General features: G+C 44.7%; 1 protein-coding gene and 5 pseudogenes across 10 annotated transcripts, besides 2 other annotated features; 5 read left to right on the top strand and 1 right to left on the bottom strand.

Annotated features, from left to right (window-relative positions):
* On the bottom strand, positions 3,185-3,713 carry IL9RP6 (IL9R pseudogene 6; annotated as a pseudogene).
* On the top strand, positions 7,895-54,181 carry GAB4 (GRB2 associated binding protein family member 4). 10 transcript variants are annotated; one of them, NM_001037814.1, is made up of 10 exons: positions 7,895-8,176; positions 23,941-24,244; positions 27,950-28,157; positions 45,924-46,174; positions 47,734-47,819; positions 49,753-50,017; positions 50,849-50,939; positions 51,255-51,351; positions 52,288-52,392; positions 53,241-54,181. In NM_001037814.1, exons 1-10 carry the CDS (start codon positions 8,003-8,005, stop codon positions 53,382-53,384), a joined length of 1,725 nt encoding a protein of 574 aa, NP_001032903.1. In that variant the 5' UTR covers positions 7,895-8,002; the 3' UTR covers positions 53,385-54,181. The 10 variants fall into 10 exon arrangements, 7 of the variants coding, with proteins under 7 accessions (NP_001032903.1, XP_016884064.1, NP_001353786.1 ...); XM_017028575.2 differs by having other exon boundaries at positions 52,285-52,392; NR_159481.1 differs by lacking the exon at positions 45,924-46,174 and having other exon boundaries at positions 28,001-28,157; positions 48,636-50,017.
* On the top strand, positions 81,464-83,390 carry IGKV1OR22-1 (immunoglobulin kappa variable 1/OR22-1 (pseudogene); annotated as a pseudogene).
* Positions 81,966-83,165: an enhancer, noted in NCBI's record as "P300/CBP strongly-dependent group 1 enhancer chr22:17413842-17415041 (GRCh37/hg19 assembly coordinates)". NCBI's record gives its function as "activates an origin of replication core promoter dependent on BRD2, BRD4, P300/CBP, MED14 and CDK7 cofactors, with strong dependence on P300/CBP, by STARR-seq in HCT116 cells {active_cell/tissue: HCT116}" and the evidence as "EXISTENCE:reporter gene assay evidence [ECO:0000049][PMID:35650434]".
* Positions 89,673-90,067, top strand: IGKV3OR22-2 (immunoglobulin kappa variable 3/OR22-2 (pseudogene); annotated as a pseudogene).
* On the top strand, positions 94,180-94,793 carry IGKV2OR22-3 (immunoglobulin kappa variable 2/OR22-3 (pseudogene); annotated as a pseudogene).
* Positions 98,410-98,459: a silencer, noted in NCBI's record as "silent region_13426". NCBI's record gives its function as "represses an Ori minimal core promoter by ATAC-STARR-seq in GM12878 lymphoblastoid cells {active_cell/tissue: GM12878}" and the evidence as "EXISTENCE:reporter gene assay evidence [ECO:0000049][PMID:35858748]".
* On the top strand, positions 100,940-102,053 carry IGKV2OR22-4 (immunoglobulin kappa variable 2/OR22-4 (pseudogene); annotated as a pseudogene).

The following is a 120,941-nucleotide window of genomic DNA, read 5'->3' as shown; positions in this document are numbered from 1 at the left end:
TTTTCTTTTTTTAAAGTGTCTTTGATTTTGGTATAAAGGTAATTCTGGTGTTATAGAATGAGTTTGGAAGTATTCCCCATCTCTATTTTGTGGAATAGTTTCAGTAGGATTGGTGTTAGTTCTTTAAATGCTTGTTAGAATTCAGTAGTGAAGCCATAGAATATTGGGGCTTTTCTTTACTGGGAGACTTTTTATTACAGCTTTGATCTCATTATTTGTTATTGGTCTGTTCATGTTTTGTATTTCTTTGTGTTTCAATTTTGGTGTGTTTCTTGGCCCTAGTCTGGTCCACTCAGACCTGCTCCATGCTCACCATCAGGCAGCTGGTGGTCCTTCTTGAAGAGTGAGTGCAGCAGGGACCAGCGGTTGGGCTGAAGCCCCTTCGCCTCATGCGGACTCTCCAATACTCATTGAACTTCATGGTGAGGGACAGAGGACCCACCCTGGCTCTCAGCGGGAGAGCAGGGAGTTCTTGTTCAAGGAAGCCCCTGGGGCTGCCACAGGAGGCAGCCCTTGGGAAAAAGCGCCCAAGGCCCCCCTCAACCGGCCATCCTGCCTCCTCTGCAGGACCTTCTCTTCCCCTCTTTCCCTCCCTCCTGAGGTGAAAAGGAGGGGAGGAGACCACGGAGCCCACTGTGTCAGGGAAACCTGGCCCTTCCTTTTGAGCATCCAGGGGACTCGCATGGGTCTCACCCCTTCTCCAGGACCTGAAAGCTTCTCTCTCTGAAGAGCCCTGAGTTCCAGTCTCAAGTGTCTCGTTCCCCATTGCCTCCTGCTTCTCCTTTCATCCCCGCCACCACCACCTGGGGCTCACACTCCCTGCCTTTGGGCTTCAAATGTTGTACTACGTGCTTGACCCACTAGCCTGCTTAATCTTCAAAATCACTCTATCAAAAAGACATTTTAGGCTGGGCCTGTAATCCCAGCACATTGGGAGACCCAGATGGGCTGATTACTTGAGTGTATGAGTTACAGACCAGTCTGGGAAACATAACAAGATCCTGTCTCTACAAAAATAGAAAAAAATAGAAAAAAATTAGTGGAGTGCTGTGGCACATGTCTGTAATCCCAACTACTTGGGAGGCTGAGGTGGGAAGATTGCTTGAGCCTGGGATGTCGAGGCTGCAGTGAGCTGAGATCATGTCACTGCACTCCAGCCTGGGCAACAGACTGAGACCCTGTCTCAAAATAAAAATAAAAATAATTAAAAAGGGAAATTGCCGAAATCATTTAACCAATAAGATGAGCACCTACCTATCAGGGACAATAAAAGTTTAAAGGGGCCAACAATTATGAAGGCAGTATTGAATTCACTTGAAATATGAAGAACACCACATTGGGTGAATTTAGATAGGAAGGCCAAGGAGATATTCCTAGGAATATCATTATATATGGAAAACACTGAAAAAAGACACTGCAGTGTTTGAGAAAATAATGGCCATAGAAACAGATTTCATGGACCTTCCAGCTTATGAAAAAATCAACTGAAATTGCTCAACATTAGGTTAGAACATTAAAAAGGAAAAATAAGCCATTATAGAAGGAGAGAATTGGAATAGGGGACAGGAATGACCCATTTCCCAGTCTCTGCCTAGAACAGGGCTGGGGAAAAATCTGTGGTCATCATATTCACCATTGCATAAACACATATTTTTTCTATATGTCAGCAAGGAGCAAGTGCTACCAAGACAAGGCAAGGAAAAGGAATAGAGAATATTGCTGGGTGCTTTTCTGTAGGGTGATCAGGAAAGGCCTCACTGAAAAAGAGACATTAGAGCAGAGCAAGTGAGAGAGAGAGAGTCATAGAGAGATCTGTGGGAAGAGCATTCCACGTGAGGGCAACAGACACTGCAAAGGCCCCGAGGCAGGGAGTGCTTGGCATGTCTGAGGAGCCAGAAAAAGGCCAGTGGAGCTGGAATGGAGTGAGTGAGGAGTAATAGGGGCAGAACACATACGGCCTTAGAGATCATGGCTCTAGGTGTTTTATTTTCCAATTTTTAAAATTGTGTTAAAATACACATAACATAAACTATAGTAGTTTAACCTTGCTTAAGTGAACAGTTCAGTAATATTAACATTCATATGGTTGTGCAACCATTACCACCATCCATCTCCAGAATTCTTTTCAACTTGTAAAACTGAAACCCTCTGTCATTAAACAATAGCTCTCTGTTCTCCCTTCCACCCAGCCCCAGGCAAGCACCATTCTACTTTCTGTCTGTATGCATTTGACTATTCTTGGGACCTTATAACAGCAGAATCTATGGTATTTGTCTTTTCTGACTTATTTCACTTACTCTAATATCTTCAGGGTTATTTTAATATTATTTGTCAGAATTACCTTCCTTTTGAGAAATGAAGAATATTCCATTATGTGTATAGACCACATATCCATTCATCTGTCATGGACATTAGAGTTGTCTCCACATTTAAGCTATTAGTGAATAATTCTGCTATGACCATAGATGTACAAATACTTCTTTGACTCTGCTTTGAATTTCTTTGTGTAGACACCCAGAAGGGAAGTGCTGGATCATGTGAGCCTCCAACCCACTGTCTGCAGTTGTCCTTGCGCCTCCACTCCGCTGTCCCCAGAGCTGTCATTGATGTTCCACCCTACTATCTTGGAGCTGGTTTGAGTCTGCACCCTGCTGTTCTTGGAGCCTAGAAAGCCCACCAGGCCTGGCCAAACTCCACCCCTCCCTTGGTCTCTCCTCCCAGGCATCAGCACTTTGGAAAAGCCATTATGCACCTTTTAATATCTACGAAAGGTGCCTCAGGAAGGCATGGAGAGGTCACCACTTCCAGGTTATGGTGTCTCACCTGTGTCCACTGGCCCCATGCTGGCCCTTTAAGGGGTAAGAGCAGAACAGGCTGGGAGACTACACCTCTTTTCTCAGAGTGGCTATAGATAAAGCCAGAAAGGGGACAGGAGAATGTGGTGCTGTGGGCAGGATGCTGAGGGCAGAGGCCCCTCCCCACAGGTGCTGAGCAGGTCGGGCAAGGAGGAGCTTCCAGCCTCCATCCAGGCAGGACTTCTGACCACTGCTAGAGGCCCCTTCTCAGGAGGTCCTGTCCCAGCCAAGGGCCAGCTCCAGAGACTTTTGTCCATCTTCCCTAAGATGGACACGATGCAGGTGGCTGTGTCTGGGCCCTAGAAATTTCAGGACTGAGCCATGGTGAAGACAGGAGGGGATTGTGGGCCCTGGATGTCCCTGTGCAGCCCATGCCTCTAGCTTGGACCATTCACCGCCCAGGTACCTCCTCGCTAGGTCTCCAAGCCCCAGTGGTCATGTGACAGGCCATGGGGCAGGGCTGGGATGGGTTCAGGGCTCCATGTGCTTCCTGAGAGGGCTGAAGGGTTGCATCCCTCCAGAGCAGCCCAAGGCATAGTAGCCACTGCTACCCCACTCAGTCTCGGTGAGCAGGCTTGTCGGGGATGTAGGGGCCTGGTCCTCCAGTGGCAGGTAGGCAGGCAGCGGTGCCTCTCACTCCTCACACTCTGCTGGCAGCATATCCTCCAAACTTGGGGCCCCTAGGAGGTGTCCCCATGCCCTCCTGCTCTCCTCCAGGCTGACAGATTTCCAGGGACATGCTGAGTCACAGGTGAGTACTGCAGTGGCCTCTCGCACACTGAATTCCAAGGCTCCTTGCGAGGTGCTGGCACAGTCCTGGCTCAGCTGCACGCTGGCCCTGTGGGCCCCCATCCAGGTTAGAAGCAGAGTATGGGATGAGGAAAGGGATCAGGCAGCATGATCAGAACTCACCCTGGGAGTGGCAGCCTCCTCCTCAGCAAGCCCTCCCTCCTCCTCCAAGAAGCCCTCCTGATGTCCACACCCAGAGGCCAAGCAGCACCTGTGCCAGGAGCATTCTGTCTTCCTTACTATGTGCCAGCTCAGCCTCAACATGGGACCCTGAGTCTCTTCAAGTCCCCTCACTGCTCCCCTAGCACAGAGCCTGGTGCTCACAGCAGCCTGCACCAGGGTACAGATGGTGACATGTGCTGAGGAAAAAACAAACACTTGGCAGCATGCAGCATGTGTCCCAGGGCCTTTCAGCAGCTACAGAGACTGGGTACCCCCACCTGAACAATTTTCTCTGTCTCTCTCTCTCACACACACATAGCATGACGGACAGGTGACACGAAGACTGGTGACTTTCAAGGTGCTTGGGAAAGGCCAGCAGACCTGAATCCTTCTGTGGGGACACAGGAGACCTCTGCTTCCAAAAGGAAGCTCTTCCCTAGGTGGGACCAGAAGTATCCATCCAACACGCCACACACACACCACACCCTCCATCACTGCACTGCTCCCTGCCAGACCCTCACCCAAGGCCTAAATAATCCCTGGCAGATGCCCTGGTTCTATAGAGAAGGGCTGGTGTCTGCAAGGGGATGACACAGGCCAGGGTACGATCACAACCTCTGCCCCGCTCAGACTTGTCCTCAGCTGCCCAGGCTCTTGACAGTCACATTTGCCACTGTGAGGAAAGATGGGAAATCTGCCAAGACCCAAGTGCTCAGTTTTAAGCTTTAAATTATATTTTTGAACAACAATCCTAAGAACTGGGCTTCCTGTTGAAAGGGAAAATGATTTTTCTACATAATATGCTGGCAATACTGTGTGGAGGGGATATCTCTGCTGCACAGGGTCCAGGGAAGCCCTGCAGCACCAGGAAAGGAGATCCTGGTGTCACCCTACAAGGAAGAAGCTGAGACAAAGTTAATCTTAGTAGAGAGTTTATTTGAGACAAACTTCAGGATTGCAACTCTGGAGCATAGATTCAAGTTATCCTGAATATACACTGCAATTAGCAGCAGTTATGAGCTGATTTTTAAAGGCAAAACAAGGTGGGCAGGGAAGGGGCAGATACAATTCCTCAGGAATTTTAGTTGGTTCATAGCAATAACACTGCTTAGTGATGGGCCGTACACTGTTAAGCTATAGGGTGTGGGGTATGGCGTCTGGTGTGGCATTATGAGGTAAATTCATAGCTACTTCTGGCAACAGCAGTATCAAGAAATGAATACACAGCTCAATGTGAGGGAGTAGGACATGACTGTGGTCTCATTTTAATGCCTCTTTCTGGGCCTGATAATTAAAGCACTTGCATTTCTCAGATAAAAGTTATTTTATTTTCCTGACTGGTAAAGACCCAGGTCAGCTTGGTCCAGACCGCAGGGAGAGGCCCTCATGCCCTGTGTCCTTTGCCCAAAGTGAGAAGCCTGAGGGAGCACACTGGAGCCCACCCCTGGAGCTCTCCCTCTGCCCTTCCTCCTACCCACGGGGCATGAACTGCCAGCTCAGCAGGGAGGGGAGGGTCCTATGTGACCCCCAAGTAGTTCGCTGATACATGGGCTGTGGGAGCCAGACGAGGCCCACAGAGGGGGAAATGCAGAGCCCATTCCTGACTCTGGTGCCAATGTGTGACTCCAGGGGAATCGAAGGGGTGGGCAGACCAGGAGCCCAGGGTCAGTGAGGGTCCCAGGGGCAGCACAAGTGCTGGAGACCCTCCCCGACAGCCACCGGACAGACACTCACAGAAGGAGGAGGTGAGACCCATGGTGGGCACGGATAGCTGCAAAGCAGAGGAAACAGAGATAAGTTATGAGAAACTTATATATATTTTCCATCAACCATGGAATGGAAGACACAAGAAAAATAAATCATCAATGGAAAATAAAGTGGTTTTTTTTTGTCCACTTGAGACACAGAGGATAAATTTAAATTCACTGTATACACACACAAAAAGGCTCAGAACACTCATAAGTCGCCCACAGTGGCCCCCAACCGTCATCAAAGCCAACATCCTGGGCAGGCTAGACCTTGGGGCAACACCTGCCTTCCATGCCCTGTGGCAGTCTCTGCACTCTCCTGAAGTTCCCATTGTGCGCACTGTAGGGGGCTGGAAGAATGTTGCTGGAGAGGACATATTCTGGAAGAGGGTTCTTTCCACCCTGAGGCCAGGAGAAGACAGTCAGAGGCCCACGGGGACCCAGGTCGGGGCTCCTGCTGAGGCCCCAGTCGGTACGAGGTCACTGCAGGGGCTGAGCTCCCTTCCATCCAGGAAGACCTTATCTGCCTCATTCCTGCCACTGCCTCTCTCCCGTCTCACCCCATCCAAACCTACTCTCATCTCAGGGCAGGATCCAACTGGGTACCCTGTGGCCTCGTTGGCTAACTGATTTATACTAAGGTATGTGTCCTTTACAGTGTGAGCTGTGATGGTGAGTTTAGAATTGACTCGCCATGACTGCAGCCTGCAGAGGGAGCCAGCACCTCCAGGAACCCCATTCTTGCCATCAGCAGAGGGTCTATGGCTCCCACCTCATCCAGTGTCTCCCTGAGCACCATGTCTGCCTGACCAGGACCCAGTGGTCCTCCCATGAGGATGCTGCCTAGGGCTCCAACCCAATAGGTCCAAATACACCTCACCAACCTCCCCTCGGGGCTGTCCCCCCATTCCCCACCTCAGGGTCGGGTCACTACTCATATCTCATCCACCCACATGTCTCCTCAGTCTCAAGACTCTGCAATTTCCTCCATGTGGCTCCATCTCCACTTTTCCCACCAGCTCAAGCCAAATCTTATCTCTATGGACATCCCATTGGCCCTCATCAGGTCCCCCATGTCTGCTTGTTCCTGCAATCCATTCTCAAAACATAAAGCATAACATGTCACACAGTTTCACACTCTTCAGCACTTTCCTTTGCTCTGAGGAGAAGCCAGGCACCCACTCACCTGGCCCCACCCAGCACCCCCATCCCCACACACTCTTCCTTGCATCCTCCCTGCTACCTGATGGGGCCCCTGTGCCCCTCTTGTAAGCTGACATGCAGTGCACATTGGGGATGGCTTACTGAAGAGGCCCCTTGTCTGTCCTGTTCTCTAAGACATCTGCAGAGGCAAGAACAGATCCTGTGCATATCAGATGCCCCCAACTGTGCTTTCACACAATGTGTGAACAAAGAAGCAAACCAAGCTCCTCCAGAGGCAGGAGACAAGGACCTCCGGCTTCTTGGTCCCCGTGACACCGGGTCTGGTTGAGGCCAAGCTGCCCTCATCTTTGACCTGTTCTCTCCTTCCCTTCTCTCCCCAGGCAACATGAGAACCTCCAACTGGCCCAGGGAAGGAACTTGTAAAGCCCACCCCAACCAGGATAAGACAGTGGGGCATAAATGGGAGGAGAGGGGTTGGCTGTCAGTGCCACACTCAATGAACACTCACACATGCACACACTGATGCGTGCACACACGTGACATAAGTACACACGGTGACATCCCAATACATTCACAAACATACACAACACAAACAGGCCCAAACCCTCACTCTGAAACCTAACCCCACCCCCAAACTGCAACCCGGAACTCAAGTCCTAGCCTGAACCTTGACCCCAAACCCCAACTCAAGTCAGAAGGTAAACCATGGGCCGAATCCCGAACTGGAACTCAAACCCCAGCAGGAACCTGAACTCTTCCATTGTCTTTCCTCATCTGGCGCATGGGACTCAGCACCTGAGACTCTGTTGTGGCCCTCTGAATGAGCTGCGCCCCTCGTTCTTGTCCTCTCCACCAGCTGCGCTCCCTGTCCCTCTTCTCCCAAGGAGCCACCCGGCCCATGTCCCCCGCCCCGGTGGTCCCGATGAGATGCACCCAGGCTGACCCAGGGTGCAAATCCCCACCCCAATCCCCAACGCAAACCCTGAACGAGAGGCCTCGTCTAAACTTTAATCCCAAACTCCACCTCAAATTGGAACCGGAACCACAGATGGAAGCCTGAACCGGAACTCAAAGCCCAGCTGGAACCTGAACCCCGCCCTCGCCTGTGAGCACCTGCGCCCGGGTCTCGCCCTCCCCACGAGCTTCACCTCTGACCCCGACCTCCCCTAGAACTGCGCTTTCTACCCCGCAGTCCCAGGGTATCGCAAGCCGTCCCTCACACCCCACCTCCAGCAACGCCCTCTCGCCCTGTCTCCCCCACCTTCACTGTGAGCTGCAGCCCCCATGTCCCTGCCGTCCCCCTCACCCTCCCGGGAGCTGTGCCCACCTGACCCGGCATTTGCGCCTTTGTCTTCGTGGCCCGGAAGTGGCCCCGCCGGCGGAAGCACGAGAAGTGGCCACGTGCTGTACAGCGGCTGGCTGAGGAAGTCGCCCCCCGAGAAGAAGCTGAGGCTCTTTGTGAGTGGGGCAGTGGGGGCGGTACCAGGAGCGCCACGGAGGGTCTGGGGACTCCGGGAGGGGCGTGGGGGAGGCGGCCTGGGTCCACGGGAGGAGCTGCGGGTGGAGGCGACTTCTCCACGTCTGCATGCGAAGGCGACTCCCCGCCAGTGAGAGACAGGGTCCAGGTTTGTGTGGGTTGCGTTCCGAGACCCAGGGAGTTGATTCCAGGGCTGGGGACCCTATTACCTTGAGCGCCGTGGGCCTGCAGGTCGGAGAGTGGGCGGGAAAGGGGACACAGCAGGCTCCGCAGCCTCGCAAAACGGCAGGAACCTCGCACCCGCTCCCCTTCCCTCCCAGGCCCTGAGAATGGCGGGCACCTCGCACCCTCTCTCCTTCCCTCCCAGGCCCCAAGGAAGGCAGGCGCCTTAAACCTGCTCACCTTCCCTCCCAAGCCCCGAGAAGGCAGGCACCTCACACCCTCTCCCTTTCCCTCCCGGGCCCCAGGAAAACGCGGGCACCTCGCACCCGCTCGCTCCCCTTCCCTCCTCACCCGCCACTCCCGGGGTCGTTCGCGTCCTTCCATGCCACCACGCCTGCTGAGGGACAGTGTGCACTGCAGTGTAGTTTTCTATATATTAATTCATGTGGTTAAACGATTTAGAAAAAAAGAAGATTGGTTGCCCTTTCCCCTAGTGGCTAATTTGAAGAGTGTTGTTCTAAATTTCAACAATTTTACTGAGGAAGCGGTAATTGTTAGGAGTCACTATGATTATACCAAGGTACATAGAAGAGGCTTTTCTCTCCTGTTCCTTAGCCCCAGGTCCAGCCCTTCAAGAATCTATTCCAGAATAAGCTGATCCTATAGTCATCTTCCCTTTCCTCTGCTTCCCTGAGGTATGGGGTATGATCAATTCTGCGTTCTTGTCTTTCTCCATTTCTTTTTTCAATTTTTTATTATACTTTAAGTTCTGGGATACATGTGCAGAACGTGGAGGTTTGTTACATACATATACACGTGTCATGGTGGTTTGCTGCACCCATCAACCCATCATCTACATTAGGTATTTCTCGTAATGCTATCCCTTCCCTTGCCCCCCAACCCCAATAGGCCACATTGTGTAATGCTCCCGTCCCTGTGCCCATATGTTCTCATTGTTCAGCTGCCACTTATGAGTGAGAACATGGCGGTGTTTGGTTTTCTGTTCCAGTGTAAGTTTGCTGAGAATGATGATTTCCAGCTTCATCCATGTCCCTGTAAAGAACATGAACTCATTCTTTTTTATGGCTGCATAATATTCCATAGTGTATATGTGCCATATTTTCTTTATCCAGTCTATTATTGATGGGCATTTGGGTTGGTTCCAAGTCTTTGCTGTCGTGAATAGTGCTGCAATAAACATACGGGTGCACTTGTCTTTATAGTAGAATGATTTGTAATCCTTTGGGTATATACCCAGTAATGGGATGGCTGGGTCAAATGGTATTTCTAGTTCTTGATCCTTGAGGAGTCGCCACACTGTCTTTGACAATAGTTGAACTAATTTACACTCCAACCAACAGTGTAAAAACATTCCTATTTCTCCACATCTTCTCCAGCATCTGTTGTTTCCTGACTTTTTAATGATGGCCATTCTAACTGGCGTGAGATGGTATCTCGTTGCATTTCTCTAATGACCAGTGATGATGAGCATTTTTTCATGTTTGTTGGCCACATAAATATCTTCTTCTGTTAAGTGTCTGTTCATATCCTTTGCCCACTTCTTGATAGTGTTGTTGTTTTTTTCTTGTAAATTTGTTTAAATTCCTTATACATTCTGGATATTAGCCCTTTGTCAGATGGATAGATTGGAAAAAATTTCTGCCATTCGGTAGGTTGCCTGTTCACGCTGATGATAGTTTCTTTTGCTATGCAGAAGCTCTTTAGTTTAAATAGATCCCATTTGTCAATTTTGGCTTTTGTTACCATTGCTTTTCATGTTTTAGTTATGAAGTCTTTGCCCATGCCTATGTCCTGGATGATATTGCCTAGGTTTTCTTCTAAGGTTTCTATGGTTTTAGGTCTTACGTTTAAGTCTTTAATCCATCTTGACCCCGACCTCCTTCAGAACTGAGTTAATTTTTGTATAAGATATAAGGAAGGGGTCCACTTTCAGTTTTCTGCCCATGGCTAGCCAGTTTTCCCAACACCATTTATTAAATAGGGAATCCTTTCCCCATTGCTAGTTTTTGTCAGGTTTGTCAAAGATCAGATGGTTGTAGATGTGTGGTGTTATTTCTGAGGCCTCTGTTCTGCTCCATTGGTCTATATATCTGTCTTGGTACCAGTAACATGTTTTGGTTACTGTAACCTTGTAGTACAGTTTGAAGTCAGGTAGTGTGATGCTTCCAGCTTTGTTATTTTTGCTTAGGATTGTCTTGGCTATACGGGCTCTTTTTTGGTTACATGTGAAATTTAAAGTGGATTTTTCTAATTCTGTGAAGAAAGTCAATGGTAGCTTGATTGGAATAGCAATGAATCTGTAAATTACTTTGGGCAGTATGGCCGTTTTCACAATATTGATTCTTCCTATCCATGAGCATGGAATGTTCTTCCATTTGTTTGTGTCCTCTCTTATTTCCTTGAGCAGTGGTTTGTAGTTCTTCTTGAAGAAGTCCTTCACATCTCTTGTAGGTTGTATTCCTAGGTATTTTATTCTTTTGGTAGCAATTGTGAATGGGAGTTCACTCATGATTTGGCTCTCTATTTGTCTATTATTGGTGTATAGGAATGCTTGTGATTTTTGCACATGGATTTTGTATCCTGAGACTTTACTGAAGTTGCTTACCAGCTTCAGGAGTTTTTGGGCTGAGATGATGGGGTTTTCTAAATATACAATCATGTCATCTGCAAACAGAGACAATTTAACTTCCTCTCTTCCTGTTTGAATACCGTTTATTTCTTTCTCTTGCCTGATTGTCCTGGCCAGAACTTCCAATACTATGTTGAATAGGAGTGGTGAGAGAGGGCATCCTTGTCTTGTGCCGGTTTTCAAAGGGAATCCTTCTAGCTTTTGCCCATTCAGTATGATATTAGCTGTGGGTTTGTCATAAATAACGTATTATTTTGAGATATGTTCCATCAATACTTAGTTAATTGAGAGTTTTTAGCACGAAGGGGTGTTGAATTTTATCGAAGGCCTGTTCTGCATCTATTGAGATAATCATGTGGTTTTTGTCATTGGTTCTTTTTATGTGACGGATTACGTTTATTGATTGTTTGTCATAAATAACTTATTATTTTGAGATACGTTCCATCAATACTTAGTTTATTGAGAGTTTTTAGCACGAACGGGGTGTTGAATTTTATGGAAGGCCTTTTCTGCATCTATTGAGATAATCATGTGGTTTTTGTCATTGGTTCTTTTTGTGTGATGGATTACGTTTATTGATTTGCATATGTTGAACCAGCCTTGCATCCCAGGAATGAAGTCGACTTGATCGTGATTGATAAGCTTTTTGATGTGCCTGGGTTCGGTTTGCCAGTATTTTATTGAGGGTTTTTGCATTGATGTTCATTAGGGATATTGGCCTGAAATTTTATTTTTTTGTTGTGTCTCTGCTAGGGTTTTGTATCAGGATGATGCTGGCCTCATAAAATGAGTTAGGGAGGAGTCCCTCTTTTTGCATTGTTTGGAATAGTTTCAGAAGGAATGGTACCAGCTCGTTTTTGTACCTCTGGTAGAAATCGGCTGTGAATCGGTCTGGTCCTGGGCTTTTCTTGTTGTTGTTGATAGGCTATTAATTATTGCTTCAATTTCAGAATTTATTATTGGTTTATTCAGAGATTTGACTTCTTCCTGGTTTAGTCTTGGGAGGGTGTATGTGTCCAGGAATTTATCCATTTCTTATGAATTTCCTAGTTTATTTGCATAGAGGTGTTTATAGTATTCTCTGATGGTAGTTTGTATTTCTGTGGGATCAGCGGTGATACCCCTCTATCATTTTTTGTTGTGTCTATTTGATTCTTCTTTGTTGTGTCTATTTGATTCTTTATTAGTCTGGCTAGCGGTCTATCTAATTTTTTAAAAAACAGCTCCTAAACTTACTGATTTTTTGAAGGGTTTTTTTGTGTCTCTATCTCCTTTAGCTCTGCTCTGATCTTAGTTTGTGTTCTGCTAGCTTTTGAATTTGTTTGCTCTTGCTTCTCTAGTTCTTTTAATTTTGATGTTAGGGTGTCAATTTTAGATCTTTCCTGCTTTCTCTTGTGGGCATTTAGTGCTATACATTTCCCTCTAAACACTGCTTTAGCTGTGTCCCAGAGATTGTGGTACATTGTGTCTTTGTTTTCATTGGTTTAAAAAAAATCTTTATTTCTTCCTTGATTTTGTTATTTACCCAGTAATCATTCAGGAGCAGGTTTTTCAGTTTCCATGTAGTTGTGCATTTTTGAGTGAGTTTCTTAATCCTGAGTTCTAATTTGATTGTACTGGGGTCTAAGAAACTGTTAAGATTTCCATTCATTTACATTTGCTGAGGAGTGTTTTACTTCCAATTTTGTAGTCAATTTTAGAATAAGTGAGTGCTATGTGGTGCTCAGAAGAATGTATATTCTGTTGATTTGGGGTGGGGAGCTCTGTAGATGTCTATTAGGTCCACTTGGTCCAGAGCTGAGTTCAGGTTCTGAATATCCTTGTTTCATTTCTGTCTTGTTAATCTGCCTAATATTGACAGTGGGGTGTTAAAGTCTCCCACTATTACTGTGTGGGAGTCTAAGTCTCTTTCTAGGTCACTAAGAACTTGCTTATGAATCTGGGTGCCCCTGTCTTGGGTGCATATATATTTAGGGTAGTTAGCTCTTCTTGTTGCATTGATCCCTTTACCATTATTTAATGCCCTTCTTTTCGTTTTTGATGTTTGTTGGTTTAAAGTGTGTTTTATCAGAGACTAGGAGTGCAAACCCTGCTTTCTTTTGGTTTCCATTTGCTTGGTAAATATTCTTCCATCCCTTTATTTTGAGCCTATGTGTGTCTTTGCACATCAGATGGGTCTCCTGAATACAGCATACTGATGCATCTTGACTCTATCCAATTTGCCAGTCTGTGTCTTTTAATTGGGGCATTTAGCCCATTTACATTTAAGGTTAATTTTTTTAAATTATACTTTAAGTTTTTGGGTACGTGTGCACAATGTACAGGTCTGTTACATATGTATACGTGTGCCATGTTGGTGTGCTGCACCCATTAACTCGTCATTTAACATTAGGTATATCTCCTAATGCTATCCCTCCCCCCTCGCCCCCAACAACAGGCCCCAGTGTGTGATGTTCCCCTTCCTGTGACCATGTGTTCTCATTGTTCAATTCCCACCTATGAGTGAGAACATAAGGTTAATATTGTTATGTGTGAATTTGATCCTGTCATTATGATGCTAGCTGGTTATTTTGCCTGTTGGTGCAGTATCTTCATCCTGTCGGTGGTCTTTACATTTTGGTATGTTTTTGCAGTTGCTGGTACCAGTTTTTCCTTTGCATATTTAGTGCTTCCTCAGGAGCTCTTGTAAGGCAGGCCTGGTGGTGACAGAATCCCTTAGCATTTGCTGGTCTGTAAAGGATTTTATTTCTCCTTCGCTTATGAACCTTTGTTTGGCTGGATATGAAATTATGGGTTGAAAATTCTTTTCTTTAAGAATGTTGAAAACGGAGGTTCCAAGATGGCCAAATAGGAACAGCTCCAGTCTACAGCTCCCAGCATGAGCAATGCAGAAGATGGGTTATTTCTGCATTTCCAACTGAGGCACTGGGTTCATCTCACAGGGGCTTGTCAGACAGTGGGTGCAGCCCACGGAGCAGGGTGGGGCATTGCCTCACCCGGGAAGCACAAGGGGTCAGGGAATTCCCTTTCCTGGCAAAGGGAAGCCATAACAGATGGTACCTGGAAAATCGGGACACTCCCACCCTAATACTGCACTTTTCCAATGGCCCTAACAAACAGCACACCAGGAGAATATATCCCACACCTGGCTCGGGGGGTCCCATGCCCATGGAGTCTCGCTCACTGCTAGCACAGCAGTCTGAGATCAAACTGCGAGGCTGCAGCCAGGCTGAGGGAGGGGCACCCACCATTGCTGAGGCTTGAGTAGGTAAACAAAGTGGCCTGGAAGCTCGAACTGGGTAGAATCCACCTCAGTTCAAGGAGGCCTACCTGCCTCTGTAGACTCCACCTCTAGGGGCAGGGAAAAGCTGAAAATTCTGAAAATCAGAGCGCCTCTTCTCCTCCGAAGGAAAGCAGCTCATCTACAGCAACGGAGCAAAGCTGGACAGAGAATGACTTTGACGAGTTGACAGAAGAAGGCTTCAGACGATCAGTAATAATGAACTTCTCCGAGCTAAAGGAGGATATTTGAACCCATCGCAAAGAAGCTAAAAATCTTGAAAAAAGATTATGCAAATAGCTAACTAGAATAAACAGTATAGAGAAGTCCTTAAATGACCTGATGGAGCTGAAAATCATGGCACGAGAACTACATGACACATGCACAAGCTTCAGTAGCCAATTTGATCAAGAGGAAGAAGGCATCAGTGATTGAAGATCAAATGAATGAAATGAAGCGAGAAGAGAAGTTTAGAGAAAAAAGAGTAAAAAGAAACAAACAAAGCATCCAAGAAACATGGGACTATGTGAAAAGACCAAATCTACGTCTGATTGGTGTACCTGAAAGTGACGGGCAGAATGGAACCAAGTTGGAAAACACTCTGCAGGATATTATCCAGGAGAATTTCCCCAACCTAGCAAGGCAGGCCAAAATTCAAATTCAGGAAATACAGAGAATGCTGCAAAGATAATCTTCGAGAAGAGCAACTCCAAGACACATAATTGTCAGATTCACCAAAGTTGAAATGAAAGAAAAAATGTTGAAGTCAGCCAGAGAGAAAGGTCAGATTACCCACAAAGGGAAGCCCATCAGACTAACAGCTGATCTCTCGGCTGAAACTCTACAAGCCAGAAGAGAGTGGAGGCCAATATTCAACATTCTTAAAGAAAAGAATTTTCAACCCAGAATTTCATATCCAGCCAAACTAAGCTTCATAAGTGAAGGAGAAATAAAATCCTTTACAGACAAAAAAATGCTGAGTGATTTTGTCACCACCAGGCCTTCCTTACAAGAGCTCCTGAAGGAAGCACTAAACATGGAAAGGACAACCTTTGCACAGCCACTGCAAAAACATCCCAAATTGTAAAGACCCTTGATGCTAGGAAGAAACTGCATCAACTAACGAGCAAAATAACCAGCTAACATCATAATGACAGGATCAAATTCACACATAACAATATTAACCTTAAACGTAAATGGGCTAAATGCTCCAATTAAAAGACACAGACTGGCAAATTGGATAAAGAGTCAAGACCCATCAGTGTGCTGTTTTCAGGAGACCCATCTCACGTGCAGAGACACACATAGGCTCAAAATAAAGGGATGGAGGAAGATCTACGAAGCAAATAGAAAACAAAAAAAAAGCAGGGGTTGCAATCCTAGTCTCTGATAAAACAGACTTTAAACCAACAAAGATCAAAAGAGACAAGGCCATTACATAATGGTAAAGGGATCAATTCAACAAGAAGAGCTAACTATCCTAAATATACATGCACCCAATACAGGAGCACCCAGATTCATAAAGCCTATACTTAGAGACCTAGAAAGAGACTTAGACTCCCACACAATAATAATTGGAGACTTTAACACCCCACTGTCAACATTAGACAGATCAACAAGACAGAAAATTAACAAAGGTATCCAGGAATTGAACTCAGCTCTACGCCAAGCAGACCTAATAGACATCTACAGAACTCTCCACCCCAAATCAACAGAATATACACTCTTCTAAGCACCACATCACACTTATTCCAAAATTGACCACATCGTTGGAAGTAAAGCACTCCTCAGCCAATGTAGAAAAACAGAAATGATAACAAACCATGTCTCAGACCACAGTGCAATCAAACTAGTACTCAGGATTAAGAAACTCACTCAAACCCGCTCAACTATATGGAAACTGAACAACCTGCTCCTGAGTGACTACTGGGTACATAACAAAAAGAAGGCAGAAATAAAGATGTTCTTTGAAACCAATGAGAACAAAGGCACAACATACCAGAAGCTCTGGGACACATTCAAAGCAGTGTGTAGAGGGAAATTTATAGCACTAAATGCCCACAAGAGAAAGCAGGAAAGATCTAAAATCAACACCCTAATATCACAATTAAAAGAACTAGACAAGCAAGAGCAAACACATTCCAAAGCTAGCAGAAGGCAAGAAATGACTAAGATCAGAGCAGAACTGAAGGAGATAGAGACACCAAAAACCCTTCAAAAAATCAATTAATCCAGGAGCTGGTTTTTTGAAAAGATCAACAGAATTGAAAGACCTCTAGCAAGACTAATAAAGAAGAAAAGAGAGAAGAATCAAATAGATGCAATAAAAAGTGATAAAGGGGATATCACCACCAATCCCACAGAAATACAAACTACCACCAGAGAATACTATAAACACCTTTATGCAAATAAACTAGAAAATCTAGAAGAAATGGATAAATTCCTGGACACATGCACCCTCCCAAGACTAAACCAGGAAGAAGTTGAATCCCTGAATAGACCAATAACAGGTTCTGAAATTGAGGCTATAGTTAATAGCCTACCAACCAAAGAAAGTCCAGGACCAGATGGATTCACAGCCGAATTCTATCAGAGGTACCAAGAGGAGCTGGTACCATTCCTTCTGAAACTATTCCAATCAATAGAAAAAGAGGGAATCCTCCCTAATTCGTTTTATGAAGCCAACATCATCCTGTTACCAAAGCCTGGCAGAGACACAACAAAAAAAGAGAATTTTAGACCAATATCCCTGATGAACATCAATGCAAAAATGCTCAATAAAATAGTGGCAAACCGAACCCAGCAGCAGATCAAAACGCTTATTCACCACGATCAAGTTGGCTTCATCCCTGGGATGCAAGGCTGGTTCAACATACACACATCAATAAATGTAATCCATCATGTAAAGAGAACCAGAGACAAAAACCACGTGATTATCTCAATAGATGCAGAAAAGGCCTTCGACAAAATTCAACAGCCCTTCATGCTAAAAACTCTCAATGAACTAGATGGGATGTATCTCAAATTAATAAGAGCTATTTATGACAAACCGACAGCCAATATCATACTGAATGGGCAAAAACTGGAAGCATTCCCTTTGAAAACTGGCACAAGACAGGGATGCCCTCTCTCACCACTCCTATTCAACATAGCATTGGAAGTTCTGGCCAGCACAGTCAGGCAAGAGAAAGAAATAAAGGGTATTCAATTAGAAAAAGAGGAAATCAAATTGTCCCTGTTTGCAGATGACATAACTGTATATTTAGAAAACCCCATCGTCTCAGCCCAAAATCTCCTTAAGCTGATAAGCAACTTCAGCCAAGTCTTAGGATACAAAATCAATGTGCAAAAATCACAAGCATTCCTCTACACCAATAACAGACAAACAGAGAGCCAAATCAAGAGTGAACTCCCATTCACAATTGCTTCAAAGAGAATAAAATACCTAGGAATCCAACTTACAAGGGATAGGAAGGACCTCTTCCAGGAGAACTACAGAACACTGCTCAGCAAAATAAAAGAGGACACAAACAAATGGAAGAACATTCCATGCTCATGGGTAGGAAGAATCAATATTGTGAAAATGGCCACACTGCCCAAGGTAATTTATAGATTCAGTGCCATCCCCATCAAGCTACCAATGACTTTCTTCACAGAATTGGAAAAAACTACTTTAAAGTTCATATGGAACCAAAAAAGAGCTGCATTGCTAAGACAATCCTAAGCCAAAAGAACAAAGCTGGAGGCATCACGCTACCTGACTTCAAACTATACTACAAGGCTACAGTAAACAAAACAGCATGGTACTGGTACCAAAACAGAGATATAGACCAATGGAACAGAACAGAGCCCTCAGAAATAATACCACACATTTACAACCATCTGATCTTTGACAAACCTGAGAAAAACAAGAAATGGGGAAAGGATTCCCTATTTAATAAATGGTGCTGGGAAAACTGGCTAGCCATATGTAGAAAGCTGAAACTGGATCCCTTCCTTGTACCTTATACAAAAATTAATTCAAGATGGATTAAAAACTTAAATGTTAGACCTAAAACCATAAAAACCCTAGAAGAAAACCTAGGCAATCCCATTCAGGACATAGGCATGGGCAAGGGCAAGGACTTCATAATTAAAACACCAAAGTAATGACAACAAAAGCCAAAATAGCCAAATGGGATCTAATTAAACTAAAGAACTTCTGCACAGCAAGAGAAACTACCATCAGAGTGAACAGGCAACCTACAGAATGGGAGAAAATTTTTACAATCTACCCATCTGACAAAGGGCTAATATCCAGAATCTACAAAGAACTTAAACAAATTTACAAGAAAAAATCAACACCATCAAAAAGTGGGCAAAGGATATGAACAGACACTTATCAGAAGAAGACATTTATGCAGCCAACAGACACATGAAAAAATGCTCATCATCACTGGCCATCAGAGAAATGCAAATCAAAACCACAAGGAGATACCATCTCATACCAGTTAGAATGGCAGTCATTAAAAAGTCAGGAAACAACAGGTGCTGGAGAGGATGTGGAGAAATAGGAAGGCTTTTACACTGTTGGTGGGAGTGTAAACTATTTCAACCATTGTGGAAGACAGTGTGGCGACTCCTCAAGGATCTAGAACTAGAAATACCATTTGACCCAGCAATCCCATTACTGGGTATATACCCAAAGGATTATAAATCATTGTACTATAAAGACACATGCACACGTATGTTTATTGCGGCACTATTCACAATAGCAAAGACTTGGAACCAACCAGACTGGATGAAGAAAATGTGGCACATATACACCATGGAATACTATGCAGCCATAAAAAATGATGAGTTCATGTCCTTTGTAGGGCCATGGATGAAGCTGGAATCCATCATTCTCAGCAAACTATTGCAAGGACAGAAAACCAAACACCGCATGTTCTCACTCATAGGTGGGAATTGAACAATGAGAACACTTGGACACAGGTTGGGGAACATCACACACCAGGGCCTGTTGTGGGGTGGAGGGAGGGGGGAGGGATATCATTAGGAGATACACATAATGTAAATGGTGAGTTAACGGATGCAGCACACCAACATGGCACATGTTTACATATGTAACAAACCTGCACGTTTTGCGCATGTACCATAGAACTTAAAGTATAATAATAATAAAAAAGAATGTTGAATATTGGCCCTCACTCTCTTTTGGCTTGTAAGGTTTCTGCAGAGAGATCTGCTCTTAGTCTGATGGGCTTCTCTTTGTGGGTAGCCCGACCTTTCTCTCTGGCTGCCCTTACCATTTTTTCCCTTCATTTCAACCTTTGTCAATCTGACAATTACGTGTCTTGGGGTTGCTTTTCTCGAGGAGTATCATGGTGGTGGTCTTTGTATTTCTTGAATTTGAATGTTGGCTTGTCTTGCTTGGTTGGGGAAGTTCTCCTGGATAATATCCTTAAGAATGTTTTCCAATTTGGTTCCATTCTCCCTGTCATTTTCACATATACCAATCAAACATAGATTTGACCTTTTCACATAGTCCCATATTTCTTTGAGGCTTTGTTCATTCCTTAAGTTTTTTTTTCTCTAATCTTGTCTTCATGCTTTATTTCATTAAGTTAATCTTCAATCTCTGATATCCTGTCTTCTGCTTGATCAATTCGGCTATTGATACTTGTTTATTTTTCACAAGGTTCTCGTACTGTCTCTTTCGGCTTCATGAAGTCATTTATGTTCTTCTCTAAACTGGTTATCCTAGTTAGCAGTTCCTGTAACCATTTATCAAGGTTCTTAGCTTCCTTGCATTGGGTTAGACCATGCTCCTTTAGCTCAGAGGAGTTTGTTTTTACCCATCTTCTGAAGCCTACTTCTGTCAGTTTGTCAAACTCATTCTCCATCCAATTTTGTTCTCTTGCTGGCAAGGAGTTGTGATCTTTTGGAGAAGAGGCATTCTGGATTTTGGAATTTTCAGCCTTTTTGCCCTGGTTTTTCCTCATCTTTGTGAATTTGTCTGTTTTTGGTCTTTGATGTTGGTGATCTTTGGATGGGGTTTTTGCGTGGGTGTCCTTTTTGTTGATGTTGGTGCTATTGCTTTCTGTTTGTTAGTTTTCCTTCTGACAGGCTCCTCTTCTGCAGGTCTGCTGGAGTTTGCTGGAAGTCCACTCCAGACACTGTTTGCCTGTGTATCACCAGTGGAGGCTGCAGAACAGCAAAGATTGCTGCCTGCTCCTTCCTCTGGAAGCGTCATCCCAGAGGGGCACCTGCCAGATGCCAGCTGGAGCTCTCCTGTATGAGTTGTCTGTCAACCCCTGCTGGGAGATGTCTCCTAGTCAGGAGGGACAGGGGTCAGGGACCCACTTGAGGAGGCAGTCTGTCCCTTAGCAGAGCTCAGGTGCTGTGCTGGGAGATACGCTGTGCTCTTCAAAGCCACAGGCAGAACGTTTAAGTGTAATGATATTGATACACAACATGGATGCAGAAGGATTTCCAGTAAATTACAGGCACTGGAAGAAAGTGTTGGGAGGATGAAGACTGGAGCCGAGCAATCCACAGCTTTCAAGGATCTGCTTACAGATTTGGGAAACCGTATTCCATTATCCGCCCAACTATCTTTGCAGAGTCATCCTCATCACTGTTCCCTCTCCTCTACCCTCAGCCCAAATTCTACACGTAAAGCAATATTGGTGAGAGAACAAGCAGAGCCCGTGAAACCAGGCTGCTGGGCTTGAAGTCTTGCTCTGCCACTTTATGACCAAGGCGTTTATAGGATGAATGCAAAGTTGGCTTAACGTTTAAAAACAGGCCAGTGCAATTCATCACATTAAGAGAATAAAGAAGAAAAATCACCTGCTCATCTGAATAGATGCAAAAAAGTATTTGACCAAATTTCAACAAACCATAGAAAATTAGTCGTATCTGTGAAAAACCTACAGCTAACAACATTCTTAATCATAAAATACTGAACGTTTTACCCTAAGATCATGAACAAAGCAAGGATGTCTGTGCGTATGACTTTTATGCAGTGTTGTACCAAAGGGTCTAGTCAGTGTAACAAGCATTAAAAAGAAATGGAAGTCATACAGATTGTAAAAGATGAAGTAAAGTTGTCTTTATTCTCAAAAGACATGATTGGATATACAGGAACTTCTAAGAAATCTACTTCAAAAAACCCTCCCAGAGCTAGGTGAATATAGCAAGATCACAGAATTTAGGGTGAACATATAAACTTAATATATGGAAATACGGCTGCATAATTTACACAAAATTGAAATAATGCAGTAGCATAAAAACCCTTACAATATATGAGAGTAAACACCAGCTAGAGTAGTAACAGTACACCTGCTATGCTCACACTACATGTATATACATAACACCTGCACCATGTACACACAGAATCGTGAAGGCAGCAGCCTCGGCAATACTTCAGGTGACTGTAAATAAGTAGCACTTATTTTTATGTTCCTCAGCTCTATCCTGTCTGGCTATGCCTCAGTCTTCAATCTTTTTCAATCCAAGGCTTATTGGGTACGGTTTATGCTGGGAGATTAAGTGAGGCCCAGGAGTTGATATAGCAGCAATGAAGTCTTTGGGACCTTCCATGAGTCATTTTAGTGGTGCAGAAGGGGAACAGCCTGATTAGAGTGATTTCACAAAACAGGAGAGGAGGAAATGAAGATTAGCAATGAGGAAACTCTTCAGAGTTTTAAGGTAAAGAGGGTAGAAAAACTGGGCCATAGTTGGAAGAGAATGCAGGCTGAAACCAAATTTCTAATTTTTTTTTTCTAAGATGGGAGAAATTTGTGTCTTGATGGGAATGATCCTAGTAGAGGTGGAGAACTGTTGAAGTGATGTCCGTTTGTGAGCGAGAGGGTGTTCACAAATGCAAGAAGGTTGGCCTTAGAATGGATGAACTCTCTGTGTTCCCCAGTGACAAGGTCCAGGGCTATAGGCACAGGCAGGCTGGTGGGTGTGGAGGCGGATCAGGTGCAGATTCTCTTTTCATTGCTTATATTTTCTCATGGAATAAGAAACAAAGAAATAAGGGTGTTGGAGGTTTAAAGGGAGAGAAGTTGAGAAATTGTTGCAAAACACTAGGAGAAAACCATGAACTAGGTAAATATGGTAGGACATTGGGCCACATGAGGGCCCCTTGAAGTTACAGTGAGACCAGGCAGCATGGTTGTGTATTTCTCTCCAGCTGTTCACAGCTGAATGGGAACAGGTGGAGTAGGCAAAGCATTAGGCTTAGCCAGGGGCTGTGGTTTTGCCAGATAAATAAGAGGAATGGAGAAAGAAGCAAAGGTATGATTATAATAGAGCCATGGAAAGGAAGTTTGATAAGGGGGAAAATAACAGGGGTAAAAGGTGAGTGGGAAAAGGTGGTAGGAGTCCTAGAGTGTAGGACTCTCTTGGGTTCTAAAGAGTTGTGATAATAACCCAATGCTTGGCATCTGTAGTCCTTCAGGGTTGTATAGCAAGTGGTTCGAGTTTGTTTGCATAATAAAACTATGAGGTACTTAGGGCAGGTGGTGGTGGTGGTGATTCCAATAGCCGAGACAAGCTCCAAAGAGGTAAATGGCTTACTGGAAAGTCACACCTGGAGTCAGTGGAGAAGCATAGACTCATCCACAGTTCTCTACCATGGGTAGTCTTTTATCCCTGTGTGTGGTGTCTGCTCATGGATCACTCAGTCTTGTTGAAGAGGTGGAAGGTAGAAGACAGCCTAAGACAAAATGTAATAATGCATTCAATTCTATGGGATGGAGCAGTATAAGGAGTTTATCTGATCAGTAATACTATTATAAGTACTAGGGATATAGCAGTGAACAAGATAGAAAAAAGGTCTCTCAGTGCTTTGGGAGGCGGAAGCAGGAGGATCATATGAGGCCAGGAGTTGAAGATGAGCCTAGGCAACATAGTGAGACCCCATCTCTGCAAAAAAATATATTAAAGAATTAGCTAGGTATGGTGGTGTATGCTCTAGTCCCAGCTACTTAGGAGGCTGAAGTGGGATGATTACCTAAGCTCAGGAATTAGAGGCTGCAGTGAGCTGTGACTGTGCCACCATTGCACTCCAGCCTGAGTGACAGAGTAAGACTGTGTCCCTTAAAAAAGAAGCATCCTGAAGTCCTGTGCTTCAGAGAAGTTTTAGAAGGGTTTCTCTGTGACTCTTCTAAAGCATCATGATATGGTAAAAAGCACATTTTACTAAAAGTTGGGAAACATGTTTTTCTGCTACTTGTTTACTGCTACTGCTTCTGCTTCTGACATTGTTGCTTCAACTCACCATGCTTAGTGGAGGTCCCCATCTATAAACTAAGGTGTTGTGGCTTTGAGAGTTCTACTCTGTCTAAAAGTGCTATGCATTGAGGTCAGTGTTCTAGGCTAATGAAATTGTTGCTATAAAGTGTCCTCACCCAACCTCCTGCTCTAAAGTGTGGAAATGCACATCTTATTTTGTAGTGATGAGACTCTGTTGACATAGTGAGATGCTGCAGTAAAATGCATTCAAAGTCACTCTCCACCTTTGAAACTGGGGAAATCCGAAAGGGAGACATAGGCTGAGTGCAGGTCCGAGTCCCATCCTTAACTTAGTGATGTCTCAGACCTGTTAAAAGCTTTGTAATAACAAATGCATGCTTCCCCTCTTCTTACTCCTTCCTTAGGCCTGGAGGAAACGCTGGTTTATCCTGCGGAGGGGCCAGACTAGCAGTGACCCAGATGTTCTGGAATACTACAAGAATGATGGCTCCAAGAAGCCCCTGCGCACCATCAACCTGAACCTCTGTGAGCAGCTGGATGTTGATGTGACTCTGAACTTCAACAAGAAGGAGATTCAGAAGGGCTATATGTTTGACATCAAGACCAGTGAGCGTACCTTTTACCTGGTGGCTGAGACCAGGGAGGACATGAATGAGTGGGTCCAGAGCATCTGTCAGATCTGTGGCTTCAGGCAGGAGGAAAGCACAGGTATGGGAGCACACACAGCCCTGTCTCAGGAGGGGCTGAGATGAGGCCCTCCAATCTCCAGCAAGGAGGGCAGCTCTAGCTGCCAACACTGCCAAGAAGTGTTGGGCTCGTGATGAAGCTAAAGGCATTTTTGGTGTTTCTTCAGACACCTCGATACCACTACCATCCTCAGTCCTCCACCTCTCCCCCTTCCCTGAGCTCTCTGCACTTTGCCCTGTCACCTCTCAGCCACCTGTAGGGAAGACCTCTCCTTCGCCTTCTACTGATCCATCTCTGGCTGTTCTGGCCCTACTTCAGACCACCTGGCACAGTTGCACTTGACCCTTGGTGGGTTTGTTTGGGGTTGCTTTTTGATTCTTACTGATTTATAATCACTTAGGAGGGGACAGGTGAGAGGAGCAAATACAGACTTATGCTTGGGTTTTAATAACCTTCACAAAAGAGTAGTTCAGCTTTTTAAAATGAGTTGTAAGTTGCAGAAATGCTCCTTCACATTTGTTCAGGCTCATCCTCTACTCACCAGTAAGGTTGAGGAGCAGCAGGCTTTTTTTTTTTTTTTCCTGAGGCAGATATATGGTCTAAATTGGCCATTCTTGAACCTGGTTGCACATCAGAATTAAGGAGGGACATTTGTAAAATGTTGATGCCAAGGACCTGTGCCAAGTGAGTTACCCAGGAATCTCTTGGGTGGTGGACCCAGGCATTAGTGTCTTTTGGAAGCTCCACTCTTTCCCACTTTTTTTGGGAGGATAAAATTGAAAAAGTAAAGCTTCATTTTGAGTAGCAAGGGTCCAGGGCTCAGCAGATACTTCCTGTAAATATTTTAGATTTTGAAGGCCACAGATAGTCTCTATTTTATATTCCTATTTTTTTTAATGTTACAATCCTTTGAAAATGTAAAAACCATTCTCAGCTCATCAGCATCAGCATCACCTGGGAACTTGTTAGACCTGCACATTCTCGTGAGAATGTCAGTAAGTAATTCATTCTTGTAAGTCAGTCTGCACCCCACTCCAGACTTACTGAATCAGAAACTCTGGGACAAAACACAGCAGTCTGGTTTTAAGAACTCTCCAGGCAATGTTTATTGCCAGAACTGCTTTGAAAGGATGTTTCTGGAGCTATAGCCCATTGGAGAGAGCTGACCAGTTTTATAGCCATGGCTTGGTGCTGATAGACCCCCAGGTCTGCATATAAATGGACTCTGGGTCATGGATAGGACTCTACTGCCCGAGTGCTAGACAGGGGCTGTGGAGGTGAGGGTGAGTCACTCTTTCATCCTCACAGCCCACACATACAACTGGGGGCATGAAGGATGCATGGGGTGACAGGACAGGGTTAGTGGGTTGTGGAAAAGTGGCCTTTCCTACCAGACTGAGGAGCCTGGACTTTATTGGGAGGGCAATGAGGAGCAGTGACTGTCACCAGGGGAGTAGTTCCTTACTATACTACATCCTTTGTTTGATCAACACATACTTACTGTGTTACACACTGGGCTTGATTCTGAGAACAAAACCATTTCAAAAAGAGATGAAATCTCTGCCCTCACTGAGTTTTGAGCTGAATGTATGGGGTGATGAGAAAGAGGTTGGTATTTTACTAGAATTCCATTTGAAACACGAGGAATTACTGGCAAGAAACTGGTTGAAGAAATAAACAGAAATATGGTTTTAGAAAGAGAGAGAGTGCTTTGTGAGTCATCTTAAGGATGCAGCGCACTGTGGAAGAGCTTTCTGTGAGCAATGCCATAAGGACAGGACATGGTTGGTGAGAAAGAGTGAAGAGTCACAGTGATGCCTGGGCTCTGGCTTAGAGAGTGCAGTGGACAGTCATGCTGATGTGCCTCACCGAGAGGGAACACAGGCATACGAGGGGCTCACTTGGAGCATCGGGGACACCTGCTTGTGGGGTGTCTGCCTTGCGGCAGGGAGCCCCAGAAAGGCCTGAGCTGCAGGTTCAGATTTTAGAGTTGCCATCACTTAGGTGGTCCTGGGGGCTGTGGGAGGACAGGATCACCCTGCGGTATCCGGAGTCAGGGTGAGGCTGAGGAGGGTCTAGAGCAGAACCCTGAAGAATAGCTCCATTGAAGGCAGAGGAAACAGATCCAACAAGATGGCAGGAGCAGAGGCTCAGCAGAGCTTCCCAGGCTGCACCCTCCCTGGGCAGCAGCTGTGTTCATCCTTGGTGCCGTGGCTGCTTGGCCCCCTAGCATAGACCCTTGCTCCTCCACTGGTAGAGCATTCATCTTGCAGGTCTTTTGGAGCTACAAGGCCATTGATTCTGTTAGCAGACATCCCACTCACCAGGAGACCTGCATGGGAGCTCATCTTGGAGTGCACATAGCTGTAAGTGGAGCCATCTTTCCCAGAGCCCTGCCATATGTTTCTGTTGCTCACTGGCAGAACGTGTCTTGCCTAGCATCAGAAACAGCTGGAGAGGAGCAGACACTCAGGGGCATTAGCCAGCTGGGGTTCCTGCCTCAGGCCATGAGGTGGCACAGCCAGAAATAGGCCAGATATCAGGGGGCAGAAAGAGAACTCTGCCCCCTCTGATATGACTTGAAGAACCCTTAGAAAGCCACCATCAACACCACCCAAACATAACCCCACTTAGCGATCACATCATTTGAAATTACACCTGTAGACCTTCATTTCTTTTGAACAAGAAGTTTTGCTGTTGGGGTTTTTGATTGCTGAAAGTATGTTTTTATTTATTCTGCAAACACAAACTAAAAACTATCTATGTACCTGGCTTCTGTTGGGTAAATGCTTGGGCTGTGGAGGTAACAACATCAGTAGCGGTTCTCAAAAACCCGTGGACTGGGCAAGGAAGTGCCTATGATGGGATCACGCATGTAACGGGAACATGGGCCAAGTGCTGTGACACCCAGAAGAAAGTCGGTCCCTGAAGTTTCAGAGAGAATATGATATTTGAGCAGGTCTTAAAGTCTGCATGTGAATTTGAGTAGAAGTGAAATCCAGGCAGAAGGAACAGCATAAGCCAAAGCAAAGAAGCCTGAAAGAGGCCGGTGTGTGCAGGATGGCTGATGCTGCCATATACCTTGGTCGTGGGTATAGGAAAGCAGGAAACAGGTCAGACTGTGAAAGGCCTCGTAGGTTCTGCTGAGTAGTGTGGACAGGTCCTGGAGAGCAAGCCAGATGAACAGTGTGCTGGGCTTGGGGTGCAGCAAAGTACTACCTGTCCATGATACCTCTCTTCCTTGCCAACACCACAGGAGAGTCTGAGATGCCATGGAAGGACAGGCAGGAAAGCTGGGTTTCCAAGAATGCGGCTTCAGTTGGCAAGCCTCGCTTCACCCAGACAGCCTTAGCTTTGAGGGAGGCCATGACAGAGGAGCCACCATGGAGGAGGGAGGTGGCAGCACTCACCACTGCAGAGGCTGTCTTGCCTGGGGGCCCGGACCACACTCCTGGACTGTGGGGAACCACGCCGTCTGGGAGTGGAGCAGTCAGGGCCCAGGGCACTATGAGGCCTCCAGGCTGCTCCAGGGTAGGAAAGAGGCAGAGCGTCTGCTCCTCAGCCAGGATAGCCAGGAGGCCCCAGCCCTCCTCTGGGAGGACAGAGGAGGCAGGCATGTGAGAGGAAGAGTGCTGGTGCTGGATTACCGCCACTGTCTTCATGTGTTTCTGCCTCTAGCAGCCCACTTTAGGACAAGGATGCCCTTCCTTCCTGTTTCATTCACAGGCTTCCTGGGAAACATTTCCTCAGCCAGTCACGGCCTCTGCTCTTCTCCAGCTGAGCCCAGCTGCTCCCATCAGCACCTCCCCCAAGAACAAGAACCCACATCTGAGCCCCCGGTGTCTCACTGTGTGCCGCCCACCTGGCCCATCCCTGCACCTCCGGGGTGTCTCCGCTCGCACCAGCACGCCAGCCAGAGAGCAGAACATGCAAGGTAGGGGGCTACTATGGCCAGTGGGGGCAGTGACCCCCACAAGGTCTTGTTCTATTCAGTCCCTGATTTTTTTAAATTTCAAAGAGAAAGACATAAAATATTATATCTTTCCAGGTAAGCAAACATATATAACAACATTTAATTTTTTGTTTATGTAGCCTTCACATTTTATTTGTTTTATTTGTGTTGCTACAAAGTGATAATTGGATTCCTAAGAAACCTACCATTATAAAAAAACCATGCCATGAAAATTTTGTTTGATTGTGGGGAAAAAAGCATTAGAGGCTAGAGTTTCAGAACTGCAAATAACAAAGTCGGTTTATGTGTTGGCCTTAAGAGGACAGCTATGAAACCTTAAGATTGATGACCAGATCCATAGCTCAGTTGAATTCTAAGCTGTGCTGCTCCACAGTAGCTGCAGTCATGGCTATTTAAATTTAAGCTAATTAAAATTAAATTAAATTTCGAGTTCAGTTTCTCAGTTATAGTAGCCACAAGTCAAATGCTCAGTAGCCACCAAAGTGACTAGCAAAGATAGGTAGCATGTCCATCACCACAGATGGTTTCACAAGGGACTTCTTGCTCTGGAACCATGACCTCTGCTTCTCTGACACCACTGGCTCTCACACAGGGGCAGGGCCTGCACCAGTTTTATCACCTGTTATTCCCAGTGTAAGGTCACGCAAATGTGCAGAGGGGATGGGCTTGGCCAGAGCTGGTGCTCAGTTGCTACTGTGGCACACAGATCACAGTCACATTCCTTGGTTTGTTAGTTTAGAAATACCTAAATCATGCTGTGAAAATGAAGGCAGACAGATAAATGGCTGTGTTAATAGATGACTTCATGACATCTGTGAGAATATTTTCATACATAATCTCACTTGAACCAGTCAAACATATGAGAGATAGCTAGGAAGATCATTTATCTCCATTTTATAGGTGAAGCACCTGAGGCTCACAGCTATCAAATGGTAGAGGCGGGACTAGAACCCAGGTGTCCTCACATCTGTCCTGAACTCTTTGCCCCACACTTTGCTGCACCCCTGGTTTACTAATCCTTTTTCTGTAACATGGCAGGGGCTCCAGCACTCAATCTGAAGGCTAGTTCCATCACCCATTTTCCTGAAGCAATGCGATTCCTTCGTTTGTGAACTTTCAGCAGTTCCGCCTTCATCAACTGATACATGAAGATCTGTGTTCTAGAAAGACAGAACAAATTAACCAAGATCACTAAACTAGTTAGTGGCAGAACCACACCAGTACCTGCCTCTCCTGAGTCCCAGACCAGGGATAGGCAGTACAGTGCAATGGAAAGCATGGCACAGGCTTGGCATCGGCCAGATATGGTTTCAAATTGAGGTTCTGCCACTTTTCTGGGAATCTTAGGCCACTTATTTAACCTCTTTGACCTTCAACTTCCTTATCTTCAGAATGGAAACGACTAACTCAAAGGCTGATGGGTGTAAGGTGGCAGAACACACATGAAGTGCACAGTGGCAGATGCTCAGTCCCTGTTACCTGTGGTTCTCCCTGTGCCCCTTTCCCTCTATTGCATGTATGAATGCCTGGACAGAGAGAACTGAGGTCTTCCAGTCGTTGTTCTTGTAAAAGACACAGTGCTTCGTGTTGGTGCCCTTCATACTTTCACATGCACGTGGAACACCTGGGGAGCTTGCTGAGATGCTTGTTTTCATCAGCGAACCTAGGGTGGGTCCTACAGTCCTGCCTTGCTGACACAGACTGAGGATACCAGTGCAGCTCATCTGCAGGACACACTTTATGTAGAAGGCTTGGTATACTAACAGCCACCACCACCTGTACTCCCATGACACAGCTGAAGCAAAAGGAGACAGACAGGTAAATGTCTGCCTGCATGAGCAGTGAGGGTCCACTTTCTGTATTCCTTCCTCCTCTGTGAAATTCCTGTTAGTCTTACCAGCAGGAGTTGGTTTCTTTGAATCACCACAGCAGTTTTTTATGTTCTCTCTCCCAGCATTTGGGGCTGTCTGCCTCATGTTAATGGATTTCTGTGTTAAGATGTTCTGGATGTTATGGAGGTCGTGTTATGGATTTCTGTGTTAAGATGCTCTGAGGACACAAGGCAGGGCATATAGTATGTCTTTATCAGTACATGATCAGCGTTTGATGGTCGTGTGCTGTAGTGAGATGGCACATTTGAGGAGAAAGAACTGTCTAAAGCTTAGGAACAGCACTGCCATGGGCCCTTGGCCAAGCTGTGCTGTCCTCTTTGTTTTCGCTTGTGTGGATGAGGGAGTGAGAGGACAATTAGCAATATCTCAGTGTAGTTTCTACAGAAAAGTTAGACACTGTTTGCCAAATTCCAAGGGGAGATGGAGAATAGGAAGGAAGCTTTCTTAAGTCCTGAAAGATGATATTGTTTCTGATGGTAGTGGCATAGCTTGCATCATACTAAACCTACTGAACAGTTAGAAACTGAGACATTAGAAAACAATTGTTTGAAGGCACTGAAGAACAATCAAAACTCTGGAACAGATTTGACTCTTGAAAGAACTGAGATTCAATTTCCGTGGCTTTTCCTAGAACAGATCCCAGATATTCAGTATCCAATGAAAAATTACTAGCCGTATGAGTAAATGGTAAAAGTTGACCCACAGTTTAGAGAACTCAGTACATAGAAACAGACCAGAATAGACCCAGATTTTGGAGCTAGCCTACAAAGACTTTAAAATAAGTATGTTAACTTTTTAAATCTGTGGGCAAAAAATGTATGTAATGGGTGAAGAGATGATGGATTTCGGGAGAGATACAGGGACCCTGGTAAAGGACTTAGGAGTTCCAGCTCCACTGTGGTGGCAGACCCACTGCAGGATATCATTCCCAGATCACAGCTTAAAACTCTGGACACATACAAAGTACAATTACCCAAAGACCCTGGGAGGTAAATGAAAGGAGGCAGGGTGTGGACTGGAGAAAAACTTGGAGCAGCAAATACACAGAGGTCAATTTTCTGTCTTCCATGGATTTGCCTCCAGGGTGCACCCACACAAAGCAGCACAGTGGGGCCAGTGGTTAAAACTTTCCTGGAAACTCCATCTTTCTAGGTAGAGGAACCAGGAAAGAGCCCAATGGAGCTGGAAAGGATTCTAGAGCAGAGTGAGCTGGAGAAGGGATCTGCTAATTCTGAGCACGAAACCACCCAAGTCTTATGCTCACCTTGAGCTACATGTGTGTAGAAAGTCCCAAACCAGTGTAACAGAGCTATATGAACTGAGCACAGCTTGGAACTGCCACACATAGGAGAGATGGAACTTGCAGTCTCAACCTAACCAGCTTGATTTCCTGCAGAAACCAAAACATCAACATTCTCCCAAGGATTATGGCAACCCACAGTCTACACAAAACACAACATGCACAACATTCAGGATGTAATTCACATTTTCTCAGCTTACGGAGAACCAGCAGAATTTAACCAGTTTTAATTGGAAGACACAGATGTGAACCTCAAGATAATACAGATGTTGGCTATATACCCAGCAGTGAGATTGCTGGATCATATGGTAGTTCTAGTTTTAGTTTTTTGAGGAACCTCCATATTGTTTTCCATAGTGGCTGTGCTAATTTACATTCCTACAAAGAGTATATAGAGCATTCCCATTTCTCCATGCCCTTATCAGCATTTGTTATTATCTTTTTGATAATAGCCATTTTAACTGGGGGAGATGATATCTCATGTGGTTTTGATTTGCATTTTCGTAATGACTAGTGATGTTGATAATTTTTTCATTTACCTGTTGGCCATTTGGATGTCTTCTTTGGAGAAATGTCTATCCAGATCTTTTGTCCATTTTGTAATCTGATTATTTGATTTTTTTGTCCATTGAGTTGTTAGAGTTCCTTATATATTCTATTAATTTCTTATTGGATGAATAGTTTGAAAATACTTTCTCCTATTGCGTAGATTGTTTCTTTACCTTATTAATTTTTTCCTTTGCTATACAGCAAAGCTTTTTAGCTTGATATAATCCCATTTGTCAGTTTTTGCTTTGATTACCTGTGCATTTGAGGTGCTATTCAAGAACGTATGGCTAGACCAATGTTTTGAAGTGTTTTCTCAATGTTTTCTTCTACATGTTTCATGGTTTCAGGTCTTATATTTACATGTTCAATCAATTTTGAGTTGATTTTTGTATAGGGTGAGAGATAGGGCTCTAGTTTCATTCATACATTCATATGGATATTTATTTTTCCCAGCACCATTTATTGAAGAGACTGTTCTTTCCCCAGTGTATACTCTTGGCATCTTTGTTGAAAATGAGTTGACTGTAAATGCATGAATTTATTTCTGAGATCTGTATTCTGTTCCATTGGCCTGTGTGTCCATTTTTAAGTCAGTGCCATGCTGTTTTGGTTATAGCTTTGTAGTATATTTTGAAGTCAGGTAATATGAGTCCTCCAGTTTTGTTCTTTTTTGCTCAGGGTTGCTTTGGCTGTTCTGATCCTAGTGTGGTTTCATATAAATTTTAGAGTTTTTATTTCTATTTCTGTAGAAAATACAGAATGGTATTTTGATAGGCATTGACTCTGCAGATTTCTTTAGGTAGTGTTGGGGTGATCAGATGCAACACCAGACCATGAGGGCTATGAAGTCTGGTGGAGTGAAAGGAATGAGAAAAGACAAGTTAAGAGTGAAAGTGGGACCAGGGGGCCAATGCTAGTACGGAGGCTGTGAAGGCTCTGAGCTCTGGGAGCCCATGCTATTTATTGGTGATCAAAGAAACAGGTGGTGAGGATGTGGGGTTGAAAGGTAGTGATGCATCAAGCGCATGATCTACACCTGTGACGGTTTAGCATTTTCTTTGAAGCATATGGAACATGTTCTGCTACTTGAGATAATGGAAACATGTTCTTCTAGTTTAAGATACAATCAACCTGTGATCCTGGGAATGCTAGAAGCAAGGAGCCAGCAAGTCTAGACACATTCCAGAGGCCACTAGGGGTTTTATGCCCTGAGCCCTGGATTCCATCCACGCCACGAGGGGTTTTATGCCCTGGGCTTAGATTATGGTGCGGCAGGGCAGCCTTCCACCCTTTGGCACAGAATTTGGTGTTCCAAAGGCCAAGAGGGGTTTTAGACCCTGGACCCTGGACATGTTCCGAGACTCTTTTACATTATGTCAGACATGCAAGCCCTGCCTCAGCTTTTTTCCCAACACTCAGCTTTTCCCCAACAGAAGTCAGGTAATATGATTCCTCCAGTTTTGTTCTTTTTGCTCAGGGTTGCTTTGGCTGTTCTGATTCTTGTGTGGTTTCATATAAATTTTAGAATTTTTGTTTCTATTTCTGTAGAGAATACTGAATGTATTTTGATAGGCATTGATTCTGCAGATTAGGTGGTGTGGACATTTTAACAATATTAATTTTTGCAATCATGATCATGTGATATTGTTCCATTTTCATGTCCTTTTTAATTTCTTTAATAAATATTTTATAGTTTCATTGTTGAGATCTTTTACTTCTTCAAGATTATTTTGTAAGTATTTTTTGTAGCTACTGTAAATGGGATTGCTTTCTTAATTTCTTTTTTAGACTGTTTGTTGTTGACATATAGAAATACTACTGATTTTTACATATTGATTTTGTATCCTGCATCTTTTCTGAATTTATTTATCTGTTCCAACAGCCTTTTGGCATTTTTAAGTTTTCCTAAATATAAGATTATATTGTCTGCAAACAAGGACAATTTTACTTCTTCCTTTTCAATTTGGATGCCCTTTCTTTCTCCCTTCTCATTGCTCTGGCTAGGACTTCTAGTGGGCATTCTTGTCTTGTTCCAGATTTTAGAGGAAAGGCTTTTCATTTTTCCCTGTTCAGTATGATGCTAGCTGTGGGTTTTGCATGTAAAGCCTTTATTGTTTTGAGGCATGTTCCTTCGATACCCAGTTTGTTGAGAGTTTTTATTGTCAAGGGATGTAGCATTTTATCAAATAACTTTTTGTCATATTTTGAAATGATCATATGGTTTTTGTTTTTGAATCTATTAATGTGGTGTATCATGTTCATTTCTTTGCATATGTTGAACCCTCCTTGCATCCCTGAAATGAATCTCACTTGATCAAGATTAATTATCTTTATAATATATTGTTATAAACATCAGGGATGTTTTCTTTTTTTGTTGTATCTTTGTCTGTTTTTGGTATCAGGATAGTGCTTCATAGGATGAGTTTAGAAGTATTCCATCCTCCTCAACATTTTGGAATAGTTTGAGAAGAATTGATGTTAGTTCTTCATATGTTTGGTAGAAATCAGCGGGGAAGCCATCGGGTCTTGGGTTTTTCTTTGATGGGAGTTTATTACTGTGTCTATCTTGTGACTTCTTGGTCTGTTCAGGTTTTCTATTTCTTCATGATTCAACCTTGCTAGGTTGTATTTGTGTAGGAATTAATCTGTATCTTCCAGGTTTTCCAATTTTTGGCATATTGTTGCTCATAATAGTCTCTGATGGTCCTTTGAATTTTTGTCTTATCAGATGTAATGTCTCCTTTTTTGGCTCTGATTTTATTTAAGGCTTGACTCATTTTTTGTTAATCTAGCTAAAGGATTATCAATTTTGTTTATCTTTTCAAAAAAGCAAAGTTTTTGTTTCATTGATATTTTATTTTTTTCACTCTAAATTTTATTTATTGCTGCTATGAACTGTAATATTTATTTCCTTCTAATTTGGGGTTTGGTTTTTTCTTACTTTTGAACTTTTTTAAGGGGCATCATTTAGTTTTTTTCTACTCCTTACTATATTTTATATTTATATTTATTTATTTATTTTTATTATACTTTAAATTCTGGGATACATGTGCAGAACGTGCAGGTTTGTTACATAGGTATACACGCACCATAGTGGTTTGCTGCACCCATCAACCCATCATCTACATTAAGTATTTCTCCTAATGCTATCCCTCCCCTATCTCCCCACCCCTTGACAGGCCCCGATGTGTGATGTTTCCCTCCCTGTGTCCATGTGGTCTCATTGTTCACCTCCTACTTATGAGTGAGAACATGTGGTGTTTGGTTTTCGGTTCTAGGGTAAGTTTGCTGACAATGATGGTTTCCAGCTTCATTCATGTCCCTGCAAAGGACGTGAACTCATTCTTTTTTATGGCTGCATAGTATTCCACGGTGCATATGTGCCACATTTTCTTTATCCAGTCTATCATTGAGGGGCATCCAGGTTGGTTCCAAGTCTTTGCTATTGTGAATAGTGCTGCAATAAACATACGGGTGTACTTGTCTTTATAGTAGAATGATTTATAATCCTTTGGGTATATACCCAGTAATGGGATTGCTGGGTCAAATGGTATTTCTGGTTCTAGATCCTCGAGGAATCGCCACACTGTCTTTCACAATGGTTGAACTAATTTACACTCCCACCAACAGTGTAAAAGTGTTCCTATTTCTCCACATCCTCTCTAGCATCTGTTGTTTCCTGACTTTTTAATGATCACTATTCTAACTGGCATGAGATGGTATCTCATTGTGGTTTTGATTTGCATTTCTGTAATGACCAGTGATGATGAGCTTTTTTTCATGTTTGTGGGCTGCATAAATGTCTTCTTTTGAGAAGTGTCTATTATCCTTTGGCCCCTTTTTGATGGGATTGTTTGGATTTTTCTTGTAAATTTGTTTTAAGTTCCTTGTAGATTCTGGATATTAGCCCTTTGTCAGATGGATAGATTGCAGAAATATTCTCCCATTCTGTTGTTTGCCTGTTCACTCTGATGATAGTTTCTTTTGCTGTGCAGAAGCTGTTTAGCTTAATTAGATCCTATTTGTCTATTTTGGCTTTTGTTGCCATTGCTTTTGGTGTTTTATTCATGAAGTCTTTGCCCATGCCTGTGTGCTTAATGGTATTGCCTAGGTTTTTTTCCACGGTTTTTGTGGTTTTAGGTCTTACGTTTAAGTCTGTAATCCATCTTGAGTTAATTTTTGTATAAGGTGTAAGGAAGCGGTCCAGTTTCAGTTCCCTGCATATGGCTACCCAGTTTTCCCAACACCATTTATTAAATAGGGAATCCTTTCCCCATTGCTTGTTTTTGTCAGCCTTGTCAAAAGTCAGATGGTTGTAGATGTGTGGTGATTTCTGAGGTCTCTGTTCTGTTCCATTGGTCAGTATATCTGTTTTGGTACCAGTCCCATGTTTTGGTGCCTGTAGCCTCATAGTATAGTTTTAAGTCAGGTAGCATGATGCCTCCATGTTTGTTCTTTTTGCTTAGGACTGTCTTGGCGATATGGGCTCTTCTTTGGTTCCTTATGAAATTTAAAGTAGATTTTTCTAATTCTGTGAAGTCAATGGTAGCTTGATGGGAATAGCATTGAATTTGTAAATTTCTTTGGGCAGTATGGCCATTTTCACGATATTGATTCTTCCTATCCATGAGCATGGAATGTTTTTCCATTTGTTTGTGTCCTCTCTTATTTCCTTGAGCAGTGGTGTGTAGTTCTCCTTGAAGAGGTCCTTCTCATCCCTTGTAAGTTCTATTCCTAGGCATTTTATTCTCTTTGAAGCAATTGTGATTGGGAGTTCACTCAGGATTTGGCTATTACTGGTTTATAGGAATACTTGTGATTTTTGCACGTGGATTTTTTATTCTGAGACTTCACTGAAGTTGTTTATCAGCTTAAGGAGATTTGGGGCTGAGACAGTGGGGTTTTCTAAGTATACAATCATGTCATCTGCAAACAGAGACAACTTGACTTCCTCTTTTCCAAATTGAATACCCTTTATTTCTTTCTCTTGACTGATTGCCCTGGCCAGAACTTCCAATACTATGTTGAATAGGAGTGGTGAGAGGGCATCCTTGTCTTGTGCCAGTTTTCAAAGGGAATGCTTCCAGCTTTTGCCCATTCAGTATGATATTGGCTGTCAGTTTGTCATAAATAGCTCTTATTATTTTGAGATACATCCCATCAATACCTAGTTTATTGAGATTTTTTAGCACGAAGGGGTGTTGAATTTTATTGAAGGCCTTTTCTGCATCTATTGAGATAATCATGTGGTTTTTGTCATTGGTTCTGTTTATATGATGGATTACATTTATTGATTTTCGTATGTTGAACCAGCCTTGCATCCCAGGAAAGAAGCCAGTTTGATCATGGTGGATAAGCTTTTTAATGTGCTGCTAGATTCAATTTGCCAGTATTTTATTGAGGATTTTCGCATTGATGTTCATCAGGGATATTGGCCTGAAATTTTCTTTCTTTGTGTGTCTTTGCCAGGTTTTGGTGTCAGGATGATGCTGGCCTCACAAAATGAGTTAGGGAGGAGTCCATCTTTTTCTATTTTTTGGAATAGTTTCAGAAGGAATGATATCAGCTCCTCTTTGTGCCTCTGCTAGAATTCGGCTGTGAATCCATCTGGTCCTGGGCTCTTTTTGGTTGGTAGGCGATTAATTACTGCCTCAATTTCAGAACTTGTTATTGTCCTATTCAGGGATTCGACTTCCTTCTGGTTTAGTCTTGGGAGGGTGTATGTGTCCAGGTATTTGCCCATTTCTTCTAGATTTTCTAGTTTATTTGCATAGAGGTGTTTATAGTATCCTCTGATGCTAGTTGGTATTTCTGTGGGGTCGGTGGTGATATCCACTTTATCGTTTTTTATTGTGTCTATTTGATTCTTCTCTCTTTTCTTCTTTATTAGTCTGGCTAGTGGTCTATCTAATTTGTTAATCTTTTCCAAAAGACAGCTCGTGGATTCATCGATTTTTTGAAGGTTTTTTTGTGTCTCTATATCCTTCAGCTCTGCTCTGATCTTGGTTATTTTTTGTCTTCTGCTAGCTTTTGAATTTGTTTGCTCTTGCTTCGCTAGTTCTTTTAATTGTGATATTAGGGTGTTGATTTTAGATCTTCCCTGCTTTCTCTTATGGGCCTTTAGTGCTGTAAATTTCCCTCTGAACATTGCTTTAGCTGTGTCCCAGAGATTGTGGTACATTGTGTCTTTGTTCTCATTGGTTTCAAATAACTTATTTATTTCTGCCTTATTTTCGTTATTTACCCAGTAAATAAATTCAGGAACAGGTTGTTCAGTTTCCATGTAGTTGTGCATTTTTGAGTGAGTTTCTTAATCCTGAGTTCGAATTTGATTGCACTGTGGTCTGAGAGACTGTTTGTTATGATTTCCCTTCATTTGCATTTGCTGAGGAGTGTTTTACTTCCAATTATGTGGTCAATTTTAGAATAAGTGAGTGCTATGTGGTGCTCAGAAGAATGTATATTCTGTTGATTTGGGATGGAGAGTTCTGTAGATGTCTGTTAGGTCTGCTTGTTCCAGAACTGAGTTCCAGTCCTGAATATCCTTGTTAATTTTCTGTCTCATTGATCAGTCTAATATTGACAGTGGGGTATTAAAGTCTCCCATTATTATTGTGTGGGAGTCTAAGTCTCTTTGTAGTCCAGAAGAACTTGCTTTATGAATCTGGGTGTGCCTGTATTAGGCACATATATATTTAGGATAGTTAACTCTTCTTGTTGAATTAATCCCTTTACCATTATGTAAAGCCCTCTTTGTCTCTTTTGATCTTTCTTGGTTTAAAGTGTGTTTTATCAGAGACTAGGATTGCAACCCCTGCTTTTTTTTTTTTTGCTTTCCATTTGCTTGGTAAATCTTCCTTCATCCTATTATTTTGAGCCTATCTGTGTCTTTGCACGTGAGATGGGTCTCCTGAATACAGCACACCGATGGGTCTTGACTCTTTATCCAATTTGCCAGTATGTGTCTTTTAATTGCGGCATTTAGCCCATTTACATTTAAGGTTAATATTGTTATGTGTGAATTTGATCCTGTCATTATGATGCTAGCTGGTTATTTTGACTGCTAGTTGATGCAGTTTCTTCCTAGCATTGATGGTCTCTACATTTTGGTATGGTTTTGCAGTGGCTGGTACTGGTTTTTCCTTCCCATGTTTAGTGCTTCCTTCAGGAGATCTTGTAAGGCAGGCATGGTGGTGACAAAAATCTCTCAGCATTTGCTTGTCTGTAAAGAAATTTATTTCTCCTTCACTTACGAAGCTTTGTTTGGCTGGATATGAAATTCTGGGTTGAAAATTCTTTTCTTTAAGAATGTTGAATATTGGCCCCTTCTCTCTTCTGAGTTGTAGGGTTTCTGCAGAGAGATCTGCTCTTAGTCTGATGGGCTGCCCTTTGTGGATAACCCAACCTTTCTCTCTGGCTGCTCTTAGCATTTTTTCCTTCATTTCACCCTTGCTGAATCTGACAATTATGTGTCTTGGGGTTTGCTCTTCTCAAGGAGTATCTTGGTGGTGTTCTCTGTATTTCCTGAATTTGAATGTTGGCTTCTCTTGCTAGGTTGGGGAGGTTCTCCTGCATGATATCCTGAAGAGTGTTTTCCAACTTGGTTCCATTTTCCCTGTCATTTTCACATACACCAATCAAACGTAGCTTGGTCTTTTCACATAGTCCCATATTTCCTTGAGGCTTTGCTCATTTCTTTTAATTCTTTTTTCTCTAATCTCGTCTTCATGCTTTATTTCATTAAGTTGATCTTCAATCTCTGATATCCTTTCTTCTGCCTGATGGACTTGTCTGTTGATACTTGTGTATTCTTCATGAAGTTCTCATGCTGTGTTTTTCAGCTCCATTAGGTCATTTATGTTCTTCTCTGAACTGGTTATTCTAGTTAGCAGTTCCTGTAACCTTTTATCAAGGTCTTTAGCTTCCTTGCATTAGGTTAGAACATGCTCCTTTAGCTCAGAGGAGTTATTACCCATCTGCTGAAGCCTACTTCTGTCAGTTGGTCAAACTCATTCTCTGTGCAGTTTTGTTCCCTTTCTGGTGAGGAGTTGTGATCCTCTGGAGGAGAAGAGGTGTTCTGGCTTTTCAGCCTTTTTGCACTGTTTTTTCCTCATCTTCGTCAATTTGTCTACCTTTGATCTTTGATGTTGGTGATCTTCGGATAGGGTTTTTGTGTGGATGTTTTTTTTTGTTGTTGTTGATGCTATTCCTTTCTGTTTGTTAGTTTTCCTCCTAACAGTCAGACCCCTCTGCTGCAGCTCTACTGGAGTTTGCTGGAGGTCCACTCCAGACTCTGTATCACCGGCAGATATCACCAGTGGAGTATCACCAGTGGAGACTACAGAACAGCAAAGATGGATGCCTGTTCCTTGCTCTGGAAGCTTCATCCCAGAGCAGCACCTGCCAGATGCCAGCTGGAGCTCTCCTGTATGAGGTGTCTGTCGATGCCTGCTGGGAGGTTTCTCCAGTCAGGAGGGACAGGGGTCAGGGACCTGCTTGAGGAGGCAGTCTGTCCCTTAGCAGGGCTCGGGCGTTGTGCTGGGAGATATGCTGCTTTCTTCAGAGCCACAGGCAGAACGTTTTGTAAGTCTGCTGAAACTGCGCCCACAGCTGCCCCTTCCCCCAGGTGCTCTGTCCCAGGCAGATGGGGTTTTATCTATAAACCCCTGACTCGGACTGTAGCCTTTTTTTCAGAGATGTCCTGCCCAGAGAGGAAGAATCTAGAGAGGCAGTCTGGCCTCAGTGGCTTTGCTGAGCTGTGGTGGGCTTTGCCCAGTTAGAACTTCCTGGAGGGTTTGTTTACACTATGAGGGGAAAACCGCCTATTCATGCCTCAGTAATGGCGGATGCCCTACCCCCACCAAGCTTCAGTGTCCCTGGTTGACTTCAGACTGTTGTGCTGGCAGCGAGAATTTCAAGCCAGTGGATCTTAGCTTGCTGGTCTCCATGGGGGTGGGATCCCCTGAGCTAAAAACCACTTGGCTCCCTAGCTTCAGCCCCATTTTCAGGGGAATGAACAGTTCTGTCACTCTGGCATTCCAGGCGCCACTAGGGTATGGAAAAAAACTCCTACAGCTAGCTCGGAGTCTGCCCAAAAAGCTGCCCAGTTTTGTGCTTGAAACCCAGGGCCCTGGTGGTGTAGGCACCCGAGGGAATCTCCTGGTCGTGAGTTGTGAAGACCATAGGAAAAGTGTATCTGGGCCAGAATGCACCATTCCTCACAGCACAGTCCCTCTCGGCTTCCCTTGGCTAAGGGAGGGAGTTCCCCAACACTTTGTGCTTCCCTGGTGAGGTGACGCCCCACCCTGCTTCGGCTCACCCTCTGTGGGCTGCACCCGCTGTCTAACCAGTCCCAGTGAGATGAGCCAGGTATCTCAGTTGGAAATGCGGAAATCACCCACCTTCTGCGTTGATCTCGCTGGGAGCTGCAGACCAGAGCGGTTCCTATTTGGCCATCTTGCCAGCCACCCATCATTTAGGTTTTTAAAGTGTTTATTTATTTAAATGCAGTGACCAAGTGCAAAAGGAAGTGGCTACAAAACCTAGGAAACCATTTTTAAAAGTCAGGGGAGAGCTCTGGGTTGATATTGACACCAAAGAATATGCAGGAGGTGGTGTGACAGCCCCACATGCCACCAGCCTCTGTGCAGCCAGAAGCCTAGGACAGGAGGGCAGGTGCACTGCGCTGCTGGCTGGAGTGAGTGTTTACTCCCAAACTGCTTGTTGACTCCAGGAAGCACCCTGCACACTAGTGCTTTAGTGTCTCCCTGTACCAACTTGGCCATTTCTGCCTTCCTCATCTGCTATGCAGGGGTAACATGTGTTTCTCAGACCTATTAGGAAGATTTAAAGTGGCATCACATGTCATGCACCTGACACAGGGTCTTACCTGTTTTATGCAGCTTCTGTCAGCCTGCAGTCCTGGAAGACAAGCGTCTCTCCAAATCCACTGCTCCCAATTATCCGTCCAACAAAAGCAATGCAGGACATCATAGTAACATTGGCCTCACATGGGTGTGCATGGCAGTAATGGAGTCCTCAGAGTTCTCCTCCTGATTCTTGCCCAAGGGGAGCACACTGCAGCAGGGATTGAGCAGGGTGTCCAGAGCCCTGGGTGTTGTTGGCACAGTGCTCCTGTTCTTTTAGTAGGTAATTTCAGGCATGTTGGCTTCCCTTGATTACCTTTTACCTGATATAGTCCTGCTCAAAATGCATCAGTGTCATCTACCATAAGCCAGGCATAATTCCATGGGACAGGATGTGGCCCTCTGCTGTCTTGGAGGACATGGTTGGCTAGGAGTAGAGAGACACAGACCCAGAAACCAACACAAGACAGAGCAAGGTCCATGTTCTGATGGGAGCCCAGGTGCTGTGGGAACAGGGAGGAAGAGCACAGGGTCTGCTGGGAGTGGGGAGACTCACACTGATAACACACACCAGACAGAGTGAGTGCATGTGCTGATGGGAGCCCAGGTGCTATGGGGGCACAGAGAAGGGTATGCTTAAGATGAGAGGGAGAGTTAGGGACCAGTAATTCTTTTGTAGATAGAAAGTCTTTTGGACTTGGTGTAACATTTTGATGCATCAGAGAGAAGCATTCCAGGGCAAGGTGAGGCATATACACCCAGGGATGGGGTTTAGACCATGTGGGACGTACTCAGGGGTGAGTATCTGAGCTGGAGTAAGGGACCTGGGGCAGGCAGATGTTGGGACATAAGAAAGTGGGGTTTAAGGAGGAAGAGTTTGGATCTGCTGGTCCAAAGTGTTTGGGCCAAGCTCAGGAAAAAGGATGGCAGCACCCCACTTTTCTTTATTTACTTTTTCATTCATCTGCTTGTTCCTTCAGCAAACATTTATTCATTATTTGCTATGTGACAAGCACTAACCTGGGTGCTGAGGAAAGAAAGATGAATAAGACAGGGTTTCCTTCCTCAGGGAAATCATAGTCTGGTGGAGAAGATAAATAACAATGGAGTGTGACTCAGATAGCAATTTGCTGCTGCTCCAAGAACAGTTATGCAGGTGATTGGTTATGCTTGGAGATAGAGGATCTAAGACAGGCTTTTAAAAATGTGCCTTTTGAGCTGAATTTGAAGGATAAGTGGAGTAGGAGCTTGCCAGAGGGACCTCAGAAGCCATCCAGGGACAGCTGACAACAGGACAAAGCCCAGAAGTGTCACTGAGAGGAGCACGCTGGGGACACAGTGACGTCTGGTTTGAGTGGATCCTAGGTGGGAAGGGTAACTAGGAAGAAAAGACTGGAGAGATGGGATGGAATAAAGCTGGGGGTTTTTCATCCTAAAAGCACTGTGACAGTGGTGGAGATGTTTAAGCTGGGAGGTTAGGAAGGTAATAGCAGGATGGAGAGAGCTGGAGAGGCCCTGGGAAGATGTGAGGAAGACGTGTTATGAGACCTTTTGTGGTCCAGAGGAAGGATCAGGAGGAAATGAGTAGGGTGGGCTCACTAAGGCTGGCTGGTGATTGAGTGAGAGTGTGGGTAACTCCAATGTTTTGGGCTTGAGAGGCTGGAGCCAATCCCAAGACAGAACAGTCAGGAGAAGTAGATTTCAGGAGGAAGATGATGGGCATATTCTGAATATGCGTGAGATTACCGCAGGACACCTGAGGTGCTTTCCCCCACCCCATCCCCACCTTGACATCCTTCCGAAGCTCTTGATCCCTTCAGTGCTGGCCTGGCCCCTCCACTGTCATCTCTCAACCTGAGCAGCTTGCAGCCCCTTGAACTGCCAGGCTGTGTTCTGCATCTTGCTGTTTCCAAGTGGAACAGCTTTTCCCTTGTCTCAACTTTTGTCTGGCCTGCTGCTGCAGATCCTTCCGGGCTCACTCAGATGGAAGGCTTTGCATAAGGCTTTCCTGGCACTCTTGACCACCACCAGGGAGGGCTCATCCAGATCTGTCTGCAGCCGTGTGCTCATCCCACCTGATTGTGGTGGTGTGTGTTCGTGACACCTCCTCCACTGCTGTGACGCCTGTCCTGCAGGGCAGGTGGCGTCTGTGTCCACTGTGCCTGGCCCAGATGGAAAGTGGGGCGTGAGCAAACATCACAGGAGCAAATCCAGGTGGCATATCCACCAGAGAGCTGAAAACTCCAAAAGACCAAGTGAAAGGCACCAAAGACAAATACAAACACGAGGATCCTGCATCTTCCCCTGCTCTCCTGTCTGCTGGTGAAGCACAGCATGCTCTAGAGACGTGTTCAGTTATGGAGGCCCATGCTGTTGGCTTGGTCTTGTGTGTGGAGAGGAATAGAAAGGGAGAAGGAATGCAGAGGCCCAGGAAGGAAGGCTGTGAAGCTCGGTGGCCCATGTTGGCAGAGGAGGTAGCCTGGCCTGCACACCTGCTTCCCTTCATTTTTCTAAGCTTCTGGGCCAGCTGTGGCCATGTCCCCAAGGAACAGCTCCCCACAGGCTGAGAGCATACCAGTGAGGCAGTTCCATGGATTGGTCTCAGAGGGCTGTGACCCCTAGAAACCGCATGCAAATGTGCATGTGTGTGAGACATGCCTCATTCTGGGGAGACACCCCAAGAGCTTTTGCTCAGCTTTTCAAAGATGCCTGTGGCCATCAAGAGGCTGAGAACTCCTGCTATAAGGATCCAGTCTTACTTTTTTCCCCACATTAAATCCTAGGAGGAATAATAATATAAAAGATAGGGAAGAAGACCTAGATCCATACTTGCTCAGAACTACATCCTGCAATTTCCTAGAGCGCCCACACAGAACGTAGAACCCAGTTCCAAAACCACTCTCATAAAGCCGAAGGCTGTAGAGTTGCAGAGCAAGATGGACCCTTGGAAATCACTGTGACGCTGGGTCGTGTCTGGGGTGATCAGGAAGGCACACAGAGCTTATCGGTGGCAGCGCTGGAAACTGCCACAGCTCCCTCCTCATTCATTGATTCTCTTTTTACTACTTGCCTTATCTCCCAAAACTTACGTTTTAATAATTCAAAACTTTTTCTTTTTCCGAGGTAGGGTCTGGCTCTGTTGCCCAAGTTGGAGTACAGTAGCATGATCTCAGCTCACTGCAGCCTCGGCCTCCTGGGCTCAAGCCATACTCCCACCTCAGCCTCCCAACCAAGTAACTGGGACTACATCACCATGCCCGGCTAATTTTTTTTTTTTTTTGGAAGAGACAGGTTTTTGCCATGTTGTCCAGGCTGGTCTCGAACTCTTGAGCTCAAGCCATCTGCCTGTCTGGGCTTCCTAAAGTGCTGAGAATACAGGTGTGGGCCACCGTGCCTGGCTTCAAACCTTTTTCTATCCAAATAGAGTTGCCAAACAGGAAACCATTTTTTCTATAGATGTTTAGGTTTCTGGGGAGAGAAACTTTTCCTTCGAATTGCCTCTCTAACCACCGTAAAACCTGGTAGAAGATGGATCTGTTGCTTATGTCTGAATAGTTCTTTATAACTTACCCATTGACACCCATGAGCTGGTTTACTTTAGAGGGGAACACTGACACTCAGAGATGAGATGACTCGCTTGCTGCTTCCTGCCACCCACTTCAAAGCTCTCCCCACCGTCTCTCAGCCTGGGCATTCAGTTGTGCACATTCTGCAATGCTCACAGCAGGGAACCAGTAGCCAGTGTACCTGGCTTGCTGCTCTGTTTTGTGGGGGTGAAACTGACCACCCTGCTAATCACAGCCATTGGGGGAGAGGAATAAGGTCTTGCCTTGATTGAATTAGACTCTAGATATACTAGAGTCTGATTTCTAAGCAACCTGCAAAGTGAGTTTTTAATCACCATTTTACAGATGGAGAAACTAATTCAGAAAGGGAAAATACTCAAGGCCACAAGGTAGTAAACTCCCAAACTAGACAAACCTCAGGTCTGCCCAATTCCTCTTCCTGTGTTTTCTCCATATCATCTCACTACATTGGGCTGTGAACTTCCCCGCCTGCCTCCCTGGGGCAGTCCTGGCCTCCTCTCACCCCTGCCCCTTCCCTTCTTTCTCTCTCTTAGGAGTGCCAGCTTCTCCCAGGGTTCTGAGGCCCCATTCATCATGAGGAGAAACACAGCCATGCAAAATCTTGCCCAGCACAGTGGATACAGTGTTGATGGGGTCAGCGGTCACATCCATGGCTTCCATAGCCTTTCCAAGCCCAGCCAGCACAATGCAGAATTCAGAGGCAGCACCCACAGAATCCCCTGGAGCCTGGCCTCCCATGGCCACACCAGAGGCAGCCTCACAGGCTCTGAGGCGGATAATGAGGGTGTGTACCCCTTCAAGGCACCCAGAAGCACCCTGTTCCAGGAGTTTGGGGGCCACCTGGTGAACAATAGTGGTGTTCCGGCCACCCCACTCTCAGTGCACCAGATTCCTAGGACAGTCACGTTAGACAAGAACCTCTATGCCATGGTGGTGGCCACTCCTGGGCCCATAGCCTCCCTTCCCCTGCCCAAGGCAAGTCAGGCAGAAGCATGTCAGTGGGGCAGCCCTCAGCAGAGACCTTTAGTCAGTGAAAGTAGCAGGTGGTCTGTTGCTGCTGCCATCCCCAGGCGGAATACCCTTCCTGCAGTAGACAACAGCCGATGTCACCAAGGTCAGTATGAGCCCTCACTGAGACCCAGAGGGAGAGGGGAGGTGGCACCGGGTTCTCAGTGGTTAGCTAGTCCTTGGTCTCCCATGGCCAAGGGAGACTTGGGAGCCACTCAGGTCACTGATAGTCAAGTTCATCTCCTGCCTGGACCTTGACCACTGGGTCCCCCAGCACTGGAGGCTGTTAATAGACACCCAGTGGCAAGACTGGCAGACTTGGCCTCCACTAAGGGAGACAGAACATTCTTAGTTACAGTACAGCACATTATGGGTTTGGAATTCTAAATCATCATAGTGTATGTATGTTTAAATCCGAGTAAAGACTTAAAACAGAAGTTTAGGAGATCAGTCCAAAACTAGAGCCAAACCAGTGTGGACTAACAGACTGTTGAAACAAAATGAGATCTTCAAAATATTTTCCAGCCTATATTTGGGTCTCTTTGTTTGAAGCCTAAACTTGTATTTGAAATACCTAGATTCTTTTCTCATTTGTTTTCCACTGAGAGTATTTTATATCTGCATATAACCTCCTCTCCTCAATGAAAACAAATAGATCAATAGTAACTCCTTTCCTTTTGCATCCATTCTTATACCTTGCAAAGCCTTTGTTTATTCTTCCTGTTATGAGAGAGTCTGGTGGGGCAAAGCCTTGTTTTCTCCATTTTATATGAGGCCCATGGTACTTAGGCTTATTCAGGGTTGAAAGTCATAAGTGGTAAAGATGAGCCTCACCCTGAGGTCCTGGATCCTGGGTTAGAGTTCTTTGCAGTCTTTTTAGTGTTTCAGCAATTTGAGCAAGGCCCTTGTGCTGTGAAATTGAAATGATAGAGGTATATATAAAACATGTTTGCTGTTCAGAGCTCACATTTATGTGTAAAATAAAATGAAACCGACATGCAGAAGTCAGTATAAGCACTCTTTACTATTCCTGGAGGTGGCAGGTGGGTGAAAGGGATGGGTGGTGGGTGCTGTAGGAGTTGAAGGAAAAGGTGTGTCCTGAGGGCAGGCATCCAGGAGGGACACTGTGTGGGTAACACTGGAGCTGGACCTGGAAGCCCAGGAGGAGTTGTGGTAGGGAGCAGGGATGTGTTAGAGGTAACGCTTTGTCATTTGGGGTTGAGAGTCGTGTCCTCTAGAGCATCAGCGAGACCCTAAGCAGCACTGGGGAGGGCGTGGGAGGCATCAACACATGGATCAGCTGTGATGCATGTGGATCTCCTTCCTCTGTCGTAGCTTCCTCCGGCAAGTACACCCAGCATGGTGGAGGGAATGCCAGCCGGCCTGCTGAGTCCATGCATGAGGGAGTCTGTTCTTTCCTGGTGAGTATGGCTTAACCAGGGGTCCCCAGACTGGCTCAGGGAGGTAAAGGTCACACTCCATGGAACTAAAAGCACATCCCCCAAAGGGTGACAGCATCTCCCTCCTAGGAGGCTGCCTAGGTTCTTGCCTCAGTTCAGAACCATAGGTTCAGTTTTTGGATAAGTGAGATACTGGTATCCAGGTCTGGAAGAAAGTGAGTACTTAAGTAGATGGGATCACAAGTCTTACCAGCCCTGTGGGTAGCAGAGGGTGCAGAATGCTGGGGTTCTGGGTGCTCTAAGCAGGTGCTCTAACCCATGAGGTCCCCTGGAGCAGGAGTGCTTCCCTGTGAGCCTTTGGTATGGGTAGGCAGAGGGGACAGGCTGCTGGGGTGGTGGGTGATCTGATTCAGCAACCTTATCCAGGAGATCCTCTGGAGCAGGGGTGCTTCTGTGTGAGCCTCAAGGCAAGGGCAGTACTCAGAGTCAGGTGAGGTGGATGGATTCCAGGCTGCCACCTGGAAAGGGTAACCACAGTTCTCCAAGGTGTCAGACAAGCAACAAGGCCTGGCGTCAGGCTTCTTACAAAGATGGTGGGAATTAGGTAACCAAGGCAGAGGGCAGATGAGGCAGGAGCTGGAGGAAGGCTGTACCTAGGTCTGCTGCATTGCGCAACTCTGTGGCAGCTCTGCCTGCAGCTTGGTGGTCACCCAGGAGCCCGAGTGAGCCCCAGGCTCCCTATACCTCCCTGATACCTTGTCTGCTAATCACAGCCATTGGGGGAGAGGAATCTCCTTGTCTGGGGAAGTGCACCTCACCCCATACGTCACCTTCCAGGGCCAAGACATCTGATGTGATCCTTGCCTTGATCAGGGCCTGAGATGCTGACCTGCCAGTGCCGAGTCAGGACTTGAGGTGGATGATGGGTCTCGAGGCCACATCTGCATGGTGCATGGTCTGTGCTGCCTTCTGCCTGGGTCTGGTATCCAGAAACCTGAGTGGACATTGGGTGCTGAGCCACATCTGCATGGTGCATGGCCTGTGCTGCCTTCTGCCTGGCTCCGGCATCCGGAAACCCACGTGGACATTGGGTGCTGAGCCACACCTGCATGGTGCACGGCCTGTGCTGCCTTCTGCCTGGGCCCAGCATCCAGAAACCTGAGTGGACCCAGCCACTAAAGATATTTTATCCCATAGATTTGTCACAAATTGTAGTTGGACCCCAAGGGGTCCTGAGAGCTAGAAGTGCCCAGACATCTCATTTTTTTCTTGCCTCTACTTTGATTTCAGAGTCTTTCCAAGGTCACTCTGATAGCTTCAAAGTGTAGCCCTCCCCATGTAGTGAACTCTTATAATTGTATGCTGCCTTGGCATCCACATCGAATGGAGTTTTAACTTTCTCAGACCAGAGGCAGAGGACTTAGTCTCCCTGATGGTTTCCAGTTCTACACCACACCCATGTGGCTTCAGTCAGTGGCCAGAGATGGGAATTTAGACTTACCTCCCCCATGCAGCAGACTGGGCTCGCCACTTTCTTGCTGCTCCCTTTAAATGGACCATCCAGGCATTTACTCTGACCTTAATTAAGTGATCCCACACCCCATTCTGCAAGATACACTTCCAGTTGCCACCCTCTCTCCTCTTACTCCCTAACCTCCCAGGACCTGTAAGAACTGAAAACTCTTCCACTTTTACATGTTGACTGTGTCATGGAAGCTGCTCCAAAGTCTGACCCCTGAGGCTGCCCAGAGGGGCCCCATCCATGGGGTTCCTGGCTGGGGCACTTCTATCTGGGCCGCAGGTGGCTGCTGAAGACAGCAGCCCCCAGCCAAGGTGATCAAAAGTTTCGTTCAAAACACCCCGTCATGACTCTTTTTGGCCTTGTCTAGAAATTCTCATTCCTATCTTGTTCTTGCTGGTGATAGCTGTGTTTCTTTCACTGTCCTCTTCCTAGCCAGGAAGAACGCTTGTGGGCCTGTCAGACAGCATTGCTTCTGAGGGCAGCTGTGTGCCCATGAACCCAGGCTCCCCTACCCTGCCGGCTGTGAAGCAAGCAGGCGATGATTCCCAGGGTGTCTGCATCCCTGTGGGCTCATGTCTTGTTCGCTTTGACCTGCTTGGCTCCCCACTCACAGAGCTTTCTATGCACCAAGACCTCAGCCAGGGACATGAGGTCCAGCTGCCCCCTGTCAACCGCAGCCTCAAGCCTAACCAGAAGGGTAAGTCTTTCCCCATTCTATTTCTTGACAATGTCCAGGGACTCTGCATTCGCTTAGGTGTCAGGTGGATCCTGGATGTGGAACGTCTGACTTTGGCAAGTCATGTGAATTCTCTGAGCCTCAGTTTTCTCCTCTGTGAAATGGAGATAGTAACTCCTACTTCCCGGGTTTGTTTGGAAGGAGAGTGTCTGGGACAGTGGCCCTGGCTCACAGCAGGTGTCCAGTGAAGTTTGGTCTGTGCCCTCCACGTGTAGACCAGGAAGAAGAGCTAGAGCTCAGGTTCCAGGCTGCCATGACCTCACCCTGTGGCCTTGGCCCAGCACGGGGTTCAAGGAAGGAGTGGGATAACTGGGTGGGGATCAGTCCTGTGGGTCTGGCCACAGGGAACCAGACCCAGCGAGTGGCGCTGGAGCCTCAGCACCTCATGGTGTCTACCTGCTTCCATGGTGGGCTACACAGCCCTGTCCAAGGCAAGCAGGGGCAGGCATGGGGACTAAATCCATTTCAAACATTGTGTCTGTTTTTTATATCAAGTCAAATTTAGGCAGAAAAATCTATTGTCAGACTATGAGTCCCCATTTTGGATTCTGAAAATACAGTGGCTATAGATACAGTGGGAGGAGCATACGATCTGGAATCTGAGAACAGAACTCTAAGGCCCTTCAGCATGACCCAGCCGATAGAGCCTTGCCAAGCCTCAGTCCCCCGCACACAGCTGGGTGGACTGGGTGGACGGGGTGGGCCTTTCTAAGCACACCTGGGCCTTGTAGCAAAGTGGACATGGGTGTGGTGTCATCACTGGCTGATGACAAGGTTCTTTTCCTGCTCCAGCCAACCCAACACCGCCCAACCTGAGAAACAACAGGGTCATCAATGAGCTCTCCTTCAAGCCACCTGTCACAGAGCCCTGGTCTGGGACCAGGTGAGTGTCTGTCAGTGGAAACAGGAGCTTGGGACCGGGCCGGTGGAGGAGTGAGTGGGATGGTCATTGGCTTGTGGTCAGGATAACTGGATGCTCATGTCGATGTGGACATGGCTGATCCTGTCTCCGTCTCATGAGGCGTGACGGCCTTCTCATCTGTAAAGGGGGAATAATGATCCCTGTCCCTATCAGTTCTTGATCTGGTAACAGTGTGAGGCCTGGATGCTTGAAGTCAGGGCCCAGCTGGAGGCTGGAGCCCTGACAGCAGCCCTGAGCCCCACCCAGGATGTACTCCTTGCCTTCTTCCCATGACAGCCACACCTTTGACTCCAGCTCCTCCCAACACCCCATCTCCACGCAGAGCATCACCAACACAGACTCAGAAGACAGTGGAGAGAGGTATCTTTTCCCGGTGAGTCCTTGGGGGTCACTGTAAGGCTCCTATCAGAGTCCCCTGGGACCCACACTCATGTCCCCGCTTCCCAGCTTAGCTACCTCAGCTGACTCACCCCAGCCCAGTCAGGTGTGATTTGGTCTCCTATTGCAAGCTCTTCTTGAGCACAGGTGTATCAGGCAATCATTAGGGTTAGGAAGATGATGGTCTCCCCTCAAGGAAGTCTGGAACTTGAAGAGCAGAGGCAGCCCACCTCGCCCTCATGACGGTGATACAGGTGGTGCCCTGCCCTGGAAGAGGCAGAGTTGGAGGTGTCTGCTTCGCCATGGGGAGACACACATGTACATGCTTCACCCTGGTGAGGGCTGTGAGAGACGTGGAGATGCAGGTGGAACACAGGATGCCCCTTAGATTGGCACTGAAGAGGGCATCATGACCAACATTTGATAGTTGCTGCATAGATATTGGAAGAATGAGCCAGCCAGCAAAGCAGCCAAAACCCAGAGCCCAGGGCGGCCACTTTTCTCACCAGAGCCAGACTTCAGGAATGTCCCAGCAAGGTGGCAGCCTTCTAGAGAGGAGGCTGCGGGACCCTGCGTGTCTCCTGGAGAGCTGCCAAGGGGGTAGGCTCCATGCAGCCTCAGGTGGTGGGCACTGCCGATCTCTGGGAGCTGGAGGGGGAGGCAGCTGCTTCATAGGATGGACCTACTCTGGGCCATGGGTGGGAGTTTCAGATGACTGACTGGGTGCAGCATCCAGTGTGTGAAGGAGAGGCACAGTAGTAACACCTGGCTCACAGGACTGCTGAAAGGGTTTGAATGAGCAGAGAGTGCCCCAGTGCATGGCTCAGAGTAGGACCCAGTGGGCTCGTAGCTACGCCCACAGGTGTGTTCCACTGGGTGCTGGGTCTGTGTCCTGAACTCATTTGCAGGATTTTCCTCCTTGTGACAGCAGAACCCGGCATCTGCATTTCCTGTTTCCGGTGGCACCAGCAGTTCAGCCCCGCCGAGGAGCACTGGTAACATCCACTACGCGGCCCTGGACTTCCAGCCGAGCAAGGTGCCTGGGGTGGAGCTGGGGTTGGGCAGAGCCCTTGGGCCCTGGGGGAGAGACTGTGGGGCCAGGCCCTTCAGCACCGGCAGCACTGGGCTGCTGGGCTGCCACTCCCAGCCCAGTGCCTGGCTCTTATGCTCAGTGGTGCTCTGATCTGGATCTCGGGGCTCCTGTTCCTTCCCTCTCAGCGTGGTGCCTTCATCAGCCTGCCCCGACTCCCCATTAGAGACAGATGACTGTGTGGAGACCTGATCTGTGGAGGTTGTGGAATAAATCAGGAGAGACCCAGGACCGGCAACCTGGCTCCAGGCCAAACTCTTCTGTGAGGAGAACTCACTGTGTGGGAGGGTTCTAGAGCCCGGCCATTGATGCGGGGGACCTCAGAAGGAACTCCTGGGTCCAGGAAAGCCTCCCGAGAAAGCACATGTAGCCAGCCTGTCTAGACAGCAGGGTGGAGAGCTCCATCTCTGTGCATTGCGCCCCTTGGGGAGATAGGGCTCACCAAGGGCACCCCTGGAAAGGCCTAGGCTGGTGCTTGTTGACACCTGGGAAATTTCCTGCCATGGATGAGTGTTTAGAGGGGAAGGCCTTGGCCAGTCCTTGGGCCAGAGAAGGGCCTGGCTCTTCCTGCGAGGTGGGAGATGAGAAGTGCTGGCCAGGGCTATGGCATCCAGCAGGAGGAGAGGTTAGCCTGGAGTTGAGGCTTTAAAGCCCAGGCCCCCCAGGCTGCTGAGAGCAGGAGGCAGAGGTTCCTTCCCCCTGAGAAAGTTTGAGAGAGCCCACTCCTTGGCCTGCCCTTCCTCACCAGGAACTCACAGACACTGCCACTCCCACTTCCACCCTCTGTCCCTCAGCCATCCATAGGCTCTGTCACGTCCGGCAAGAAGGTGGACTATGTCCAGGTGGATCTGGAGAAGACCCAGGCCCTGCAGAAGACCATGCATGAACAGATGTGCCTGCGGCAGTCCTCAGAGCCTCCCAGGGGCGCCAAGCTGTGACTCGGGCCACCAAAACCAGAGTGGGGCCAGGACAGTGCCTCAGAGCTGCTCCGCCACACTCTAAAGCTCTGTAATATCAGGGACCGCATCCCTTACATAGAGAGCAGAGGCCTGATCAATATACATCCTTTGCCTGCTTGGGGCCCACCTGTGCCTTTGGCTGGCCATGGTCCCCACCTTCACCCCCTTGCTAGGAGCAGTTGCCAGCAAGCATCCTCAGTCTCTTCCTGCCCCTCAGACCCGGGCTCCCAACAGATTTCCACTCTCACACTTACTCATGGTCCTCAGCCTCTTCCTTCTAGCCTCTGGGCTGTTTCCCTCAATCCTGGAACATGAGGAGCTACCTTGCTGACCCGGGGACCCAAGGCCCACAGGCCACAGTGGACATGGACCTTTTCAGCCCTGGCATTTTTTGGTCAGGGGAGAGGCAAGGCCATCAAACGTTGGAATAGTTGAGAAGGAAGGTTAAAGGTGGTCTTGAGAAGCAAAGGAATTAGATCCTTAGACCAGCAGGGCAGCTGATACCTGCAAGGGCTCCCACTTTCAGACTGAGGCCAGAGTATGGCAGCTGCTCCCGGGTGGGAGAGGCAGAGAGGGAAGGGCAAAAGGAAGGGAAAACATGAAGACGAACAGCCGAAAGCCACAAGAAGCAGGGCTGGAGCTCCAGAGACTGGGGTGACAAGGACCAGGGTCAGGGCCCCAGAAATCCGGAGCTGCAGGCTGGCTCTGCTGCTCTTTGCTGATGCCCCTTGGGGGGCCCTTGCCTGCCTAAGAAGGCTTGATCTGAGCTGGGCAAAGCAGCAACTGATGGGGGAAATACCTGCAGGGTGAGGGGTGGGATGGGGCAGGGAGTGAGGGAGGAAGGGAGCATGTGCAGATGGAGATGGCTCAGGGCTGAGGGGCTCCTGGGACAGGCAGGGGCCCGAGGCAGGGCCCGGGACTCCGCAGTGCAGGTGGTGCAGCACGTGACCTTCTGTGAAGGGGCAGAGCAGTGGGGAGGGCACAGAGGGAACCCATGGGAGGCAAGGCCGGGGAGACAGCCAGGGAGAAGTGGGGAAATGTGGCCAGGGGCCCTGGGGGCATGCCATCAGTGGTGAAAGGAATACAGGAGCAGAAGGTGAAGGGGGGTCTGCTATGCATGGGAGCAGTGTGGGAGGCCAGCTGGAGGGGCATCTGGGACGCGGGTAGAGCCTGCAGGGAGGACGGCCTGGGGTGGGGCTGAGGCTGTGCCAGGCCGTGTTTCCCTCTCACTTCGCCCTCTTCCTTGGCGTTCCAGTGCCACATTGGACTCAAACTTGGCTATGGGGACAGGAGAAGCCAGTCTCCTCCTCCTGTGACTTGAGAGATTCTCAAATCGCAGGTTCAGAAGGTAGGCCCTCACCCAGGGCTTCTTGTGCCAAAGTTCAGGTAGGGATCTGAATTTTTTGTTGAAAGTTTTTGACCAAAATTTCGAAGAGTTTCAGAATGAACAGGGCAGAGCGGACACTTCATCCTACCTTGGGGTGAACAGACTTTCCTCCTCCAAAAAATGACTGCCCACAGGGTTTGATGGAGGCGGCCTCCACACCCTGTCAGCACCTGTGAGCACCACACTTCACCAGACCAGGGGCCTGGCTGGCTTCTGGGGATCCATCCCTCAGCAGGAGCCCTCTCCCCTGGCAGCTCAAAGGCTCAGGTGGCAAGGCCCCGGGCTTAGGCACTGAGGACACGGGGAATCTATTAGACCTTTTCCCAAACGTGACAAGGTCACATCAGTGAGGGAAAGGACAAGGACACAGACAGTGGTGATGGCCAAGATAGGCTGAAGATGCTGATGGGGTGCACAGGAAGTGAAAACTCCTCAGGGAGTGGAGGCAGAGAAGGTGGTTTTTAGGACAAGGGGTGCCTGAATTAGTCTTGAGAGGTTAGGTCAGATTTTTGCAGGGAAGGAGGGCAGGGCCAGGCTGCAGTGGAGGAAGGAACGACAGACTGGAAAAGCCTGTGCTGAGGGGCCACAGGAGCTTTGGAGGGCAGGTCCAGCTGCTCAGAACTGCAGGGGCCGGGCCTTTGTGCTCCCACGGGTGGAATGGTGATGGCTGTGTGACCACACTGGGCAGAGTGTGCAGGGTGCTGGCTCACTGGCCCAGCCCTGACTGTGTCCCTGTAAGGTCCTCTACAAGGGGTCCCATACAGCACAGCTCTTAACTGCCATCCCCTGTCCCCAGCTGACTACAGTGGGGCCCAGTATTGATCTCAGCTCCCAGCCCAGCCACCTTCCCTGTTGATCCCAGGCTGCTAAGAAAGTGCTGCATGTTCTGAGTGTGCATGGTGTGCATGAACTTGGTGGAGGCTTCAGAGACTGAGGTGTTCAAGTCCCATCTCCAGAGGGGTTCCTTCCAGCTCTTGGTTCCTGTGACCACCAAACCCTGAGGGTGAAAGTAGGGGTGGAGATGGAAAGAAGGACAAGAGAAGAGGACACTGGCCTATTGGAAGCAGAGCTCTACTCCCAAGCCTGGACTCCAGCCATGTCTAGCATGTATCCCCCCCTCCACCCACCATCCCAGAAGGAAAAGTCAACTCAGCTTAATACAGGGGTCCTTGGACCTATCTTGAGGTTAAAGTCCACCTCCCCTGGTGGCCTGGCCAGGACTGAGACCCCAAAAAGGGACACCTCAGCCAGTGCAGCTCACATGGGGGCTTGTCCTGCTGGGCTCTCCAGGGGAGCCGTCTTCACCCACCCCCACCACCTGCAAAGTTAGAGAGCAGTCAGGTGGGAACAATGAGAAACGGGCAAGGACATCTCCCTAGGACTTTGCTTTCCCATCTGTGGAGTGGGTGGTTGGATTCGATGTTGTCTGGCCCCTTCCTAGGCTGAGGCTCTGCTGGTCTCGGAGCTCCTTGCTCTGTTACTTCTCTCTGGAGGCTCTGCATCGCAAGGGATGAGCAGCACGAGAGCTTTGGCCAATTAGTCCCTTTCTGGCTTGATATGGACAACTTCTTCATTTCAAACTATTAAAATAGACCACATTCCTACGGCAGAAGCACAACCATTCTGGTTATGGGAACATAGGCTCAGCTGTAGTCGGCCTTGTGGTCCTTCAACGTGCTGTGAGGCTGTCATCTTAGTCCCAGGCCCTGGCACAGCATCACCCACATGACTGTGACCCCCAGGGACATGCAGGACAGGGAAGTGAGCACTTCTGTTCTGGGCCTGGGCCTTGATCTGGGAAGTGTGGGGGAGGGGAGGCTGACCTGCAGAGCACTAAGAGCATCATTCTGGGATACACCAGGCCCCTGAGGCCTGGGACGATGGCCGTCTGCCTGCTGAGAGCCCACTGCAGAGTCAGGCTGGTATGTTTGGTCCAGCGGTGTGTGTCCTTGTGTATTTGTTGGCTACTTGTATCTTGCTGTTTAGAATCATTTTGTACAGAATGTTTGGTTTCTCATTAAGAGAAAATGGGCAAGAAGCCCAGTCTTAAGTTCTTGTCTTGGTACCATTTAAAATTGACATTTCATTTTTTTTTTTTTTTTTTTTTTTTTTTTGAGACGGAGTCTCGCTCTGTCGCCCAGGCCGGACTGCGGACTGCGGACTGCAGTGGCGCAATCTCGGCTCACTGCAAGCTCCGCTTCCCGGGTTCACGCCATTCTCCTGCCTCAGCCTCCCGAGTAGCTGGGACTACAGGCGCCCGCCACCGCGCCCGGCTAATTTTTTGTATTTTTAGTAGAGACGGGGTTTCACCTTGTTAGCCAGGATGGTCTCGATCTCCTGACCTCATGATCCACCCGCCTCAGCCTCCCAAAGTGCTGGGATTACAGGCGTGAGCCACCGTGCCCGGCCGACATTTCATTTTTCAAATCACTGTTGGTGCCTAATCACTGAAGTTATTCCATTTTCTTTTAAAACTTTTGTTATGTGTATTTACCCTGTGAGCACACCTGGGGGTGACAGGAGTGTGCTCAAGAGGCTATCATTTCTGCTGTGGTCACTGGACAGGCCTCGTGCTGGCAGGCTCCTTTGTACTGAAGCACTGGAGCAGGACGGTAGTGAAGTTCATGAGGAATACAGCCCAGGGTGGGCTGCTTGGGTCTTTCTGGGAGTGGAGCCCACACTCACTCAAGTCTCACCTTAGGCTGAGCCTGAGCACCTGGCTGCCCTGGGCAGGCACAGACACACACTGTCAACAAGAAAACCATTTCAGAATCATTTCTCCAATGACCCAGGAAGGCCACTGTGCCAGTCTGTTCACTTCATCTTAAATAGGAAATAGGTACTTTTCCTGGCTCAGAGAGAAAATAAATTCTCTTTATCACAGAATCTACTTTCCTAATCTGTAAACTGGACATTGTGCTAGCACCTGCCAATCCGTCTTTCTTAGAAGGGAGTCTAGAGGTGGTTCTGAGAGGGCTTCATCTGTGTCTGTGTCCACTGGGCCCCTGGCAACAGGTTCCTGAGGTCTGACATCTCACAACTCCCCTCCACTGCTCCACCCACTGCACAAGTGGGGCAGCCCTTGAGGTCCCTGGTGCCTTTTTACCTTCCATGTTCTCCCAAATGGCACTGTAGGAATGGTGCTTGCGGACCCTGTGGTAAGGGCTGCTCCCAAGCCCCGTACATGCCCCACTTCTCTGCTTCAACTCCAGGATGGGGTGGGGCCCAGGAAAGGAGCCGGGTGCGGGCTCTGGAGTGGGAAACCTGTGGTGAGGGCTGATCCTGGGCTCTGCGAGTGTGGCTGCTCCTGCGTTTCTCTAGCTCCAGGCTGGGTTGTTGCCTGTGGTAAGGAGCTAGGTGTAGGCATGGTAGGTGCACCATGGCCCTGTGGTGACAGCTGGTCCTGGGCCCTGCCAGTGTGGCTGCTCATGTGCTCCTCTCCAGCTCCTGGATGGGATGGTGTCCATGGGAAGGAGATGGGTTCGAGTTCTGGAGAAACAGGGGGCTGCCTCCCAGCTAGCCCTGACCCATGCCAAGTCCAGCTCTGGAGATGTGACAACCCCCTCTCAACCTCCCCAGCTTCTCAGATGCAAGGAAAGAGGGATGTGGCATCTGCAACAGGTGTTTGTGGGCAGTCCAGAATTCTTGGGTCTGAAACATTTCCAGTTATTTATTTGGGTTTCAAGTGCACCTGAGAGGTGAGTCCCCTCCACAGTATTCCACTGGGACCCCCCATCCTGTGCACCCTTCCTCTCTCTTCCATTCCATCCTCTAGGTCCTCCCAGCCTCAGAACTAGGCAAGTCCTTCAGCACACAGGGCTGTCACTCCATGCTGTACCTCAAGTGATGGGGACAGGGGTATGTCCTCTCCTTACCAAGGAGCAGCATGGGTCCCTATCATGCTGCCCAGATGCAGTGAGGAAATCGAGGGTACAGCATACAGGAAGAGCAACAGCTTTCAAAGGCTTCAGAGAGGCTGGTTTCATACTGCTTGAGAACAAGGGTCTTTCTCTTCATAGAAAAGAGGCTATAGCATGGTCAAGGCACAAGAAGATCACTGGACTGCCCTCGCTCAGCCCTCAGCTACTGCTCTGGCTGTCCATGGCTGAAACTCATCCTGCTGGCCAAAGCCTTTGCTGTTCCAGTTGTTAAATATTTTGATACCACCCTTAACTCTAAAGGGTGGAGTCACAGGCACAGTTAGGAGGTAGAACTAACCTCCCACTGACACTTGGCCATTCACACTCGTAGAACAGCACACTTACTAAACAACTGCATAATTCATTATTCAAAGTCTGTTCCTCTGAAGTAAGGGGTTAGGTGCCTGGGCCACCGATATATTCCGAGCACTGAGCAATGAATGAATGAATGGATGGATGGATTTTTTTAAAAGGCTCAAAGTGAAGGGAAATATTGTATCGAACCAGTGCTTGGCTGGGACTGGATGCATCTCCACCCAGGAGATCAAATCCAGGATCCTGGTGTGTCTGCTCTTCCACAGGTGAGGATGCTGCTGTCCTTGGAAATGGCTTCCGTTCAGCCCTATGGAGGGTGGACATGGTCCAGACTCTGGGAGAGCCCGGCTCAGCCTTGGGCCCCTCCCTAGGCCACTGCTGGTAAAAGAGCACACAGACCTTCCTTGGGTAAAAGGGAGGGGACATTGCAGATAGACAGCAGGAGAAGGCCACCTGTGTGGGCAGTTCCCATAGGGCCTAGGCGGCAGCACCCTTGCGGGCTTAGCAGTGGTTGGGACGGCTCTCCTGGGACACTCCAGAGAGTGCTGGTTCAGTGCTAGTCCACAGTCCTGGCCTGGCACCAGCAAGTGGGGCAGTGATGTCACCCAGGATCTTGCAGTTCCTGCATTGAAGGGGAAGCACAGCAATCTCTGGATGAGGTAGTGTGGCGCCTGGCTCAGGCCCCTGCCTGTTCAACACCCTTCAGGACAGCACCCACCTCGCTGGAGCAGCGGTTCTCTGCTGTCAGCCTGAGGGAACAGGAAGTAGTTGACCAGGTTCAAGTCAAAGCTGGAGACCACACAGCGCCTTCACAGAGAGGGTAGTGGTGTCCTGTGGGTCCCTGGTCCCAGGCCATTCTCCCCCTTCTTGTTCACCTTCTTCATTCACCTCTGTACCCTCAACAGCCCAGGGATGCCTGGCAATGTGGGTGCTCAGAGGTCACAGTAGATGAATGATACTTACAGCACATGAAGGCCCCAGACTTAATGCAGTAGGTGGAATCACTGGAGAGAGAGATGTGGGCAGCAGTACAGAATGGGGCTCGAGGGGGCCCTGCCATGGCCCCACAGTCTCTGTCATGAACCTGTGCTAGCATGGACAAGGGCTCAATAGCTTCTTCCATGAAGTAGGCTCTTGTAGTCAGATGCAGGTAGGTCCTGGGGCAGGGAGGGTGTCACTGTGGAGGCCTGACCAGAGCTTCCTTTCCACCCACTCCTCCCCCTGCACACACTTGGCTGTGATCCAGGAAGGCAAAGAGCCACTGCAGCCTGGAAATAAAAGGCTGTGAGTTGTTCTCAAATGAAGCCAAGAGTGTTTGAAGCTTCACAAAAAAGCAGGAGTGCCCAGGGTAAGCAAAGGCCCCAAAGGAGCTTCTCCTCACCCATGGCCTCCAGGCCGAAGGCAGAACAGGCATTTCTAGTTCAAGGTGAGGCTGGAGGCATGGGACCTGGAGGAAGAGAAGGTGAACACTTGGCCCAGAGTGTTTGGGATCAGAAACACAGCAATGACCTTGGTTTGGAAAATAAGCGGTATAGCAAGGTAACCCCCGAAGTCCCTTCTAGCTCTGACATCCCATAGCCCCAGGAGCCAAAAATTAGTGTGTCCTAACATCTTGTGATGCCAGGGTTCTAAGGCTGGGGCTCTGGTCTGCCACAGAGTTCATGTCAACATCATCCCACCCACAGCAGCCCCCACACCCCTTTCTCCGTGGTTCCCCAGGAAAGAACATACAGACCCCTGCAAAGCAGCAAGCTCCACCTCTGTCCCAGTCCACTGCTGCAGCCCCTGTTCGGGGTCCTGGCCCTAGAACCACCATGAGTTATTCTACCCACACCGCTTTCTCCCTGCTTCCCCGGGACAGGGCATTCAGACCTATGCAGGGCAGTGCATCTGGCTCCAACACACGGCCCCAGTTCACTCCTGCAGTCCCTGCTCAGCACCCTGGCCCTAGAGTCACCCAAAGTTATCCCCCTGCCTTCAAATGAGAAAGGCAGGCATCAGTATGAGAATTATCCTGACAGAAGAGGACACGGTGGTGTAGACTGGCTCCTGATGGCAGAGGTGTGGCCCTGTGGCAGACAGGAAGGAGATCCTCTTCATGCCCATATTCCCTGGAACAAGCTGATTTCCAGATCCCAGCTTTGTTTCTCTTCTCACTAGACAATCTGGAAAGATCACTCATGCATTTCTCCAAACAGCCCACTGCATAGAATAGCACTTCTCAAAGTGTGGGCCACTTAGCTGGTCCAAGGCAATGCAAGGCAAGAAATGGAGGAAGCATTTAGAAACCTGTAAAGCATTGTGATATTACCATGGCCATATAAGCACAGGATCATTTTTTTTTTGGTAAGTCATTTTATTGTATTTTACAAAAGTAATGGTCTGCAGCAGACCAAAATTAGAAAAAAACAAGTCCTTCACCAGGAAGTTTGAGAAGAACAAGTAGCAGCAGCTTGGAGATCACATCCAACCTCCTCTGCTGAACCTGAAGCTCAGAGAGGAGAAACTGACTTGAAGTCATACTATAAACCTGGATCAAAGCTTACTTTCACAGAATCAAAGCTGAAATTTTGAGTGATTTTTAAGCAAGCCATAAAGTGAATAGGTAGCCATAGACAATAAATACTGCATTTGTTGCATTAAACAAAAATATGTCTGAAACCAGAATGAATGGGAGCTCCACACAGGAAGACACAATCCACCACCATGGACTCATGGAGAAAAGTCAGTGATATCAACCAGCCCAGTGAGGACCCCTCCTCCCACTGCAGCCCCGTCCCTTGTGCCCATCTTGAGTTCTCATCCCGTTGCTACCTACTGCCTTGGCAATGGCTTGAGGCCGTCTGGGGCCTTCATGTGCCCACAGACCTCGGGATCATGTCAGCAATGCAAAGCAAGACCCACTCTCTCCAGCCTACATTCTCACTCCTTTCTACCATCTATCATTGACCATAATGCAGAGAACCAAGGGCAGACAGGAAGTGCAAAATCAGCATCTATTCAAAAGCCACGAGCAAGGCCTGAGGGATGCTGTTCACGCAGCATGGGGCACCCACATTGATTAAAAACAGTGTTGCCCGTAACTGACTTGGCCATGAGCTCAGGGCAGAAACCAGTCAGCTTGCTCTCCTGTGAGATCCAGGCCTCCTGCCATAATTGCTGCTTAGTGTAATCCTCACTGGGAGCATGAAAGTCCTGAGGAGGAAACAAGGCAAGGCAGTGGGCACCAGAATCAGCCCAGTAACTGGGCTAGAAAACAGTCATCTCCTCTGGGAAGTCGTCTTCACTACATCCAACCTGGCTGGAGTCCTGGGAGACTGCCTACAAATGGTGCCAACAGCTTCTGCCTGCAAACACAGTCCAGCTTCTCATCTTGACGTGAGGGCCTTTTATGTGACCTTTCCCTTCATACCACCTTAAAGTATGCCCATTTTATAGATTAAATGACTAAGATTCAGATAGAGAAAATAATTGGCCAGGTCACATGGCAGTGAATGAAGGATTCATAAGTTCTTACAGGAGTCCAGCAGCTACAGCCCTGGTCCATTGGCCAAATCCAGTGGCATCAAGACCTCAGTGTGAGGCCCAGCGCTCGTCCTCACTTGCTGTCTGGCCATGGTCAGTGAGCCTCTCTGACTCAACCTGTAAACCTCCCTGGGCCTGGATTTCCTCATCTGTCAGGTGAGGATATGTCTACCTTCTATTAGTTTGGCATTCTATACTTCCATGGTGCTTACCCACAATCATGTTCCTGCTTTCATCTTCTACTTTTAGATTTGCAGAGTCAACTTGCAAGACAATTAGTCACCCCCTTGGAACATGATCCTACAGTCAGGACAATGGGAGGGTGCTGGGGGTCTGTGGTGTGGTCACGAGCAAGCTTTCCCCTCATTACTCTTTATCACATTAAACAGCTGCACCTGCAGCAATATTACCAAGCACTAGTTCTAATAATGATATATTTTAAAGAAAACACCTAAGCACAATGTAGTGTTTCTTAATTGATTTAAGCAGCATTTATGACAGTTACTCTAGCCCTGTTCTTGTCCCTAGATCCTGAGTACAGTGCCCTAGATTTGTACAAGGTTCCACAGAGCTTCGAGCTGGCTTAGCACCCAATACCCTCATCTCCCCAGTGCATGTCCTCTGACTACCACAGAAGACGTTGCTTGAGCAGTGGTTTAACTCACTCATTTCCCAGGAGCATTTATTAGATAATATATCAGATTAGCCAATCACCTCCCACAGATGATTAAAAAAAATCAAAAGAGCTGCCAGAGGGGAGATAACAGCATCTTCTCTCTTAGTCCCTCTTTTTTCTTGCAATTCTGCCCTATCCAAGTCTTCCTTGCCCCACACACAATAAACAAATAGGGGCAAAAAGGCAGACAGATGGACAGAACCTACCATGCACACACACATACACACACATAGAGAGAGGGAGAGAGAGAGAGATGGAAAAATATTCACAACAGAAAAAAGAACATAGAATGCCATTTTTTCCCAAAGAATGGAACTTCATACTCTTAGGAAAATAACAATTCCCCAAATTACTCTTAAGCTCCTAATGCTTCTGGAAATTTACATACGATGGCTCCCTGAGCAAGGTCTGCTGCTCCCAGAGAAACTGGCGTAGCCTGATGCATGTGCCTTGGTACAAGCACTTTCCAGAGCTTGTGTGCAAGGGAACATAAATCCAAACCATAATGTGCTTATAGAACATGTGGAAGAATTTCATAAACAATAAAATCCTATACTTTTCTGTCTTGACTCTCAAACTGGCTTGTTGGCAAGTGGTATCCAAAGCCACAGGAAAAATGTAGCACTTTTTCCTGGAGCTATATTCTCTAATATTCAACAAAGAAAAATATGCATTTATGTTAAAACAAGTGTTTATGAACTACATGCCTGAGTCTTTTTGTCCAACTTTAATTTACAATCAAGATATATGTGTAGGTTTGTTACATGGGTATATTGTATGGTGCTGAGGTTCGGAGCATGAGTGAATCCATCACCCAGGTAGTGAGCCTAGAAACCCGTAGGTAGTTTTTATCAACCCTTACACCCCTCCCTCTCTCCTCGCTCTTGTATTCCCAAAAGTCTATTGCTCCCATTTTTATTACCATGCATACCCAATGTTTAGCTCCCACTTATAAGTGAGAACATGTGATATTTGATTTTCTGTTTCTGCATCTGTTTGTTTAGGATGATGGTTTCCAGCTGCATCCACATGGCAGCAAAGGGCTTAATTTCATTCTTTTTTTATAGGTGTGTAGTACTTCATAGTGTATATGTGCCACGTTTTATTTATTCTACCCATAATTGATGGGCACCTGGGTTCATTCCATGTCTTTGCTTTTGTGAAAAAAAACTACCATTGAATGGTAGTACTGTTTTAAGTTCTCTGAGAAATTTCCACACTGCTCTCCACAGTGGTTGAACTGACTTAAATTCCCATCAACAGTGTATACCCACTCCTTTTTCAACAGCCTCATCAATGTGTTATTTTTTGACTTTTTAGTAATAGCCATTCTGACTGGTATGAGATGACATCTCATTATGGTTTTGATTTGCATTTCCCTGATAATTAGTGATGATAAGCATTTTTTTCATAAATATTCTTGTATGTCTTTTTTTGAGAAGTGGCTGTTTATGTCCTTTGCCTTCTTTTTAATGGGGTTATTTGCTTTTTGCTTGTTCAATTGTTTAAATTACTTATAGATTCTGGATACTTGACTTTTGTTGAATGCATGGTTTGCAAATACTTTCTTCCATTATGTAGGTTGTCTGTTTACTTCCTTGATAGTTTCCTTTGCTGTGGAGAAGCTCTTTAGTTAATTAGGTCTCACTTGTTAATTTTTGTTTTTGTAGCAATTGCTTTTGAGGACATAGCCACAGATTATTTGCCCAGGCTTATATTTAGAAGGATATTTCCTAGGTTTTCTTATAGGATTTTGATTAGTTTGCAATCTTTCACTTAAGTCTTTAATACATCTTGAATTAATTTTTGTATGTGGTGATAGGTAGGTGTGATGTTTAATAATGAGTGTCAACTTGACTGGATCGAAGGATGCAAAGTATTGTTCCTCAGTGTGTCTGTGAGAGTGTTGCCAAAAAAGATTAACATTTGAGTCGGTGGACTGAAAGAGGCAGGCCCACCCTCAATCTGGGTGGGCACCATCTAATCAGCTGCCAGTGCAGCTAGGATAAAAGCAGGCGGAGGAACATGGAAGGACTAGACTGGCTGAGTCTTCTGGCCTTCATCTGTCTCCCATGCTGGCTGCTTCCTGTCCTTGAACACTGGACTCCAAGTTCTCCAGCTTTAGGACTCTTGGACTTACACCAGTTGTTTGCCAGGGGCTCTCGGGCCTTCAGCCACAGACTGAAGGCTGCCCCATCAGCTTCCCTACTTTTTAGGTTTGGGGACTAGGGCTGGCATTTTTGCTTCTCAGCTTGCAGATGACTTATTGTGGATCTTCACCTCATTATTGTGTGACTTAATAATCCTTAATAAACTCCGTTTCATATGTACATCTATCCTACTAGTCCTGTCCCTGTAGAGAATGCTGACTAATACAGTAGGGGTCCAGTTTTATTCTTCTGCGTATGCATAGCCAGTTACTCAGGACCATTTATTACGTAGAGAGTCCTTTCCCCATTGCTTATTTTTGTTGACTTTGTTGAAGATCAGGTGGTTGTAGGTATGCAGCTTTATTTCTGGCTTTTATATTTTGTTCCATTGGTCTATGTGTCCATTTTTGTACCAGTCAGTATTAGGTTACTGTGTCCCTGTAGCATAGTTTGAAGTTGGGTAGTGTGATGCCTCCCACTGTTTTGTTTTGCTTTCTGTTCTGTTTTGTATTCTTTTTTTTTTTTTTGCTTAGGCTTACTTTGACTATTCAGGGTTTTTTTTTGTTGTTGTTGTTCCAAATGGATTTTAGAATAATTTTTCTAATTCTGTGAAAAATGATGTTGGTAGTTTGATGGGAATAACATTGAATCTGTAAATTCCTTTGGGAAGTATCGTCATTTCAGTGATGTTGTTTCTTCCAATCTATAAGCATGTGATGTTTTTCCATTTATTTGTGTCATTTCTGATTTCTTTCAGCAGTGTTTTGTAATTCTCCATAAAGTAATCTTTCACCTCCTTGCTTAGCTGAGTCTCTGAGGTACAATGAGGTTGTAGAGGGACTCTGAGCTCATGTCAGGCTGCTTTGGGTAAGTCCCCTTCTCTGACATCAAGTAGTTTGGTGGAAACGTGGAGATGCCCAGATCTGCTGGATGCAGAATGACTCAGCCTAGTTTCAAAGCACTGCACTCTGCTGATCTTTTTGATCTTCCCTACGCTCTGCCAACACACTACTGCCAAACTGAAATTGGATGTTCCCACTTCTGTGCCTTTTCCTCTGACTCATCTGGAGCGACCTCCTCTTGCCAGTTCCTATCTGTCAAGGCCTAACTCCTAGATCTCCTCTCTATGATGGTTTCCAGAATCTTCTCAAGTTGGCTCCCTAAGCTATCTGTACCTGTATTATAAAGCTTAACTGCCTGCTTCTGCTAGTAATAGGTATTTGCAGATTATCTTATCTCCTAGATCAGACCTTCTGTGCCCAGAGTGCAAAGCCTGTGTCTCATTCATCTTGGGTTTCCCTCTGCCCAGTACAGGGCCATGCTCCCTCCTCTTTGTTCATACTTACATTATAGCATTCTCCACACTACATTAATGCTCTTACATTAATTCCCTTACAGTGCTCTTACAGCGAATTCCCTCATTCACTGCAGACATATACTGGGCACAGAGGACAAAGAGCTCAAAACAATGTGGTCCCTGCCCACCAGAAACTCACAGTCTACCAGGAAACAAACAGTAACAGTCTCAGAAGCTCAGAGCTCTTTATTTTCCTCCTTTTTGGTGCCAAACCCTTGGGTTACATTTCCAACAAATGGAAGTCCTGTCTCCTCTGTTCACCCACCTGTGGTGACAGGGAGCTCAGGAGGTATCTAGGCAGCCTATTCCATTTTAAGTAGCTCTGACTATTAAACAACTCTGTCTCATGTTAAGTTTGAAAAGCTGAGAAGTTCCAAGTAAATACCAGATGTTCTGTTTGTTTGTTGCATCTGCCAATTCATGGTGAATTGGCCCTTAGTGTATTTGGCAATTTTTGCTTTATAAACTCATTTTTAGTATGTAGCTAAACTTGCAAGACAGTAAGGGAGAATCACCAGGGGCCAAAAAGGAAGAGAAAACTGAATTCCAGAACAGTAAATCAGAACTGATGCTCTTTTTTTCTGGAATGGGGTGGTAGGGTATGTGAGTGGACTTAAGTGTGTACCAAACTGTAAACTAGGTAAAGAAGTGTTTGAAAATACTGCTTTAAACATTTTGGGTGCCATATGGACTTAAAGCTTGAATGTGTTGAAGTGTGGTATTTTAGAGCATTGTAATGTATGGTGAAGTGTTTGTGCATACATACATACGTACATACATACATACATAAAAGATGATTATAATAATATTGCTTAAAAATGATTTAACAGTGCCTATTTAATGATTATATGATTACCTAACTGTAAACTAAACAATCAAGTGTTTACATATACTTCTTTAAACATATGACTTACCATTAAGGTTAAAGGCTTAGCTTTATCAAGTTATTTCAACACATGTATATAATGTGTGCAGTGAAGTGTTTTTAGATAGGTGTTTAAAAATAGAATCAAAGAATGTGTGACAGTTTATGAATTGTGTAATTCTTGTCATACTCAACTAAATCAGACTCTAGGGACTAGGGGGTAAAAGCACTAAGGGAACATAGCACTTGCTCCAAGAATTTTATTTTCCACAATCCAGCTGCTGAAATGGCCTGCTGTCAGCCTAAGACTAGTTTTATCTAGTGACTGACAAAACTTCCTGCTTTGACACCAAGACTAGTTTTACCTGCCACCATCACTCACCAATCAGAGCTTTGCAGCTCCCAAAAGCTTCTGTAGTGCCAATGAGCCTTCTTTCAAAACAATACATAATGTTTCTTTTTAAAATAAAGCCCCCAAACTTCTCTTTGTTCTTCAGATATACCAAAGACCACCTGGCTTGTTTGTATGCCCTGAATTGCAATTGTTGCTTCCAAAAATAAAACATTAAATTTAGAGATTCATCTTTTATTCTGACTTCGACAAATGTTACTGAAAAGTTGTATCATTACTGTGTTAATTCACTGATTTTAGGTGTTTACCACTTGAGAACCAACAAAGCAGGTTAAAGGGATACTTGTAAAGGCTTAGTTGTTTCAATGAGTGGATGTAATACATATAGTGAAGGGTTTGTAGATACAGGTTTAAAACTGAATCTAACATTAGGTATATCTCCAAATGCTATCCCTCCGCACACCAACATGGCACATGTATACATATGTAACTAACTTGCACATTGTGCACATGTACCCTAAAACTTAAAGTATAATAAAAAAACAAACAAAAACTGAATCTAAAATTATTTATTTTTTAAAACAGTCTTGCTCTGTGGCCAAGGCTAGAGTAAAGCAATATGACCATAGCTCACTCACTACAGTCTTGTATGCCTGGGCTTTAGCAGTCTTCCCACCTCAGCCTCCTGAGTAGCAGGGACTACAGGGACACACCACTATGCCCAGCTAATTAATTTTTAAAGCTATGTTTTCCAGGCTGGTCTTGAACTCCTGGCCTCAAATACTCCTTCCCTCTTGGCCTCCCAAAGTGCTGGGATTACAGGTGTGAACCACCACACTCAGCCTAAGAATGTTACTTAAAAGATGTGTAGTTAACTGTGTTAATATTGATTTTCCAGTCAAATGAGATGGAAATAGGCCAGTGCCTGGTAGAACCAAGTCAAATCCTTGGGTGGACAGGAAATGTTTGCAACTATATACACATCTTATTCGTTAGTAATGGTTAATTTTTCATGCAACATGAAAGTAATTCAAAAAATAGTGTGCATGCATGTTTTAGTTGTTGATGTTACACTTCTTTACTTTTCAATAGTACAAGACTCTCCAGTCTCCTTGTGCACATTTTCTAGCCCAAACCTAGAATTAGCTGTTTTTCCAAGGAGCAGTGCTTGCTTTTATTGGAGAAAGGCCTCGAAAACCTAGATTCAGAAGCCAAGTGTGTTTGTTGCTGCTGAGGTGTCCTTCTTCCTGGCCCTCTCAATGATAGTATAAATAAATATATGTTGGTATACTAGATTTAGCCTGCATATACACAGGTTAAGTTTAGTATACCAACATAAATTTATAAATATTTAAGTCTATACATATTTCTATACGGAGACATCCCTTTTTATATTAGGCTAAACATGAGTACAAACTACTGCTTTCAAACTTGAATGCATTATCACACAGGCCCTTTTATCCTCCCCTGACTTCCCTGTCACTTCCCATTGCAGTAGTGAGAAATCGCTCCTGCCATCTGACAACTATTTATTTGTTCAATCCCAGTCTATGATCTCAAGGGTTTCACAGTTGTTAACCAGTACCCCACTGGAAAATTTTTTTTTATCAAGTGGAATCTTCTTATTCACTCTTCCTTTTGCCTTTAATCTTGTAAATTCCACTAATTTCCAGAGTTACTGGATGATGACATGATTCTGCCCCACCACAATGAGTTTGTTTTTTGTATTTGCAAGACAGATTCTTTAGTCATATTTGCATTCCATTCTAGGATCCACCTATCTCCTAGATTATTAATGTTTTAATTTGTATGGTTTATGATTTACTCTATGCTGTAAAAATCTGTGGATTTTGTCAAATGCAGAGTGACAAGTATCCACCCTTAAAGTATACAGAATTATTCGCTTGTGCATTCCTCTCTACCCCTAGCATCCCCTGACAACCCTGGTAAACTGAACTGATCTCTTTACCAAATTTATAGCTTTGTCTCTTCAGAATGCCATTTAAATGAGATTAAACGCTCTCTAGACTGACTTCTTTAACTTAGCCATATGAATTTGCAATTCATTCATGGCTTTGTATGTCTTGATACCTTTTTCATTCTTATCACTGAATAATATTCTATTACATGGATATACTACATTTAGGTATACTTCAATTTATTGCAGGATCATTCAAGCTTAATGATCTTGTTTCATTCAACTATCTGGCCATTATAAGTAAAGGTGCAATATATATTTTTGTGCTGGCTTTTATCTTGATATTAGTTTTCAAAACACAAGTAAATATTTATGAGCATATTTGGTGACTCTTGCTTTGAGACTGTGTTTAGCTTTATAAGAAACTGCCAAAATGTCCTCCAAAGTTGCCGTGCCACTATGCATGAACAACAGCAATGAATGAGAATTCCTGCTGTTTCAAACATGATCAGCAATTGGGATTGCTGTGCAAGTAATCGTTTCTCATTTTTGTTTTAATTTCCTTTTCTCTAATGTTAAGTAATATTGAGCACCTTTTTATGCCTATATTATATATGTACCTTAATTAGTGAGGTGTCTGTTTATATATTTATATATATTTTTAAGTTTGTTTTCTTATTATTGATTTTACAGGTCCTTTTCATACAAGTCATTTCTTAGATATGTGTCTGGAAAGTATTTTCTTATGGTCTGGGGCTTGTCTTTTCCTTCTCTCAGCAGTGTCTTTCACAGAGTAGAATTTTTTAATTCTGACAAAGTCCACCATATTTTTTTTTCTCTGAAGATTCATTCTTTCAATGTTGCATATGAAATCTCATCCTCAAATTCAAGGTTATATAGATTTCTCCTTTGATTGTTTTTAGAATTGTTATAGTTTTGCAGTTTACATCTGTGGAATATTTTTCATAAATTGTGTAAGGTGGAAACTGCATCTGTGTTAATTATTTTTCCATCTGATGGCTACTTTCCTTTATTTTAAATTTTATTTCCACTACAAAAGAAATTAATTGACTTTTGTATCTTGACATGGTACTTTCATTCTTGTTATAATCATCCACTGTCATCAACTCCCAGAATACTGTGCTCCATTTCTACTTGAACTTTGAAAATTATATGATTGAATAATCTGACAGTTGAGTGAGTGACTGTGATTCAGGATCAGGGTCTCTGTTAAACAATGAAATTACACTGCTCTTAGCAGCAAGCAGGGGGCACGTGGGCCCTGCGGTGTGCGCGTGTGTTCCATTCCTGGGGAAGCACCTGTTCAGAGGAAGGAAAATACAGCAAAAGTGAGGATCCAGGCAAAGTTCCCATCCGGTTCTGCTGAGGAGGGCCTCCACAGCAAGGCTTCCCACATGAGAAGAATCCTACATTCTCTGGACTATTCCCATAGGGCTTAATTTTTCCCCATCAGGTAATATCTGAGCAAGACTCAGTTTATCAAAGGACTGCACTTCCAGTATTGCAGGCTGGAAATGCTAGCTGTGGTGGTTGTTGCAGATTCAAGATTATTTCTGAGGAGCAGTCCTGGAGCAGACCCAGGCAAAGGGGACACACAGCTGTAAAATGAAAATACTGTATATCAGGACCTTTAAATATTTGGGGACACTGGATGTGCCTGGCTGAGACACATCCCAAGGTGAAAGGGAAAAATCTGGCAATTATATATACACTTTAATGTTTAATGATTACTGTATATGAAGGCAGCTGAAAAGTATTGAAAAATTAAAGAGAAGGTATATTAACACAACATTAAGTTTCAGTATTCATGTAAAAATCAGCATTTATAATTTTACTTTGCCAAATTATTGGTTATACATTTAAAATATACATTTTAGCTTATCTTGTTTTCAAATGAGAAAACCTGCCCTGGTGTGTAGTACCAGGCAGGAATGGGCTGCCTGGGGACCCAGCGAGCTCCCAGGGCCTTTCTGCTGCTTCCTGTCACCTGTGTCCATGTGTTCTCATTGTTCAACTCCCACTTATGAGTGAAAACCTGCGGTTTTGGTTTTCTGTTCTAGAGTTAGTTTGCTGAGAATGATGATTTCCAGCTTCATCCATGTCCCTGCAAAGGACATGAACTCAACCTTTTTATGACTGCATCATATTCCATGGTGTATATGTGCCACATTTTCTTTATCCAGTCTATCATTGATGGGCATTTGGATTGGTTCCAAGTCTTTGCTATTGTGAACAGTGCCATTATAAACATACGTGTGCATGTGTCTTTAAGTAGAATAATTTATAATCCTTTGGGTTTATACCCAGTAATGGGATGGCTGGGTCAAATGGTATTTCTGGTTGTAGATCCTTGAGGAATCTCCACTCTGTCTTCCACAATGGTTGAACTAATTTACACTCTCACCAACAGTGTAAAAGAGTTCCTATTTCTCCACATCCTCTCCAGTATCTGTTGTTTCCTGACTTTTTAATGATTGCCATTCTAACTGGCATGAGATGGTATCTCATTGTGGTTTTGATTGCATTTCTCTAATGACAAGTGATGATAAGCATTTTTTCATGTGTTTGTTGGCTGCATAAATGTTTTCTTTTGAGAAGTGTCTGTTCATATCCTTCTCCTATTTTTGATGGGGTTGTTTGTTTTTTTTCTTGTAAATTTGTTTAAGTTCTTTGTAGATTCTGCATATTAGCTCTGTGTCAGATGGATAGATTGCAGAAATTTTCTCCCATTCTGTAGGTTGCCTGTTCACTCTGACGATAGTTTCTCTTGCTGTGCAGAAGCTCTTTAGTTTAATTAGATCCCATTTTTCCATTTTGGCTTTTGTTGCCATTGCTTTTGGTGTTTTAGTCATAAAGTCTTTGCCCATGCCTATGTCCTGAATGGTATTGCCTTGGTTTTCTTCTCAGGTTTTTATGGTTTTAGGTCTTACATTTAAGTCTTTAATTTGTATAACATGTAAGGAAGACGTCCTGTTCCAGTTTTCTGCATATGGCTAGCTAGTTTTCCCAACACCATTTATTAATTAGGGAATCCTTTCCCCATTGTTTGTTTTTGTCAGGTTTGTCAATGATCAGATGGTTGTAGATGTGTGGTGTTATTTCTGAGGCCTCTGTTCTGTTCCATTTGTCAATATATCTGTTTTGCTACCAGTACCATCTTGTTTTGGCTACTGTTGCCTTTTAGTATAGTTTAAAGACAGGTAGCGTGATGCTTCCACCTTTGTTTATTTTTGCTTAGGATTTTCTTGACTATGCAGGCTCTTTTTTGGTTCCATATGAAATTTAAAGTAGTTTTTTTCTAATTATGTGAAGAAAGTCAATGGTGGCTTGATGGGGATTGCATTGAATCTATAAATTACTTTGTGCGATATGGCCATTTTCACGGTATTGATTCTTCCTGTCCATAAGCATGGAATGTTTTTCTGTTTGTTTGTGTCTTCTCTTATTTCCTTGAGCAGTGGTTTGTAGTTCTCCTTGAAGAGGTCCTTCACATCCCTTGTAGGTTGGATTCCTAGGTATTTTATTCTCTTGGTAGCAGTTGTGAATGGGAGTTCACTCATGATTTGGTTCTCTGTTTGTCTATTATTGTGTATAGGAATGCTTGTGATTTTTGCACATTGATTTTGTATCCTGAGACTTTGCTGAAGTTGCTTATCAGCTGAGGGAGATTTTGGGCTGAGACTATGGGATTTTCTAAATATACAATCACATCATCTGCAAACAGAGACAATTTGACTTCCTCTCTTCCTATTTGAATACCCCTTATTTCTTTCTTTTGGCTGACTGCCCTGGCCAGAACTTCCAATACTATGTTGAATAGGAGTGGTGAGAGAGGGCATCCCTGTCTCGTGTCAGTTTTCAAAGGGAATGCTTCCAGTTTTTGCACATTCAGTATGATATTGGCTGTGGGTTTGTCATAAATAGCTCTTATTATGTTGAGATACGTTCCATTGATACCTAGTTTATTGAGAGTTTTTAGCATGAAAGGCTGTTGAATTTTGTCAAAGGCCTTTTCTGCGTCTATTGAGATAATCATGTGTTTTTTGTCATTGGTTTTGTTTATGTGATTTATTATGTTTATAGATTTGTGTATGTTGAACCAGCCTTGCATCCCAGGGATGAAGCTGACTTGATCATGGTGGATAAGCTTTTTGATGTGCTGCTGGATTCGATTTGTCAGTATTTTATTGAGGATTTTTACATTGATGTTCATCAGAGATATTGGCCAAAAATTCTCTTTTTTGTTATGTCTCTGCTAGGCTTTGGTTTCAGGATGATGCTGGCCTCATCAAATGAGTTAGGGAGGATTCCTTCTTTTTCTGTTGACCCGGAATAGTTTCAGAAGGAATGGTACCAGCTCCTCTTTGTACCTCTGGTAGAATTTGGCTGTGAATCCATCTGGTCCTGGACTTTTTTTTGGTTGGTATGCAATTAATAATTGCCTCAATTTCAGAACCTGTTATTGGCCTATTCAGAGATTCAGCTTCTTCCTGGTTTAGTCTTGGGAGGGTGTATGTGTCTAGGAATTTATCCATTTCTTCTAGATTTTCCAGTTTATTTGCGTAGAAGTGTTTATATTATTCTCTGATGATAGTTTGTATTTCTGTGGGATCGGTAACTCCACGTGTTTTACTTCAGGTGTCAGTGTACATGAATCCACCACTCTGACTTCCCAATCTCATGGGAGCGCCTCTCGTTGAACAACACTAAAGAAACCATAGAGAGAAAAGGGGTTTTGGAAAATGTGCTCCTAGAAGTGATAGTAATGATGGGGAATTGACAGCTCACAGGCAAGTAAGGTGATTTTTTCCACAAGGCTCAAAATTTTGCCAGTTACGATTTATCCCAGAATATGTTTGAATGTGCTTTCAACTATTACCAGCATGTTTGGGGTCATAGCAAGAAAACTTTATTAAGTCATAGATAAAATGGGAAAATCAGGAAATTGTATGAAATATACAACAAAGCTGTATATGATGGCTCAGGCCTGTAATCCTGTGATAGTTAGTACAGTGTCAACTTGATTAGATCGAAGGATGTTAAGTATTGTTCCTGGCTGTGTCTGTGAGGGTGTTGCCAAAGGAGATTATTATTTGAGTCAGTAGGCTGGGGAAGGCAGACCCCCCGATTAATCTGATGGGCATCATCTATTCAGCTGACAGTGAATATAAAGGAGGCAGAAAAAGATGAAAAAGTGAGGCTGGCTAGCTTTTCTACATCTTTCTCCTGTGCTGGATGCTTCCTGCCCTCGAACATTGGACTCCAAGTTCTTCAATTTGGAGACTCAAACTGTCTCTCCTTGTTCCTCAAGCCTGCAGACAGCCTATTGTGGGGCCTTGTGATCCTGTAAAGTAATAAGTAATAAACTCATATATGTGAGTTCTATATAAATCCATATATATAATATGAGTTATATGTAGACTCACATATATCATATGAATTTATTATGTATTGGTTATATTACATATTAACTTACATATGTATGTCATATATATAATATATAAATATATGCACACACACACACACACACACACACACACACACACACACGCATCCTATTCTCTCCCTCTAGAGAATCCTCAGTAATACAGATTTTGGTACCAGGAGTGGTTCTATAGGAATAGAATATTAAGAAAGGAGTTCTTTCATTAGTTTTGGTGTTTCTGGAGTTTCATTGGTTGTGGGGTTTCTGGAGTTGGCTGTGTAATATGATTAGACCCCAAAATGCTAAGGATTGAACTTCTAATAGTATAGAGAACACTGATAGTCCTTGACATGAACGGTTTAGAGAGTTACGCAAAATAAATACATTTGACACTCCTGAATCATCACTGATGACAGGCAAGGAGTTTAGTGACTCTATACTTAATACCCTTGACAAACACTTTGCAAAATAGATTTGTGAGGAAGCACCTGCATCTTTGAAGAGCCCTATAATGGCTCTTCTCTGTATGTCAAATCTAATGGAGAGAACTGCAGTCACTCAATTACAAAATTTAAATACAATTGGGAATAATTGGACCCTGAGGTGGCAGGGGCCAAGTGGTGGCACTCAACCCTCAAAGGCATGGTGAACATAGCTACAGTAATGGACAGGAGAGATAAAGCAGCAATCAGAATAGTCTGACTCATGTAGAGCTCTGGCATTGGCTAATTAATCATTGTGTTCCTAGAAGTGAAATTGATAGGAAGTCTAATGCAGTCCTACTTAATTTATATAAGGAGAAGATTTCTAGGTCAAACAGACAAAAGACTAATTGGAATTATAAAAACAGAGATTCATGGCCCCTCCATCAATTTCCAGACTTGGAACACCAAGTTTTACAGACCCAGAACACCTTGAATGAAGGGGAGGCCGGGTCTCCTTGAGGAAGGAACCCACTACATTACTGACCATTTATGAAGTTAATCTTTCTCCCATCCTTCCCCAGAGAGACTTCTGGCCTTTTACCAGGGTAACTGTGCATTGGGGAAAGGGAAATGATAAGATATTTCAGGGACTCCTGGACACTGGCTCTGAGCTGACGTTGATTCCACGCACAACGTCATTGCAGTCCTCCAGCTAAAGTAGGGGCTTATGGAGGTCAGGTAATTAATGGAGTTTTAGCTGAGGTCCAACATAGTGGGTGCAGTGGGTCTCTGGACTCATCCTGTGGTCATTTCCCCAGTTCGAGAATGCATATTTGGCATAGACATACTTAGCAGCTGGCAGAACCCCCACATTGGCTTCCTAACTGGTAGAGTGAGTGCTCTTATGGTGGGAAAGGCCAAATGGGAGCCATTAGAGCTGCCTCTACCTAGAAAGATAGTAAATCAAAAACAATAATACACCCCTTGAGGGACTGCGGAGATTAGTGCCACCATCAAGGACTTGAAAGATTCAGGGATGGGGATTCCCACCACATCCCCATTCAACTCTCCTGTTTGGACTGTGCAGAAGGCACATGGATCATGGAGAATGACTGCAGATTATTGTAAGCTTACATAAGTGGTAACTCAAATTGCAGTTGATGTACCAGGTGTGGTTTCATTGCTTGAGGAAATTAACACATCTCTTTGTACCTGGTATGCAGCCATTGACTTGGCAAATGCCTTTTTCTCCATTCCTGTCCATAAGGGCCACCAGAAGCAAGTTGTCTCCAGCAGGAAAGGCCAGCAATATGCCTTTACTGACCTACCTCATGGGTGTGTCAATTCTCTGGCTTTGTGTCATAATGTTATTTGAAGAGAACTTGATCGCTTTTTGCTTCCACAAGATATCACACTGGTCCATTACATTAATGACATTATGCTGGTTGGATCCTGTGAGCAAGAAATAGCAAACACACTAGACTTACTGGTGAGACATTTGTGTGCCAGAGGATGGGAAATAAATCTGACTAAAATTTAGGGATCTTCTACCTCAGTAAACTTGCTAGGAGTACAGTGGTGTGGGGTCTGTTGAGATATTCCTTCTAAGGTGAAGAACAAGCTGCTACATTTGGCTCCTCCTACAACCAAGAAAGAGGCACAACACCTAGTGGGCCTGTTTAGATTTTGGAGGCAACACATTCCTCATTTGAGTGTTACTCCCGCCCATTTATTCAGCGACGCAAAAGGTTGCCCATATTCACTGGGGTTCAGAAAAAGAGAAGGCTCTGCAATAGGTCCAGGCTGCTGTGCAAGCCACTCTGCTACTTGGGACATATGACCCACCAGATCCAATGGTGCTTGAGGTGTCCGTGGCAGATAGAAATGCTGTTCTGAGCCTTTGGCAGACCCCCATATGTGAATCACCATGGGGGCCTCTAGGATTTTGGAGCAAGACCCTGCCATCTTCTGCAGATAACTGCTCTCCTTTTGAGAGACAGCTCTTGGCCTGTTACTGGGCTTTGATGGAAACTGATCATTTGACTATGGGTCAACAAGTCACCATGCGACCTGAACTGCCCATCATGAAGTGGGTGCTTTCTGACCCATCTAGCCATAGAGTGGGTCATGCATAGCAGTATTCCGTCATCAAATGGAAGCGGTATATATGTGACTCGGCTTGAGTAAGTCCTGAGGGCACAAGTAAGTTACGTGAGGAAGTAGCTGAAATGCTGATGGTCTCTACTCCTGCCACCCTTCCTTCTCTCCCACAGCCTGCACCGATGGCCTCATGGGGAGCTCCCTATGATCAGTTGAGGGAGGAAGAGAAGACTAGGGCCTGGTTCACAGATGGTTCTGCATGATATTCAGGCACCACCAAAAGCGGTCAGCTGCAGCACTACAGCCCCTTTCCAGGACATCTCTGAAGGACAGTGGTGAAGGGAAATCTTCCCAGTGGGCAGAACACTGAGCAGTGCACCTGGCTGTGCACTTTGCATGGAAGGAGAAATGACGAGATGTGTTTTCATATAGTGATTCATTGGCTGTAGACAATGGTTTGGCTGGATGGTGAGGGACTTGGAAGAAGCATGATTGGAGAATTGGTGACAAAGAAGTTTGGGGAAGAGGTATGTAGATAGACCTCTCTGAGTCGTCAAAAACTGTGAAGATATTTGTATCCCATGTGAGTGTTCACCAACGGGTGACCTCAGCAGAGGAGGATTTTGATAATCAAGTGGATAAGATGACCCGTTCTGTGGATACCACTCAGCCTCTTTCCCCAGACACCCCTGTCATCATCCAATGAGCCCATGAACATAGTGGCCATGGTGGCAGGGATGGAGGCTATGCATGGATTCAGCAATGTGGACTTCCACTCACCAAGGCTGAACTGTGGCCACTGCTGAGTGCCCAATTTGCCAGCAGCAGCAGAGACCAACACTGAGCCCTTTGTATGGCACCATTCCCTGTGGTGAGCGGCCAGCTACCTGGTGGCAGGTTGATTATATCGGACCTCTTCCATCATGGAAAGGGCAGAGGTTTGTCCTCACTGGAATAGACACTTACTCCGGATATGGGTTTGCCTACCTGCACGCAATGCTTCTGCCAAGACTACCATTCACAGACTCACGGAATGCCTTATCCACCATCACAGTATTCCATACAGTATTGCCTCTGACCAAGCACTCACTTTACAGGTAAAGAAGTGGGGCAGTGGGCTCATGCTCATGGAATTCACTGGTCTTACCATGTTCCCCATCATCCTGAAACAGCTGGATTGATAGAACAGTGGAATGGCCTTTTGAAGTCACAATTACAATGCCAACTAAATTACAATACTGTGCAGGGCTGGGGCAAAGTACTCCAGAAGGCCTTGTAGGCTCTGAATCAGCGCCCAATGTATGGTACTGTTTCTCCCATAGCCAGGATTTACAGGTCCAGGAATCAAGGGGTGGAAGTGAAAGTGGAACCACTCACTGTCACCCCTAGTGATCCACTAGCAAAATGTTTGCTTTCTGTTCCCGCGACATTACGTCCTGCTTTACTAGACATCTTAGTTCCAGAGGGAGGAATGCTGCCACCAAGAGACAAAATAATGATTCCATTAAATGGGAAGTTAAGATGGCCAGCTGGGCACTTTGGGCTCCTCCTACCTTTAAGTTAACAGGATAAGAATGGAGTTACAGTGTTGGCTGCGGTGATTGACCCAGACTATCAAGATGAAGTCAGTCCACTACTCCACAATGGAAGTGAGGAAGAGTATGCGTGGAATACAGGAGATCCATTAGGGCGTCTCTTGGGATTATCATGCACTCTGATTAAGGTCAATGGGAAACTACAACAGCCCAACCCAGGTAAGACCTAAATGGTCCAGATCCCTCCGGGGTCACAACCTGCTGAGGTGCTTGCTAAAGGCAAAGGAAATACAGAATGAATAATGGAAGAAGGTAGTAATCAATACCAGCTGTGACCATGTGACCAGCTGCAGAAATGAGGACTGGAACTGTCATGAGTATTTCTTTCTTCTTTTCTTAAAAAACATCTTTGTGCATGTATACACTTGTACTAAGAAAATATCTTGATTTCATTTCCTTTTTCTTTATCAGGTGACATAAGAGTTATTGACTTCATATCAGCATTTAAGCATTGTTCACTTTATGTAATAGTATTTGGGTTGGCGATTGGTGCGTTTCCGGTTGTAGGAAGGATAGTTATGTTAGGTGTAATTACGACCACATTATTGTCTTTATTTTAAGATTAGGTATGATCTCAGGAGATGTGTATGTGTTCAAGGTGACAAGGGGTGGGCTTGTGATGGTTAATACTGAGTGTCAACTTGATTGGATTGAGGAGGTAAAGTATTGGTCCTGGGTGTGTTTGTGAGGGTGTTGCCAAAGGAGATTAATATGTGAGTCAGTGGGCTGGGAAAGGCAGACCCGCCCTTAATCTGTGTGGGCACAATCCAGTCAGCTGCCAACACAGCTAGACTATAAGCAGGCAGAAAAATGTGAAAAGAGATGGGCCTCACCTCCCAGCCTACATCTTTCTCCCGTGCTGGATGCTTCCTGCCCTCGAACATGGACTCCTAGTTCTTCAGTTTTGGAACTCTGGCTGGCTCTCCTTGCTCCACAGCCTGCAGACATCCTATTGGGAGACCTTGTGATTGTGTGAGTTAATACTTAATAAACTTCCTGTATTAGCCAGTGACATCTAGAGGGACAGAACTAACAGGAGATTTATACATATACACACATACATACACACACACATATATACACAGACACACATATATATATACACACACACACACATATATACATATATATATATAAATGTAGGAAGTTTCCGTTTTTCCCTCAAAACAAGTACGTTCCCCCAAGTTCAGGCCCCTGAATAGGCAGCAGGAGGGTGTATGCAGAGTCTCCACTAAAGTGATTTGACCACTCCTAGTCAGGCATCAGTAATACTCCCCAGAACCCCAGGCTGAAGCCCACTGATGCTGATGTAGTTCAATCCACTTCCTCTACGACTGCACCAGGCTGAGATGCCTTGGCCCCTGTTAAAGATGTGACATATAATGGATGCGAATCTGTGTTCAGTTTTGTCCAAATCCAAGTGATTTCTCCATATACATGGGTACTTACTGGAAAGGAGATGGAGACTCTCTGTCCTAGATGTGAGACAGGAGGCTGGCACCTGGGTTAGGATGACCTTCCCTCACTGCTAAAGAGTAAAAGAGGAAAGAAAGTGGCATTGATAGTGCAAGGCAGGGATATGCCCTGAGCAGCAGCTGCCCTCACTAGGAGGGAAGACTCACTGTCCTGGTCTTTCCCAAGCTCTCCCCGTCACCTGATCTCCAGGAATCCAGGCTCCAGAGGAGCTCCTCCTGAGTCCCCAGGAACATGCTAGTGGGCAGTGCAGCCCAGACCATTACTCAGGGAATATGGCATTAGTCTTTTTTTGGAGACAATTGATCCCTGAATAATTTCAAGTTTATCCTAATCCATGCTTCTATAATTGGAGGAAGAAACAAGTGACTTTTTTTTTATTTTTTAAGTAGTCAGGTCTAGCATCACTACTCAGCCCTTCATGCTGATGAATCCTGGGAAGAAATAACCAATGACAGAAACAGGAATAGAATATGGAGGCCCTGAAACCAAAAATAAGATGCATTCCATAAAATCCCTGGCGTTAAAGAGGTCCATAGGTTTGGATAATGGTAGATCTGTGAGCAATACATGCTTTGAGGTTGAGGGTATCATCTTTGTGCATCTGCAGGGAATTGCTTGAACAGATAGTGATAATCATAATAATGAATTAAAGTCATTCCAAAATACTGAAAGTATTTAAATACTGAAATATATTTAGCATTATCTTGATAAATTTTTTTAAAGGGAAGAAACAATTTCACACTCACAGAAATGTTGTAAGTATACCACAATGTATCCCCTTCCCTTTCAGAGTATATCAAATACCCGATGATCACACCCTCTAAAACTTTACTATCATTTTCCTACAGAGAAGAATATTCTCCTAAATAATCCCAATACACCAATGGAATATATTATTTCATCAGGTACTCAGCAGTATTTCAAATTTTGAGAAGTATCAAAAAATGTGCTCTGTGACAAAGTGGTCCCCAGGAAGAAACACGTTATTTACAGACATATCTGTACTGCCCTGGTTTGACCTGGGACCCTAGGGACATTGTTCCTATGCTGAGTTACTGAGATGAGCCAGCCCTGCAGCTATGCCCAGCCTGCTCCACTCCCTGCTGATTAGCATGTTCCCAGAGCACAGCCCCCTGCCCTGAAGACTTCTTAATAGGCTGGTCACACCCTGTGCAGGAGTCAGCCCCAGTCAGGACACAGCACGGACGCGAGGGCCCCCACTCAGCTCCTGGGGCTCCTGGGGCTCTGGCTGCCAGGTAAGGAAGGAGAACACTAGGAATTTACTCAGCCAGTGTGCTCAGTACAGCCTGGCTCTTCAGGGAGGGCTTCTTATAAATGATTGATTATGTAGATGTTTGTTTTTATGTTTCCAACCTCAGGTACCAGACGTGATATCCAGATGACCCAGTCTCCATCCTCCCTGTCTGCATCTGTAGGAGACAGAGTCACTATCACTTGCCAGGTGAGTCACAGCATTAGTAATAAATTAGTCTGGTATCAGCAGAAACCAGGGAAAGCCCCTACTCTCCTAATTCATGCTGCAACAAAACTGCAGACGGGGGTCCCATCCTGGTTCAGTAGCAGTCAATCTGGGACAGATTTCACTCTCACCATCAGCAGCCTGCAGCCTGCAGCGTGATGATTTGGCCACTTATTACTATCAACAGCATTACAGTTACCCTCCTACTGTGTTGCAAGTGATAACATAAACCACACAGGGAAGCAGATGTGTGAGGCTGGGCTGCCCCTGCTGCTCCTCCTGGTGCCCTCATCTGCTGAGAGCAATTCTCAAATTGCAGTCAAACTTTGAAGGTCATTGGAAAGTTTTGGTAGAAGGGTCTATGAAGTCTCCTGTATACCTTAACAGTCTTTCCTTCTCCTCATCCCCAGTAGCACAGACATGGCAATGTCTCTCCTGATTTCATTAAGAAGTGATTATTACACCTGAGGAGTCTGAGTTATGGTGTCAGTTGTAATTAATATCTCAAAGAATAAGCCACTCTTGAAATTCCAAGTAGGATTATTTTTCTAAATATAGGGAATGAGAGTCTAAACAACAGCTTTTAAAAGGCTTGGGGGCATAGTAGTCAAAGATGCAAATACTACAAGAGAAAGATTATTTGGATCTCCTCAAGAATCCAGAGTGCATCTTCCACAGAAGGTGTAATTGCCAATCGTGTGGTCTTCAGACATTTCTGGGAAGCCCAGGTTCAGGGCTGCTGATGCTCTGCTTGGAGGGCCTGCCTGAATTCTGTAGCATTTGCTTACAAGTGAACAGCCAGCATCTTATTCCAGAGGGAACTAGCACATGCAGATGATCCAGATTTAACAACCACACCTTTTCTTTATGGACGTTGCCCTCTTTGACTTTTCCCGCAGCCTTTTTCATTCACTGTACTTCTGCTGACCCCTCATGGCCATGTCTGTGCCTCCCTGCTGTCTCTGAAGCTGGGGAAGCAGCTCTGCTTGCACATGTGGCAGATCTCAGGGCCTGAAATGTGCATCACCTAGAACAGCCCTCAATCAGTGAGAACAGGTGACGTGTATAAATACCCCAACTCCCTCACCTCTCAGGTGGAATAGCCCAGAGGCATTCTCTTATGTTTCCATGTGGGCTTCAGCTCTTGTGGTCCTCATGGGTAGCTGCTGGCTGACAGGCCTTTCACTGTCCATCATCTCTTCCCTGCCTCACTTTCTGCCTTCAGTCTCAGGGTTTCCTGCAGCTTGTAATTATGGTGCTCACATGGGAATCCTTGTCGTTAGAAACCCAACCTAAGACTATAGGCAAATCCTCATTAGTGGAGGTGTCATCAAATTGTTGATACTTCTCCTCTTATAATGGATAGAGAAATTTAGAAAATGTCTAAAACATTTAATTTGTTTTATCAGTCTCTCATAGATTCTGATTAAATAGCAATTCCTTTCTTCTGGGTCACAACATCAGAGGAGCCCCTAACAAATAGCTCCACACTATGAGGTCCACATTAGAGCAGCAGGAGAAGAATCTTCCAGCCCAGGAAACACCCAGACCAGAGGGCCCTGACTCAGATCCCTTCAGCTCTCTTGCTTTATAAAGCTGCTGGCTGCTCCCTGTTCTCCCTTCTCCCAGCCGTGAGGCTTTGGATTCTTCTTTAAGGAAGGCAGCTGGCAGACAATTAGGGGGTTTGGTAGTCTGAGTAAATTACTATCCCCCCATGAAAAGATGTTCACCTTCTACCCTCTGGAACCATAAAATTAGCCTTATATGGCAAAAGGAACTTAAAATCAGCCCCTTCTGCAGTTTCTTCTGCAAAAATGCAACTTTCTCAAAGACTTTAAATCTCTGAACAGCTTTATTTCAGACTTGGGGGAAGGGTCACATCTTTCCTTGCCCTGAGCCTTCCTCCTCTCTTCCATTAGTTTCCATCTCTGACTCCAGCCTTCCCTCTTTCTTCCTAATTAGATTGTGTCCTGCAAATCTAATTTGTCCTCCTACTAGGAAATCCCACCCTCCTCAGGAGTAATGAGATCTGACCCCTAGGCTCTCAGACACCTGCAGTGTACAAAACTCAATCTAGGGGTTTACCCAGGAGATTTTCTCCCTACGTGGAATTCTGGTGCTAGCTCTCCTTATAGTAAACTGTGCTCTGTCTCTTGTCCAAATTGAAACCAAAGGCTAACAAGTTGGAAAAGGCTGAGAGATCAGAGAGAAACATCTTCTCAGAGAGGCAAATGCCATTCTTTCACCTTGTGTGAGTTTCCTATAGCAGCTGTAACAAATCACTATGTCATTACTGGCTTCAAATAGCATAGAATCATTCTTTCACAATTCTGGAAGAGAGAAATCTCACACAGGTGTCTTTGGGCTAAAATCAAGCTTCCCTGTGGGAAAGAGTTTGTTTTCTTGCCTTTTCCATCTTCTAGAGGCTGCTGTCTTTCCTTGGCCATGGCCTTTCCCTCACATCACTCAGCTTCTTCATAGTCACATCTCCTCTCCAAATCTGACCCTCCTTCCTCCCTCTTATGCAGACAATTATGATTACATGGGGTCCAAAAATACTCCAAGATAGTATTCAGTTCTCAAGATCCTTCATCACATTTGCCAAGTTTTTCTACCATAAAATTCCCCACCAATCCATTTATGTATAGAGTTGATAGTTAAACAAGAAGATCGGAAATGGCCATTGCATCTTTAGTCTGGATTTTCCCTGAGCACTTTTTGTGTTATTTTTCTAGGGCTGCTGTAACAAATTGCCAAACATTTAGTGGCATAAAAATAGAACATCCAGAGGCCTCTCTGCAGACATCTGGCTGGCTCTGGGGTGACCCCTGTCCCAGCCTCTGGAGTGGAACCCTGGGAATGGGGCAGCATCACTGGCCCTGCTCAGTCCAGCCTCAGCCACCATGGGACCCGAGGCATCTACGTCACCCCCACCACTTCCTGGCAGCCACAGGTGGAGTGAGCCTGCCTGCCCTGGGAGACTCCTGGAGAGGGGCTCTGCTTAAGGTCATCAGGCCTTGACTCCAAGGAAATCTGTGCTTATTTAAATCTTGGGATGTGCAACCTGTTTATACAGAGCCATGACAGGAATGACCTGCCCATCCACACTCCCCTTGCCCTTAGGTCTAGAAGCAGCAGGTTCCCTGGACACTCCAAGATGCTCTTCCTGGCCCTGCTCCTCTGCCTCTTGGTGATGGGCTTTCAGGGTGAGTGCATTTCCCACTGCAGACCATGCAGGGGCTTTAGCCCTTGACATGGGGATAATGAGCTCAAATGTGCTTTGGAAATTATAGTGTAACATATAGAAGTGATTTGCCTTAACTCTCATTAGGAAACTGAGGCACAGAGTCCAGGGCTAACCAGGAGGCAGAGGTGCATACAGCCCTGAACCTGTTCCCAGCCTCCCTGAGGACCATGGATCCTCTGTCCCTGCTCACACCCCATGTCCACCTCTCTTCAGAGCTCACTGTGGTTCTGGTCAGGCTGTGAAGAATGGACCTGACCATTAGCCCCTCAGGGTGGGCTCTACCATGCTTGTATCCCCTTTCATAGGTGCCCTTGTCCTGAGAACCCCTCCCCAGCCAATTCTATCTTGATTCTGATCAAATGCAAAGATGTGAGGGCCCAGGAGTACTAATTTCTGTCATGTTTAAGCATGACAGGGTCTTCTAAGGAACAGGACAGGTTTCTAGAAATCCTTTGAGAGAAGTAATGCATTGTGCTCCTGAATAGGGTGTCCTTGCAGGATGCAGGGGACAGACTATCTCAACTCCATCTCCGGAGACCTTAGCAGCATCTGGAGGTGACTTTGTCTCTATCACCTGCAGAAACAGCACAGATGTAGGCACCTCCATCACCTAGGACAAGCAGAGATCCCAGGAGGCTTCCAGTCTGCTGCTCTTTGGGGCTTCTTCCCAGGCTGCTGGAACCGCTTCCAGTTTCCAGGGAAGTTTCTGGTTTTTGCTTCTCCCTCTCCATCCATGGAGTGAAAGCTGAAGATGCTGGAGTGTTTTCCTGCCAGCAGCCCTTCAGTTGGCTTCTTACAGTGAAAAGTCCCCAACCAAAAATACCCTTTCTGGATGGAAGATTCTGCCCTGATGCAAAGACACTTGCTTCCTGCAGAAGCCATAATCTGAGAGTGTGAAGCGTTCATATTATAGTTGTCTTTGTTCTCAGAGTCTGTGATTTCTGGCCTGTTGATACAGGGGAAGATTGAAGAGTTATTACTTCAAGTTTACACCTGATCTACAAAGAGGGAGAGGCAAAGGGTTGTGAAGCTAAGGTGTTTCCTAGACAGGTGCTTTACCTGGATTGATATATTAATTTTTCCATTTTCTTGCAGCATATAAGAGCACTCCAAAACTTAAAGGAGTGAAACAACAATTTATTATTTGTTGTGATTCTATGGGTTGGTTGGGAGGTTTTTCTGCTGCCTGGCCTGGGCTTTCTCATGCAGCTGCCGTCAGCTGAATGGTTTTTATGTGTCGTGAACTGAACTAACTCTTTTTATGACAAGTATGTTTTATTCTCATCTTCAGCTGACAATACTGAGGCAGGGAGAGGTCATGAAATGCCTCCAAGGGGCGCATTACATCCAAATTGTAAGCCAGGATTCTACTCAGAAAATCTGACTCACAGAAGTCAGTGAGGAGTGTGACAAGACGGGGATTCTGCAGGGCTACCTGGATGGGACACTCTGTGAGAGGCCCCAGAAGTGCTGCTAGAGAGTGGAGTGGTCCCTGTGCAACAATTTGAGCACATGGTTTTGTCTCTTAACACCTTCGAGAAGTTCATTAATAGACATTAAGGGAGGGAAGTAGTGTGATTAAAATGGCATTTTCAATAGCTAAGAATCACAGAAAAATGTTACTTTATGTGACTCCTAAGATAATGACAAGGAAACAAGAAAATAATATGAAGGCAAAAAAGAAAACATTAGACTGAGGCCTTTGGATAGCAGGTTGAGACTCCTCGTAGTGGAGAGCACGTGGGTATCTTCTTTCAGGAGATGTGAACAAGCAGGGAAAGGAAATGTGAGCTAGAACAAAATCTTGGTTACTCACAAGAAGCCTAAGAGGAAATGAGAAGTCTTCTTCCTGAGCACCAGAAGGCAGAGAAAAAATTCTCCATGAAAAAAAACAAACAAGAGAAGTTAGAGGAATTGCATGCTCAACACATCCCACAAAACACCTTGCAACCAGCAGAGGGGGAGCCAATAATCTCAGAACTCAAATGTTTCCCAAATCTCACCATTTCCCCACCTTCACCCCCACTGCTCCACACTAGTGAAACCAACATCATCTTCATCTTAGACCATGGCCAGGCTCTCCTCAGATCACCCAGCTTCTCCCCTCACCCACCAGCAGTCTACTCCCAATTCAGTAGCCAGGGTGATCTTTTAAATAGATGAATAGTGCTCCTCCAGGGTCAAAATCTCACAAAAGTTTCCACATCACACAGAGTAAAAGGCCAATTCCTACCTGGCCCCATCTTCCTTGAACCCTCCCTGTTACTTATGCAACCGCTTTCATGGTTCTGTCCTCTGACTCACTGGACTCCAGACTTGACTCTCTGGTTTCCTGGTTCTGCCCTAAACAAGGCTCACACAGTCCCACGCTTGGAGCTCTACTCACTGGTCCCTCAGCAGTGATGCTTTTCTCCAGACCCCTCTTGGGCTCCCTCCCTGACTCCCAAAGACAACCTAGAACTTCCCATCTTAATGATCTCTCTGAATGTGTTCATAGGACACCCTACTCCATGCTTTTGCTGGAGGCGTTTTTCACATTCTACCTTATATATATATATAATTTATTTCTTTATGATTTTACACTTTATATGCTGACTCCCTTTAGATGAATTTAAGCTTCATGGGATCGGGGCCATTGTCTATTATTTGCATTGCTGTATCCCAGTGTATTGGGAGTACCTGGCAAACAGTAGGTGCTCAGTGGGGGGCACTCTTCCCAGCAGTCTGTATGTCTAGAATTCTGGGAAGATTGTAAAGAGTGGATTAAACTGCTTGTTATATGGAAATGTTTCCTTTTCCTTTTTTTATTCCTTTTTCGTACTCAGTCTTTAGGAAATAAGGAAAATTATAATTCTCAGAACTTATATCCTTTTCTCAAGTGATATTTTAGGTTCTATTTCCTGAAAACATATAATAGCAATATAACATTATTGTACTCAATTGATTATATTACATATATAATGATCTATGTACTACACAAGTCATAACTACAGTAAAATTGACTTTCCATTTAAAAGACAAAACATATCAGATTATATCAGGAGTAAAATAATTGATACTTCAGTTTTGTTAGCTAAGAAAGAAAACTGAGTACATTACTTAGATGTTTAGATAAGAAAGAAAACAAATTTCCACAATTGTGATTAATAATTTTAAATGGAATGTAATTTAAAGAGCTTCTCAGCCTGTTCAGGGGAACCTCGCTCACCACTACATGTTCACAATTCTGAGGAACACAAGAAAACCCCAGACAAGATTCTTGTTTCCATCAGTGGTGTGAACAGAGGTTTTCAAAACTGTTAAAGGGAAAAGAGTCTGAGCGTGGGTGAATGGTTGTGTTGTGCAGAATGGAGTGCTTTAGAGAAGAGAAGATACCACCCCCAATTTTTCCTGGCCAGCTGGACAGCACCATCGTCTGTCTGCAGAGAGTGGAATCACACAATGATGAGTCTGAGCCTGGAGTCTGCTTATCTTTGTAGCTGTGGTCACTCATGCACCCACAGTGCTTGGCCTAACAAAGTGATGTCCTTTACTGGTTCTTCCAAATAATGGAAAATGTTCAGGGCTCATAGAAATGATGTCTAAGCTGCAAAGGAAAAGTGTGTATAGAAGATGAATTTCTGATCAATGACTTCAGCCAGGTACAATCATGCAGCCAGGAAGATGACTGGGCATGTTAGGGGAAGAAAGAGAAAAAGAAACCATAGATTTTTATTTTTTCTTTCAAGAGGTTTGTACTAAACACCATCTGTCTGAGCCTAGGTAACTGGTGAGGTAGGACGGGGATTAAATTGGGAGTCCGGAAGGGAGAAGGTCTACCCTCATGCTGAGCCAATAGCCTTTCTGACCTGACCACTTGGGCAGGGGCTTCTCAATGAAAAAAAGAGGAGGCAGGTGGTCTCTGCAGCTAGAAGCACAGCAAGTCCAATGCTTCTTTGCATGTTCCTCCCAGCCATGCTGCTGTTCAGAGCCCATATCAATACCTGGGTCAGAACTCAGGGCAAGCACTGCTCAGTTAGGACAAGAGAGACTCATGGAAGCCCCATCTCAGCTTCTCTGCCTCCTGTACTCTAGCTCCCAGGTGAGGGGAAGAGGAGATGGCTCTACACTGAAACTCTCTCAACCTTGTTGGTTCCTCTGACCTGGCATCCCTGCTGAGCAAGAACAGTAATTATAATTCAGTGTAGATTAGTGACTGTGGTTATACTATGAAGATTGTGGGCTTGATGCAGTTTATATGAGTGATTTTCCTGTTTTATTCTAATCTCATGTCCCTCCAGAGAAGTTATGTTGATGCAGTCTCTTGACTCCTTGTCTTTGTCTTCAGGGAAAAGAGACTCTCTCATCTGTGTGTGCAGTCAGAGCATTGGCAGCTCCTTAGCCTGGTATCAGCAGAAACCTGGAAAAGCTCCCTGGTTCCTCATCTAAGGCACATCCAACAGGGCCACTAGCATCCTGGGGTTTAGTGGTCATGGATTGGAGACAGACTTTACTATCACCATCAGCTGCCTGAAGCCTAAGATTTTTCACTTCTTTGTCTTTTTTTTTAATCTTTGTTTGTTTAAAGTCTGTTTTGTCAGAAACGGTAACCCCTTCTTTTTTCTGTTTTCCATTTCCTTGGTAGGTTTTTCTCCATCCCTTTATTTTGAGCATATGTGTATCATTGCATGTGAGATGGGGCTCTTGAAAACAGCATACCAATGAGTCTTAGTTCTTTTTCCAACTTTCCATTCCGTGTCTTTTAATTGAAGCACTTAGCCCATTTACTTCTAAGGTGAGCATGAATATGTGTGGGTTTGATCGTGTCATCATGATGTCAGCTGGTTATTTCACAGACTTGTTTATGTGATTGCTTTATTGCATCACTTGTTTGAGTACTTCAGTGTGTTTTTGTAGTGGCTGGTAATGGTCTTTCCTTTCCATACTTAGTGCTTCCTTCAGGAGCTCTTGTAAGGCAGGTTTGGTGGTGACGTATTCCCTCAGCATTTGCTTGTCTTAAAAGGATCTTATTTCTCTTCACTTATGAAGCTTAGTTTGGCTGGACATAACATCCTGGGTTGGAGTTTCTTTTCCTTTAGGATGTTGAATATTGACCCACAATTTCTTCCAGTTTGTAGGATTTCTGCTTAGAGATCCACGTTAGTCTGATGGGCTTTTGTTTGTAGGTGAGCTGGCCTTTCTCTCCAGCTGCCTTTAAAATTTTTGCTTTCCTTCTCACCTTGGAGAATCTGACAATTATGTGTCTTGGAAATGATCTTCTTGTAGATTATCTTACTTTTGTGTTCTCCAAATTTCCTGAATTTGAATGTTGGCCTCTTTAGATAGGTGGGGGAATTTTTCATAGATGATATCCTGAAATATATTCTCCAGGTTTGTTTCATTTGCCCCATCCCTTTCAGGTATACCAATCAGCTGTAGAATGGGTCTCTTTACATAATCCAATATCTCTTGGAGGTTTTGTTTATTCCTTTTCATTATTTTTTCTATATTCCTGCCTGCCCACCTTATCTTAGTCAGTGTTCAAGCTCTGAGATTCTTTTCCCCACATGGTATGTTGTGCTATTAATACTTGTGATTGCACTATGAAATTCCTGTAGTGTGTTTTTCAGATCTAACATGCTGGTTATGTGCTTCTCTGTACTGGCTATTTTGTCTGTCATCTGCTGAAAATTTTTTTCATTATTTTTAGCTTTCTTGAATTGGGTTACAACATACTCCTGCAACTCAATGAATTTTATTCCTATTCCTATTATAAATTCTACTTCTGTCATTTCAGCCATCTCAGGTTCAGCCTGGATGTGAACCCTTGATGGAGAGGTGATGTAGTCATTTGGCAGAAAGAAACCATTCTGGCTTTTTGAGTTTTCAGTGGAGAACTAATTGATTAATTTTTTTGTGCTTAGTGCTTTGTGTATCTTCTATACAAAATCTTTTTTCACATGTATAGTCATGAAATATCTTTTTATGGTATTGTTTAAAAGCTTTATACTTTTGACTTTACATTTCAGGTTATGATTTACAATTAATGTGCGTATCAATATAGAGGTAAAATGTGCAGGATAAGATTCATTTTGACATCATATGGATATCCAATTGATCCAATATAATTCAGTTATCATATTTTTTTCTACTAAATCACTGCTATGGTCTGATTGTGTCCCCTCCAAAGTTCCTGTTGAAACTGAATTTTCAAGACAACAGTATTAGACATTGGATTCTTTGGTGATTAGCTCATGAGGGCTCTGCACTCATGATAAGATTAATAAGATTAATAATGCCTAAGAAAAGTGGCTTCACATTGATTCCAGCCTTCATCTGGACTCCCCCCCAAAAAAACACATAAACACACACAAAATAGCAAAACCAACAATTAGACAGCTATCCAAGAAAGAAAACAGCCCTTGGAGTGCTCCAGAATCCAATTAAAGAAGTGCAGGAACACAACGGGAGAAAAGCGCAGAGTAACCATGCAGGAAGGATGGCTGGGAGATGGCACATCTGAGAGTTTTGAGACAGCCAGGGGCAAAGAAGCAGGAGGCAAGTGTTACCAGCTAGGAGGCAGGGCCACTGCAGTCCCCATGGCCTGCTCTGTGGAGGACCCTGCAGCCTTGGCAGCTGAGGACCTCAGTATCCCCCAAGGCAGCTCCACTCTACAGCTTTCCTAATGAAGGCCCCTTAGTGTTCATTAATAAGGATCACAACAGCCTGCTCCAAAGAGGACACTGGTGATTTTGGCACTAAAAAAATCTGCAGCCATGGGCATGTACATCACCGCAGAGAGGAAGATTCTGCGACCTTCCCTCCACATCCTCCCAAGAAGCAGCCACTGTTGTGCGGCCTGGGATGGGGCTGCCTCCCAGCCCCAACTCTGCATCATCCCAACCCAGGCTCCGGGACCTCATCCTGTGTTGGCAACTCAGACCCTGAGCCACTTCCATGTGGACCAGCCCAGGCCCAAGCCCAGAGCTGCTGTCACTACAAGTGCACCCACACTCCAGAGACTGGCCTGAGGCTGCTCCGGAAATTACCTAGGACATAACATAAAAAGAGAATGTACAGCAACACAGTAGAGTGAATTGCAGAGAATAACCACACAGAGAGCATCTCTGGGAGGTGGCACACCTGAGAGACCTGAGAAATTCTGCGAAATGTGTCAAGGGTAATGAAACACATTAGTCTATGAGATCAAAAAAATGGAAACTTATCCAGGATAAACATCAAGACATGCATCATTATACAGATTGTAGTTAAAATGCAGAATCACATACAAAGTGAAAATCTCAAATGTATCAAGAAAATACTGGTTTCTTATACCAGAGAAACAGTAATAAAACACTTGGTGAACTGTTCATGGGACCAATAGAGGCAGAAGACAGTGAGATTACATATTTACATACTGGGTGGAAGGGACTCACCCAAGGATTCAATATCGAGTGAAGATATGCTTCAAAAATAAAGGTAAAGTAAAAACACTTCTTTATGAACAAAATGAAGAGAAATGATTACTTGCAGATATATTCTATAAGATATTCAAGAGGAAACTTTTCAGAATCACAGGAAATGACAGCAGATGGTAATCTGAATGCACAGAAATAAATGAAGATTTCAGAAACAGTAAAGAAAAGAGGAAGAAGCAAGGAAAAAACAAAAAAGTGTTTCCTTCAATTTATATGAAATTCTAGGCCAGGGGAAACCAAGCTATTGTGATGAGTATCTGAATTCCAGTTACCTTGACTGAAATTGGGGAGCAGCTGTTGCCTGGGAAGGTGCATGAGGGATGAATCTGGAGAATTTGAAATATTCTAGAGATTCATTGGGATGGAGAACATACAGAAAACTTAGTTGCATATTTAACATTTCAGTTGTTTACTGGGCGTGTGTATTACCTCAAGATAAAAAACTGAAAAAGCCAATTCTGGACTCAAACAAATACAAAAAAAGAAAGAAGAATTATCAGTTACTTATGGAATCTCAACCTTAGTAAGGAGAAGTGAAAAGTGCCCCTGGGAAGTGCTAAGAAACAGGAAATCTAAGAGAGGAGACGAAAGGGTCAGGGAATTTATCCTACTCATGCAGCATAGATTTTATCTCTGTTGGTTTCCCTCCAAACAGAGAAGACATTTAAGGAACTTTTCTCACAAGAGAGGCCCCTTCACCCTTCCCTTGACTCTTTCCACTCCACTGCACCCACCAGGTGATTTACATGTTGTCCCTTAGGGAGGACCTTCCCTTGTGAGTCTGAGATAAAAGCTTAGCTCTAACCTTGCCTTGACTGATCGGGACTCCTCAGTTCACCTTCTCACAATGAGGCTCCCTGCTCAGCTCCTGGGGCTGCTAATGCTATGGGTCCCTGGTAAGGATAGAAATAAGATGAGGTGGGAAAATGGGGTGGGAGGGTGAGATCTGGGGGCTCCACAGCTTCCTATATTTATTTCAAACGTGTTAGAGGCACATGGTCTATGCTCCAGGAAAGAGAATTCATATTCTTGCCTTATGAATAACCAGGATTCTCCAAGGAACTATGACCAGTGCTCTGGTTAAGATCTTGAAAATAGAGTTTCGTACTGGCTAGTAAATTGTGCATTCATTTTAGAAAGTCTACTTTTGATGATATAAATCTAAACTTGAAAAAATACGTAACTGTAAATGAATATCATAAGGGAAATCATGAAAGTTGCTCATAGTGTGTCTATATAACCTTACACTTCTTTCATGTTATTTCAGGGTCCAGTGGGGATATTATGATGACCCAAACTCCACTCTCCCTGCTCGTCACCCCTGGATAGCTGGCCTCCATCTCCTTCTGCAGGTCTAGTCACAGCCTTGTATACAGGGGGGAATAAACCTATTTGGTACCTGCAGAAGCCAGGCCAGTCTCTACAGCTCCTGATCTATTTGGTTTTGAACCGGGCCTCTGCAGTCCCAGACAGGCTCAGTGGCAGTGGGTCAGGCACTGATTTCACACTGAAAATCAGCCGGGTGGAGGCTGAAGATGTTGGGGTTTATCACTGCATGCAAGCTCTACAAACTCCTCCCACAGTGGTACAGCCCCCAAAAGAAACCTCCCTCCTGTGGCATCCCAGCTGCTCACATGCACTGCTTGTCTGGGGAGCAGCTCAGCAGGGTCTCTGGGTCTGCAGAACAGGAGGTTCTTGGAGAATTCAGGGCAGAGTTTGCTGCTGAGGACTATGGCCCATGAGAGACTCAGTTGCACCTCAGTCCCACATGTTAAGGCTCCATCAGTTGTCACATGTGGCCACGTGCTCTGGGAACAACCAGCTCTAATGAAGGGAGAGCGAATGAAAACTCATCCTCATCCTCCCTCTCTTGCCCACATTTTTCGAGTCCATTTATTTGGCAGAACAATCAGATCATGGAAGCAGGTTAGTGGTAACTCAAGTGAAATACATGTTAGAAACGACTGGTTTGGGAATAGTTTTACACATGATAACATTTGGTCATGCTGGGAAATTGCTATCTTCCCACTTTCCAAACTTTCTGTCTCCTTCACCACTCACATGAACCTGCCCTCCCTAGTATTATGATGGAGAAAGCATTGTACACCAGCTGTCAGGGAAGTATGGCTCAGAATAAATAGATAACCTATTTGATTTTTTTTCCACTTACGGATTTTTAAAATCCATGTCAAATGTAAGATAATAATACCAAAATAGTTTGACATGCCTCAGTTACCTTTTGCTGACAGAAAAATGGAGGTCTTGCAATTCCAAAAGTGGACTTTGAAAATAAACAACACAATTCAGATGTAAAACATAAAGTTTATGTGATGTACCACAGGAAAAATGTAGAATTACATGCGATTTTTATTTCCTTCTCAAATTCTTAGAATTTTAAAATTATTTTACAGACATAGTATTTTAGAGAAGAAATATTTAGTTCTATGCTGTCATAAGAAAATGATTTAAAAAATGAAAAAATGCATTATTTTTACATGACACTATTTTTTCCTGAAAATGTATTTGAATCGTCTCTTTTAATAGATTTCATTGACAATAGTGCACTAAATTTATCTGCTTTTTTAATTTGAGGGCTGCAGTGTGATAAATATCTATATACATTTTGCCATGCAACTTTAAAACCTAACAGAAATGCTTTCTGTTACAAAAGCAATAGTGCTTTCTCCACCATAATGCTAGAGCGGGCAGTTTCATGTGAGTGGTAAATGAGAGAGAAAGTTTCCAAACTAGGAAGATGGCAATTTCCCAATATGACCAAGTGCTAACATGTAGAAAACTATTTCCAAACGAGTCATTTCTAACATGTATTTCACTTGTGTTGCCACTAGTCTGCATCCATGATCCGATTTTTCTGCCAAATCCATTTGTATGACTCCGAGTAATGAGTGATGTCTGTTACCTGTGATAATACGGTGCAGAGACACATAAGACTGATTGAATTAATAGAACAAGATCCCGATGCAGGCTAAGGGCTTAAATTATACTTGAGATGATTTATTTTAAGATAATGGATTCGGCCGGGCGCGGTGGCTCACGCCTGTAATCCCAGCACTTTGGGAGGCCGAGGCGGGTGGATCATGAGGTCAGGAGATCGAGACCATCCTGGCTAACAAGGTGAAACCCCGTCCCTACTAAAAATACAAAAAATTAGCCGGGCGCAGTGGCGGGCGCCTGTAGTCCCAGCTACTCAGGAGGCTGAGGCAGGAGAATGGCGTGAACCCGGGAAGCGGAGCTTGCAGTGAGCCGAGATTGCACCACTGCAGTCCGCAGTCCGGCCTGGGCGACAGAGCGAGACTCCGTCTCAAAAAAAAAAAAAAAAAAAGATAATGGATTCCGTAGTAAGTACAATTAAAATTCCAATGTGTCATTTCTGTTATGTTTAAAAGTTGCATGGCAAAATGTATATAGATATTTATCAGGTCATAGCCCAGGTGGCATCTGCAAACCCGGAAGAAGGTCTTTACCAGAAAGCGAACCCTGCTGGACATTGATCTGGGCACCAAAAATGTGAAACATGAAAATTAAATTCTGTGGTTTATGTCATCCAGATCAGTGTTTTTGGTGTGGCAGCGCAAGCTGACTATCCACCTTCCCCACCCTCTGTGAGCAGGAGCAGCCTTAGGAGGCCCTCATGGAGGCGGGGACCCAGCTTTGCTCCTCTTCCTCCTGCTTTTCCAACTCTCTGGTGAGGAGGGAGAACTCAGGCTTCATCTGCAGTTCCTGTGCATTAAACATGAATGTTTCCTTCAGGATGAAGTTTTTAGCCCATTTTGCTTTCTCATCAGAATTTAATCGGACATGAAAGTTAAGGATTATGAAATGGGCAGATCATCCTGTATTGACCAGATGGGCCCTGGTCCAGGTGGGTCAATAAAAAGGCTTTGTTAAAATGTCTGCCTATCTCTATCTTATAAGGACATCACGATTGTCCTTATAAGATAGATAGGCAGACATTTAACAAAGACTGCAGAAGAGAAGGTGATTTGAAGACAGAGACAGAGATTGAAGTGACGTGGACACAGAATGCTCAGGAAGGAAAGAGAATCATTGCTTCCCTTTCTGCAGTTTGTTGGTAGGTGAGGTGGGCCCTGCAGAAAGATTAGCAAGCACAGAGGAAAAACTCACCACTTATTCCCACAGCTGTGTATATAGTTTTATAGGATTTCTAAACATTTTTTCCAAGGAAAAGTAAAGAACAATAACTCAAATATTTGGAAACAGGGTCAGCTTAGACAGGTCTAGAACACGGTCTGAAGGTACAACATATGAACAACCCTGTTTCTTCCAGTGCCGGAGAGATGAATTCTCAGAAGCAGAAGATACACATTCATGAAGCCTTCATTCCCTGAGCTGTCTGTGTTCCAGAATATTTATCTGTGAATATATTCTCCAGTGAGTGACAATTTACAGTTAGTGAGATAATGCAGACAGCTTCAACCCCCGGTGCCTTGCAGCCAGGAATCCAGTCACAGGACCTGCAGCTTCACGAAGGGATGCTCAGTGGGTGGCTTGCATGCAAAGATAAACTCTCCCCTTTAACAAAAAGAACCTTCATTGTGCCCCAAGTGGGGAACAGGCCTCTGTGTTACTCAACCTCATCCATGGTAGTGTTGGTTTGGAAAATATGGACTAATGCCGTCTGTAGAACAAAGTCTACAGAATTAGAAACAGTGACATAGAAATGAGCTAAAGATGGCCTGTGGGTCCTGGCCCCCATGTTGTTTATTTCAAAACTGTGTTTACTTCTTTTTTTTTTGAGACGGAGTCTCACTCTGTCAACCAGGCTGGAGTGCAATGGCGTGATCTTGGCTCAATGCAACCTCCGCCTCACGGGTTCAAGCAATTCTCCTGCCTCAGCCTCCCGAGTAGCTGGGACTACAGGCACGTGCCACCATGCCAAGCTAATTTTTGTATTTTTAGTAGAGACGCGGTTTCACCATGTTGGTCAGGCTGGTCTCCAACTCCTGACCTTGTGATCCGCACACCTTGGCCTCCCAAAGTGCTGGGATTACAGGCGTGAGCCACCGGGCCCGGCCAAAACTGTGTTTACTTCCTAATGGCCTGTTCCAAACTCAAATTTTACAATGCAATTATTTTAACAACAGCCCAAAGAAGAATACTTTTAGCCTTTTAGAAAATACTTACTTTGCATGTCCAGAAAATTTCAACCACATCTACTCGCAGTAAGATAAACCCCAGTTATGAAAACCTTAAACCAGAAACTCCCCACTGTGCTGCTGTGAGGCGTCCCCTAGACACACAGCCCCTTGTCCAGTGTCCCATCGTTTCGAGAAGCAAGCCTGGCAGCTTATTCTCTGCACAGATTCCTGCTGGGAGGGGCTTCTCTCTGCAAACCTGACAAAACGTCACCCAATAAAGTCATGTGTGCGACTGCCCCCCTGTGGCCATCTCTTTTTCCTTGATGAGCCCGCAAGTCATTCCAATCCCGTACAAATCGGATCACAGTGTCCACCCCAAACACTGACTCCAGGGTCATGAACACAAACAGTTCCACTTCTAAGACTCTTGCCAAGTCTTACGAATAATGCAGTTGCTCCCAGTTTTATGGACCCCAAACTAACCGCATCAGGAAAAGGAGACACAGCCATAATAAACCCCACCTGTATAAGTCCTCCCTCATTCAGGTGACCATGGTTCATGTTAGAGACACTCAGAGGCAGAGGCCTGCCGCACACCTAGATCCGAATGGAGGTGGTTGTGACACCTTCTGATCTGTGTCCACTGTGGAGTGACCAGCTTTGTCTGCTGTTGTGAAAGCCTTGGCATAATGTGTCAACAGATAAGAAAGGGAGGTTTCTAATCAGAATTAGTAATATTATCCTTTAAGTCTATAGGTAATAAAGAGTAATTTCAAAGCTCTTTTCTGACTAAAAAAGATTTCTACAAAATTTCACAATTTATATTTATGTACAGCAACAGATCATGAGATTTTTAAAAATCACAATGGTAACCTTCTTAACGATGTATTACTAAGTTTCATAGGAAATAGCAAGACTATCTTAAATTCAAGCTTCTTAAGGAATACTTTGCAAAAACAACATTTTCAAGAATTGACCTTTAGTAAAAGAAAACCTGACAAATTTTTTTATTGTTAGTCACTTCCCTGCAATTCAAGTTTGTTTTTAATTATAGATAGAACTGATTCCTCATTTAATACCCTTTCAGAATAATTATTTAAAACTTACAATATGATGCACCATCTCGTTCTACTTTAGTTAGGCTGATTGTGTTTTCTTTTTCTTTTCCTTCAGCCTCTGATGTTTCTATTGTTCACTAGTATGATTATTTAGGAGTCTCACTTTTTGAAGAATAAGAAGCAGGTTTGAATTGGTTAATAACATAAGAAAAAGTCAAGTGCACAAAAGTTACGAAATTTAATGAGAAAAGAGTAAATAAAATTGACATAGTTTTCTACAGTTTACTGTGAGCCTTTAATCAAATTTCTTAAGCACAATTTGATCTCCTTAACCCCCATTATTGCAATGGTGTTAAACATTGAAAGGTCTATAATATTATTTTTATTCAATTATCTTTTCCAATCTTGGAAAAAAGGTTATTTTGGTAGATTTCTCAGAAGATATTGAAACCAAGCTTTCTTCTGGAATCTTACCTAGAATTTCATGTATTTGTGTTCTTGGGCAATTAAATATAAATTTTTGTTAAATTACCCAAGATTACATAGCACTACAAGCTAGTCTTTCAGTTGTAGCTGAATTTTTTTTTCCCAGAAATGTGACTGTCTTTGTGATAGTGTTTGGTGTTGGCAGAATTATTCAGGAGCTGTTCAATTAAATACTAAGCACACCACGAACAAATCAAGAAACATGAGATTGTTTCCCTTTGTAATGATCAGCTGTGTGAAAGACTCACACCCCTGAACCATGTGCATCTTTACATGAAACCATGAAAATGTCAGTTACAGGTCCAGGTTACCCTGAGACATAAAACTGTAGATGCAGTCCTTGCTCTTCTCACATAGACAATTTCCTTTTCAACTGCAGACTCATGGCTGTGGCTGCACCACATCCAGGCTGGGGGTGACTCAGGTCTCACTCAGGGTTGGCCATAACCTGGAAGCCCTCACAGGACCTGATGCCACATGACCAGGGAGGCTGTGTGAGAAGAGTTTTCGTAAGCACCACTCAGAAAAACATCATGCAATGTTATTTCTTATTTGCTTTGTATCATTAACCAAGGAAATTCTTCCCTATGAGATCCTGCTGGTTAATCTTGTATATGTGAGATGATTATGATGCGATTATCCCAGATTGAACAGTTGGTCACCAGGAATTTTGTATTCACTGCCTGAGGTGTAACATTCTTGCCCCATTGCCTCTTACTTATGCTGGGCTCTTGGCTCTAAATGTAGAGACCCACATCATTCTCCCTGTGAGGCCCTTGGACGGAGCGCTTTTTTGGGGCTCACTCATCAGGTGCCAGGGACGGGGAGATTCTAACACTTGCACTGAATAATATTGAACAGTTATCCTGGAAACAGCACATACGAGGCAACACTTGAACTGGCTCAGGAGCACTTTTCATTTGCAGGCCCTCTGCCCGTCTGTGCTTGTGGGAATGGGGCTGTTTTCTTTCTCTAGATTGATTGGGAGGGAGGCCTGCAGGATGGCATTCACCTCCCAAAGATGCATCCTAGAAACACATTTCCACGTTGTCAGGGTCCTTGTGCGTTCTCAGTGTGGCATGCACTGCACAATGTGTCCCTGCCCAAGGTCCCAACTTCCACAGTCAGAGCCTTCTTCCCTTGACCACAGGCAAACTTGACTTGAACTACATTTGTTTGGCTCCAGCAAACATTTTATGTCACATTGTTCACAGAAGAGACATTCCCCCTGCCCCATCAACCTTTTCCACACCACTGCACCCACCAGGTGATTTGCATGTTGTCCCTTAGGGAGGACCTTCCCTTGTGAGTCTGAGATAAAAGCTCAGCTCTAACCTTGCCTTGACTGATCAGGACTCCTCAGTTCACCTTCTCACAATGAGGCTCCCTGCTCAGCTCCTGGGGCTGCTAATGCTCTGGGTCTCTGGTAAGGATAGGATCAAAAGTGAGGTGAGAAAATGGGGTGGGAGGGTGAGATCTGGGGTCTCCACAGCTTCCTATTTTTATTTCAACCATGTGTTACGGGCACATGGTCTGTGCTCCGGGAAAGATTACTCGTATTTTTTGTCTCAGGAATAGTCAGGAATCATCTCCCAGGAAAAATGACCAGTGCTCTGATTAAGCTCTTGAAAATAAACTGCTCCCTGCTGGCTAGTAACAAATTGGTTCATTTTAGAAAGTCTACTTTTCATGATAAAAATCAAAACTTGAAAAAATATGTAACTCTAAATCAAAATCTTAAGGAAAATCATGAAAGTTGCTCAAAATGTGTTTATATAACCTTGCACTTCTCTGTTATTATTTCAGGATCCAGTGGGGACATTGTGATGACCCAGACTCCACTCTCCCTGCCTGTCACTCCTGGAGAGCCAGCCTCCATCTCCTGCAGATCTAGTGAGAGCCTCTTGGATACTGATGATGAATACACCTATTTGAATTGGTACCTGCAGAAGCCAGGCCAGTCTCCACAGCTCCTGATCTATGAGGTTTCCAACCGGGCCTCTGGAGTTCCAGACAGGTTCAGTGGCAGTGGGTCAGGCACTGATTTCACTCTGAAAATCAGTAGGGTGGAGGCTTAGGATGTTGGGGTTTATTACTGCATGCAAGCTCTACAAACTCCGCCCACAGTGCTACATCCTCGAACAGAAACCTCCCTGCTGGGTTGACCCAGCTGCCCGCATGGGCTGCTTGTCTGAGGGAACAGCTGAGCAGAGTCTTTGAGTCTGCAGAGGAGAAGGCTGTTGGGGATGTCAGGGCAAGGTTTGCTGCTGAGGACGCTGGTCCATGACAGCCTCAGTAGCACCTCAGATTTCATATGTTAAGGCCCCACCAGCAGTCACAGCCTGGGGAAGGCATCAGGAGGAGGAGAATTCATGGGGGCTACGTGCCCTGGGAGCAACCAGCTATGATGAAGGGAGAGTGAATGAAAGCTCACATCCTCACCCTCCCTGTCTTGCCCACATTTGTCAAGTTCATGTAACTGTCAGAATAACCAGACCATGGATGCAGTTTAGTGACAACACAAGTAGAACACATATGGGAAATGACCATCTTGGGGTTTATTTCACACGCGATGACACTTAGTCATATTGGGAAATTCATACTCTCCCATCTTCCTAATTCTGCTCTCTGACTCCCACCAAACCGTCTCTCCAGTGTCTTACAGGTAGAAGCATTCTACACAAGCTGTGTGCAGGGGAGTACAGCTAACACTTAGAAAAAATGTTTGATGTTGGATTATTCAAATAGACTTTGTAAACTCATGGCAGGTATGAGATCTTAATGTTAAAAGATTGATTACTCTTAATTATTATTTGCCAAGTGAAAGCAGAGTTTTCACAATTCCAAAAGTGGCCTTTGAAAATAAACTGCAGGAACTCAAAGATGGAAAATATAAAGTTTATTTCAAGTAAAAAAGGGAACATTCAGAATTATGTGAGATTTTTATTTCTTTTCCAAATTCTAAAGGTTTTGAAAGTATTTAGGCTAAGTTCTATTTTAGAGTAGAAATGTATTACTATGTTTTCAAAAGAAAAGGTTTCAAAAAATACAGAAATGCATTCTTTTCACATGATTATATCATTACCTGAAAATGAATCTGAATTCAATGTTTTAGTTGTAAATGCCTGGAGCATCTATGCTTTTCATAGATTTTATTAAATATAGTGTTCTAAATGATATTGAACCCAATAATGAGTCACATGAGGTACATATAATTACACTGTGTGATAGACACAAAATAATGACAGAATCAACAGAAGAAGTTCTGCTTCAGGCTAAGGGTAGAAAGTACACTAGGATGATTGTTTATTCCAATATAACAAATTTCATGGTAAGTGCAATTAAAATTCCAAAGTTCCACTTCTGTTACGTTTAAAAATTGTATGGCAATATTTTTATAGATATCAATCACACTGGAGCCTGCAAATGAAAAAAAAAAGTGACACCATATATTTTTAAAATACTGATAAATGAATCGTTGATCTCAAGAGTCATTATACAGAATTCAGTTAAGGAATACAAAGTGTATCGGGGCGTGGTGGCTCATGCCTGTAATCCCAACACTTTGGGAGGTCAAGATGGGCTAATACCCTGAGATCAGGAGTTCAAGACCAGCCTGGCCAACATGGTGAAACCCTGTCTCTACTAAAAATACAAAAATTAGCCAGGTGTGGTGGCATGTGCCTGTGATTCCAGCTACTCGGGAGGCTGAGGCAGGAGAATCACTTGAACCTGGGAGGTGGAGGTTGCAGTGAGCTGAGATTGTGCCAGTGCACTCCAGCCTGGTTAACAGGGCAAGTCTCTGTCAAAAAAAAAAAAAAAAAAAAATGTAAGTAGTATGACCCCGAGCTAAGCAATGATGTCGTCATCTTTAGCCCTCATGTAATTGATAGCCTCTAGCAACCTTGAATTTCTGCTTTGCTGTGAGACACAAGATTAGTCCCAACCCATTCAAGATGGTTAGATATCTTAAACAAACAAACAAACAAACAAACAACTTATATAATGCTGATGTAACAAAGGGCTACACACTCTCAAAACAAAATGGTGAAAGGTGAACCATCCCCTGAACCTGAGAGAAGATACAAGCAGAATCAAAAGTGGCTGCTACAAAGAAGCTTCTAGTTACACTTGACCAAATGTGACAAGGTTTCTGTGTCTGTGCCATGGCAGTGGAGAGGCAGGTGGGTGGCCTTGGTGGTGTCGTTGGCTCTGTTCCATGAGGTCACTCAGGTCCGCAGGAGGCACGACCACCCTTAGTGCACAGCTTTCCTCCTTCCTCACAGTCACAGCCCCCATGGCCATCCTCAGAAGCGTGAGTGGAACAGAGTGAAGGGAAAGCTGTTTTCTTCTAAAGCTCAAAAATCTTGAACTTTCAAATAGGGATAAGTGTTATTTTTGCTCCAAGCACACATTTGAGAAATCTTCCATTTAGCGGATCTGATGATAAACCCACATTTTTTGTTTGTTTTAATCTGAAAATGTATTTGTATGGTTCTTGGAAATATTTTTTTGCATATAAAATTATATTTTATCAGCTTATTTCAAGTTTTATTTACCATTTGATAATTACTCCTAAAATGTCATTGATTAAAGAAAGAATCATCTATTGCTCCAACTGTTCTTTACTAAAGGTAATTTGTCTTTTTAACCTCATCAGGCTCCTTTTAAGCTCTCAAACTGACCTTATTTTTTTTTTTACAGATTCAATGCATTAAGTCAATCTATTATTTATGATGAATTTATTTATGTATTTATTTTCGCTATCACAAGTAGAAAAAGCCTATAAGTTGCTATGCCAAAAACCTGCCTCTAGATGGCAAACAAACCCCACAATACACAAAAGAGAGCCAAATTCTTAGAAACCCTGGGAAAGGAAGAGGGCTACTGTCCCATTAACCACTTGGAGCCCTTAAGGCTAGAATGAGGTGGAACATCTGGAACATCTGGGAGGAGACACCAGGGTGCGGAGTAGTGGGGAACCTGCTCTGTGCTCTGAGACTGAAAGCCCAGCCTTGCCTCTCACCGCTGCCTGGACTGTGTCCCCATCTGCTGTGAAGTGAATGGTGTCTTCTAAATTCATGCTGAGCCCTAATTGCTGAAAAGTGTAAGACATGCAATGGGGGGATTATGTGCATCTTCCCGACACCAACATGATGCTCAGGAAGGAGACTACTTGTTTTCTCTTAGGATTCTTTTACTAACCAAGATTTTGCCTCTACTGCATATTTCCCTTTGCTGATTGTCCCTCCCTTTTGACAGAAGATGGCCCAGGGGATTCACTACTAAGTCTCAACCTCTTACCCAAAGCCCTCAGTCTAGTGCTGCTCTTTCCTTCATGCTATTTTTGTTTGTTTCTTTTCTTGTAATCATCTTGGCAATAAAATAATCACTTTTTTCTTTCTACCTATTAAAGATGTTACCTTAGTTAATTACAGTGGTTTCCTTCAGAATGATAAATGGTCTTTCAAAGTGATGTAAAGAGATCTAAATCCGTGTGCTCCAGAAGTTGAATGAAGCTCTGCCTAGCACGGGTGCCAGTGACTCTCCCAGAGTGCTCCATGCAGCTGGCCCCACAGAGTCCCTCTGTGCTGTCATATCACCCACTGCCTTCTGTGAATGAGATATTCTGATTGGAATCCTGGTGGATGCTATTTGAGCCAGTGCCCCCACAACTCCTGTGAAAGCCGAGGACCACAGGCCCCTGAAGACAATCACAGGTCTCTAGACTCACAGCTCATGACCGTCCTCTGCAGACACAGCTTCTCCCCGGATGGCTGAGGGTTGTCATTGGCTGTGTCCTTCCTTGTGCATGACAACAGGAGACATAGAAGGTCTGTAAGCAGCCCTGCAAGCCAGGTTCCGAGCAAGCTCTCCTGTGTGGGGCCCTCTTACCTGGACATAGGTGTGTAAACCAAAAATGAAACTCTAAGCTCCCTAACCAACTGAATGAACTCCTCCTCTCAGCCAAGGACACACCAAAATCAACCTGAAATACAATGCAGTCCATGATCAGAACGGATGATTGGATATGCCTTAACTTACCCTCTTCCCTTTAAAATTCAGGCACAACTGACCAGCTTTTAATATGAAGACAGAGACCTTGAGACTGACAAACAAAACTCTTTATAGCAATAAGATACCAATGTGACAGATACCACATCCTAAGAGAAATCAAAGTATTTTCCCCAAGATATTGTTATTTAATGTATTTAAAAATGCCTCTGCAAAGCTGGTTCTTGTGGGAAAAATCTACATTCTGTAGAGATTCCTTTTTAAGTCTCTTTCCTGACCCAGAGAGATTTAACTAAGAGTTTGGCACCTTTTAAGTCTACTAAGAAACAATTACAATCTATTCTCTCTGAAGCCTGCTACCTGGAGGCTTCATCTGCATGATGCAACCTTGGCTCCAAAACCCTTTTCCTAAACCCAGAAACTCCCTTGTGTTGATTACAGGTCATTAGATAAACTCTTTCAACCACCTATGAAATCTTTGAATCCACCTATGACCTGGAAGTCCCCAACATCCCCCCTCCTTCGGGCTGTCCTGCCTTTCCATATCAAAGCAATGTACAGCTTACACGTATTGATTGATATCTTATGTCTCCCTAAAATGTGTAAAACCAACCTGTAGCCCGACGACCTTTGACACGTGTTCTCAAGACCTCCTGAGGCTGTTTCACTGATATTTCTGTAACTTTGACCAAATAAATTTCTAAACTGATTGAGACTTTTCTCAGATACTTATTTGTTTATAGGTATCACTGGATACACTTAAGGAATTGAAGAGATTTATGACATTGAGAAAAGGAGGAAGCCAGGGTGTGTGGAGAGAGAGAGAGAGAGAGAGAGGGAGAGAGAGAGAGAGAGAGGGAGAGAGAGAGAGAGAGAGAGAGAGAGATTGTGATGTATGTACAGGACTAACACTGAGACCTGGTTATGTAATGGTGTAGTACTGAGTATCATCCCCAAATAGTGAGGTTTCATTCCAAGAAGACTATGCATGTGTCTCATTTGGGAAAACAGCTTTTGCAGGTGTAAATTAAGGAGCTTGAAACAGGGAGATGGTCTTAGATTAATCAACTGGGACTTAAATGCAAACTCAAGTGTCCTAAAAAAAAACAAGAGGTAGAGACACATTTAGCATAGACTGAAGTGGAGATGGCAATGTGAACACAGAGACAGAGATTGCAGTGATGTGTCCACATCCCGGGAGAGAGAAGCCACCAGAAGCTGGAAGAGCTAAATCAGACTGCTCCCTAGAGCTTCAGAAGGAGCCAGAACTGATGACTCCAAGATCTTAGCCCAGTGAAACTGATCTGGATTTCTGAACTGTGAGAGATTCCATTCCTGTTGTTTGAAGCTACCACATTTTTGAGAACTTGTTACAGTAGCCCGAGGACACTAACACAAATGGGGCTCCGGGAAAATCCAGACTAAAGGTGCTGTGTTGGTTTGCAATCTCCTTGCTTAACTTTCTGATACTAGACATAAATATGTTGGTGAAAAATTTTGTGATTGAAGAGATGTACATGAAACCTACAGCTTACAGAGAAGCATCTGTTAGTTATAAGATAAATATTGATAATTTTAGTTGAAAATGACATATGACTCTTAATATCTCACATAACATTCTGAGTTACGCAAGAATGCATAAAAGGGGCACTAGATACTCTTCTCATGTATGTGTGTGTGTCTCTCTATACATGTATGTACACTTCATGGTGCATCAGCTGGTGGAACCCTCAGGACACCCCTTCACATCCTCAGTGCCCCATTTCACACATGAGGAAACTGTTCATGACAGCACATGGCTGATTTGCATAAAAGTCACTTGGTCAGCAGTTGTTGAAGCTGAACTTGGAATCTAGGTCTGTCTGACCTTAACTATGTCCCTTCCACAGAGCCACGTTCATTCCATAGAGGAACCCACCACCTATAAAAACCAGGAAAGAGACAAAGCCAGAAGTGCAGGGTGGATTTCTTAACACAAGCTCACTGCGACCTCTAGTCCTCATCATGCTGACACTAAGCTTAAACCCAGACCCTTCTACAGTTTTGTCTACAAAGCACAATTTGCCCAAAGCCGTTACAAACACCAACAGCCTTTCTTTCAGATATGGCAGCAGGGTCACATTTTACACGGCCCTGACCACATTTTATCTCCTCTGCCATCCCCATCTCTCTGACTCAGTCCTCGCTTGCAGCCATAAAAAAGGATGAGTTCATGTCCTTTGTAGGGACATGGATGAAGCCGGAAACCATCATTCTCAGCAAACTATCGCAAGGACAAAAAACCAATCACTGCATGTTCTCACTCATAGGTGGGAATTGAACAATGAGAACACATGGACTCAGGAAGGGGAACATGACACACCGGGGACTGTTGTGGGGTGTGGGGAGGGGGGAGGGTTAGCATTAGGAGATACGCCTAATGTAAATGACGAGTTAATGGGTGCAGCACACCAACATGGCACATGTATACATATGTAACAAACCTGCACGTTCTGCACATGTACCCTAGAACTTAAAGAACAATAATAATAATAATAAAAAGAATGGGTCTTGTACATCTAATTTGCCCTACAAATGTTAAAACAGCAAACCCGCGTCCCCTTCCTCTTCTCATGTGCTGTGAGGGATGACCTCCAGGCTCTCAGTTACCAAGGTTGTACAAGACCTAACCCAGAGAATTACTCAAGACACTTTCTACGTAAGAAGAATTGTGGTGCTAGCTCTCCTCATAGAAAAATGTTGTCTGTCTCTTCTTGAAATTGACAGCAAACACAACAACACAGAACTATTTGGGAGAACAGAGGACAGTGATACACTAGGGAAGTAAAGCACACCCCTTCCCCTTGCATTGGTTTCCTGTTGCTGCTGTAACAAATTACCACAACCTTACTGCTCCACATAACACAAGTGTATTGTCTTACATTTCTGGAGGTCAGAAGTCTCAGTGAAGTAAAATCAAGGAGTAATAGGGCTCTATTCAGTCTAGGCTTCAAGAGAGAGAATCCAATGTCGAGCATTCCATCTTTCTGATGTTCCCACATTCCCAGCAGCATGGCCCTTCCTCCATCACTCCAGTTTCCCCGTCCGTTGTCCCAGGTCCTCTCTGGCTGTCACCTTCCTCCCTCCCTGTTGTAAGGACCCTTGTGATTATGATGGTCTCACCCAGATAATTCAGGATACTCTCCTGACCCCCAAATTCTCAACCATGTCTGCCAAGTTATTTTTGACATATTCATAAATAATGATCATAGATTCCAGATACTAGGACAATGATGTCTTTAGTGGGTGTATTATTCATTCCACAAACAGCCCTCATCATCCACACCATGGTCTTCCCCTAAGGTAGAATAAAAATATCACAAGGCAGATTTATGAGGCGATGGACCTAGAAAAAACCTGAGACTCTAGGACTGTCTGATGTGTGGATGTCAAATCCTGGGAGATTCTGAGTCTCTGCTCTATGTGGACTCTATGCTGTGTAAACATTTGTGGAAGGCTTCTGTGATTTTGTGACCTAGAGAAAATGAATCTCTGCTAAAATCAAATCTAAGAAAGATCGGCAAAGGGAATTGAAAGATTTCCTAAAGTTTTGGAATTTCCCTATGCATTAAAACATGAGAAGTGGCAATAATTCAAACCAACGATGCCCTCCAAGAATGAGGATTTTTCCAATGCATTAGGTTGGGTCCCCTCAGTGAGAAGAATGCCAAAGATTCGCATGCAGGCAGTATATTTACAAAGTGCCAGAAACAAGCAAGTGAGCAAGGGAGGGGAGGAGGGAAAGGGAAAGTGAAAGGTGCCTCAGAAGGAGCCACCTCTGAGGATGACGAGAGCTCAAGCCCACATAGAAACACAGGAAAAATGCCTCTGTTATTCCACCTGAGAGGTGAGGGAGCTGGGGGATGTGTACGCCTCCCTTGTCATCACTGATTGACAGCCGTCCTAGGGGATGCTAATTCCAGGCCATGAGGTCTGCCTCATTTGCAGCCTGAGCTGCTTCCCCAGGTTCAGATAGAGCAGTGAAGGGGAGAAAGGGCCATAGAGAGTGAGCTGAAGTATAATGACTAGAATCCCCAAGGCGTAGTAACAATGACTGCAAAAATTATGCACAAAGAAAAAGCGCATTTGAATCCAGAGATGTATCTCTCTGAATCTGGATATATGGATCCTGGCAGCCTGTTCAGTAGCCATTTCCCAGAAATCCAGTCCTCTGGAAAAGCAGCAGGAGGTTTGTGCACAGGCTGCACTACCTTGGTCTGGCCACTGGTAGTCGTGCATGAGAACTACTCCCTGGAGTATTTCTCAGTCCACTGACACTGATATAATTGGCTCCACTTCCCCTGCTGTTGAGCCAGGCCGACACGCCCTGGGCAAAGGCATCTGTGTGAAGTATTGAGGTTCAAATCAGTGCTTAAGATATGTTTGGAGGCAAAATACTTTTTCATCTACATGGGCAGTGTCTTGGCAGAAGATGGAGATTCTCTCTAAATGGATGTGAGACAGGGTGGCTGGCATCTGGGTCAGGATGATGCCCTGGTGCATGGCAAGAACATGCATTGGGCAGCAGCTGCCCTCGCTAAGGAGAGAGGTTCACTGACCTGGCTTTTCCCCCCTCACCTGCTCTCCAGAAAGCCAGACTCTAGGGCAGATGCTCCTGAGACCCCAGGAACAGGCTGGTGGGGAGCGCAGCTCAGAGCATTACTCAGGGCATGTGGCCTTTGTCATCCTACTTTGAAGCAATTGACTATTTGAGCCTAGATTGATACAGGGCTTCAAGTTGATTTTAATCCAGGCTCCTATAGTCAGCGAGTGAAACAGAGATTTTAGTTGAAATAATGAGACCTGGTATTACTAGTCAGCTCTCCATGCTGGAGAACCATAAGAAATTATACCAAAGGCAGGAAAGGGGATAGAATATGGGGATCATCACGCCAAGAATAAGGTGCAGCCCATTTAGCCCCTGGGTCTTAAAGAGACCCATAGCTCTGGATAATGGCAGATCTATGTGTGACACAGTTATCATCTTTGTGCATCTTCAGAGAATTGTTTTTCCTTTTACTCCTAGGAACAATGTCTTAAGTTTGTTAGTAAATTCTATTGAATTTATTAAAGATGCTTCTGATAAATTCTTTTTATATCATTTCAAAAAAGAAGCAACTTCACACTGACAGAGACATTGTTATTATAACACTAAATACTTTTACACTCATCAAATTCCTTTGAGACTAACTGAAATTTCTGACAGCCCCACATTCTACAACTTTATTGTAATTTCTTGTAAATTTTCTGCCAAAAATGATGCTTTCCTATGCACTCCTAATACAAGTATAAATATATTATTTAACCTAGTCTTAGGTTGATTTAAAATTTTGAAAATTCACTCCAAAAATATGTTCTGTAACCGTATGGCCACTAATGAGAAGTGTATTCTTTCAAGGTAAATTGGTGCTGCCCTGGTCTGACCTGGGACTCTGGGGATACTGCGTCCCTGTGCTGAGTTACTGAGATGAGCCAGCCCTGCAGCTGTGCTCAGCCTGCCCCATCCCCTGCTGATTTGCCTGTTCCTAGAGCACAGCCCCCTGCCCTGAAGACTTTTTATAGGCTGGTCACACCCGGTGCAGGAGTCAGCCCCAGTCAGGACACAGCACGGATGCAAGGTCCCCCACTCAGCTCCTGGGGCTCCTGGTGCTCTGGTTGCCAGGTAAGGAAGGAGAACACTAGGATTATACTCGGTCAGTGTGCTCAGTACTGTCTGGAACCTCAGGGAAGTCCTCTGATAACATGATTAATTGCAAGAATATTTGTTTTTATGTTTCCAACTGCAGGTGCCAGATGTGACATCCAGATGACCCAGTCTCCATCCTCCCTGTCTGCATCTGTAGGAGACAGAGTCACCATCACTTGCCGGGCGAGTCAGGGCATTAGCAATAATTTAAATTGGTATCAGCAGAAACCAGGGAAAACTCCTAAGCTCCTGATCTATGCTGCATCCAGTCTGCAAAGTGGGATTCCCTCTCAGTTCAGTGACAGTGGATCTGGGACAGATTAGACTCTCACCATCAGCAGCCTGCAGCCTGAAGATTTTACAACTTATTACTGTCAACAGAGTTACAGTACCCCTCCCACAGTGTTGCAAGTCATAACATAAACCCCAAGGAAGCAGATGTGTGAGGCTGGGCTGCCCCAATGCTCCTTCTGGTGCCTCTATCTGCTGAGGGAAGTTCTCAAACTCAGTCAGGCTTGGAAAGTCATTGGGAGATTTTCCTAGAGGAGGCCAGGGAGGTTCCTCTGAACCCTAAGCCTCTTTCGCCCTCATCCCCAGCAGACAAGATGTGACAATGCCTGTCCTGACTGAATAAAGAAGAGAGATAAGTCCTGCTGAGGAGTCTGTGTTATGGGATAATCGGAATTTGTACAGCAAAAGAGAAGCTATTCTCAGTATTTCAAGGAGAAATTATTCAAGTTGAATAAATTAGAGTCTAAACCACAGTCTTTCCGAAGCCTATGGAGTGTTATTCATGAAGCAGGTACTAGACACAGGGGATTCTCAGGTGCTACTTCAGAAGCCAGGGTGCACCTGCCCCTGGTGGTATGTGCTGAACACCATGTGATGATCCTCAGTCCTGTCTGGGAAGCCCAGGGCTGGGGGTGCTGATGCTCTCAGCTGCCTGCAGCACATCTCCAGGTGATTCTCCACTCCACACCTAACTGCATGTGTTTTACTTCAGGTGTCAGTGTACATGAATCTACCACTCTGACTTCCAATTTCATGACAGTAATTAGTTGTAACTTATTGTAACCTCATGGAGCAACTCTAAAGAAACCATAGAGAGAAAAGGAGTTTTGGAAAATGTGCTCCCAGAAGTGATAGTAATGATGGGGAATTGACAGCTGACGGGGAAGTAAGGTGACTCTTTCCACAAGGCTCAACATTTTGCCAGTTATGAATTGTTGCAAAATATATCTGAATGTGCTTTCAAGTATTACCAGTTTGGAGTCATAGCTGAAAAACTTTATTAAGTCACAGATAAAATGGGAAAATCAGGAAATGGTATGAAATATACAATAACACTGTGTGTGATGGCTCAGGTCTGTAATCCTGTGATAGTTAATACTGATTGTCAACTTGATTACATTGAAGGATGTAAGCATTGCTCCTGGGTGTGTCTGTGAGGGTGTTGCCAAAGGAGATTAATATTTGAGTCAGTAGTCTGGGGAAGGCAGACCCCCTACTTAATCTATGGGCACCATTTAATCAGCTGCCAGTGAATATAAAGCAGGCAGAAAAAAGTGAAAAAGTGAGTCTGGCCCAGCCCCCCAGCCTACATCTCTCTCCCGTGCTGGATGCTTCCTACCCTTGAACATCGGACTCCAAGTTCTTTAGTTTTGAGACTCGAGCTGGCTCTCCTTACTCCTCACTCCTCATGCCTGCAGACAGCCTACTGTGGGATCTTGTGATCCTGTAAGTTAATATGTAATAAACCCATATATATATATATATATATAGAACTTATTAGTTCTGTCCCTCTAGAGAACCCTCACTAATACAGATTTTGGTACCAGGAATGGTTCTGCAGGAACAGAATATTAAGTTTGGAGTTCTTTTGTTTGTTTTGGGGTTTCTGGATTTGGCTGCTAAATATGATTAGATCCCAAAATGCTAAGGACTCTACTTTTAATAGTGTAGAGAACATTGACAGTTCTTGGCATGAAAGGTTTAAAGAGCTATGCAAAACAAATTCATTTGACACTAATGAATCATCGCTCATGAGAGGCAAGGAGTTTAGTGACTCTGTACCTAATACCCTTGACAAACACCTTGCAAAATAGATTTGTGAGGACAGCACCTGCATCTTTGAAGAGCCCTGTAAAGGCTCTTCTCTGTATGTCAGATCTAATGGTGAGGACTGCAGTCACTCAGTTACAAAAGTTAAATACAATTTGGAATAATTGGATCCTGAAGTGGCAGGTACCAAGTGGTAGCACTCAACCCTCAAAGGCACGGTGGGCATAGCTACCGTAATGGGCAGAAAAGACAAAGCAGCATTCTGAACAGTCTGACTCATGTGGAGCTCTGGCATTGGCTAACTAATCACAGTGTTCCTAGAAGTGAAACTGTCAGGAAGACTAATGCATTCCTACTTAATTTATGTAAGGAGGAAACTTAAGGTCAAACAGATAAAAGACTAATTGGCATTATAAAAACAGAGATTCATGGCCCCTCAATCAATTTCCAGCCTTGAGCCAGTTTACAGACCCAGAACCCCTTGAATGAAGGGGAGGCTGGGTCTCCCCGAGGTGTCCATGGCAGATAGGAATGCTGCTTTGAGGCTTTGGCAGGCCTCCATAGGTGAATCATGGTGGAGGCCTCTAGTATTTTGCAGCAAGGCCCGGTCATCTTCTCCAGTTAACTACTCTCCTTTTGAGAGACAGCTCTTGTCCTATACTGGGCTTTTGTGGAAACTGAACATTTGACTATGAGTCAACAAGTCACCATGCGACCTGAACTGCCTATCATGAACTGGGTGCTTTCTGACTCATCTAGCCATAACGTGGGTCATGCACAGCAGCATTCCATCATCACATGGAAATGGTGTATAAGTGATTGGGCTCAAGCAGGTCCTGGGGGGCACAAGTAAGTTACATGATGAAGTGGCTCAATTGCCCACGGTCTCTACTCCTGCCACCCTGCCTTCTCTCCCACGGCCTGCACTGATGACCTCATGGGGACTTGCCTTTGAGCAGTTGACACAGGAAGGGAGGACTAGGGCCTGGTTCACAGATGGTTCTCCACAATAGGCAGGTACTGCCCAAAAGTGGACAGCTGAAGCACTACAGCCCCTTTCTAGGACATCCCTGAAGGACAGTGGTGAAGGACAGTCTTCCCAGTGGGCAGAACATTGAGCAGTGCACCTGATTGTACACTTTGCATGGAAGGAGAAATTTCCAGATGTGCGGTTATATACTGATTCATGGGCTGTAGTCAATGGTTTGGCTGGATGGTCAGGGACTTGGAGGAAGCATGATTGGAAAATTGGTGACAAAGAAACTTGGAGAAAGAGTATGTAGATGGACCTCTCTGGTCAAAAACTGAAGATATTTGTACCCTGTGTGAGTGTTGACCAACAAGTGACTTCAGCAGAGGAGGATTTTGATAATCAAGTGGATAAGATGACCCATTCTGTGGATACCACTCAGCCTCTTTCCTCAGATACCCCTGTCATTGTCCAATGAGCCCATGAACATAGCGGCCATGGTGGCAGGGATGGAGGCTATGCATGGATTCAGCAATGTGGACTTCCACTCACCAAGGCTGAACTGTCTGTGGCCACTGCTGAGTGCCCAATTTGCCAGCAGCAGCAGAGACTAACAGTGAACCCTTTGTATGGCATCATTCCCTGGGGTGATCGACCAGCTACCCAGTGGCAGGTTGATTATATTGGACCTCTTCCACCATGGAAAGGAGAGAGGTTTGTCCTCATTGGAACAGGCACTTACTCAGGATATGGGTTTGCCTACCTGCATGCAATGCTTCTGCCAAGACTACCATTTATGGACTCAAGGAATGCCTTATCCACTATCACGGTATTCCACACAGCATTACCTCTGACCAAGCACTCACTTTACAGGTAAAGAAGTGAGGCAGTGGGCCCATGCTCATGGAATTCACTGGTCTTACCATATTCCCCATCTTCCTGAAGCAGCTGGATTGATAGAATGGTGGGACGGCCTTTTGAGGTCGCGATTACAACGTCAACTAGGTTACAATACTTTGCCGGGCCGGGGCACCATACTCCAGAAGACCATGTGTGCTCTGAATCAGCGCCCAATGTATGGTATTGTTTCTCCCATAGCCAGGATTCACAGATCCAGGATTCAAGGGGTGGATGTGAAAGTGGAACCACTCACTATGATGCACTAGCAAAATGTTTGCTTTCTGTTCCCACGACATTAGGTTCTGCTTTACTAGTCATCTTAGCTCCAGAGGGAAGAACGCTGCTACCAGGAGACACAATAATGATTCCATTAAACTGGAAGTTAAGATGGCCACTTGGACGCTTTGGGGTCCTCCTACCTTTAAGTCAACAAGCTAAGAATGGAGTTACAGTGTTGGCGGCAGTGATTGACCCAGACTATCAAGATGAAGTCAGTCCGTTACTCCACAACGGAAGTGAGGAAGAGTATGCATGGAATATAGGAGATCCATTAGGGTGTCTCTTGGTATTATCATGCACTCTGATTAAGGTAAATGGGAAACTATACCCAATCCAGGTAGGACTACAAATGGTCCAGATCCTCTCTGGGTCACGACCTGCTGAGGTGCTTGCTGAAGGCAAAGGGAATACAGAATGAAAAGTGGAAGAAAGTAGTTATCAATACCAGCTACGACCACCTGACCAGCTGCAGAAATGAGGACTGGAACTATCATGAGTATTTCCTTCTTCTTTTGTTAAAAACATGTTTGTGCATGTATGCACTTGTACTAAGAAAATATCTTCATTTCATTTCCCTTTTCTTTATCAGGTAACATAGATTTGCTGACCTCATATCAGCATTTAAGTATTGTTTACTTTATGTAATAGTATTTGGGTTGGGGATTGGTGCATTTCCAGTTGTAGGAAGGATAGTTTATTATGTTAGGGGTAATTATGACCTTACTGTTGCTGGTATTTTAAGATTATGTATGATCTCAGGAGATGTGTGTGGGTTCAAGTTCACAAAGGGTTGGCTTGTGATGGTTAATAATGAGTGTCAACTTGATTGGATTGAAGGATGTAAAGTATTCATCCTGGGTGTGTCTGTGAGGGTGTTGCCAAAACAAGATTAACATGTGAGTCAGTGGGCTGGGAAAGGCAGACCCACCCTTAATCTGTGTGGGCACAATCCAATCAGCTGCCAACCCAGCCATACTATAAGCAGGCAGAAAAATGTGAAAAGAGACGGGCCTCGCCTCCCAGCCTACATCTTTCTCCCATGCTGGATGCTTCTTGCCCTCAAACATGGACTCCAAGTTCTTCAGTTTTGGAACTCTGGCTGGCTCTTTTTGCTCCTCATCCAGCAGATGGCCTATTGTGAGACTTGGTGATTGTGTGAGTTAATACTTAATAAACTTCCTGTATTAGCCAGTGACATCTAGAGGGACAGAACAGGGTATATACATATATATATACATACACACATACATATATATATGCACACACACACACACACATATATATATTTATTTATAAAGGGGAGTTTATTAACTTACAGGATCATAAGTTACACAATGGGCTGTCTGCAAACTGATGAGAAAGGAGAGCCATGGAGTCCAATGTTTGAGGGCAGGAAGAAACCAGCATGGGAGAAAGATGTAGGCTGGGAGTCTAGGCCAGTCTCTCCTTTTCAAATTTTTCTGCCTGCTTTATATTTGCTGGCAGCAGATTAGATTGTGCCCACCAGATTAAGGGTGGGTCTGCCTTCCCAAGCCCACTGACTCAAATGTTAATCTCTTTCGGCAACACTCTCACAGACACACCCTGGATCAATACTTCATATCCCTCAATCCTATCAAGTTGACACTCATTATTAACCCTCTCACTCCCCTTCATATATATATGTATATAGTCCTCTAATTCTGTCACTCTAGAGAATGCTGACTAATACATCTACACTTCTGATGATCTATTTCTTTTATTTTAGGTCATTTATTTCCCCTGGGTTGCCTACACTCGCTTCTTCCCACTCCCCTATGAAGGACAATATAAGCCTCTGGACCTCACTAGGTCAGGGCATGTCCCTGCTTGCACTATCCATGACACTTTCCTCTTTTACTCTTTAGCAATGAGGGAATGTCATCCTTACCCAGATGCCAGCCACCTGTCTCACATCCAGGACAGAGAGTCTCCATCTCCTCTCCAGCAAATACCCATGTATGTGGGCATGGTGGCATGCCCCTGTGATCCCAGCTACTCCATAGGCTTAGCGGGGAGAATCACTTGTGCTTGAGAATTCAAGGTTGCAATGAGCCATGATCACACCACTGCACTTCATGCTGGGTAACTGAGTGAGACCCTGTGATTTTTCCCCTACATTTTACAGAATTTTTTTTTTGCCTCTTTCTTCTATTAATTTATGTTTTGTCCATTCATTTTCTGCAAACCTTTAGAGGGCAAATAGGAAGTTTCCCTTTTTAACGTGGTGGCTCACGCCTGTAATCCCAGCACTTTGGGAGGCCGAGGTGAGCAGATCACCTGAGGTTGGGAGATCTAGACTAGCCTGACCAACATAGAGAAACCCCACCTCCACTAAAAAAAATACAAAATTAGCAGGATGTGGTGGTATGCAGCTGTGATCCCAGCTACTCAGGAGGCTGAGGCAAGAGAATTGCTTGGACCTGGGAGGCGGAGGTTGCAGTGAGCCCAGATTGTGCCACTACACTCCAGCCTGGGTGACAAGAGCGAAACTCCGTCTCAAAATAACAAAACGAAACAAAAACAAACAAAAAAACACCTACTGCCTCACTGAATTAAAGGCGTGTTCAGCAGTTTCTTTGTTATTTCAAAGAGTGGCATCTGCTTCAGCAGGGTCAGTTTTTAATGTATTTGTTTTGTTTCTTTTTTCTCTGTCTGGTGTTCTTTTCTATTTTATTATAATTTTTTAAATTTGAGGGATGAGGTTTTCATAGTACTGAATATCAAACAATGAATCCACATGAATGATTCACCTAATTTCCTTGGTTTTAGTCCTCTATACAGGTTTTATATAGCAAAAGAACCATTTAAAGACTTGAGTTACAAATGTATTTTATTTTACCTCTGGCATGCCTTGGGCTGAGAAAGCATTATATGGTGGCACAATATTTGTAACATTCTCATAGCCATCTGGTGGTGGTTCGAGGTATGACGTTTTGAAAATCTAGCAAGAATTAAAATATGTCAAGTTAGAGAGAAAAATTCCAGATTATTATTAAGATATAATTCATTTTGCCCCAAGTATATACTTCAGATTAAGCATCCTGGAACTAGGTTCTATAATTAAATAGATAAATTACACTGACAACAATGAGAAAGAGCCTTATCATTATTATTGTCTTCCTAATAATAGAAACTTTTATAAATGCATGCAATCCCAGGTAACCAAAAGTTTCCTTATAAAGTGTAACAGCAGAGCTTCAAAGGTGGCACTCTGGCAAGCCTCTTTTTTTGACTATGCCTTTTCAGTTTCCTTTGTGGGCTCCTTTTCTTTCATCTTTATTTAAATAATATTTCCCTATGTTTTATCCCCAGCCCATTAGCTTGCCTCTGTACTGCCTCCCTGCGAGACTTCATTAAGTATCAGAATTTTACCAATAGCTAATATGCTTATGATGCTTACCTTTTCAGATTCGTATATTTAAATGTTTTGTGGTTATTTCACCCTGGATGTCCAAACTCAACATGTTAAAATTCAAATTTATCATCTCTCACCCCGGGCCTGCTTTTGGTCTGCATTTCCTACCTCTATTAATAGCTTCAGTCATTAGCCACCGACACCAGACAGTCTCGGAGTCATCCTGAACTCTATCTTCCCCTCCTTCCCCAAGTCAATCACTAATCAAGTCCTGCTAATACATTTCCTTACTATTTCTGAAATCCATCCCTCTTCCTCATTCCTACTAACATCCCAATTTAAAACTATATTATCTTTTACCTGGACTATTGTCTTAAGACAACAACTTTAACCCATTGCTTAGCCTAGGTGTAATCCACAGAGGATCTTGTCTGTCTAAAATGCCCCTCTAGCCACATCCTTCCCCTGCTCAGATCTTGTCATTGGCTCCCGTGAACTGAAGTTGAAGTTTAAGCTCCTTAGGACAGCATACACGCCCTTCTATGATCTGTTCCCAGAACATATTAAACTGGTTTATCTCATATCATGGCCCACTTTGTATTTCACACTTTTGAAATACAGAAAATCATTACATTCTCCCAATAATACGAAGCTAGTATATGCCTAAAAGCCTTTGCCAATATTTTGTCTTTTGTTGAGAATTCTCTTAGCTTATTTTGTCACATGGTTAACTCCTTATGTCCTTTCATGACTCACATGTCAAGACTTCAGGAAACCTTCTCTAACTCCCAGGCTGGGCTGAGTGACCCTTTTCTGGGTAAATAATGAACTCTAATCATACTCTTCATAGCACTTACCATACTCATTTGAAGTCTGAAGTATTCCATTGTCTGCCTCACTTTACTTAGGCAAAGGAACCATGTCCTAGTCTCATTCTGGCCTCAGGACTTCAGCCTGGGCGACAGTGGGAGACTGAGTGTCAAAAAAAAAAAAAAAATTGCCAATGATTGAAGCCTAATACTGAAGATTCTGGTTTATTAATAATTAGTCTGTTGCTGGATGTTAATTGAGCTCCCCAAGTGATTACTCATGTAGGACTTCAAACCAATAATTTAGAACCTTGTGACTCAAAATCTGGGCAAAAATAAGCAGCATCAGTATCACCTGGGAGCAGCTTCAGGTCTCACTTTAGATTTACTCTGAATCTAAATATTATATTTTTATTAAAAAATTAAGAACAGATGACAAGCTTCAACTACATCTAAATTCTTTAGGTTTACTTTAAAAGAATCAACATTTTGACACAATACCAAAGTGAACTAAATTCGCTTTTTTTTTTTTTTTTTGAGACAGAGTCTTGCTCTGTTGCCCAGGCTGGAGCGCAGTGGTGCAATCTCGGCTCACTGCAACTTCCACCTCTCCAGTTCAAGCGATTATCTTGCCTCGGCCTCCAAAGTAGCTGGGATTACAGGCACATGCCATCATGCCCAGCTAATTTTTGTATTTTTAGTAGAGACAGGGTTTCACAATGTTGGGTCAGCTGGTCTCGAACTCCTGACCTCAAGTGATCTGCCCGCCTCGGCCTTCCAAAGTGCTGAGATTATAGACATGGGCCACCATGCCCAGCCTAAATTTGCTTTAATTTGGAGAAGTACTGGTCTAGAAAACACAAATTCCAAGGAGACTCAGGTTCTTAAGTTGATTTCTTGAGTACAAGTTCTTCAAATGCATTCTCCAAGATTAATTTTTTTTTTTACTTTTTAAATTGACAAAGATTATACATACTCATGGCTATACGGGGATGTTTCAGTACATGTAGATGGTGATCAGATCAGGGTAATTAGCATATCTATCA

This window comes from Homo sapiens, chromosome 22, assembly GCF_000001405.40.
Source record: "Homo sapiens chromosome 22, GRCh38.p14 Primary Assembly".
Taxonomy (NCBI): Eukaryota; Metazoa; Chordata; class Mammalia; order Primates; family Hominidae; genus Homo; species Homo sapiens.
The sequence above is the reverse complement of the archived record's forward strand: the minus strand, read 5'-3'. Positions and strand labels throughout refer to the sequence as shown.

Bases quoted from the DNA above. Each gene is read 5' to 3' on its own strand.
- GAB4 (XM_017028575.2), top strand. From the start codon at position 8,003: ATGTCCCTGCCGTCCCCCTCACCCTCCCGGGAGCTGTGCCCACCTGAC. The intron at 8,177-23,940 runs GTGAGTGGGGCA...CTCCTTCCTTAG, and splicing joins AGAAGAAGCTGAGGCTCTTT to GCCTGGAGGAAACGCTGGTT. The intron at 47,820-49,752 runs GTGAGTATGGCT...TCCTCTTCCTAG, and splicing joins AGGGAGTCTGTTCTTTCCTG to CCAGGAAGAACGCTTGTGGG.